At 37.6% G+C, this 144179-nt stretch overlaps 6 protein-coding genes across 13 annotated transcripts in view; 3 read left to right on the top strand and 3 right to left on the bottom strand.

The window, feature by feature from the left end:
- The window catches only part of PSME4 (proteasome activator subunit 4), a 98339-nt gene extending 70471 nt beyond the window's left edge, over window positions 1-27868 (top strand). For 2 of the 3 annotated variants that reach the window (XM_070734736.1, XM_070734737.1), the window contains 14 exons: window positions 881-1034; window positions 1357-1426; window positions 3016-3141; window positions 3685-3837; window positions 5320-5424; window positions 5901-5992; window positions 6985-7116; window positions 8867-9075; window positions 9229-9314; window positions 9915-10043; window positions 11950-12105; window positions 19817-19979; window positions 23525-23658; window positions 24484-27868. In XM_070734736.1, coding sequence (XP_070590837.1) covers window positions 881-1034; window positions 1357-1426; window positions 3016-3141; window positions 3685-3837; window positions 5320-5424; window positions 5901-5992; window positions 6985-7116; window positions 8867-9075; window positions 9229-9314; window positions 9915-10043; window positions 11950-12105; window positions 19817-19979; window positions 23525-23658; window positions 24484-24618 — 1844 coding nt within the window. In that variant the 3' untranslated portion in view covers window positions 24619-27868. The remainder of the gene's footprint in view (window positions 1-880; window positions 1035-1356; window positions 1427-3015; window positions 3142-3684; window positions 3838-5319; window positions 5425-5900; window positions 5993-6984; window positions 7117-8866; window positions 9076-9228; window positions 9315-9914; window positions 10044-11949; window positions 12106-19816; window positions 19980-23524; window positions 23659-24483) is intronic. The other variant, XM_070734735.1, reaches the window with a different exon arrangement.
- Window positions 27869-30845: 2977 nt separating this feature from the next.
- On the top strand, window positions 30846-36094 carry GPR75 (G protein-coupled receptor 75). Of its 2 annotated transcripts, none has more exons than XM_070741630.1 (2): window positions 30846-31175; window positions 33664-36094. In XM_070741630.1, exon 2 carries the CDS (start codon window positions 33741-33743, stop codon window positions 35388-35390), a length of 1650 nt encoding a protein of 549 aa, XP_070597731.1. In that variant the 5' UTR covers window positions 30846-31175; window positions 33664-33740; the 3' UTR covers window positions 35391-36094. The 2 variants fall into 2 exon arrangements, with proteins under 2 accessions (XP_070597731.1, XP_070597721.1); XM_070741620.1 differs by lacking the exon at window positions 30846-31175 and adding an exon at window positions 31426-31488.
- Window positions 36095-40796: 4702 nt separating this feature from the next.
- On the bottom strand, window positions 40797-43289 carry LOC139157698 (toll-like receptor 2). The gene has a single exon (XM_070734741.1). It carries the CDS (start codon window positions 43287-43289, stop codon window positions 40797-40799), a length of 2493 nt encoding a protein of 830 aa, XP_070590842.1.
- Window positions 43290-52873: 9584 nt separating this feature from the next.
- Window positions 52874-72546, bottom strand: ERLEC1 (endoplasmic reticulum lectin 1). Its single transcript, XM_070734742.1, has 15 exons — window positions 72468-72546; window positions 71868-72160; window positions 68919-69023; window positions 67856-67936; window positions 67175-67252; window positions 66950-67013; window positions 64098-64138; window positions 63362-63585; window positions 62587-62716; window positions 61647-61808; window positions 59717-59776; window positions 56454-56578; window positions 55322-55399; window positions 54832-54907; window positions 52874-53161 (listed from the first exon to the last, which is right to left on the bottom strand). Exons 1-15 carry the CDS (start codon window positions 72529-72531, stop codon window positions 53090-53092), a joined length of 1653 nt encoding a protein of 550 aa, XP_070590843.1. The 5' UTR covers window positions 72532-72546; the 3' UTR covers window positions 52874-53089.
- ASB3 (ankyrin repeat and SOCS box containing 3) lies at window positions 72238-137891 on the top strand. Of its 5 annotated transcripts, none has more exons than XM_070734747.1 (10): window positions 72238-72676; window positions 103449-103645; window positions 105258-105416; window positions 110716-110828; window positions 112072-112207; window positions 113951-114128; window positions 116425-116622; window positions 120937-121185; window positions 126565-126698; window positions 137135-137891. In XM_070734747.1, exons 2-10 carry the CDS (start codon window positions 103450-103452, stop codon window positions 137356-137358), a joined length of 1587 nt encoding a protein of 528 aa, XP_070590848.1. In that variant the 5' UTR covers window positions 72238-72676; window position 103449; the 3' UTR covers window positions 137359-137891. The 5 variants fall into 5 exon arrangements, with proteins under 5 accessions (XP_070590848.1, XP_070590847.1, XP_070590845.1 ...); XM_070734746.1 differs by lacking the exon at window positions 72238-72676 and adding an exon at window positions 100161-100464; XM_070734744.1 differs by lacking the exon at window positions 72238-72676 and adding an exon at window positions 100451-100987.
- CHAC2 (ChaC glutathione specific gamma-glutamylcyclotransferase 2) lies at window positions 79604-100373 on the bottom strand. Its single transcript, XM_070734749.1, has 3 exons — window positions 99850-100373; window positions 88189-88224; window positions 79604-82328 (listed from the first exon to the last, which is right to left on the bottom strand). The coding sequence occupies exons 1-3, from the start codon at window positions 100072-100074 to the stop codon at window positions 81963-81965; spliced, it is 627 nt and encodes a 208-aa protein (XP_070590850.1). The 5' UTR covers window positions 100075-100373; the 3' UTR covers window positions 79604-81962.
- Window positions 137892-144179: the final 6288 nt, after the last annotated feature.

The raw sequence follows: 144179 nt of genomic DNA, 5'->3' as shown, positions 1-144179 counted from the left end.
AGGAGAAAATCACATCTCCACTAATATTGCAGAGCACACTCTACATAAACAGGAAGCAAACCCCACACTTACATGTTACTTATTTGTCCAATGAGACATCTACAAGTAAGAAGCCAAGCCCTGAGAGCACCAAGGATTCCATAATTCTACCCACAGCTACAGATATCTCTTCTATATTAAATACAGTTGTCAGTCCTATGATTTGATTTACTTACATTTGAAGGCTGTGAGTTTGATTGTAAATTGTTTATTGTATTTTCCTGTTCTTCAAGTCTTACTAAAGTCCTCAGCATTTATTGAATCTTCAATTCAGATATTTGTAAAAAGTTGTTAAAGAGTTAATCCACTACTTGTCAGCTAACTGACTTTCAGGATCCTACAATCTGTTTTCTAAAATGATATTTTCATAATTTTAGTTCTGGAAAAAATGCTGATGGAAAAAAGAATTAAGAATTTTTTATGATTGAAATTATTCTTTGATTGTTATCCTTAAGTACTGCAATGGCTATTAAAAATTTTCCTACCAATTACCTGCTAAATTTGAGATTTCCCAGCTCTCTAGGCATTTATCTTATACCAAGGGAGGATGAACAATTTAGCTTACAACAACTAATTTGTAGAAAAACAACTATTTTCATGGGTTTTATATTTAAGATGATTAGTTAACACATTTTGGTTCCTAGTGGAACTGTATTAGTTATGTTGCTATTTGAAACAGATGCTTGATTTCGGTTTTTAAAAAATATAATTCACAGTTGTGTGAATTAGTGATAGCTGCAGTAATTGTGGGCAGCAATGTGTCCTGAATGAAAATAGGAATATCATGCATCTACTGATAAATTTACCCCCCCAAAAAAGCATTTTTCTCTTTCACAAATAGGTGGATTCCCACAGCCTTCTAATATCCAGGCAGGGGACAGAGCTGATAACCAGTGGCTGCATTATGAGAGTGCTAGTTTACCAAAGACTAAACAAAGTTGGGAGGCCTGCCAGTTTGTGGAAAAAACACATTGGGGATACTACACTTGGCCTCAGTAAGTATTGGCTTCTGTCTTCCTGCCCTCTTCTATAGTGTGAAAGTCAGTAGAGTCACTTCATAGCTTTCATTCAAGTTGCCTTACTGATACAAACCTTGTCTTGCTTATGCTTGCTTTGCTAGAGCAGTCATTTATTTCTTCCACATATTAAATCCTTTAGGCTTTCTACATTAGATAATGTAAAGATTAGAAAGATGTGAATCTGAATTTGTCCTTGCTAAATTGTGACTTTGAAACAGTGACCAGGAAGTGGTACTTTTTACTTAGCCATTCAATATTGTTTTAAATTATCTCACTTTTTTTCTCTTACAATTTATAGAAATATGGAAATCTATGCTTCTACAAAAGAGCAACCAAAACTTGGGAGGAGTAGAAAGGAACTTTCACAGGTGACATATTTTAAAAATGGGTTCATAATTTCTCCTGATCTGATATATCACTTTCAGCATATACTTTTTCCCCTTTGTTTTATAACAGTGATTAACCTTAGAGTGACTTAAATTATTCAAAGTTATCTGAATTCCAGAGTATTGAAATTCAAATGCACATAATAATATGTTAAAAGAATCAATTATGTGCTTGGATCGTACATCCCTAGTGCTCATGTCAAAATACAGTATGAAGAAATTCTTATTTGAATCATCATAGATGTGTCTCCTGACTCTTTACAACTTTGTGCCTCATATATGTTCTGTGCATGGCTCTTGGAGCAAACCCACCGATTCAAAAATCCCTTATTTCATGGTAAAAATCACACTCTTTATTGATAAAAGAACACACAGAGAAAAGCAGTTTTAAATTGCAAGGAAAGGGGAGTTATTTCTGTGTCTGGAGTGAAGCATCAACATAGTCTGGGAAAGGTGCCAAACTTGGCCTAAATGGCATTCCTTAGATAACCAAGTCCATTTATCATTCAAGAATATAAATCAGCTCACCGAAGTCCCGGGCAAAAATAATCCAGTAGAGAATGTTTTTTACTAAGGCAGAAATCATGGTTTTGAAGCCTTTTTCAAGCACACCCTCACTCTAAAACCTCTTCCATTGAACAGCGTTGAAACCCCACTCCCAATTACCCAAACTCCTTTGCTTTTATACTGCTTGGAAGTGACATCACACCCCAAAGAGGTAAGGCTGTAAGCTAATACCTTTTACTATGCACCTCCTCTTGCCTTCTCAGCAATCTCCTATATCGAGGATCTATCCACGGACTATCCACTCTGTCTTCCTCATCCTCCAACTGGGATCGCTCCCCCATTGTCATATCAACCCCGTCTGGTGGTTCCTTGGGTTCACTCAGGTCACTTTCTCCCTCACTCTATCCACGGACTATCCATTCTGTCTTCCTCATCCTCCAACTGGGATCGCTCCCCCATTGTCATATCAACCCCACTCCCTCACTCTCTGTATCAGCTGGCCCAGGGTATCCAGAGTGGCCTGGCTCATCCTCCTCAGAATCTGTCATGACCTGAGGGGAACAAGGAACACTTTACAATAGATAGTAAAATTTTGTGTTTGCCTGGAATCTATTCACACAATAGACAGTTAAAAAGTATCAGTGTTTGGAGAAATCGTGTGGTTTTTGCACATATATGTCAGCCTACATTAGGAAAAATGAAATTACTTTTGTTTTTTTTTAAGAGAGTTAAATATATTAAGCACTGGTACGATACTAAACCATTTGTCCATTTACCATAGGAGTGATCTCTTTGAAATATGATTTCTAATTATCTGAATTACTAAGCTAGACATTGTTCTTGTTACCATTTATATATGGAAGTTTTTGATTGAATCCTTTCCAAGAAGCTAAGAATTAAAGAACAGTTTGTTCTTGCAAGAATGTATCAGTTATACATTTTTTCAGATTTTTTTTAATTTAAAGATTAAAGTATCTAATTATGGGGGTCATATATATATATTTCCAAAATAGATATGATAAGCAATTTCTAATTCTATTTATATTGTTTATTTTATTTTACAGGCAGAGCAAGTAATTTATGATCACTTTTCCGAGCCTCATTTTGTTGAGCAGTTAATCAAGTTTCTTTCTTTAGAAGACAGAAAAGGAAAAGATAAATTTAATCCACGAAGGTTTTGCCTCTTTAAGGTAAATGATTATCTAATATTTTGCTTCTTTTCTAGGAAATATGTTGAGCCATGTGTAAAGCTGTTTAACAAAAAATCAATGCATTTAAGCCTTTGTCATTGTTCTGTCACAAATACTGCTGTGATTTTGGGGTTTATCAAAATTCCATCAGTCTTAATTTATAAAAAAAGTTCTGCCTCATTTTCAGATTTATGCGGAATTGTGGAAATGTGGTTTCCAGATTATAATTTAAGGACAATGGCAAAATGTACTACTTTTTTCTAAAGCTTTTCAGTGCTTTTCTCTTAATAATGGCTTGTATATCATTTAATTTTGAAAATGGTAGGCCCAATTAGTGTTTATGGTAAATTGCATTAAAAGGACATTACATATGTGCAGAACACTTGTGGCTTGGAAAAATTCCTTCCCCTCTAGATATTGTTGATATTCAACATTTTTAAACGTATTTATCATTTTGGAATGATTAAATTACATTTAACCCTTTTTGTAAATGTAATAAGAAGCATTAAAGGTTAAAGTCAAATTTGTATGTTATTTCTATAGGGTCTGTTTAGAAATTTTGATGATACCTTCTTGCCTGTATTGAAACCACACTTGGAACGTCTTGCTGAAGATTCCCATGAAAGTCCTCAACGTTGTGTGGCTGAAATTATAGCTGGTTTGATAAGAGGGTCTAAACACTGGACATTTGAAAAGGTAGAGCACACTTCTATGAATTTTGTCAATATATTTGATTCAGATCTTATATACATCAGAATTATTCTGAATTACTGAAGAAAAGTGTGTTTTCCTTTGTCTGGTATAGGTGGTTTTCATGTATATAGATTAATCTGAGGAATTTATTACATTAATATTTGAAGTTTTATATACTGCTCAAAAAAATAAAGGAAACACTGAAATAACACATCCTAGATCTGAGTGAAGGAAATATTCTCATTGAATACTTTGTTCTGTACAAAGTTGAATGTGCACAAGAGCATGTGAAATTGATTGTCAATCAGTGTTGCTTCCTAAGTGGACAGTTTGATTTCATTTATTTTATTTTTTTGAGCAGTGTATATGTGTGCATATGTGGTCCTTGACAATTTTTTTAAAAAAATAAATAAAAAAAAGGTTTTAAAAGGTTAAAAAGGTTACCCATCCTTGAAGTTAAGACTGCTGCACCAACCCAGGATCACATGATCTCTCTCTCTTTCTCTTACACAGAGAGAGAGAGAGAGAGAGAGAGAGAGAGAGAGAGAGAGAGAGAGAGAGAGAAAGACCCAAAATGGATCATAAGTAGCTTTTTAAACAAAAATTGTTGTAACTTTGAACAGTCATTAATATTTTTTGGATGTTTCTATTACTTTATTGTTTAAAATATTTTAGGTATTTTAATTGTAATATTTTTTTCTAATTGTAAGCTGCCCAGAATCATTGATTGAAATGAACGGCTACTGAAATTAAAAAAACAAACCAGTTAAAAGTCTCTGTCAGTTCCAGGAAGCAGGCAAGAAAACTACAGTGACTTCTTGAGGAGTAAAGATTAATTTGAAGGCACACACACATATAAATAATTAGTTTGAAATTAGGGATGTTTAAACATGGAACAGATATTTCTGCCTTGCTTTCTGAACTACAGTACTAACAAGCCTATGCCAGTGATGGTGAACCTTTTTTCCTCAGGTGCCGAAAGCATGTGCTATCGCACGTCTGTGCCCACACCCAGAATTCAGTGCCTTCACATGCTGCCCTGCCCACACACATGTATGCACGACTCCCCTCCCCTGTTTCCTGACTTCCAGTGGGCTCAGTAAACCTGTTGTGCGCCTTCCCCAGCCTCCAGAGGCTTCCCTGGAGCCTGGGAAGGGTGAAAACTACCCCCACCCCCGAGGCCCTCCAGAGGCTGGAAACACCCTCCCAGAGACTTTGCACACATGCGTGCTAGAGCTGGGCTAGTGCAAGGTCTTGCATGCCAGCAGATATGGTTCCATGTGCCACCTGTGGCACACATGCCATAGGTTCACCATCACAGGCCTATGCTCTCAGTCTGTGGTGTTGTTTGGTTCCTTTAAAACTAAGGTATATGAATTCTGACAGAAATAGAATTTGCTAATATGTATTCCACTCTATAAAAACAAAATTGTTTGGAATTGCAGGTACCATGCATTACATTGTTTTTCTTACCATTATGTACAGGTGGAGAATCTCTGGGAAATTCTCTGTCCACTTCTTAGGACAGCTTTATCCAATATTACAGTAGAAACCTACAATGATTGGGGGACATGTATAGCAACATCATGTGTAAGTCTTATACATTATTTTTCACTCTGTCATGTTTGTCGCTCTGACGGGGCAGCCCAGCTCTGGCACTCCGCAACTCGGCACGTGCGCATAGCTTTTGGAGGAGGCTTTCCTGAAGCCTGGGGAGGGCAAAAATAGCCTCGCCTCTTTGGAAGGCCGAAATCAGCTGGCCAGCGCATACATGCGCACTGGCTGACCGGGCAATGCCTCGCGTGCCCTCCGATACAGCTCTGCATTCCACCTGTGACACATGTGCTATAGATTCATCATCACAGCTATAGATGTTTTATTTTGAAGAATTTTTTGTTGGATTTGGTGGTGGAATTTATTGAAAAAGCATAATCACATTACAAAATGCATGATGAAATACAGTATAAATGTTTGATGCTGAGTTATCTCTCAGCAAGTTACATTAAGATTTATGTTTTCAGGAAATGATTTTGCCCCTTTTTACTTAAAAATATATATAAATACAGGAGAGCAGAGATCCCAGGAAATTGCACTGGTTGTTTGAATTGTTATTGGAGTCACCACTGAATGGTGAAGGAGGATCATTTGTTGATGCATGGTAAGGAAAAAATATGCTTTCTCATTTATTAGTCAAAGCATGGATGAAAATAAAATATTTGTGCTTGCTTTGCTTTTAACCATATAATAATCATCAGAATAGCAGTTGAGTTGCCGTGCAGACAGTTAGAACAATTATTCAGTGGAACAACTTGTCTCCAGAAGTTTTGAATTCTCCAACACTGGAAATTTTAAAGAAGAGATTGGACAACCATTTGCCTGAAAAAGTACAGGGTTTTCTGCCTGAGCAGGGAGTTGGACTAGAAAATCTCCAAGGCCCCTTCCAACTCTCTTATTCTGTTATTCTTGCTTGAAAAGAAGGTTGAACTAGAAGACCTCCAAGGTCCTTTCCGACTCTATTATTTATGTTATTCTGTTATAAATGATTAGAGCACACTATTCAGGTGCCTATAGAAAATACTTGCTGTAAGCCACCCTGAGTCTAAGGAGAAGGGCAGCATTAAAAAAAATATTGAATAAATAAATAAATAAAATATACTTAAAACTTATAGATTTACTTAGCAACATTTTAAGCAAAAGTTGTTGACACCAACTGGTCCTGATATCTTGGTCACCAACTGAGTATAAATGATAAAAATCAGCAAGATTTTTCAGAAAGCTAAGGTAGATAGTTAAGCATTTACATTTACTGTTATATACACTTCTCTTAAGTGTACACTCCTGTGACAGAGTTTTCCTATGTATTTACACTTCAATGTATATGCAAAAAATTATAATGCTACATACATAATAAATACTAATACAAGTTAGAACCCAAAATTGAATAATTCATTTGCTTGATGTAAGTTCTGATATGATCAGCTTTTAAAAAACAGATGGCATAATGGCTAATTAGCCCACTATTCACTAGCTGAACATAGAATGACAGTCTTTTTAATGAACAAGAGCAGGGTAAGGCATTTGGATTTTGCCTTATTTTTGCAGAAGATGGAAGTACATCATCACTAACTTTTTCTTCTTTTTACCTTCTAGTCGTCTATATGTTTTGCAAGGGGGCCTTGCACAACAAGAATGGCGAGTGCCAGAACTGCTGCACAGATTGCTGAAATACCTAGAGCCTAAGCTCACCCAAGTTTATAAAAATGTCAGAGAGAGGATAGGAAGGTTAGTATTAAGGCTATACTAAATCATATATTTTTCAGCCTTTGGATAATCCCAGAAAATTGTCATTTTGTTTACATTGTGTTCCAAATTATTATGCAAATGATATTTATCTCTGATTTTTCTAAATGGTTGATGCAAATGACAGTCAGTATAATAAACGTCATCACCCATTAGAGTATAAATCAAATGTTATTGTACAAACTTCCCAATGATGACAGTATATTCTTCAAAATTTAAAAAAAAACCCTCAAAACACACGGTTCCAAATTATTATGCACAGCAGAGTTTCAAAACATTTTATAGGTTGTAAAGAACTGAAAATGGTCATTTGTTGAATTTGCAGCATTAGGAAATCAAAAGCTGAAATCAAAAGCTACTTCAGTCCAAAACATCCTAACAGGCCAAGTTACATGTTAACATAGGAACCGTTCTTTGATATCACCTTCACAATTCTTGCATCCATTGAACGTGAGTTTTTGGAGAGTTTCTGCTTGAATTTCTTTGCATGATGTCAGAATAGTCTCCCAGAGCTGCTGTTTTGATGTGAACTGCCTCCCACCCTCATAGATCTTTTGCTTGATGATACGCCAAAGGTTCTCTATAGGGTTGAGGTCAGGGGAAGATGGTGGCCACACCATGAGATTCTCTCCTTTTATGCCCATAGCAGCCAATGACACCGAGGTATTCTTTGCAGCATGAGATGGTGCATTGTCATGCATGAAGATGATTTTGCGTCAGAAGACATGATTCTTCTTTTTGTACCACGGAAGAAAGTGGTTAGTCAGAAACTCTATATACTTTGCCGAGGTCATTTTCACACATTCAGGAACCTTAAAGGGGCCTACCAACGCTCTCCCCATGATTCCGGCCCAAAAAATTACCCCGCCACCTCCTTGCTTACGTTGTAGCCTTGTTGGGACATGGTGGCCATCCACCAACCATCCACTACTCCATCCATCTGGACCATCCGGGGTTGCACAACACTCATCAGTAAAAAACACTGCTCAAAAACTAGTCATCATGTATGTCTGGGCCCCCTGCAACCGTTTCTGCTTGTGAGCACTGGTTAGGGGTGGCCGAATAGTAGGTTTATGCACCACAGCAAGTCTGTGAAGGATCCTACACCCTGAGGTTCGTGGGACTCCAGAGGCACCAGCAGCTTTGAATATCTATTTGCTGGTTTGTAATGGCATTTTAGTAGCTGCTCTCTTAATCCAATGAACTTGCCTAGCAGAAACCTTCCTCATTCTACCTTTATCTGCACAAACCCGTCTGTGCTCTGAATCAGCCACAAATCTCTTCACAGTACAATGATTCTGCTTAAGTTTTCATGAAATATCTAATGTTTTCATCCCTTGTTCAAGGCATTGCACTATTTGACGCTTTTTGGCAGCCGAGAGATCCTTTTTCTTTCCCATGTTGCTTGAAACCTGTGGCCTGCTTGATAATGTGGAACATCATTCTTACGTAGTTTGCCTTTAATTGGGCTCACCTGGCAAACTAATTATCACAGGTATCTGAGATTGATTGCAGTGATCCAGAGATCCCTGAGACACAATACCCTCCATGAGTTTCATTGAAAAACAAAAAATGTAATCTTTATGTCACTTAAATCCAATTTGCATAATAATTTGGAACGCAGTGTATATGTAGTCCAGAAATACGAAAAAGGAAAAGTGATTTGATTAGTTTGAATTCAATCCTTAAGACATGAAACTAAATTAAAAGTGCATTCTTGTGTTTTATACAGTGTTTTGACATACATCTTCATGATAGATATTTCTTTACCAAATACTGCACTAACAAAGTCTCCCCGTGTCCATGACTTCACTTCTCGAATACTTGAAAAACTCAAACCTCTTCTGGAAGTGGATGAAGAAATTCAGAATCACGTTTTGGAAGAAAATGGAATTGGAGAGGAAGATGAACGAACTCAGGGCATTAAACTACTGAAAACTAGTAGGTGCTTCTGTTAAATGTGTGAGAACCTAATTAAAAATTCACTTGTAGTGAAATGCCATTTAAAGGGAAAAAATTGTTCAGAAGAGATGAATCGTGTTGATCTTTGTCTTTGAAATGAGAAGTATGCTTGTCTTTCTTTTTACTTGACAGTTCTAAAGTGGTTGATGGCAAGTGCAGGGAGAGCTTTTTCTACAGCTGTTACAGAACAGCTTCAGCTGTTGCCATTGTTTTTCAAGGTATGTAGTTTGATATGCAGCTTGATCTGTTTAGATGACAAGAGTGATTTTAATAATGTGTGAATGAGGCTTCATTTAAACAAATAGCATGTACAGAAAATCAGGCCACCTAGACATCCCATTATATGAATTACATTAAATGGTTGAATTGGTTGCCATTTCATCTAAAGGTTTCCTTATTCATTTGATGCATAACCTTTTAAAACAATGCAGGGATATCTTTTAAAGCAGGGGTCTCCGACCTTGGCAACATGAAGACTGGCGGACTCAGCCTGCTGGGGAATTCTGGGAATGGGTCCGGCCGGCTTAAAATTGCCAAGGTTGGAGCCCCTGTTTTAAAGATTGTCACTTTTGGATGCAGACTTCCAGCTGTTAGTTCTTTTCACATCTTTTCTAATTTCAGGGCTGTGCGAAAAGGTTGCTTACTATGGAAATTTCAAGGATGAGGATTGAGGATTCTCCTCCATGGAATCCTTCCCAATCTGTCTCTAAGTTTATTGAAATTAGCTCTCTTAAAGTACAAGACTCTAGTTTGACTTTGTTCTAGTGCTTGTGTTTGCAAAATATTGATACTAACCTTTCATCTGCTTGTTTCCACAGATTGCGCCTGTAGAAAATGATCATAGCTATGATGAACTGAAAAGAGATGCTAAAATGTGCTTATCATTAATGTCTCAGGGATTGCTATATCCTCAACAAGTGCCTTTGGTACTTCAGGTGCTAAAACAAGTATGTGATACTTTTTAAACTGAAATTTTTAAACAGCATAATTATATATATTTAATCTTGTGTTGGAAGGTTTTTTGATATCAGTGCTGAAAAACTGTTAGCAAACATATTTGATTTGAATACACAAGAGACTGCAACTTTTTATTGATTATTGTAATACCTGAATTATAATAGAATATTTGCAGGGAAAACTTATCTATGACATATATTCTCTGGGCTTTAGTGCATTTCAGCTAGCTATACATAAATAGAGACTATTTATAGCCCATTTCACCTTGTCTGACTTCATAGACTCCTGTGATAATGAGATTGTAACTCAGTGAATAGTTTGGGACATATTAAATTATAATAATATAATTATTATTATATGAGTAACCCAATATAAAATTATTAATCTTTTCTGACTGGAATGAAGCAATTCACTTAGTTGAATTGAATAAAGTTAGTTGAAAAAAGTTGAACAAAGGACAAACTTATATAATATATAAAAAAATAAAAAAATATAAAAATAAAGGACAACCCTTAGTTGAATAAAGGAAAAACATGTCCCTACTGAAGTGTCAAATCTGTTTTGAAAAAAAAGGTTGTCCTTAGCAACAGGAAGTAGGTCATTTTAAACAAACCCATAGACAATTACTTATCACAGGTGCCATGATAGTAATCCCCAAAATAGGTTCTAGTGTTGAGTTGGATTTGCTCTTCAATTGTCTCCAACAACACTCTAGGCCAGGCGTGTCAAACTCACAGCCCCCAGGCCAGATGCATCATGAGTTGACCACACCTACCCCAGTTTTGGCGAATGGGGAGAAAGATGTGATACATCATGGGACAATGTGTTGCCGCAAGTTTGACACCCCTACTCTATGTATCCCTTCTTGCATTTCATGTCCCTGAACTACCTCAGAAGATCAAGAATCCAGAATCAACAGAGTGAGAGGCCATAAAGGAGCAATCCATACATCACTTGTTCATTCTTGGACATGCCCAAAGCATCATTTGACCCATCCTATCAGGTCCTCAGGAAAGCCTTCAAGGACCTTACAGTCCCCTAGTTTTTGGAAACAGAACGACCTAATAAGTCTAATTCTAAAGGATAGAGTCCTTGCTTATTACTAATTACTCTTTCAGCAACCATTTGAAGTTATGACAGTACTAAAAAGAAGATTTAAGACCCCACAGTCATGTGATCACAATTCTGGTGCATGGCAATTGTCATGCATTTATGACAGTCATGGTGTTCCATGGTCAGGTGATCCCCATTTGTGTCCTTCACAGTCAGCTTCTGAAAAACAGTCAATGGGGAAACTAACAATATCACAAATCACAGTCTCCCGAAGTTATACTTAATGACCATGGGTGATTCATTTAATGATTGCAGCCAAAATTGACATTATAAGACATTGTGATAATGTGATATATCATTTTATGGCTGCATGACTTAGCAGTGATGTTGCCTGTTCCAATGCAGCTTGTAAGTTGTAGACTATCTGTGTAAGCAGTCTTATCTTAACAAGTTCAACCTGGCCAAAGGAAGGGAAAATATGTTGAAAGATAAAGTAAATTGTAGTTTATATGTTTGGGGGGATGTACTTCTTACACTGTTGCAGGTTAAGGAGAGCAGAGCAAAGGTGTGCAATAGTTGAATGTTACACTTAGCCTTTGAGAAGGAGGGGAAAACAAGTAGAGGAGAGAGAAATTAGCAGTAAACTATGAAATGAAAAAATGTTTGGAATTTCAAGCATATTAACTACAAAATGTTTAAAAACCATAAACTCTTATAGATGAATTCTGAAATAATTTTGGAAAGTTTTCTGCATACATGGTCAACAGTTTGATTTAGGCTGTATTCTATATTTTTCTAATTTCTGTGGTTCTGTTATTTTGGCCTCTTTTTATCTTTTTATAGATTGCAAAGAGTAATTCCTGGCATGCTCGATTTACTGTGCTAACCTACCTCCAGTCTATGGTATTTTATAATCTTTTTATCTTCTTAAACAATGAAGAAGCTGTGAACAACATCAGATGGCTGGTTATAAAACTATTAGAAGATGAACAGCTTGAGGTGAACACATTCTTGTGCTCCTATTTTTTTATTTTTTTTGACAATTTGAAAATTTTATTTGGAATAAATGTGGACATGATACGGGTGCTTAAAGTATTATCGTTAAATATGTTAAAGGGTTAAATAAGGTTCATGAGTGAAGTGTTTTTAATAGGAAAGTGAACACAAGAACAAGGGGACACAATCTGAAGTTAGTTGGGGGAAAGATCAAAAGCAACATGAGAAAATATTATTTTACTGAAAGAGTAGTAGATCCTTGGAACAAACTTCCAGCAGACGTGGTTGGTAAATCCACAATAATTAAATTTAAACATGCCTGGGATAAACATATATCCATTGTAAGATAAAATACAGGAAATAGTATAAGGGCAGACTAGATGGACCATGAGGTCTTTTTCTGCTGTCAGTTTTCTATGTTTCTAAACTAAACACAGACCATGCTATAGTATTCCAATATTTTCTTATTATTGCTCTTCCTAAATGATAGTTCATAACAATTTTAACAATTCCATTGCTCAGTAAAAGTTTTCCATACATTTATTCCTTTACGATCCATTATGTTTTAGATTTTAAAAAAATATATTTTTGTGAATACTAAGTCTTAAAAGAAATATATGTTTAACTCCAATTAAATGAGAATTGAAAACAGTGGACTAAAGATACTTATCACTGAGTATATTATTATGCCTAATATATACTGAGTATATATTATACACCTGTTTTGATATGTTTTGCTTTGTACTAGTATCAATAATAGTTAATTATTATATAGTTAGATGAAATATTCTTGCTTATCACATTCCACCTGCTGATACCAGATAACAAAATGTTGTATGAAATAGGAATTGGAGATATAGCAGTTTTCTCAGTGCAGTCCCTTCTAAAGGAACATAGTCAAAATAAATAAATAAAATAAGAGTACAACATTAATGCAAGATCTTCTGTGCAATTGTTGATAATTAGAAATTGATTCAATAATTCCGGTCCTTTTTTCATGCCTTTTGTTTTTCAAACTGATGTAAAAGTTTTATAGTTTTCCATATTTTTTATCTGGTTTTATAATTGTGCTTAATTTTATCACTGTGATAATAACACTATTGCTTCTGACAAAGTGTTAATATCTATCCATGTAGGGCCATCATACTTTATGAATGTCAAATGTTTTCGGGGGAAACAAATATATAAGTAACATTGAAATTTGAAATATTCATTTCTTATTCCAATGCTAGATAATCTGGTAGGCTCTTTCCAAAATTGAGCACGCATGCAATTTTGGCATTTCTTTGATTGGTGCGCATGCACGGAAGCAAAATTGTGTGGTGGGAATGGGCGAGCGTAGTGCGCATGCACATGTGTGAATTGTCATGATGCGCATGCAGCGCACCAGTATTCAGATAAGAGCAACCCGCCCCTGCCTGCGGGCTATTCTCCTTGCCCAAGTGGTGGAAAACAAGACTCATCCTCTGACTCCATCCTGCTCACCACCCTGTTCAGATCCAATGGGTCCCCTTCAGCACACTAAACTTCACCATGCTGCCGTGTTGCCACATGCCTCCCGAGACTGTACTCTTACCAGCACCTGGACCCTGGGCCGGCAGGAGGAGGAAGAAGACTTTCACCTCTGGGCAGCAGTTGCAAAGTGCAAGGCAGGCAAATTGGTAGAGATGTAGTAGAGATAGGGAATTTGGAGGAGTTGAAGCAGAAGCGAGCCGGACAGGACCCAAGAAGTGTGAGGTCTTTGCCTAACAACAGCATGATCCTGGCCTATGACTACTGGAACTGCCATTACTAAGCAGTGTAGGAATATAATGTTTCACCTAACAATGTTACACCTTCACTTAGCACTGGAAATTCTGGTTCAAATTAGGGTTATTAAGCAGGGACTGCCTATGTTCATTCCATTACTATACAGGGACAGCCACTAGTACAAATTTGACAGCCTAATCTGCCCACTTAGGACATGGTAAATTTTGAAATAAATGTAAAATTGTTAAAACACTTGCTTTTGTGTAACATCTTAATAATCACATTGCCATAGAAACCCCTGTAATACAGAGGTTGTAATTTGTTTTTCTTTCCTTTTAGGCAAGATCTAATATGATGATGATTCACTACCCTAGTATTGTATCTCTGTTATTTTGTATATAAATTAGAGATTTTTGTCGCAATTGTAGGGTGTAAATCGTTTCTCGGCTGATCTTTGCCACCTACCCATCCATTTAATTGGGGTTTTTTACATTTTGAAGTTAATCATTTAGAATCGTTTTCCATCACTTTCTCAGATCTTTGGATTTTGGATGACTAATGTAAATGCATACTTATATTTGAGAGCAAAAAAGATTTTCAGAGAGGTGTATTAATATTTAAATTTCGTAAACATTAAACATTAGTTAGCAAGTTGTCTTCTAGTCTCAATAACCTTCCTTACTTCAAATATAAAGATGCATTTAAAAAAAAAACAAGTTATCTTAGGGAAAGCTAGGTAATACTTTCTATAACAAAGCTCCTGCATTCTTGCTATGTTATCTGGACCTTAGAACCATACCACATTTCAAAATGTTGTGATGAAGCATCTTCTACATTATATTTCCTTGTTGGATTTATATATACAGTAGTTTGTAGAATTGCACCAAGATGGCAGCCTACCTGTACCTGGTACCATGATTGGAACCTAGATTGCCATCATAACTTGGTACTATTGTAAAAGCAAGACCATGAAAGTTAAAATGACATATCAACACTCCCTGTTGGGGTTGTTAGTTACGAATTGCAAGTCATTAAACAAATATCTATCCTACCCCAATTTAAGCCATTCCAGTCTCTCCCAGCCTTGAGCTTCAGTAAGGTAAGGGACTGTTTCCAAGTCCCTCATCTGCCTATCTATACCCTCTGGTGGCCTTGCATCCTGATTTGCAGGATACCAAACAGTCCCAGAATCATGTGGCTCTGGGGTTTCCTTACCATGCCCTTGAAAGTTCAAGCCATCCTAGCCCAGTCCTAGCCACAGTTGCCTTACTGCTCTGCACTCTGAGATTCTGCCTTCCTGGTGCTCAATTACCTCAGTTCACCTTTGCAGTTTTTTGCTCCCTCTGCTAATAAGGTCTGTCCATCCTGGGCTGAGCTTTGCTGTGGAAAAAGAAAGTTGAAACTAGTCCCTCAATGACAGTGTGCCAGAAATCTTCTGGAGTGAAGATTCTGGACCCTGAAGCTTCTTTGGGTGTGATTGCCCTCCCCACACACTATTCAATCAGTCTCTGTTGAGCCGGCCTATCGCTGCCCTGATTCTTTCTCTCCACCTATCAGAAGAGGAAAAAACAACCCTAACCATCTTTCAAACGAAAGCAAATTTTGTTTTGTGCACTTTCCATCCTATCCGCAGAGCACCTTAGCCTTCAACCAGCTGAGCTAACATTGGCATCTATTTATTTTGTTCACTCCTCATGTCACTCCTCACTTATACTTCACCGTGCTTTGCATTTCTTCAGCCTGCTACTTTATCCTCTATGAGATTGTATCCAGAAGTCAAGAAAACAGCAAAACACAGGCAAGAGAAGCATGTTGGAAATTATTTATTTATTTATTCGATTTTTATTTTTTTAAATGCCGCCCTTCTCCTTAGACTTAGGGCGGCTTACAACACGTTAGCAATAGCACTTTTTAACAGAGCCAGCATATTGCCCCCACAATCTGGGTCCTCATTTTACCCACTCCAGAAGGATGGAAGGTTGAGTCAACCTTGAGTCGGTGATGAGATTTGAATCGCTGACCTGCAGATCTAGCAGTCAGCTTTAGTGGACTCTTTAGTTTAACTCTTGCCCTGCCAAAATCCACCTAATCTCCTATTTAGAAACATAGAGACATAGAAGACTGACGGCAGAAAAAGACCACATGGTCCATCTAGTCTGCCCTTATACTATTTCCTGTATTTTATCTTACAATGGATATATGTTTATCCCAGGCATGTTTAAATTCAGTTACTGTGGATTTACCAACCACGTCTGCTGGGAGTTTGTTCCAAGGATCTACTACTCTTTCAGTGAAATAATATTTTCTCACGTTGCTTTTGATCTTTCCCCCAACTAACGTCAGATTGTGTCCCCTTGTTCTTGTGTTCACTTTCCTATTAAAAACACTTCCCTCCTGAACCTTATTTAACCCTTTAACATATTTAAATGTTTCGATCATGTCCCCCCTTTTCCTTCTGTCCTCCAGACTATACAGATTGAGTTCATTAAGTCTTTCCTGATACGTTTTATGCTTAAGACCTTCCACCATTCTTGTAGCCCGTCTTTGGACCCGTTCAATTTTGTCAATATCTTTTTGTAGGTGAGGTCTCCAGAACTGAACACAGTATTCCAAATGTGGTCTCACCAGCGCTCTATATAAGGGGATTACAATCTCCCTCTTCCTGCTTGTTATACCTCTAGCTATGCAGCCAAGCATCCTACTTGCTTTTCCTACTGCCCGACCACACTGCTCACCCATTTTGAGACTGTCAGAAATCCTTCTCTTCTGAAGTTTTTGCTAACACAGAACTGCCAATGCAATACTCAGATTGAGGATTCCTTTTCCCCAAGTGCATTTGCTTGCAAGTGCAGTTTCATTTCTATTGTCCTTTCTAGTCTCAGTCTCGGGCTGGTCTTTACGAGTATAGTAAAGAGGGCATTTTGGCACAGTGCACTCCAGGAGCTTTTTGCAAATGGATGTTCCGGTGTGCTGCTGCTCAAGGACTTCTTTTTTTAAAAAAATGATTTTTATTGGGTTTAATATAAATTCTTATTAATATAAATACATTATATTTTTGTACATTGTATACACATTCATTTTTATATTCTACCATCCCTCCTTTACTGTTGTTTTGCATTTCTTTTTTGTGTCCATTTATACCATTTGATCCAAGTAATGTAATAATCCGAGTCTTTTTGATGCTATAATTCCATTGTAAATTTGTCCATATCTGAGCATTCATATATTTTCTTAATAACCTACTTCTTGGCGGGTATTTGCGATTCCTTGCATTTTTGCGCATAGACAATTCTTGCAGCTGTTGTTATATGTAACATATGAACACAAAATTGGCAAATCAAACAAAACAGACTTAGAAAAATGGGGGGAATTACAATGGTCATTAGTAGGAAGAATATCAATTATTAAGATGAACGTACTTCCAAAATTTCTCTTCCTACTTCAAACTATCCCCGTCAAATTAGATTCTAAATTCTCTGCTCAGGGACTTCTTTTGACTCCCTACAGCATGCCTTATCAACACTCAGAGCAAGAAAATGGTGAAGGTGAGCTGAGGTGGCAGAATGTAGGTTTGTACAGGTCTATGAATGCAGGTTGGCAGGAGCAGTTGCAGTTGGGACTAACCTGGAATTCATCAGTACGATTGTAAGTGCAGGTTGGCTACCAAGAGTCCAAGTTTTGTTCACATATAACTCTGGAGCAGGGGTCTCCAACCTTAGCCACTTTAAGACTTGTGGACTTCAACTCCTACAGTTCCTCAGCCAGCTTTGCTTAAATTACATAGAATCAAAATCAAAAGCTCACATTAGAGAAACATCTTTCGGCTATGGCGATGGGGGCGTTTGCCCAGGTTCGCCTGGTGTACCAGTTTCGGCCCTATTTGGACCGGGAGTCACTGCTCACAGTCACTCATGCCCTCATCACTTCAAGGCTCGACTACTGTAATGCTCTCTACATGGGGCTACCTTTGAAAAGTGTTCGGAAACTTCAGATCGTGCAGAATGCAGCTGCGAGAGCAATCATGGGCTTTCCCAAAAATGCCCATATAACACCAACACTCTGCAGTCTGCATTGGTTGCCGATCAGTTTCCGGTCACAATTTAAAGTGTTGGTTATGACCTATAAAGCCCTCCATGACACCGGACCAGATTATCTCAGGGACCGCCTTCTGCTGCACGAATCCAAGCGACCTGTTAGGTCCCACAGAGTGAGCCTTCTCCGGGTCCCGTCAACTAAACAATGTCTTTTGGCGGGACCCAGGGGAAGAGCCTTCTCTGTGGCGGCCCCGGCCCTCTGGAACCAACTCCCCCCGGAGATTAGAATTGCCCCCACCCTCCTCACCTTTCGTAAGCTCCTTAAAACCCACCTCTGCCGTCAGGCATGGGGGAACTGAGATACTCTTTCCCCCTAGGCCTTTACAATTTATGCATGGTATGTGTGCTTGTAGGTATGATTATTTTTAAAATAAGGGTTTTTTAGTAGTTGTAGTATTGGATTTACATGCTGTTTTTATTATTGTTGTTAGCCGCCCCGAGTCTACGGAGAGGGGCGGCATACAAATCCAATAAATAAATAAATGAATGAATGAATGAATGAATAAATGAATAACCCTACAATGAATTAGCAGACATTAACGAAATCCTGAAATCCATTTCTTATATGAATATTGTACCGTTAAGTATAAGTTACAAGGCTTCCCAAATGAAGATTTTGCAACTTAGTAACTTATTTCTGATGCAGCTAAAAGTGAAATTGCTACTAACTTCCAGGCATATTTGACAATGGAATAAACACAGACTTATTTTATTTACATTATTTTCTATAATAATTTTATGTTCTGTAATGCCATTTTAATGCCATAATAATAATCATAGTCAAACAAAAGCCAGTATGCAACACACTTTCTGTGTTCATCACCTTCTATGGGAGTTTTCAAAAGACATCACAGTGCTATAAATACTCACGTGTAAGGTAGACTAAAGACCACTGCCTGCTTATTCTTTTCAGCACATGGGGTTCAACAGGCCATGTTACAACTTTGCCCTGTGTGTCAGAATTTCAAATCCAGACCGTGTCCAAATAAATGCTAAGATCATAATTGCTGCCATGGATCTTTTGCTACGGACAGAGGGTCGGTCTAGGAAACCATCAAGGTCCCTTCCAACCTTATTCTATGTTTAACATAATACCCTTTTCTATTCATTGGAATTTAAACGAAACTCTCCTTGTGATCCTGAGGCTATTGTCTCATGAGGAGAAACTTCAGAGTCTTATTGTTTAATTCAGTGAACATTGACTTTGCCAATGACATGTACACAAAGCATACATGTGATAATGCCAGGATACAATACTGTCACTCTCTTTCTCACATTTAAAACAGTGTTTTTCAGTTTAGCAACTTTTAAGATTTGCTAAATCAATTTCAACTTCCAGAATTTCCCAGCAACCCAGCTGTTGGGGAATTCTTGGAACAGAAGCCCATACCTCTTAAAGTTGAGAAATACTGACTTAGGGTACAATGTTCCCTCGATTTTCGCGGGTTCGAACTTCGCGAAAAGTCTATATCACAGTTTTTCAAAAATATTAATTAAAAAATACTTCGTGGGTTTTTTTCCCTATACCATGGTTTTTCCCACCCAATGACGTCATATGCCATTGCCAAACTTTCGTCTGCCTTTAATAAATATTTTTTTAAATAAACTTTAATAAATAAACACGGTGAGTAATAATTTAAATGGTTGCTAAGGGAATGGGAAATTGCAATTTAGGGGCTTAAAGTGTTAAGGGAAGGATTGTGATACTGTTCATAGCCAAAAATAGTGTATTTACTTCCACATCTCTACTTCGCGGAAATTCGACTTTCGCGGGCGGTCTCAGAACGCATCCCCCATGAAAATCGAGCGAACACTGTATAATGAAAAGTGTTGCCCTTACTGTTATTCTTAGTGCTATTATTTGATCTTAGGTGAGAGAGATGGCTGCTACCACTTTGGGTGGTTTGCTCCAGTGCCACTTCCTGGATATTGATGACCCTATGCAGACTCATTTTGAGCAGCTCTGTAAGATGAGACTTCCAAAGAGAAGAAAACGAGACCTCAGTACTGTAGTGGATACCATTCCCCCTGCAGGTAAGAAGGAGGTTCCTTCAGGAAGGTGTAAATCATGCTGAATAGATTTGTCAGAAAGGTCCTACCTCAACTTTCTGATTACTTATTTTCTACTTTTCTGTGCATAACATTTGAAAACTATCTGTTCTTACATAAGTGAGTCAGCCAGTTATTTCTGACATACAGTGCAGTCCAGGTCACAGGAAAGGGGAATCTGAAGTAGAGATTATCATTGGGAAGAACAGGGAGCAATCTGAAGCTCCCTAAATAATGGAAACAGAGGGACAGTTGACATAACTGAGCTGCATTGAATTTAGGTCAAACCACAAAAGAAGAGTGGATTCTGCAAGGGAACTCAATTGTGTGGCAGAAATAGTACAGTGGGGGGAAAAGTATTTAGTCATCCACCAATTGTGCAAGTTCTCCCATTTAAAAAGATGAGGGTGGCCTGTAATTGACATCATAGGTAGACCTCAACTATGAGAGACAACATAAGAAAACACATCCTAAAAATCACATTGTCTGATTTTTAATGAATTTATTTGCAAATTATGGTGGAAAATAAGTATTTGGTCAATAACAAAAGTTCAACTCAATACTTTTGTTATATATCCTTTATTGGCAATGACAGAGGTCAAACATTTTCTGTAAGTCTTCACAAGGTTGGCACACACTGTTGCTGGTATGTTGACCCACTCCTCCATGCAGATCTCCTCAAGAGCAATGATGTTTTGGGGCTTTTGCTGGGCAACATGGACTTTCAACTTCCTCCAAAGGTTTTCTATAGGGTTGAGATCTGGAGACTGGCTAGGCCACTCCAGAACCTTGAAATGCTTCTTACAAAGCCACTCCTTCATTGCCCTGGCGGTGTGCCTGGGATCATTGTCATGCTGAAAGACCCAGCCACATTTCATCTTCAATGCCTTTGCTGATGGAAGGAGGTTTACACTCAAAATCTCATGATACATGGCCCCATTTATTTCATGTACACGGATCAGTCGTATTGGAACCTTTGCAGAGAAACAGCCCCAAAGCATGATGTTGCCACCCCCATACTTCCACAGTAGGTATGGTGTTCTTTGGATGCAACTCAGCATTCCTTCTCCTCCGGTTGTGTTTCTACCAAACAGTTCTACTTTGGTTTTAACTGACCATATGACATTCTTCCAATACTCTTCTGGATCATCCAAATGCTCTCTAGCAAACTTCAGACGGGCCTGGACATGTAGTGGCTTAAGCAGGGGGGCATGTCTGGCACTGTGGTATCTGAGTCCCAGGTGGCATAGTGTGTTATTGATGGTAACCTTTGTTACATTGGTCCCAGTTCTCTGCAGGTCATTCATTAGGTCCTTCTATGTGGTTTCTGGGATTTTTGCTCATCATTCTTGTGATCATTTTGACCGCATGGGGTGAGATCTTACATGGAGCCGCAGATCGAGGGAGATTATCAGTGGTCTTGTATGTCATCCATTTTCTAATTATTGCTCCCACAGTTGATTTCTTTACACCAAGCTGCTTGCCTATTGCAGATTCAGTCTTCCCAGTCTGGTGTAGGGCTACCATTTTGTTTGTGCTGCCCTTCGACAGCTCTTTGGTCTTCACCATAGTGGAGTTTGGAGTGTGACTGTTTGAGGTTGTGAACAGGTGTCTTTTATACTGATAACAAGTTCAAACAGGTGCCATTACTATAGGTAATGAATAGAGGACAGAGGGACTTCTTTAAGAAGTTAAAGGTCTGTGAGACCCAGAAATCTTTCTTTTTTTTAGGTGACCATAATTTGCAAATAAATTCGTTAAAAATCACACAATGTGATTTTCTGGATGTGTTTTCTCATGTTGTCTTTCATAGTTGAGGTCTACCTATGATGTCAATTACAGGCCTCTCTCATCTTTTTAAGTGGAAGAATTTGCACAATTGGTGTCTGACTTTTCCCCACTGTATATTGCAGGCACATCTGCATTGGATTAGATTGTAATAATTTTAAATGCACAATTTAACCTATGTTTTAGAAATTACAGGTAGTCCTCTATTTAGAGTGATACCTCGTCTTACGAACCCCTCTTCATATGAACGTTTCATGATACGAACCCGGTGTTTAAGATTTTTTTGCCTCTTCTTCCGAACTATTTTCACCTTACAAACCCGCTGGGATGCCCCGAAGCGCTGGGATTTCCCTGAGCCTCCTCTCGCTGGGAATCCCCATCTCCAGACTTCCGTTGCCAGCCGAAGCACCCGTTCTTGCATTGCTGGGATTTCCCTGAGGCTCCCCTCGCTAGGATTCCTTTCATTTTTGCCGGCGCTGCTTTGAATCCCAGCGATAAACTCCCCCCTTCCAAACTGCATGGCCAAGTCTCTTTTTTTTCCCCACCCTTGGCTTCGGAGGCACTATAATAGCAGGATTTAAGGCAAGCAAAGGGGGTATCTCAGCAGCAGAAAGGACAGATCCAGGAGGACGGGGGTGGTCGTTTGGATGCCGGTGAGGGACGAGGAGAAAAAAAGGAGGAGGGTGAGGAAGGGGAGAATGGGAGGAGGAGGAGGAAGAAGAGGAGGAAAAGAATCCTATAATCAACCCCTCCACTCCCTCCTAAAGCCCCTTCCTTCCCCAAGCTGTGCCAGCGCTGCCCTACGGTGCTCCAGTAGACACAGCTGGGGAAGAGCGATCGCCTTTCCAGCCCTGCACGCCAGCGAACGAGCGACCTGAGGGAGGCAAAGACTCGTGGAAGTCAAGAGAGGAGAAAGGTGTGGGGGAAATGAGCACAGTGGGGTGGACAAAAACAGGCAGGGACTCATGGAGCTCAAGAGAGGAGAAAGGTATGGGGAAAATGAGCACAGTGGGGTGGGCAAAAACGGGAGGCAGTGATTCATGGAGCTCAAGAAAGGAGAAAGGTGTGGGGGAAATGAGCACAGTGGGGTGGACAAAAACAGGAGGCAAAGACTCGTGGAGCTCAAGAGAGGCTCTTTTCACCTTGCTTCGTTGTGACTGCCACCTCTTGCCACCTCTCGCTGTTCCTCCCCCTACTCTGTTCGCCTCAGCTTCGTTCGCCTGCCCTTTAAAAAAAAAAAGCCTTAATATTTTGGATTTTCCTAATGGGCTTGCACAGATTATTCGCTTTTACATTGATTCCTATGGGAAACATTGTTTCATTTTATGAACTTTTTTTTTTTACGAACCTCGTCACGGAACAAATTAAGAAATACTACTCTACTTTATTCATTTAACCATAGTTTGAAGTTGTGATGGCCTCAGAAAAGTGACTAACATGTCATCCTCAAAGTAATGACCCAGGTACCACCCCTGTAAACACAAGATTATATTAGGTAATTTGCAAGCAGCTCACATTTATAAAAGTCGCAGCCTCTTGCAATCATGTAATTGTGATTTGCGACCTTCTCTTTGCATCCCTTTATAGTCCCCAAAACCATGTAAATGTGTATTCATGACTGTGGTTTAAAGGGCTTCAGAAAAAAGAGAGAACTGGTAAAAATCCACTCTATCCCATAGATAGAAGGAGTTTGTCTCATATTTGTGCTGCCCATGGAAGAATGACCAACTTTTTTCTTGCAGATTTAGTTAAACGTCATGCTGGTGTGCTTGGACTTAGTGCATGTATTTTGTCCAGTCCTTATGATGTTCCCACGTGGATGCCTCAACTTTTGATGGATCTTAGTGCGCATCTGAATGATCCTCAGCCTATTGAGGTATGATTCATTTGATCAATTGTTGGAATTCTTATGCTGAAGTTTGGTCTCTTAAATGCCTTCCTTTTTTGAGAAGAAGCTGTTTAGTCTAGTGCTAGAAAACTTCTGTTATGGGTACTAGCTATTTGGGTGGTTTTGTTTTAACTAAATGTTAGTAATAAAAATCAAAACAGAAATTATTCAATAGTCTTCCTTCCTTCCTTCCTTCCTTCCTTCCTTCCTTCCTTCCTTCCTTCCTTCCTTCCTTCCTTCCTCCCTCCCTCCCTCCCTCCCTCCCTCCCTTCCTTCCCTCCCTCCCTCCCTATCTCCCTCCCTCTTTCTTTCTTTTTTTCCCCTTTCTTTCTTTCTTTCTTTCTTTCTCATTTACAGAGCCAGTTTGGTTTGATACTGATAATAATCTCTTAGTTTTATTTTATGAAAAAGGGGGCATTGAAGATTAGGAATAATTCTCTCCCATAAAACAACACAGTACTAAACAAAAATTTGTAGCTGTACATATCTGTTAAACTTTTGTATAATTAAACTGTACACATGTAACAATTCATAGAATAGACTAAAAAGAAATACTTATAATGAACACAAGTCCTTAATCACTATATAAAAATAATGTTTCATTTCAAATTTAGGGTAACAAAGCAAGTATTTCAAACTATATTTTGGAATTATAGATTTGGTCATTTCTCTATAACCTGAAACATTTGAACAAAATTCTGAATAATATATTTACACTTATAAAGCTGAATCTCACAGCTTAAGAATAAGACAGTTTATAGTTGTTTTGAATACATTGCCTAGATCTTTCTCTCTCTGTTTTCCCCCACATAGATGACAGTAAAAAAAACATTGTCCAATTTCCGGAGAACTCACCATGATAATTGGCAGCAACATAAGCAACAATTCACTGATGACCAGTTGCTTGTCCTTACAGATCTTTTGGTATCACCGTGCTATTATGCATAGAAGGGTGAGACTGTATTGTAAAATCTGTACCCTTGGGCTATCTTGGAATGGTCTTCTTGATATCCAGCTTGACATAGCAAAATGTCACCTTTCAAACAGTGCCTTGTAATTTTTAGACTCATTAAATGAAACCAATACTGTCTGGCCTTTTCCTTCCTTCATATAAAAATCTCTTTAGAATTCTTGTTTTAAAATATAACATTAAAATACCCTTTTGATTTAAATTGGAAAAAAATAAATGTAGAAGGGGCATGTATTGGATGTAGGTGTCAAAGACATTGAAACATAATTTTTGCTATCCCAAAGGTGCCTTTCAAAAGGCAACTAGACTTTCTTGGGTTTTTCCCCCTGAAAACATTTCACTTCTCGTCCTAGAAGCCTTTCAGTTCGGACTGAATGGTGGGAAATAGAAGAATTTATATTCTTTGCTGTCATCTGGTTGTTAGTACTCTTAAGAGTTGTTGAGTCCATGTGGAGATTTACTTGTACCCTCAGGGTGACCTGAATCAGCATGCAAATGGGTGTAGAACCTTTTTGGAACTGCTGAAAGGACTGTGTGGTAGAAACCAAGACAGTCCTATTGCCTTTTGAAAAGCACCCGTGATCTGGATGATTGAGAATCTCCATGTATATATTTTGTTAGTTTTCCAGTATATTGTCTTGAAATCTGTTTACATTCATCTTGCATTATATTTACTTTATGTGATGATTAAATGGGGGTCACACCATATTTACATTTTATGTGAGACTAGTCTAGATAATGTTTTGACAGCACTGCGTTGTGTTTGCATGTGGTAGGATGTGACCTTGATATAATGAAGAACAACTGCACTGATTTTACTGGCAATCTGGTTCACTTGTTATTCTCTTAATACAGAAGTTCTCAACTCAAATGCAGTCCCACAGGGGTCTCAAGCAACTTGGAAAGGGGTCATATTTTTTAAAGATTTGCACAGGTAAAGTCAGAAGAAAAGGCCCAGTAGCATTGGGAAGATGGCAAAACCTGAGAATCTAGTAATCTGGAAAAGGGATGCATCAATCAAAAGAGTTTTATTTAACTCATTGTTTTTAGCTCATGTGTGAAGTTGAACAAACTTGTTTATCATTCAAGGGATTATGGTATTGCAAAGTTTGAGAATCCTTATCTTAATGAATTGCCATGTGTAAAATATATTCATTGATCTGGAACCCCAGAGGAGGAACAACGGAAGAACCTCATATGAGGTCGAAACTGGAGAGTTCTTGCTTTCATGAACTTTGAATTGAATAGAGACATGCTTGCCATTGTACAGACGTGGTTTACAATCATGATAATGTTTATCATTTCAGTAAATAAATCAAAATTAATTTAGTTTGTAAATACATAAACTCATATGTTATCATTTAGTTCTTATTTATTTTCAAGGCTTATAGTTTGTATAGGTAGTTCCAGTCAATGAAACTACACACACACACAAATTAAAATCAGAAATATGTAGTAGAAATATGTGTCCAAGGATTCAAACTACCAAAAGAAGACTGTTTAAAATAATTGCTCATACTGAGAGATATTTACAATAATGCTGTCTCATAAAATACCCAAAACTTCATCAACTTTCTGAAGAACAGGAAAGTTGATAATCTTCCTTGGCAATTGGGAAGTAAAATGATATATAGATTATTTTGATGACAGATTTCCAATCCAGACTTCAATACTTTTGTTCTTGCTGAAAATAGATTGGCTTTTGTCATTGTCAAATTATCTGTCTCTTTCAGGGTCTCAGAAAAAAAAAGAGACTGCTTCCTTTCTGTAAAGATTAAAAAAATTAAATTTTAACTTACTGAATGTTTGGATTTGGTAATTCAGAGGCTTAAGTTTGGAATCCTTTTTCAGAGTGTGTATAGTATGTCCCTTGAAGAAGATTAGATTTCTGTTTAACTGAAGAAAAAAGCTCTGGCATAGTAACAAGTCTCTGCATGAATAAGAGAATTGTGATTTTCTTTCATACATCCATGCAAGTGTCTTGTACTTTAGATAAATTCTACCTTATGGAATGGCTAATATTGCAATTTCTCAAATGTAAATGGATTGTTTAGTGATATCAGGTGAATAACTGGGCACACAACCTATAAGAATATGCATGCCCAACTCTTCATAATACCCTTGGGTATAAGTGTAGGTAGTAATACCATCCCAATTTTTAAAAAAAGATTTTTACTTTCTTTTTTAGCTCACATACAAAATCAAGCTATGCAGTGCTTTGTGCTCAGTTCTCATTCAAATTTTAATTTCAAAATCCATACTGTTAATTTTTGTTTCATGGCCAGATTTTCAATAAGATCCTTCATCCAGGTACTGAACTTTAACTTTCCCTGGTTTTGTAGGTGGCAGCTTACATTTTTCCAAATTTAGTAGAGCCCATGGACAACAACAGATATTTGCTATTGTTTTATTTCATGTATATATGTTAATACTGAGTGGTTAAAGACCGTTGGTTATAGGGTTAAAATAAAATGTTCTGTATTGATAACTCCCACCTTTCCTCATTCACTCTATGTCTCATGCTGGAACAGATATTTAAGTTACATTAAAATACAGAAGTACTGTACCTGTCCCCATCAAATTCCTTTTTGATTTGTGACTTTGGTAGCTATTGACTCACTACTTCACAACATGTTCAATACATGTTACATACATGTAAAAGATTGTATAAATTGTAGAGGCATTGCATTGACAAAGTACTGTATAGTTTGCAAAAGTTTTACATAATCCATTTGTGAATTTATCTTGTAAAGATTCACACTTTTCAATGTTAAAATATTGCTTTAGCTTTTGTATCCAATTCAAATGTCAATTTCTTCTGGTTTATAATACTGCTGATTCTCATTAATGAAGATATTTAGTTTTGGGTTTAATATTCTTTTATCATTAGTGAATCAATTGATTTTTTACCAATATTTTTTCTCTTGCTACTATCCTGGTATGTTTTAATGTATGGTAAATAATACAATTGAAATCTCTCTCCCCTTTAAGAAAACAAAAACAACACAAACTTGAAAAATACACTCACTCTGTATTTTTTCTTTGTTTAAAAGGAATATAATAAGCCTTTAAATCATCTGCCTATTGGCAAAGCAAACATGGCAGTGTAACCTGGACAGCATGTCCCGAGACTCAATGAAGAAATAACATGTATAGGGTAGTGCCAAATGCATCTTCTTACTTTCAGTTGTGTACTTAGTTGAAAGCTGAATAAATTTTTTGTAAAAATTTGGGTGTGCATGGCATGTTTATCGTTCAGTGTATGCTCTCAAAATAAATGTTTTCATTTAGGATAGGAGCTAACAATCTCTAACAAGGATAACTGGGATCTAATCAGTCTCCTGAACAAAAATGATGGGTTGTTTGCTTTTAGTTCTGAAAGGACATGGGGTCTTATGTATTGGAGAAGTAGATCCAGTACTTTAAAAGTTGTATTGGTGCTCTTCATAAAAGAGATTCCAAAAGAAGTTTGGAAACCATGGTATGGCTTATGACACTGATCCTCAATCTTTGCAGCTGGGCAGCCCAGAGGTGGGGGGGAGATAGAAAAACCAAGCTACATGAAGGAGGGTTAGCGCGCACATATGCACACACAGCTTAACTTAAGAGAACAGTAGGCCAGTGTGCACAGCTCAACGTATGCCAATTACATTGCCCAGTTGCAAATAGGTAGTGAGCTGCGGCCCAGGGGTTGGGGACTCCGGCTTTTGATAATAAAAGTACTTGTTTCAATTATTCACATTTTACAAATCTTGTCAGTTTGGGTTTAGAACTAAAATGGGCACATATAATCACATTTCTTTTTAAAATTAGACATTTTTAGAGGAAAAATGTGGAAAATTTGTTGTTTTTCCTTTAGCATACAATTTTGATTTTGGTAACTTGGTTCTTAGGAAAAGAGTAGGATAACTTCCAATAACAAAAAGATGTCTAAATTGTGCCAATTTTCGTTCCAGAATCTTGATTCATACTTGAATAATGTCTCATAAATTTCAAGCTTTGCTGGTTGTCACTTTGCTCTGGGGAAGCAATTCAAAATGTTGGAAGCTTATTTTTCAAAGCTATGTTATTATGATAAACTAAGAAACCAAATGGGTGACACTACTGCCATTAAGAAGAAAACTCATACTTCGGTTTTGAACATCACAAGCTGCTTCCATCTTCTTCTAGGAAACATTTCACTGAGATCACTTCAGGATTGTTTTAGCGAGAGAAAAATATTAATTCAGAGGAAATATGTGATTTTTTGTATAAGATTTTTATTTTTCTCCACCATAAAGTGAAACAATATATAGTTATAAACACAACAACAATGCTTAAAACAATGTGATTGTCAATGACACAGTATATGTATGAATAAGAAACAACATAGTTTTGTTAAGACACAAAAACACAAATTGTGTGAGTCAAACATTTTCAAAAAGGCTATATAAAATCGCCCTAATAATGGATTTAATTGGCAATCCATCTATGCATAAAAGGATATGACTTGAGATTTAACATCTGTCTCCTGCTTTAAAAGAATCAGCTTTGTCATTCCAGAGATTTTACCTCTGAACAAAACATAGACATGGTAGCTACACTTTAACTTGTAAGCAAAAAAGAGATAAAATGAGGAGACTTTGGAAATATTTCATATTTTTCTTTTTCCCCATACATGGCAATAGCACTGGATCAACCCTATAATAGGAGTAAAAAGAATTCTCAGCTCCTATGTATTCCTGAACCTTCCCGATTGGAAGTTTATGCATCATGATACACAGAGGACACTTTTTGTGTTGAGCATCTGCTTGTGATGAAATTTCAAACTATTATTTCCCAGGACAAGAACAGGATCACATTTGGCCCTGACAAAAACACATCAATTTTGAAAAAAGATGGAATTGGTCAGATGCAAAATAATTGTAAGTCCAAATTTCACCTTATGGGAGAGGCAAAGGGGGAGCAGCTCATATGTTGCCACCTGCTCTAAGTCCTCCTCCCTGGTCACATCACTAGAGCTGACAATAACCACAGATCAATAACTACAGATGTACATTAAGGAAGAACACCCATACCTGTGCCTGCAACACATTATTTTAATATACTTAGGAAAATATAAATGGCTTCCATGGCTGCCACTTCCACCGCTAGGTCTTAAGGTTGGTTTCCTAGTACATTGTACCTAGCTTTACTATGAAAAAGATAGCCAGGTTGATTTGTGTCTCTTCCTTCAGTAGAGGATCTGCTACAAGACAGACACAGTTTTGACTTGAACAGGTATAGCTTGTAATTCATAAAAGGAAAAAAAACAAACCAGTTGCTTTATCTCTCCAGAAAGTCCACTAGGCTTAAAGTTACCAAGGTTGACCCCTGGGATAGAGAGAGGGCACACTGGTCTCGTGTTGTTCTATATAAGCTTTGCTGGCTGGGAGAATTCTGGGAGTTGAAGTCCTGCCAAGGTTGGAGATTCCTGGAATAGAGAAGGCACACTGGTCTCATGTTCTAGATCAGTGTTTCTCAACCTTGGCCGCTGGGAGATGCGTGGACTTCATCTCCCAGAATTCCCCAGCCAGCAGAGCTTATAGATATACAGTAGAACAACATGAGACCAGAGCTGGCTGGGGAATTCTGGGAATGGAAGTCCACACATCTCCCAGCGGCCAAGGTTGAGAAACACTGTTCTAGATATCTATACACTTTGCTGGCTGGGGGGATTCTGGGAGTTGAAGTCCGCCAGGCTTAAAGTTACTAAGATTGGAGACCCCTTGGATAGAAAGATGGGCACGCTGATCTCGGTTGCTCTGGGTATCTATACGCTTTGCTGGCTGAGGGAATTCTGGGAGTTGAAGTCCGCCAGGCTTAAAGTTGCCAAGGTTGGAGACTCCTGAGATAGAAAAATAGGCACGCTGGTCTCGTGCTGTTCTGGGTATCTATAAACAACCACCAGCAGATGTTACTTTTCAGCAGCATCCGCCACCGCTTCTCAGACGCTTGACCTGCCACAATTCCAGAGCAGGGATTCCCCGAGAGGAAAGGAAAGGGAGCTTGTTTTCATAAGGGGAGCGAGACATGCACCGCACTCCGATTGCGGCGACGTTTCTGTGCAGTGCGGGGCTCCACCGCGCCTCTCCTCAGGCCAAGGCGCTTGCGTGAAATGTGCCATTGCCGGCCGTCCAGCTCTTGGGAACCAACCACCCGGTTTCGGTTGTTAAACCGAGGACGCGGAGACGGAGGGGGAAGACACCTCCTGAGGGGGACCGTCGCCTTCGACCCACGCGTTGCAAAAAAAGAATAAGAAGCGCGACGTCATTTTAGCTGGCGCGCGCACCTGGGCTCGCAGCGCCGACCCCGCTCCCTGCTTTTTTTATCGGGCCCAAAGGCAGAAGGGAAACGGCGGACCCGGCAGGCGGGAGGGTCGTCGAGCCTCTCCCTCCCGCCGACGATGACTTCACCCTCCGCCAGCCGCAGCCCCGACTGCGGTTGTCTTCTGCCCCTGAGGCGGACTGACGCCCAAAGCGCGTGGTCCCGGCTGCCTCCGCGAAGCCCGCGCTTGGTAAGGACAGGGCCGGTCCGCGGACTGACGGAGGGGCTTCGTTCCGGCGGGTCGGTGGGTGGCTGGGTGGAGCGGAGCGCCTATAGGGCGCCCTAGCCTGGACGGCGAAGGAGGCCGCGCGTCCTTTGCTCCCTCGATGAGCACCTGAGGCCGGGCGGGTTAAGCTCGAGCGGTCCGACCGTATTCGAAAAGCGCTAGTCCTTCTTTTCTGATTAGGCCCCTCGCTTTCCTTATAAGCCATACAGAAGAGGCGAAAGGAAGAACGAGAAAGAAGGTTGTTATTATTACCCTCTTTCTCAAAAGGCCGAAAAAGGTACTTCTGAGAATTTTGACCCGCTTGAATCCCATTTAAATCAGGACAGCTGCATACTTATGAAGCATGATATAGAATTTTTTAAAACCAATATAGGAGAATTTTGATGTTATCTAGTCGAATAATTAAAGGCAAGCAAACAATCAGAAAGCAGGAAGGACTCAGGAGGAAAAGAAGAAGGAAATCCTAGTGCTTTATATGGTCTTTTCTGCAATGTTATTTTTTTAAAAAAATTAAATAACCACTCCTGTAAGTTAGGCTAGGAGTGACTGAAATAAAATGCCAAGTTTGGGACTGCAACGATAGCTCTCAACAAACCAAGAGTTGAAATGAAGGGCATGATTTTTGGTCAAAGACATTTATTTCTGTGCCCAGAGACAGCCTTTCCAGTTCCCACGAACGTGCTTTGTTCCTCACGTCTTAATATTGGGCCAGGAGACATCTTGGCTCCATATGTATGCTTTGGCCCTTTCAGACTGAGCCCTGTCATTCCAGTCTCACACTTCCTTCTGTTCCTATCACCAAGATGTCAGTATCAGCTTGGAAGCTGTTATCTAGTCTGTGGTTTCAGAGAGTCTTGGTCAGGACTTGTATTTAATGGTCTGTCTTTAGATATTATGGAGAAAAAAGCACCTTCTCCTATCTCATTTCATTGTAGTTTTAACATGGACATTCTTATACTTCATTTTAGAACAATTTATATTTACAGTATATATAAAGGCCAGGATGTTAGTGCAACTCTATTTAGTTTGTGTGTTACATCTTTTACAAGATTGTGAGGAGCCCTCAGACAGTCACTCATGACCTAGTTACCTTGTGCAACATGTTCTACATGGGGCTACCCTTAAAGACCACCCAGAAGCTTCAACTGGTACAGAATGTGACAACATGAACAATAATAGGCATATTTCAATATGCCCATGTAATACCTCTACTCCACAAGCTACAGTGGTTGTTGGTTTGCTTCCAGATGCAATCCAGGCTGCTGGCGGTTTTTACATATATAGCTCTACATGACAAAGAGCCTGTTATTTCAAATCTCTTTCCATCTTCTTTGCCAATTGCACACTGCAGGGTTGGCACATTCAGGGTTCCTTCAGTTAAACAATTTTATTTCTTAGGATCCTGGAATCATGCCTTCTCAGTAGCAGTTTCTGCCCTCTGGAACAAGGTGTTCCCTGAGATCTGCTATTGTGTAGTAGAGCTGTGAGAACAGACTGGCAGAGTGCGAACCCCTCACTATATGTATCTTTTATTGAGTTTATTCCAATTGCTTTAGTTGTTACAAACCATAGAGTCAGAGAGAGTCATTATTACTACTATTATTATATTTTAAGAGTTCACTGGGTATAGCTAAATGATAGTAAATTATTATTTTTTATTGAATTCATTATTTTTAAATTTTTTGCTGATAGGAGAAACTTAGATGGGATCTTCTCCCTCAGGTGCCAAAATGCCATGCACATAGATTTTGTGTGTTGTTTGTTCTCTGCCTCTCTTTGTATCCAGATCATTGGTTTCCAGTATGACCAGAGTTCATTTTATTTCCAAACTAATGCATGAGATGTTTCCATGTGGGTTGGGGGATACAACTCTTTTAATCATAGATTATCTAAAGTTGTCAGAAACTGAAGCCAGATCTTCTACATCAAAGCACATCCTTTAATACAACAATACAAATAATTATTTTCCCCTGAAGAAAGGATTGGGAGGCACTGTTGCTTTGATAGTATAAATGGGCAGTAAGGGATTATTTTTACCACATAACTCTACCTTCAAGTCATATTATGTTAGTGGGAAAACAGCACATGGCAATTTTAAAAATATATGTAAAATATTTCTTACTTTTTGAAATTTAAACAACACTTGTCATTAAAGTGTGCATGGGCGTGGTTGTAGTAGGATATGAGTCCTAATCCATTTTCTGTAAAGTTACCAAATGTCAGTCTCTTTTATATATTTAAGGGCTAGCTTGAAATAATAGAATTGATAAACTTATTTCAGCCCAGCTATTGATATACATGATTTAAAACAAATTGTTTGTTTGTTTGTTTATTTATTTATTTATTTATTAGATTTGTATGCCACCCCTCTCTGTAGACTCGCAACTAGCAACTCTTTTAATATTTATTGACTAATTTTTGGTATTGGGGGGGGTTGTATTTGTACACATAGGTCTCAGCAAGTATGCACCTCAAACAACCAATGCCAAGTTCACAATTTTGAAGGACATCAGCAGGTTAATTTCTGTGATGATGAACCTGACGGAGTGGGACGAAACAAAATGGACAGATCGCTCTAATTCCTCAACACAACTGCCTTCACCATCTTGGGGCAGCAATGACTCCTTTTCTTTCCAAGGGGATCTCCAGGAGATAATCCACAAAGCCACTTTAGTTACGTGTACCTTTCTGCTGGCTGTCATTTTCTGCTTAGGTTCTTATGGCAACCTTATTGTTTTTTTGTCCTTCTTTGACCCAGCTTTCCGGAAATTCAGGACCAACTTTGATTTTATGATCCTGAATTTGTCTTTCTGTGACCTTTTCATCTGTGGAGTGACTACCCCCATGTTCACCTTTGCTCTCTTTTTGGATTCTGCAGCTGGTATTCCCAATGCTTTCTGTTTTACCTTCCACCTTACCAGCTCTGGATTTATCATCATGTCCCTCAAGACAGTGGCTGTTATTGCCCTTCACCGATTAAGCATGGTGTTAGGGAAGCAACCCAATCGGACTGCCTCCTTCTCTTGCACTCTACTGCTTACTCTGCTCCTTTGGGCTACAAGCTTTACTCTGGCCACTCTAGCCACCATGAGGACCCATAAATCTCATCTTTGCCTTCCTATTTCCAGCCTGATCAGTGGTGAGGGAAAGATCATCCCTTACTTATATGTTATTGATTTTATCTGCTGTGTGACAGTGGTTTTAATTTCTTATATCACGATAGCGCAAGCTTTGAGGAAAAATGCCCAAGTGAGAAAATGTCCCCCCATCATCACAGTTGATGCCTCCAGGCCTCATCCTTTTGTTGGAACACTTGCTGCTGGTTGTGCTGATGGGGTACAGTGCACTGTGCCAGCTCTGTATAGAAACCAAAACTATAATAAGCTGCAACACATCCAAACACATGCATACATGAAGAACTTTGGCCAGCTCTCTGCATCTACAGCCAACAGATTCCAGTTGGTGTCCATGATTAATTTGTCCACGGCCAAGGACTCTAAAGCTGTGGTGACTTGCATTATTATTGTCCTTTCTGTTCTAGTTTGCTGCCTTCCATTGGGCATATCTTTGATACAAGATGTTTTGTCTAGAAACAATGGTATTGTGCTTTATCAATTTGAACTGTGTGGATTTACACTCTTTTTTTTAAAGTCTGGATTGAATCCTTTTATATATTCCCGTAGCAGTGCTGGTTTAAGAAGAAGGGTCCTTTGGTTTATACAGTACTTGGCCTTTGTTTTTTTCTGTTGTAAACAGAAAACACGGCTTCAAGCTGTGGGCAAAGGGGGTCTGGAGGCCAACAGAAATAAATCATCTCATCATGAGACCAACTCAGCTTATATGCTGTCTCCAAAGCCTCAGAAAAAGTTTATGGATCAAGCATGTGGCCCTAGTCGCTCTAAAGAAAGTGTGCTGAGTCCTAAGGCTTCTGTTGGCCATTATCATTATGGAGGAGGGCAGAGTAGTTCCACCCCCATGAATACCCGCATTGAACCTTATTATAGCATTTATAACAGCTGCCCTTCTCAGGAAGTGAGCACTCCCAACAGCTTGCAACCAACAAACTCACCATTCAAATATGCCAACTCCTACATTGCCATGCATTATCATCCAACAAATGACTTGGTGCGAGATTATGACAGTACTTCTGCTAAGCAGATACCAGTGCCCTTGGTGTAGCTGGTGGGAGCCGGCAGTGTCCAATGTTCTACCACAATGGTGGCTATCCTATCTTGGCAAGTTGTGCCATGAGTCATCCAAATGATATTGTATCGCTATTGCATGCACATGAATGTTCAGCCACTTCATGCATTAAATTGGTTTTGCTTCAGTCAGGCAGCAGCTAGACTAGGAAAGATTGCAAGCTTCATGCCTTAGCCAGGCTTCTAAATTCTATATGTGTCTTGCAAATTACAATCCCATATTCTTCCGTTTCATTAGCAGTGTTTCTCTTTCTTAAAAATTTCTGTGTGTCTACAGTATTATAACCCAAAGATCATTTTAAAAAAAATCTCTGCTACCACGAATCACAGGTGTTTTGTGTTTTATAATTGAGTCAGAGTTTAAATTGTGAGTGCTTGAAAATGTATGTTTTATAAAGCTGCTTTTTAAATGATTTCTGCTAAGACTTATGTCTATTATTGATTTAGCATTGGATTTTTTTTTTTTTTTGCAGATGATAGTTATGGTAGTTATGTACAAATATAAAAATAAGTTATAAAATCTAGTATCCAGTGGGATTTATTTCGTGATTCCCCCTCATGTTATTGACATTTACTTAGCTGAACCCTTTTGACTTTTTCAAAAATAGAAACTGAATCAAAGATGGAGTGCTGGGAGATATAATATTGTCTCATAATAAACTAAATTTTTGGTTTATACCACTAAACTTTTCCTTACTTTGAATAACTGTAGCCCTTCAGTTTTAGGCCTTTTCCTACTAGAGTAAGACATTTAAGACTCTAAGGTAAAGGTCCACAAGTCTTAAAGCTGCCAAGTTTGAAGACCTTTGCCTTAGAGTCTTAAATGTCTTACTGTAGCTCAACAAATCCTAAAGTTGCCAACTTTGGAGAGCCCTGTTCTAAGGCGTCTAGGACTTCATGCAATATCTTTTTTTCTCTGTTCTGTCTTAATATTGCCTTCATCTTATCTCCAAGCCTTCAAACCATTCTTAGCAGTTGTTCCAGTATTAGTATTACTGTTTTTCCTTCAAGCAGGCAAACTATGGCAATTTTGCTATGGGTGCAATCTGACTTGCTTCACTTGATTGATGCCAAAGTCAGGTGAATCCTATTGGATTGGGATAGTCAGTTTATGCCAAGGGTAGGCAAAGTTAGCTCTTCTAAGCTATGTGGACTTCAACTCCCACAATTCCTGAGCTAGCATGATTGGCTCAAGAATCCTGGGAGTTGAAGACCAGAAATTATAGAAGAGCCAACTTTGCCCACCCTTGGTTTAGGCTAATGCTAGCACTCTTTCAGTTTCTGGACAATCTCTTGCAGAGACAATCTGCTTCAGCTATCAGTTTAAAATCTCTGGAGTAGTTTCAAAGCAACTAAACTTTAGCAACAGTACTGGGCTGCATTGACAAGTGAGCAAGACAAATGTTTCATTTCAATCAAAGTTCCAGTGACTTTCAGCTTTTCAATATGGGTTTATCCCTTTTGTACCCATCCCCAAAGGAACCAGAAAAACTCATCTGACAGCAAGGTTGGTTTTGGTCATGAGTTAAACATTATTCCAGAAGATCACACTTGTGCCAAAATAAAGCAGGGCTTTAGAGATGCCTAAACCAGTGGGTTTCATCTGTTCAAACCTGTCTGTTGCCCATGCTGTGTTAGAAATATGTGATAGATGTTTTGGCTGGTGATATGTCATCAAAACTGTCTGGAGTATGCCATGTACAATGTAAATAAAGATGATTTGTCAGTGTCATGCCTGTGTCAGGATAAAAATAGCTAGTAAGAGAAGTAAATTTGATGGCAGTATAGTTTTCTAGCACTTCAAAGACTGATGGTGGGCGTGGCTTATTCAGGACGCCCTGCATTTCCTTTCAATATCTTTCAGTGCAAATTGGGTGCTCTGGGGTGGCGCTCCATTACTGCTACCCCACTGCACACACACACACCAGTCCGGGCAGTAGCCCCTCCCTGGATGCATGGATTGTATCTGGGACCTTTCCTGTATAAAGCATATACACTGAGCTAGAGCTCTTTTTTCTTGGAAGTTTGAGATCTATCATCAAATAGCAGAGTTTCAATAAATTTTGCAACCTTTTTTATCCCCTTTTTGTAAAATCAAAATTGTAGTTGGAAGCATGCTCTTTCCCATAAAGTATACATTTAAATTGTGTGTGCGTGCGCGTGCACTTATTTGATTTACAGAGCAAGAAAGATGATAGCCTTGAGCTATTCCATTAATATTTAGTTGCATATATATTGGGATCATGTTCCATATGCCAGAATTCCAGAATTGAAAGCTCATCATACAAATGAACACATTCCCACTTTGTCACAATCTGCATTTACAATACACTTAAAATAATTAAATATCCAAATTGTTCCAGAGTGACAAAGATCTCTAAGACCTATAAGATAGTATTAGATGATTTTGGATCTTCCAAGTCAGAACAAGTATACTGCATAGGGAAGTTTTTACCTAGACTTCATCTCTGATATCCTATATTTTTATATAGAATTTTTAATTGGGAGAAATGTATCACCTAGTCCTATTTCCAGGAATAAGACTACACTGAGAAACAGAAATAATAGTCTGAGCTGTTAATCCCGAAATTCTGTGTCTGCCCCCAAATTGATCATTTCTCTCCCCCCCCCCCCATCAAATGTTTGTTGCTTGTAAACCTATAGTAGTTAAGCTACCGGTAGTTAAGTCATGGTCTTATAGGAATAGGCTCAAGAAAAATAGTTGTTTTTCAAAAATTAATGAAATTTGAAGAATATTTGATCTGGGTGATTTGAATGTCAATAAGTCAGCACACATAAAATGTGGGAAGTGTCTGCAAGAGGTATTTCAATATATGGAAGAATTGGCATTCATTTGAGGATTATAAATTCAACAACAGTTGCTTTGTGGGGAGTTTTGCAGGATATTAGTCATACTCCAAAAGAAATATATGCTGGGCCTCAAAGACTCTTAACACCATCAATCAAAGAAATAGAAATTCTCCCAGTGATCCAAATAGATCACAACTCAATTTTAATGACAAGAAGCTTCTAAATTATCCTTTAGATAGAAAATGAATGAAAAGAGTCCATGACAGAGTTACAAAAATGTAAACAAGAATTGAAATTCTTTAATACAAACAGTACAAATAGGACACTAAGGATTTCCCACTTTACTATGTGGGATACAAATAAAGCATATACAAGGGGCTTTCTAATTAAATTAGCTGCAAATAAAAAACAAACAAATGAAAAATACAGTTAAAAGCCAAAATAAGAAAATTTGAACCATGAAACTAATTTAAGAAACAATTGATTAAAGAATTGCAAACTGCAATTAAGTCTATTAGAAACAAGAGTTACAGAAGAAAGAAAAACCTCTAAATAAATAAATAAACCAAGAAAATTATCAACCTGGAAAAAAGAAACAGAGTATCAGCAATAAAAGGTCCAAATTGCTATATTCAAGATTGGAAAGTAATAGAAGAATTGGCAGATTTCTTTAAAGACTTCTAGTTGAAGTCTAATACAGTGGTACCTCGAGATACGAGTTTAATTCGTTCCGGACCTGGGCTCTTAAGTCGAGCAGCTCTTATCTCGAACGACTTTTCCCCATAGGAATTAATGTAAATAATTTTAATTGGTTCCAGCCCTCAAAAAACTCACAAAGTTAGTCTAAATTATGCAGAAAGACATGTTTTTAATGAAGAAATGTACATGTACATATAAATGAATCATGAAGTTTCTTTCACTTAACTTGTAAACTTTCTTAAACTTTTAAATTTACATATGTTCAACTTCTCTGCCACCCAATCCTGTAGGACAGAGGTCCCCAACCCTTTTTGCACCAGGGACCGGCTTTAAGCGATCAAGAGAGGAATGGGTGAATGAATGGACGGAGGGTGGGAAGGAAGGAAGGAAAAAGGGAAGGGACAGGAACAGAAGAAGGAAGCAAGGAAACTTATGAAAGGGGAGATTAAGAGAGGAATGAGTGAAGGGAGGGAGGGAGGGAAGAAGGTGGGAAGGAGAAAGAAAAGAAGAAATAGAGGAAGGGAAGGTAAAAGAGAGAAAGAAAAAGAGCAAGAAAGAAAGCAAGAAAGAAAGCAAGAAAGAAAGCAAGAAAGAAAGGGGGAAGGGACAGGAACAGAAGAAGGAAGCAAGGAAACTTATGAAAGGGGAGAGTAAGAGAGGAATGAGTGAAGGGAGGGAGGGAGGGAAGAAGGTGGGAAGGAGAAAGAAAAGAAGAAATAGAGGAAGGGAAGGTAAAAGAGAGAAAGAAAAAGAGCAAGAAAGAAAGCTGCAAGCACCCCCCCGAGCCCCCCAGGCCGGCTGCAACCTTTTAAAACACGCGCGCCGCTTCGCAGCTGTCTCCTGAAGCCGAACGCGGAAGTTAGCGTTTGGCTTCAGGAGACAGCTCCTTGGCGCTTGTATCTCGAATTTGGGCTTGTAAGTAGAACAAAAATATCTCTCCCCTCCCAGCTCTTATCTCGAGTTGCTCTTAAGTAGAGCAGCTCTTATGTCGGGGTTCCACTGTACTGATAAAACTGCCATGAATAAATATATTGGGAAGTTGGTTGTCAGCATGTAATAGAAGAGAATATATGTAGCTGAACTAACTTGGACAGTGGAGTCCTTGCTAATTTTGAGTTTAGTTGTTTGCTTGTGGATATTTCATTATCTGAGTAGATAATATTATTTAAGATAATTGTTTTTATCATTCCTTTGACTGCCAATTAATGTTTATAGCTCCACGCGGCTAGTTTTCTGCCTGACTGTCCTATACAGAGGTTAACATATATGTTGTAGGTGACTCCTCTTTTTATTTCTTGAGCTGTTGGGTCTTTCGGTTTACTGAAGAAGTTTTGGAGAGCTTTAGTTGGTTCATGTGATGTGCTGATGCTATGTAACTATAATAGCCTATTTGTTGTTTCTGAGATGTTTTTGATGTATGGAAGTATTATCTTTAAAGGAGAATATAGGTAGCTCAGGGTTGAAGTGAGGGTCCTTGATCTTCTCTGAGCTTGGTTGTTTTTTTGCAGATGTTTCATTATCTAAAATAAGTAACAACATCAGGACCCCTCAGTGTTGTCCTTTTCATAGCTTGTGCTGTGGTAGGCTGACAGGTCAGGTTCTTTTTCATAAAGTATGGATATTTATTATGTTGGAATTTATTTTTAGGTGGTTTATTTTCTTTTTTATGATGTTCTGGGTTGCTGCAATATGAACAGTTTCTCAGGATATACCCTGATTTTAAGACGTCACTTTTCTAGAAAGATGACTTAGAATATAACTTTGGTTCATCGTCAATATTCTAATAATTGTATCTTTCAGATGATGGCTATTCAAGAAGTATTCAGTTTTTTAAAATACTCCAAATATTCCAATACTTCATCAGCATTGCTTCTCATTCAGTTTCATCTGTCTGCTTCCTGATGCAGCTTTTTCTCTGTGTTCTTAGTACTGGGTCATTCATTGTTTTCAACACAGCAGTCAACTGGTACCAGAAAAGCTTTTGCTTGTGTTCCTCAGGACTCCATTTCAAGTAGGTTTTCCTTTTTAATAGCTTTCTAAGCTTGCTGAATTTCTTTGGAATGCTGTTGGTTGGCAGATCTTCCAGTATAATCATGATGAGGGAATCTTGGTTTTCAGTGAGAACCCGGTGTTCAGCAAAGTACAGTTCATACTGGCACCAACAACTGTGGACAAACTTGGGTGATAGCACAAAAAGAACTTTATGGCTATTCTCGATACAGTAAAAAATGTTCCCAAGAACTGGATGCCCTGGCATGAAATCCCTTTCATGATAACATACTTTAAATCCTCTGGCTTCCAGGTTTTTTAACAGAATCTCTTTGGTCCAGGATGCATCATTTTCACTGTATGAAATGAAAGCATCGTATATTTTGAGTTCTGGTCTCTTTTCATACTGTTTCCTTTTAGCCTTGCACCAATACCAGCCCATCTTCAAATACCATGGACCATCAAAATGCCAGCATAATACAGATATGATGGACATAATCAAAATGACCATAATGACAGTAATTCCAATTTGAAGACCAAGGGAACAACGCAACATTGTTAAATGAGTGTTTTGCAACAAAAGACGTCGGTTTTTCTTTGGAAAACCACAGACAAGGCTTTCTTTACCATTTATTTGCATTTGTGGGTTAGCAAGGTATGTATTTGCAAACCAGTATAACTCACAGTTACAGAAAAAATTTTCCCCTTGAATGGTTAAAATTTTCAAGTTTGTCAAAGGGAGGAACGTTTCTTTCATAAGGATGGCAATGGCATTGTTGCTGATATCCAACTGAACCAAAGATTTAGGGAAAGATCCAGGTTTCAGAAAAAATATCTTATTTTCTGAGGCATCCAGATATTTCAGTTGAGGCATATATTTCCCCATCTGACCCAAATCTGTAATTGAATTATAACTTATATCCAGCTTATATAGGGAAAGGTAGGGAGTGCTCAAATTCAGTTGCTTTATATAATTTCTAGAAAGATCGAGTTTTTTTAAACTTTCCTTTGCCCCACGAAAATTGAATTTACGCAAACTATTTCGACTAAGATCACATTCCTCTAATAAATCTGGGAGATGTGAAATTTGTTTTATTTTATTGTTTTGACATTTAAACACAGTTAAATTTGGAAAAAGATTAGGGCGAGCTATTCCTTGTAAATTACAACTGCTTAACTCAAAATGACGCAAAGATTGTGAGAAATTGTACATTAATTTATTGCTAAGGTCAAGAGAAATATGTTTTTTTGTTATATTTTGAAACCATTCTGCAAGTACCTCAGTGCAACTGTTTAATATTATTTGATGTGCTACTTTCTCAAGACAGCTTTCAATGGGAGTAGATTGTGAAAGATTCCCATATGAAATGGCTCCAGTGAAGAAACTCTCATAATTTATTATTCTATGCATAGGATTAAAATTAAATGTAACTGCTTCAGTGTTGTGTATATATGGATTCCCCTGAAGAAATACCTCTTCTATTTGAGAAAACATTGCAAGAAATTCTTTTGGTATTTGGTTAAGTTGTGTGAAAGATAAATCAATGCTCTTCAGACCTCTTGGTAGGGTGAGGCTTGTCAGAGTTTTAAGGGGATTGTGACTGAGATTTAAATACAGAAGATTGTTGTGCTCCAGATTATGACTCTCTTTTGCAGATTTAGTATTTATAAATATTTGGTTATAACTCAGATCAATTACACACACATTCTTCATTTCAAGGAATAATGGAATCAGGGTTGCAATATCTGTCTCCAGTTTGTTGAGACTTGCATTAAACTTTTTAATTTGGTCCAGTGTAGCTTTGCATAAAATGGGATCCATTTTCCCCCTCAATTCATTCTCAGTTAGATTCCTGTTTGATAGATCAAATGTGCCATTTGCTGGGATGCCACACCTTGCATTAATGTGTAATGTTGAGGATGGAAATCTTGTTCCCTCTGCATTGTATTGTTCATCACCAAGAAGACCTCCAGCTTTTTTCTGCTTCTCAGCTGGCATAGGAGATAATGCCATGTCCCTTAGAGATGGGTCAGTCACTGAGACATTTATTATTTCATCAGTTTGTGAGAACTTATGAGATGTCATATACTGTGGTTGGCTATTAGATAAAACAATTGTTGGATCAACTTGGAAACTATCATTGTGTTGCTTATTTAAAATGTTAAATATATTGAGATGTACTTTCTTTTTTGTAGACTTTGTCCTTACATTATGTAAAAAGTTGAGGCGTCTTGGAATTTGAGATTCAGGTAACGAAGAAGGACTTGGAGAGGCTTTGGACAGAAGACTCTTATTGTCTGAATGCTGAAATTGCTCATCTCCACCACAAAAGAGAATGATGAGATAAAAATGCAAAGTTTTGATGAAGAATCCCATCCTAGAGAGGAAACAAAACAGCAAATGTATATTCAAAGTGTAACATTAACAATTCAGTTTTACAAATCCACAAATCAGAAACGTTTTAGTTGAGAAAATTATATTGATATTTATACCATATTTTCAATATTTTCAACCTTGGCTTTTTTTTTAACAAGGATAAAATTGTAACTACTTGGAAAAGCCTTGATGGCATAGTGGTTAGAATGCAGTATTGAGGCTAATTCTGCTAATGAGTTCGATTCTCACCAGCTTAGTGTTGACAGTCTTCCATCCTTCCAAGATGAGTAAAACAAGGACCCAGATTATTGGGGGGCAATATGCTGACACTGCAAACCACTTAGAGCTATAAAGCAGTATGAAGCAGTATGTAAGTCTAAGTGCTATCACTAAGTGCTATTTATCACCTTTTCTATTCCTTGCATTCCTACTCTACATGGTTCTTAAAGAATGAGTCAAATTTTATTTTATTTATTTATTTGTCAAACAACTATAGTATTATAGTACATATTAACATAACATAAGTAGAACATAGTAATAGAAAGAATAATAAGACAGTAAGACAGGGACATTAGGCACATAAGTGCACTTATGCACGCCCCTTACAGACCTCTTAGAAAAGGGGAGAGGTCAATTGTAGATAATGTAAGGTTGAAGATTTTGGGGTTGGGAGAAGCAACAACAGAGTCAGGTAATGAGTTCCAGGCGGTGACCCCTCTATTGCTGAAATCGTATTTTCTGCAGTCAAGTTTGGAGCGATTTACATTCACTTTGTATCCATTACGTGCACTTGTGTTGTTGTTAAAGGTGAAGTAGTCACTGTATGTATGTATGATTTTATGAACAACAGTTACATCGGTTCAGAGACGATGTAGTTGTAAATTTTCTAGATTTAGTATTTGAAGTCTGGAGGAGTAGCGTAATTTGTTAGGTGAGGAGGAGTGAAGGACTCTCCTTGTGAACTATTTCTGCACTCCTTCAATTGTATTAATATCTGATATGCAGTGTGGATTCCACACAGGTGAGCTATATTCTAGAATAGGTCTGACAAATGTTTTGTATGCTCTGGTTAATAAATCAGTGTTTCTAGAGAAGAAGCTACGTAAGATTAGTTTTACAATTCTTAATGCTTTTTTGGCAATGCTGTTACAGTGGGCTCTAGCACTTAGGTCATTGGAAATGAGTACTCCAAGGTCTTTGACTGAGTGAGGGTCCTCTGTTAGTTAAGTTTTACCAAGTATGTATTTAGTATTCGGATTCTTTTTACCAATGTGTAGAACGGAGCATTTGATGGTAAAGATTTGATATGTTGGTGGGCTATGAATCTCAATTCAGTTTGTTGTTTATAGCTTCATATATAGAAAATTAATCATGTTTTGGCACCATCCTGACCACAAAACACCCATGTTGCACCAAACCAGAGGTGTATTCAGTCGGTTTGGACCAGTTTGGGCGGACTGGGAGTTGAGACCTGCACCTGGGACACCCCCCCAAACCCCGCCCCGGCACTATGCCATCCTATTTAGGCACATTTTGAAGCCGCATGCATGCTTGCAAGCCATATGCATGAGCAAAGTGCATGTGCAGAAGACCACACGAATGCATGGAATGCATGCACGACAAAAATGAACGTGCATATACGCCCACTCACATTTGCAAACCAGTAGGGAAAGTAAGTGAATATCAGCCCAAACTTTCTGTAATAAGTGATTGATGAAATATATGTGATCAATATGAGTTGTGAACATTCATATTTACAAAATGAAGATGTTTAAAACAATAGTAGGAAGGGATTCGAGGTTCGACTACTACAACACTCTCTTACATGGGGCTACCTCTGAAGAGTGTTCGGAAACTTCAGATCGTGCAGAATGCAGCCGCACAAGCAATCATGGGTTTTCCTAGATATACCCATGTTTCATCAACACTCCATGGCCTGCATTGGTTGCCGATTGGTTTCCAGACATAATTCAAAGTGTTGGTGATGACCTATAAAGCCCTACATGGCATTGGACCAGATTACTTATGGGACTACCTTCTGCCGCATAAATCCCAGCGGCCGATCAGGTCCCACAGAGTTGGCCTTCTCCAGGTCCCGTCGACCAGACAATGCCATCTGGTGGGGCCTAGGGGAAGAGCCTTCTCTGAGGCGGCCCCGGCCCTTTGGAATAAGCTCCCTCCAGAGAACTGAACTGTTCCCACCCTCCTTGCCTTCCGCAAGAGCCTTAAGACTTATCTATATCGCCAGGCATGGGGCAATTAGCACATGCCCTCCCTTCCGACCATTAAAAGTTATGTGTGGTTTGATTGTTAATATCGATTGTTTGATTGTGTAATATTGTTTTTTAAGATAATGGGTTTTAGTCATAGTTTTAATTATTAGAGTTGTACCTATATTGTTTTTATTGTTGTGAGCCCCCCCCCCCCAAGTCTCTGGAGAGGTGTGGCATACAAGTCTAATAAGTTATTTATTATTATTATATTATTATATTATATTATACTATATTATATTATTATTATTATTATTATTATTATTATGCTTCTAAGAATATATTAGTTGATTATAGATGATCAGTCAGTGGAAAAAAATTATTGAATGACAGTTTGCTGTCACCACTTACCTTCTCATGTTAATTAGACTTACAGTAAAAATGTTCTCTAGCAATTTAGAAGCATGTGACTCGGAGCGGCTTACAGCAATAATAAAAACAAATCTAATATTTAAAATCTCTTTAAAAACCCTTATTTAAAAAGCAAGACATACACACAAACATACCATGCATAAACTATATGCATGGTATGTTTATATAAACTAAAGCATCCCCGCGCATGCGGGGTGCGTGCACTCACATCAGGCCCAGCGCGACCAGTCCGGCCTCCGGAACCCATTAAAAACCCCTAATGGATCGCCGATCCCATTCATACCGGGTGGGGCCCATTACTGGCATAGCAGTAGATCCCTCCAAATATTAGAAACAAACTAATTTCTATATCTTCTTTTAAAGAAGTACCAGTTAAATCTCTTTATTGATAACAAACAGGTCTTGCCTATTTCCTAATATTATCAGCAAGGTAATTTTTATACACTTAAAAAATTACAAGGAAATTCTAATTCTAAAACGTTGAAATGGTTTTGAATCAAGATGAAAATGTGACATTTTAATACAATCTTTTGGCCATTTTTCATTTTAAATATGAGCACAAGGTGTTTTATGCAGAATAATTATTAATCCAGCGGGTTAAGATGAAAGTATAATATTGCTATGTGAAGTAGTCTCTTCAAGATTTTATCAACAGGTTTATAATTTTCTTGGCAGCAGGATGGGAATTGCATACCATTGCTGCTTTCTATGATGACTTTTCGTCTTCCAAATCCCCTCCCTTTCCAAATAGATTTAAGCCTAGGCTAGCCCTCCTTAGATTCTGACCCCACAGAAGATCAAGCAGGTGATACCACAAGCAAAGATGAAGCAGGCTGGAGGTTGCTTTCTTCAATACTAAAAATGTCAGTATTTCAATATTGAAAATGTCTGGATTTTTTAAAAAAATGCTGCTTTGCTTCTTTTTTATGATAAGAATGACTCATTATCATAAAAATAGATCATAACAACAAAATTGTCAGAAAATATTTCTGGCTCCAATGCCTAAGGAAAAATGCTCTTTTAAAGCTTAATATGTATTGGGGTTCATGTGTGTGAGAATGTTCCAGAGGCAGATACCATTGTGGAAGAGATATCTGCTTGGGTCCTGCCAGAAAAGTTTTACAATTGGTAAAAAAATCTCAATGCCCAATATTAGAGCAGGTATGCAAGATTAAATTTAATTATGTTTTAGCGCATTTGCATAACATCTGTGAATATGCTAGAATGGGGATTGAGGAAAACATCTATGCTGCCACAAATGGTAATGAGATTGATGGAACACAAATTTAATAAATATACACTCTACAGATTACATATGTAGAAGACTAATGGTTAAGAAAATATTCTATTTGATGTTATTTTGTTATAAATTTTTTAGAGAAAATTGGCAGCCAGTGCTGACCGGGGAGTGTTGAAGAGATGTGAACGTGTCTGGGTACTCCCATAAATGCTCGCGTGGCTGCATTCTGCACAATTTGTAGTTTCTGAACACTCTTTAAAGGTAACCCCATGTAGAGAGCATTGCAATAGTCGAACCTCGAGGTGATAAGGGCATGGGTGACCATGAGCAGGGATTCCCTGTCCAGATAGGGCCACAACTGATGCACCAGGCGAACTTGGGCAAACGTCCCCCCTCGCCACTTTACAACAATAATTAGCACTTAGTATTGAGAAAAAATAGTAATTACAGTTGTTTCCAAAGTAAAATGATATATTATCTGATCAAATAAATAACCTAGCTGTCACAGTTTAACAGGTGGAAGCTTTTCGGCAGTTTTCAAAGACAATCCCCATGGAGAAGTAAGCTTCAACTTGGAAAAATCACTTATGGTCACCGCTTTCATCTAAGATATCCATTTTTAGAATAAAACTGGGTTCAGAAAAATATCCACATATGAATTCAATGTTTTCAGAGAGAAAGATACCCCACGTAGCAGAAAGTATGTTCTGTGTTTTTATTAATACTTTGTATTTCTATTTCACTTTCAGAACTTTTACTTTTTGTTAACTGACTTAGCCTAAGTATCCAAACCTCTATAAAAACAGTGATCCTATATCCATTTCATACATACGTTAAAAAGTAGGGGGGGGAAGAGTTTACAAGTTAAGAGATAAAATCAGACTCATCATAAAGTAGTACTATTAGGTCATTGATATTGAAAGCTACATTATAGTTTGCTACGAGGAGCAGACCATTGTCATTTATTGCTATCTAGCCCACCCCAAATATATTAACAGTAGCTAATCTTTCTTTACCTATCTCCATCCTCCTCGGTGCCCCATCTTCCCCTGGTGATCTTAAAAAGGCGTGTGAGAGGTCTACTTAATAGACAAGACTGAAAAAGCACTAGGCCCAAATGAAATTAACTCCTTGCATGAAATACTATGCTGAACAAGTGCCCCCTATCTTCACATGGATTTTGAATAAAAGTTCCTAATAAATCCTTCATCAGGGAGCTGAATGAATACAGACTGGTTGCTCTGACATCTGCAGTTATGAAGAACTTTGAGAGGTTTGCTCTGACATCTGCAGTTATGAAGAACTTTGAGAGGTTCGTGCCGGTCTGTTTGAAAGTCATCACAGATCTGATGTTAGACTCTGCAGTTTGCCTACTGAACAAATAGATTGGCAGATTATGTTGTCAATATGACACTGCTACAGTTTGCAACATCTTGAATCCCCTATGCATGAGTCCCTTTTGCAGTGTTTATCTCAGCATTCTCATCTCTCATCTTGAATGGATGATCAAATCTGTATTTCTAAATAGAAATTCTTCATTCTAAACTGATTCAGCTCACTGTGCCTGTTCATATTGTAGGTGGATCATGAGCTTTTTTAAAGATAACAGGTAAAGCAAGGGAAAATTGTATTTAGTACCTGGGCAATTAGTAGCACAGGCCCTCAGGGTTGCCTGCTGTCTCCATTGCTCTATCTATCTATCTATCTATCTATCTATCTATCTATCTATCTATCTATCTATCTATCTATCTATCTATCTATCTATCTATCTATCATCTATCCACCCACCCACCCACCCACCTAGATTTCTATGCGCTCCTTCTCAACCGACTCAGGGCGGCTTACAACATAATAAATACAAAACGGGTAGAAATCTAATATTACAATCTAAAAATTTCTAAAAAACCACTACAGTATCTTAAAAAACACAAACATCCACATTCATCCAACTTTGCCTCTACACCAATGACTGCACCTCCAGAGAACTTCCTGTTAAAGTACTGAAGTTCGCAGATGATAAAACGGACACTGGCTTCAGAGAGGGGCGGCATACAAATCTAAATATTATTATTATTATTATTAATTATTATTATTATTATTATTATAGACATTTATAATTCTGCATATAGAAGGAAAGTTGAACAACTGGCCCTGTGGTGCAGCTAGAACAATTTGGAGCTAAACATGCATAAACAGTAGATATAAGATTGGATTTTAGGAAAGCCCTTCTAGTCTACACCCTTACTATATTCTACAGCACAACAGTATTTGGTCTTTTTTTTAAAATTCCCAGCACTTGATAGGGTACTTCATATTAGAACCATTGTTAAAAAGACACAACAAAGAATGTTCTTCCTGCATCAACTCAGGAAGTTCAGATTGCTCCAGGAGCTGTGGATACAATTCTAAAGAGGAATTATTGAATCTGTCATTTGTGTTTCTGCAACTGTCCTGTCCTGTAGTTAGGCACAACAATCAAACAGGATAGGTACTGACTCTAGAAGATAGTTAAGACTGCAAAAAGAACAATTGCAAATAGGCTGCCTTCCATAGACCAGTATATTGTGTAGGTCAGAAGGAATGCTGAGAAGACACCTACAGATGTCCTCACAAACTGGACATAAACTTTTTCAACTCCTCTCCTTAGAATGACAGTACAGGGCACTGCATGCCACAACTAGACAGACAATTTCCCCCTCATGCCATCAATCTGCTGAAACCTAATTCTCAGTGCTGTCTAATTTCCTATATATATTTACCCAACCCATAGTTTGGCTGTAGTATTATCATTTATCCTTATATTCTTTACTTCTCTTATTTGCATTGTTATTCTATTGCTTTGCATGTACACCGAGAGCTACTGTACCGGAGACAAACTCCTTGTGTGTCTAATCACACTTGGCCAATAAAATATTCTGCTCTGTTCTAAATTGAAATATCAAGACAGTACAAAGAGGTATATGGCAAGTATAGTATGCTGTGCTTCCCTCAGTTATTCCCCAAGTATGAATCCTCCCTCAACCATTCTACCTTTCCTTAGTATGGAATTTGCTTACCTTTCCTTTCCTTTGCTTTCCATGATAGTGCTTATATCTGGAACATGTTGCTGCTGTGAATACAACAGCTGAACAAAAATGGTTTTGAATGCCTCCCTCCTATCAAATTGAATTTACCATTTGCATCACATGTTTTAGAAATTCCCTGTTAATGAGGATGTGAACAATTACATAACAATGCGGGAAAACCCATTTTCCTTGGTAACATCTGTTACAACTTGTGGATTGTTTCCCACAAGTGAATGATTAAATATGATGCAACAAGGAACCAAGGATCTCGCTTACTTTACCTTAAGCAAATGAGGCGATTGCTTAGTGTTTAAGCAAATGCAATACCCAGAAGTTGCTTTAATCTGTTCCATCTCCTTTTGTCATCCTGCAAAGGCTTTGGGTCTCATATTTCTTGCTCACTTAACCAAGATGGATTTGGAAATATCCTCCACCCTAGGTCCTGTACTTTCTAGCTTTCTTTTTCATAGTGAATCATTGAGGAAAGGTTTCTGAGTCAAATAAGCTATGACAAATATTATTTTATGGACATCATTCATTTTCTCCCGCCCACTTTTGCTGTGTTTCATTCAAAAGGAACAAAAATTGCTAGACAGGAAACAAATTGGCAATAATTTGAGGTAACCTTGGATGTTAACTTTTGCATTGCTGAATTTTCAAATTTTTGCATAGCAATGCTAAATCAGAGCAGCAGCAAATGAAGACCATCCTTATGATGATTAATTTACACTCCAACCCAAAACAAAGTAAGATGTTTCATGTATTGTGTGTAATTTAATTATGGCCTGTCAGTTTTTGATGAGGAGTTCATGCATAGTGAAAATTCTTCTGTTTTGCATCACGTAGTTTATAGACCAGGAAAAAAAAATCCTAAGAAAATTTCCCTTTTCTTAAATTAGATTTAGATTTAATTTAAGATTTCTATTCCCAGAATTCTCAGCCAGATGCTAAATATTCTGGAAGCTGGTCCAACGTATCTGGAAAAAACATCATATTGGAAACATTTTCTTGGCTTAAGAAATTCTTATAAATAATTAAGTTTTTTCTTTAACACAATAGGATCAGTTGAGCAAAAATCTATCAGCAAAAGGAAACTGAAGTTTTATAAAGATAAAATGATGCTTACTAAATAAATATATTTTCCACTTAATATCATCACATCTAAATTGATATTAATTAATTAGGAAGTTCAGTTACTTGTCTTTTTCTGTGAGGCATTTTTAGTTGCCTATTTAGGCAGACCTGGACTATCCAGATGATCTCCTAGGAAAATATTGACCAGAAACTAATCCTGCTGAGCATCTGAGATAATCTAGGATTTGTCGTTTATTTAGGACAAGAGCCGTCAGCTATAACTCCTTGATCAATCCCTACCTCCAATGGAAAAGCTTATTTCACAGACAAGTACCAATCATTGTTGGTTGAGACTATTGTAAAGACCACTTCCACATGTTAGAGTAAGAGAGAACACTGTAGGAATTACTTGCTTAGTATTAGAGGAGATGGATAGAAAAGATTAATTTCAATATGGCAAGGTAACAGAAAAATCCAGATACTTCTGGGTAAATGTTTGAATCAATCACCCTCCTTCTGATTGTTAATTTGGTCCATATCATCTATTGATCTATTGCAACAGTAATTCGATAAGAAAGTTCCTCCACACCTTGATCATCATAATCATCATTGTCATCATCATCCCATCAGAGAAAATCAGATTTAAAACATTTTTACAAAATGAGTTGTCAGAATTAGAAAGCATGTCCTGAGTAGGCGCCTTAATGTCTAATGAAAATACCAGTAGGGACAGGACCAAAATAGCAAAAGCTATTGTACTTTAGACACATTCTGGTAAGCTGACGCATTTACGGAAAATATGATAATACTGAGCAAGGTGGAAGGAGAGTTTGAGTGCGTGCGAAGTTCCGGAAACTACATGAATACACCTACAAGAATTGCATAATGTGGCAAGACATATAATTAACAGAAGTTGCTACAGTGCAACGTAACATAATATCAATACCATCCCAATTAACTTGGAAATGGCAAGCACCAGACAGAAGAATCTTCAGCCTTCCACAGCTACTGATCTAACTGTGGATACTTCCTGGAATGACCACAAAGGTATTAGCAAGCACCTCAAAATCTGGACTCATTAATTTAAGAAACCTAAGTAAAATGATGAAAATATTATTGACCACCTAGTTTCCTTCATGGGTCCCAATGTATAGGAAAGACATAGAGAGATATTCTGGTAAAAATTAATCGCTGATCATCTGAACAGATTAAAAAAAAGTCATATGCAAAAGAAACGAATGTCATAGAAAAAGAGTTGGAAGGGACCTTGGAGGTCTTCTAGTCCAACCTCTTGCTCAAGCAGGAGACGTATACCATTCCAGACAAGTTGCTGTCCAGTCTCTTCTTAAAAGTCTCCAGTGATGGAGCACTCACAACTTCTGAAGGCAAGCCGTTCCACTGGTTAATTGTTCTTACCCTTAAGGAAATTTCTCCTTAGTTCTAGGTTGCTCCTCTTCTTGAATTAAGGAGAAATTTCTTATCAAAACAGAATCTTATTTTCATGAAAAAGTAAATATTAAGAGAGACTCCATTCTGTATTAGAATAAATCAAAGTGTTCAAGATTAGATTTTAAATTTTTTTTAGAAGTTTATCATAGTCTCTTATATACATATAATATTCACAAAATAATTCACAATAGCTTTTTTCTTTCTGTCTATCTGCTGGTGAATTCCTGTGGCTTTGTATTTCTTTTCACCCTTGGTTCACAAGGAGACCCACAGGGGCACTTTTCTTCCTTCAGCTTTGTGGTTCTCAATGTCCAATAATTTACCATGTCATTAACTTGGCACAGATAGCAGTCCATTTTCATCTGCTGTATCCAGAATTTTACAGATAACTGGTGACTCTACCTGGAAAGAAAAAAACCATTTACAAATGTTAGTCATAATGAAACTGAGCAAACTTAAGTCATGAAAAAAAAAATCAAATCAAACCACTGTGACCAAAAAGATACTATAAGACGGCGTTTAAGGGGTGACTTGATCGAAGTGTATAAAATCATGCATGGGATAGAAAAGGTGTATAGAGAAAAACAAACAAATAATATAAAATCTGTATTATCAAGATATGAAATAGAGGCAGAAAAATTATTTTCTCTATCACACAATACTAGGACAAGGGGGCACTCCCTAAAGCTCATAAGTAAGAAATCAAGGGAAATATTTCTTCACCCAGAGGGTTGTTGGTTTATGGAATTCACTTCTAGAAGAGGTCGTGACAGCTATCAGCCTTGATAGCTTCAAGGCAGGATTAGACAGATTCATGGATGCCAAGTGTATCGGTAGTTATTGAAACGGATGTCCATGTGCCGCCTCTATATTGGTTGAGGCAGGCAGGAGTCCCTTGAGTACCATTTGTTGGGGGTCAGGGGAAAGGGAGGGTCTTGCCTTCTCTTTTTGTTCAAGATCCCCAAGGACAATTGGTGGGCCACTGTGTGATGGGATTTGGCCTGATTCAGCATGACTCTTCTTATGTTCTTATAAGCTTAGTGCTCATAAAATTGATGCTCCGGAGTTAGAAAAAGATAATGCTGTACCTGGGAATAATCTTGCAATCAGAATATGATCAGTCAAGTCTTTTGAACACCTTATGTATTCTCAACAAGGCTCTTGAAAAAAGTTAAATCCCACTGACTTGCTCACAACTATATTTTAATTAACAAAGTCTGTGTAAAAGTCTTAAAAGTTTTGGTTGCATTGTGCCCAATGTTTTTAACATTTAAATATTCTTTTTGGGCTAAAATGCATTTTTGTGAAAGCTAAAAAAAAAACTTTAAAAAAAATCTGTCAGTCTTCCTGGAATCATGACCAGACAGGTCATTTGTATGTCTTTTGAACACCTTATACAAATCTCATACTATTTCCTTTCTTAGTCTCTTTCTACACTCATTATGCAGCTGTGGGCTATGTCCTCACTTATTTCACCGTTTCCTACGAAGTATCTCTTTGCCCTATCTCTCGAAGTCTTTTTTCATAATATTACAATAATTTAATGCTATCTTTAATTTTGGGGTGCATGTAGTCTAACTGCAATATTTTTAAAATAACAACTTTGCCTACAAACATTTTTGTCGTGGGTTTAGATATTAAAAAGACCTAGGCAGATCTGAAAGTTCTATCCAATTTGAAACATACTGAATATCACAGAGACTATTTTCAATAAATACAAACTTATGGCAAAGCATTATAGTACACATCTTACATTTTGCCAGATTGTTGTCACGACACTCCATTCCCAATGCTCTACACAGGAGTGTCACTCATGGCCCAAATGTGTCACGTGCTGGCCATGCCCACCCCCATTTTAGCAAAAGGGAAAAAGTCACAACATGTCATGTGACAATGCGATGCCACGAGGTTGACACCCTGGCTCTAGAAAAATGCATATTAGGTCCATATTAATGAAAAATTACAAGTTCAGCAGCAGAAGTTTCATGTTTCTCTAGATGAAATACATTTTTCATGGGATTTTTTTTCCCCTAGAAGTCAACATAGTTTAGATCAAGGTCTTAAACACATACCCCAAGAATATACTGGCAGGAATGAGGCTCCACCATATATATAGTTACTGCATGAGGAGAGTCAGATTCTTTGCACCTTAAAACAGGAAAGTGTGTTAATAGACAAAGCAGATTAAGAAAATGGTTAATAGACTTCAAGCCCCAAAATTTTCCATTAGTATAATGGCTTATGAATCATCTCTAAAGATGATGCAAGTCTTGCTGCAATACGAGCAAAGAATTACGTTTTTAGATAATATTTCCCAGTAAATCTGGCATTTAGTTCAGGATTGCATCGCTCTCTTGAGCTTGGCTGTTTTTTTTGCAGATATTTCATTACCCAAATAGGTAATGTCATAAGTGCTAGCAGGCAATTCTCACATTTCTAATTTGTAGTGATAAATATGAATTGTGCCCAATAATTAGTAAAGGGTCCAGGCATCTTTTCCTTAGGAAACATATATAGCTAAATTAATCAGTACAAACTGTATTTATTTTAAGTGTAACTCACTTCAATCTCACAGTCACTTGTCGAGATTTGTCAGTTAAGTCACAAACATCTCCATTGCCATAATAATGAGACACCATCCTGTCAGGAAAGTTACAAGTTAGAGTCTGATTGCAATAATCACATTTAAAACTCACTGCCTTTTTATATTTACCTTTTATACAATTACTATAAAACAGTGTTTCCCAACCTTGGCCACTTGAAGATATTTGGACTTCAACTCCCAGAATTCCCCAGCCAGCATTCGCTGGCTGGGGAATTCTGGCAGCTGGAGTCCAAATATCTTCAAGTGGCCAAGGTTGGAAACCACTGCTATAAAATATATGAACAAAACTGTCAACTAGAGTTGAACATCAGGAAATGTTATACAATATTTAGCACTTTTAGATACCTTGCATTTAAATGAAATTATTTTTGTTTATCTCAAATATGTCTTCAGCACAAAAGAATATAATACACAGTTTGTCAGGGTTTCAAGTAACATCCCCAACAAAAGACTCCAAAGCTAAGCATTCCTCAAAGCTCCATTTTATTAGAGATATCATATTGGCACATCTGGGAAAACCTGAATCTGAAAGCTTCCAGATTTTTCCACCCGAAAGAAAGTCCATGTCCCTGCCCCAGCACCCACATGTCCATCACATGCTCCAGTCAAAGCACCGTTCCAACTGGAGATGTTTCCCAGGCACACCCCTCCAGGAGCACGGTGGAATGGCTTTGACTCTTGAGAAAGGAATATTATTTTGACTATATATCTCCCCACTCCCTACAATTCCCCCTCCATTTTTCACAGCACTAAATTTAGTAGGCCTGAAGATCCAAGCCCAAGATGGCTTCCAGCCTTGACACAGTCCATCTTTATAACCAGCATTTCTTAAAAAGGCAGCCATAAGCAATTATCCATCCATCCATTTATAGGCGAGCTGGTAAACATTTTTCTGGCTTAATATCAAAGATCTAAAAATTTAAAAGCATGACATACATTATTATGCAACAGTGAAGATTCCATTCTGGGTTGCATACTGAAAGTAACTGGGACTTAAAAATAAGCTGCAGTCTACAGGCTTTTTTTTTTACAAGTACAAAGCAGCAACCCTCTTTCTAAGCCATTATTTCAAAGCCAAATTGTGCATACTTGACTGTTTGCAGGTCATCGTCTTTCTGGTGGTATGTTCTAGCCACATTCTTTTGTGCCCATTCAAGGTGTTCCTCTTTGTTCCATGTCCCCACAACTATAGTTGTTTTGCCATTTTCTTTATCCTAAAATAAGTGATATATTTTCTTGGTCATTTATTTAAAAAGTCATGCATAATTGTGTATTTTATACCACCCGAAACGGAAATTCTAAGGTAGATAGTAATCAACATTCATGCTGTTATGACAGTTTCCATATGGTAAAAATACTCTTATGAATCCAACTGGCTTCGACTAGGCTTTCCCCATTATATTTAAATGGCAATGGTTTTAACTAACTAGTAATCTTTTTTTCCCTTTTGTTTATCCTTAGCTATTGTATTTTTCGGAATATAAGACGCACCAGAGTATAAGATGCATCTAGATTTTAGAGGTGGAAAAGAATGAAAAAAATATTCTGAACCAAATGGTGTAGTAATATTTTATTTAATAAAATACCAGTGTTGCAGAATACTTTTTACAAACATGTATACTTTTTACAACCATGTACACTGAACGAAGTTCTGGGTGCAATTTTTTGCTTTTCCCCACTCTCTAGGAGTTCTCTGCAGTCTTCCCACACCATTTTTTTGTGAAAAAGGATGAAAAGGGGTTATTCTATGCAAAAACGGGACCATGTTTGTCATTCCCCAGTCCCAGGAGCTTTTTGTAGGCTTCCTGGACCCTCTGTCCAAAAATGGGATGCGGGGGTGGGGCTTCACAACAGCAAAAATGGCTGCATTCAATGAATAGGTCACATCGACATTTACACCCTCTATTCGGGCGGGAGGGAGTGCGTCTTATATTCTGAAAAATACGGTATGTCTTGATAAGCATGTTCTATTTTTAGTAAGGGGAAATTAGCTGAATGAAGACAGGAAGGAAGATCTGGGAATTAGTAATGTAACAGGCGACTTTCAGTCATGATCGCTTCCTTCTTGAGTAATGAGTGATTATGCTTACACACCCACATCATAACACAATGTTTCCCAACCTTGGCAACTTGATGATATTTGGACTTCAACTTCCAGAATTCCACAGCCAGCGTTTACTGGCTGGGGAATTCTGAGAGATGAAGTCCAAATATCTTCAAATTGCCAAGGTTGGGAAACACTGTCATAACAAACTGAAAAAAACTTTCATGGTACGTATCCAACAGTCTATTCTTAGCATTTACAGCATTATGAGGTAGAATTAAAGTAACTCCTCTAACCACCCAAATGCCTGCTACTTGGTTTGCCCATCCTGGGTTGACCATATCGGAGACAGACCAAGGCACATAACTGAATATTGGTCTATTTTTATTATAGTATGAACCTCATACAGCGATAGCTTGATGCAGCTGCATATGTTTGGCATGCAGTAGGTACCAGATTCTGTCTTTGAGGATAGACAGATGTAAAGATTGCTGAAGACTGCTGAAACCTAAAAGAACTGTTCCCAGTTTATGTAGGTCAGGCAGTGTTTCCCAAATTTGGTAATTTGAAGATGTCTGGACTTCAGCTACCAGAATTCCCCAGCTGGCTGGGGAATTCTGTAAGTTGAAGTCCAGACATCTTCAAATTACCAAGTTTGGGAAACACTGACGTCAGGGATAAGGAAGATGTTACTCTTGATTTCATTCTGAAAAGAATGTCCAGAGAGAAGATAAATGCAGGTGGGGATTAAAAAAATCTGAAATGGATAGAAATGAAGGGAAAATATTTTCAAAAATCTTTCTAGCCAACAGTCCTGAAGAGGTTTTGAGATGAGAGAAGAAAAGAAACTACAGTAATACCTCGTTTTACGAACCTAATTGGTTCCCGGGGGAGGTTCGTAAGATGAAAAGTTTGTAAGACGAAACATTGTTTCCCATAGGAAACAATGTAAAGTCAATTAATCCTTGCAACAAAAAAAAAACCCTGCAAAAAAATGCCGCCCCCCGGCTGTCACCTTTTGAAACAGCCGGGGGCTTCTCGGCGGCCTCCCGAATGCCGAACGCCAAACCCGAACTTCCGGGAGGCTGCTGAGAAGCCCCCCGGCTGTTTTAAAAGGTGACAGCGGGGCGGCGGGGCTTCTTGGCGGCCTCCCGAACCCCGAACCCGGAAGTTTGGCAAAAGTTTGGGAGGCCGCTGAGAAGCCCCGCTGCCTGGCTGTCGTCTTTTAAAACAGCCAGGGGGCTTCTCGGAGGCCTCCCGAACACCGAACCCGGAAGTTCGGGTTTGGCGTTTGGGTCCAGGAGGTCGCTGGGAATCCCCCCGGCTGTTTTAAAAGGCGACAGCCGGGCTGTGGGGCTTCCCAGCGGCCTCCCGAACCCGAACTTTTGCCGAACTTCCGGGTTCAGCGTTCGGGAGGCCGCCAGGAAGCCCTGCCGCCCGGCTGTCACCTTTTAAAACAGCCAGGGGGCTTCTCAGATGCTCCCCGAACGCCGAACCCGGAAGTTCGGGTTTGGCGTTCGGGTTCAGGAGGCTGCTGGGAAGCCCCCCGGCTGTTTTAAAAGGCGACAGCCGGGCGGCGGGGCTTCTCGGCGGCCCCCCGAACCTGGAGGTTCGGCAAACGTTTGGGTTCGGGAGGCCGCTGCGAAGCCCCGCAGCCCAGCTGTCGTCTTTTAAAACAGCCGAGGGGCTTCCCAGCAGCCTCCTGAACCCGAATGCCAAACCCGAACTTCTGGGTTCGGCGTTCGGGAGGCATCTGAGAAGCCCCCTGGCTGTTTTAAAAGGTGACAGCCGGGCGGCGGGGCTTCTTGGCAGTGGCGGTGGGTTTGTAAGAAGAAAAAAGTTCGTAAGAAGAGGAAATTTTTTTCTGAACCCCGGGTTCGTATCTCGGGTTGTTCATAAGACGAGGGGTTCGTATCATGAGGTACCACTGTATTTGCAACAAAATAGATTAAAAATAGGAATAATCTATCTCCTTCCCTTTCCCTGACTGCTCGGGACAAAGTTTAAAAAAGACAAAAACAGGGTGGGGAAGGATAGGTGACGAATGAATATGCCTACCCATTTCGGGTTCCAAGCCACGCAGTTACTTGCATGCAGTGCTGAACAGATCATCTCCAGGGCAGAATGCTGGGTTAGATGGGCCAAAGAGCTAATACAGTGTTAAGTGACTTCCTATATTTCATCTCTATAGAACTCCATAGTAAAGGCAACAATGAATTTTTGAACTTTAAATCTGTACTTTCAAACTCTTCTTTATGGACAAAAATAGAATCATGTAGCTATCTAGTGGAACAGACTTTATGTATACCTTGTGATACTGATGCACGTGCTTGCCATAGCAGAATTCATACCTCCACCAGCCAACACCCTAAAAGAGAAATAGGTGCATAACATTTAGACAAAAAAATTCAGTAGCACAGAAACTAATATATTTTGTATATTTTTATTTCACCCTTATTACTTTTATAAATAAGTCAAGATGATGAACATGTCTACTCTCTTTTTCTCCCAACACACCTAATACTACCATTTCCCCACCACCACCATATGAGATGAATTGGACTGAGAGAGTGATTGGTTCAAAGTCACCCAGCTGACTAAAGCAAGACTAGAATTTACGCTTTCCTGGTTTTTAGTCTGGTGCCTTAATCAGTAAACCAAACTGAAATTAAATCAGCCACAATTTCCACTTTGCTCTGTTCTGGAAGCTTATACAACTTCTTATGTGAGGAAGCACACGTGAGCGAGATTTTGGCGAGTTTCGTTGATACTTTTGCTTCTGCACATGCGCATAAGCAAAAAATTGGCAAAAATCACTGAAATCTCACTCTTGCGTCTTCAAATGAGTTTTTGCTTGCTGCGCATGTGCAGAAGTCAAATCTTGCACGTGCGTAACACATGATGTGTGCGCATCCCAAAAATCGCTACCGGAACGAAATGCATGTAGTACAAACAATGCATTAACTTTAAAGTCATATGTTGTTTTCCTTAAGATTTAAGATAACTGTTCCCTCCCTATTGATATACAGAAAACCATATCAAAATGAAGATAATCTTCCTTTTAAACTCAGAATGGGTGTTCTAATGTTTGGCAATGAAAATAGTTTAAGGGTGCCTTAAATTATTCCATGGGGAATATATGTACATATCTATATATGTGACAAAATGGAAAAGATGGGCATAATCTGCCTCTGAACATTCTGCCAATTTTCTAAACATACAAACTGCACTCTGCTGATCAGCTGAGCCTGAAGAATAGCTGAAGAAAATAAAACCAGATTAGATTTATCATGGACACGGTCTCTCCCAGAGATAGGGTTATAATCTAATAGGAAGCAATTGGGATTGGAATGAAAGGAAATGATAAAATTGGGCTTAAGCAGCCTTAGTTGCTCAAAATTCCTGGATTATTCAAGACTGTCAAAAAGAAGATGCCACAGAAATAATTATGCTGGGAAGAGTAATGTACAGCAAGTCATTTTTCTGTCTGGTACAAATGACTGGAAGGAGAAGAGTAGAAGACACCAAGCAGAAAACCAAGATTGTGCTAACCAAGAAAGGTTGCTAGCTGAGTATTAATTAAAGCCTTTCATTAACTTTTTGAGGAAATTAGCAGCAACTACCTTTTAGGGTAGGCATACTGTTATATTAGTAAAAGTGAGACATTACTGACAGAGACAAAATTAATCTCAGAATGGTAAAAGCAATTAGGTAATAAAACAATACATCACACTGTTTTGAAGGCAGGAAAAAGGGTGTTTTAAAAGTTTTGTTTAAATATGTTAATAGAGATGTCTAATTATCTGATTGAGTCCATTTGGCAGGGAGTCCAATATCCTTTTATTGTTGTCTTTTATCTGGCTGATCCCAAGAATTCGTTAAACCATAGATAAGTTCGGAGAAATGACAGCAAAGAGCTTTTTGAGAGCTACATTCTGAAATTTCAGGGAAAATGTGATCTATGCACACTGAGTACATATTTGTTTATAGGTTTGGGTTGTTGTTTTTTAAAGGAATTGTACACAAAAGGGAAACATTGGAGATAATAAAACAATGAGTGGAACCTGTTTGAGAGCTATTTTTTTAAAAAAGTATTGATTCTTTCAGAAACAGGTATGTATAAGCCTCATAAAGTCTGCTTTGAGATATAGAAAATCACTTCCATGTTCGGATTTTATATAAACTCTGCAAATCATATAAAATATATGTAAAAACAGTCCATAAATGATAATTCTCACCCCATGAAAGCAATAAGACCCACTAAGAAATTCTTTAATGAGCTGTTCATCTGTTAGTTTGGAGATGTGTGTTGTTCCAACTGTTAAGAGCTGGGAGGTTCCAACAGCAACTGGTTTGTGGAAGGCGGAAAATTTTTCTTCTTTTACTGAATTGATTTCTTCCTGCAAATTAAAAATTACTAAGATTTAAAGACAACTGATGTTTCCTTACCATGTGCATTAAGATTAATGGCAGGGGAGCCTTAGTCAGCATCCTCAATCTCTACCAGAAAATACTCAAATGCTGCACTCAGGTTATAGTCTTAAACACATAAAATATTAATTTCTGGGACCAAATTGCAATATATAAATGCAAGGAAAAAACCCAAGGCATGCAGTGTTCTAAACTTGAATGTTTTTTTTAAAAAAAATCTAATGCTCTCCAGTGGTGTTTGGTTGCAATTCTGTTATATCCTGGCAACAAAGCCATGGCTGCATGTAATGATAATAATGTGTCAATCTCACAATCTTTTTGCTTCTGCATACTAACAATGTATACAAACAGAAAAAATAACTTTGGTTTTATCTGAGAGGTATATAAGAGCAAGCATAACATAAGTAATATAGTTTCAAAGAAGCCTTCTCTCTCTTGGACAATATTAGGTCATCCACTGATGTTAAAGACTTAAAAGGGATTATGAGGCTCAATGGCTGCTAATGAATACTATGTGTGCAAGAATATAGATTATCCCCTTTAGGTTAATAACTGTACTTTTCTTGATTAATTATTTTCATATTTTGTTTTTTGTTATTTGCCATCCAAAGTCATCTGGAATTGAACAGTCTTCCAATTTTTTTCCTGTTTTTTTTAAAATAAGATTTACACATACAAAAAAGCCAGATATGACATAGGGTGCTTGCAATTTTTGACCCCCAAATGCTCGCATTTCCAGCTGCCAACCTCTTTGGCTCTTCTAAACGGCATCTTCATCATTTCTTGCTGCTGTTCTAGATGTTCCAATTTATGGGGTTTAAGTGGTGATCCTGGCAATGACTGGCAAAATATGTCATTCACGGGGGAAGCTCTGAATCTGTCCAAAGAACAAGAAAAGCTTATATTGAGCTTCTCAATAATCACGTTATGCAATGGCTCAGTGTATATTCAGATAGAGTAGAAAGAAAATGCACCTAAGTTCACCCAGAGTATTTTGTGTTAAGGTGGTATTTTAGGATAGTGCTATAAGTATCTAAGCTTTCTATTGGTATGTATGAAATGGCATATATTGGTGATCTGTGGGTCATAGGAAAATATCACATAGGATTCACATGTTTGAAATCATAGCCTGGGAGTGCAATGTTAAAAAAGCTATATTGAAGAAGCTAAAATGTATTTATATGTCCTGTTTGTATGGTTAAGTACACTGACATCTGTTAAAAGTGAGGCAAGCATTCTTGGATATAAGAAATACAAATACCGAGCAGTCATACGAAAAGAAAGAGGAAAAAGTAGCAAAGAAGTAATATACCATGGATAAGTGATCCCCTTATTTTATAGGGAGAAAAGGACTGAACTTGCCTTAAATACTTCATTTTGTAAGACTAAAGTAAACCTTGGCTAAAGCAATGATCTGGAAACACTACTAAGAGTGTGATAAGAAATTTTAAAAAAAGGATAGTTACAGGACATTTTACTTTAATTCTTGCCTACAATGATAGCAGTTATCTCAATTCCTTACCTATATTTAGGATGGCTGCATAACAAAGGTGTCAAAATAACCACTTCATATTCACAAGTTGTGACTTCAGCCACAGAAAGTATCTCATGCTTTGCTTCTGGGTGGCAGACATACATCACTGTGCTTGATCTGGGAAGGTTTTGTCTCAGGCTACAAGGTGTGCCATTTCCCATTCCTATAGAAAAATATGGAGTCAACTGTCCTTCTATATTTTTGGTCGGAATCTAAATTTGTAAAATATAGAGAGAAATATAAGCATTATCTTGGAAAGTGACAGAAATACTCTTTAACCATATAGAAAACCAAATGGTCTGAATGTAGTAAAAAATACTAAGAAATTTATTTACTTCTTAATAACTTTTTTGACATTGCCTTCTGTAATAAGGCTCTCATTTGTTGGAGGACTACTATTGAAATATTTTATGGTGTCTGCTGGGTTTACTATCTTCTTTCTTTTTCTTCTGGTCTAGTTTGTTTTGTTGTGTTTTCTTATTACACTGTTTTTAATAATATCTAATATATTGTGAGCTTTCCAGAGTTATTTGGAGTTGGGTGGTATCAAATTGAATAAATAAATAAAACTACATTTGTCAGTATTATATTTTGTCTTATGCTACAAGAAAAGCAAGCAAGCATTAATCACTATGAAAAATGGATTTACAGAAATTTAAGAGTAGGTATGATTACTAAGAAAAGCTGGCTATGGAATAAGTAAAATTCCAGATTTCTCACTTGCCTCTTTTGCAGAATCTTTTTCAATTTCATTTTCTTCTTGATCTGGAAAATATTGAGGAAAAAACAAACAAACCTCTACTTACCACCAGTAACCAATACCTGTGTGTTCATTTCTCTGTACCAGAAAACTAAATATTTTGAAAGATTTTCTTTTAGCACAATTTTAATACTTGACTGAGTGTAACATAAAGTCGGTATGGAATAAGACAGTATGGCTATTCAAATATAAATTATTAGTTATAGGTTTGAAAATCTTGATTTGAGTCAATAATTATGAAAAAGTGCAAATGCATGAACAGGCATTTTCATAAAATGTTAAAACACAAAGAAGTACCTTGGGCTTATTTTCCATCTGTCAGCTTAGCTGAGGGGAATATAGAATTCATTTATTATCTTCATTTATTCATTTATTTATATCCCCTTTATTATTTTCACAAAAAAATCAAAGTGGTAAACATATCCAACACACCTTTCTCCTCCTATTTTCCCCAAAACATGTTCTCTGAGAATGCCCAGTTATAGGAAGTCATATAAATCACCCACAAAACAGATGCCACATCAGCAATGGACAATCCTGAATAGGATTCACACCTCACATGGTGTCTGCTGGGACTCTGTATAAATGGAGTATAATATCTTTCTCTTGGTGTGGATGTAGGGTCCCATTTCAAATGTACGGTAGATCCCATTGTGACTGGTTGTAAGCTGAGGGCATATATGGGTCCAGTATCTGGTTTTTTTTTTAATATAAACAATGCTGCACTTCAATGGTTAAATGGACTAGAGACCTAGACATTGATAACTGAACAAAGATCTTTTTGACATTTGTGTTTTATTGGGCTCTACTAGTCTAGCTGAAATGTTAATTTATATTACTAGTCCATGCATGCTATGCCATGCGCTATATAATTATTTATTTATTATTACTACTTGGATTTATATGCCGCCTCTCTCCGATAACATTCCTCATGTTATCATGTAATTGACTAATACTTCCTAAGCAAAGAATCAAACCGCAAAGATAACTTCAGGATACAGATAGTCCTCTCTTCGCAACCATTCAAAGTTATAATGGATCTTCCCAGAGCTACTTAAGATGCATTTTCAAAGTGCCAGTGCCAATCACTGTGTAATCATATGATCACATTTTGGATACTTGGTATCTGACTTGCATTTATGACCCGTTGCAGGTTCTGCAGTCACATGACAATGATTTTTGACGGTTTTTGTTGGTTTCCAGGGTTTACTTGGCAAAACACATCCATTGGAAAAATGGGTTTAGTTAATGATCGCAGAATTAGTTTAACAACTATGTCTGCTTAACCATGACCACCAAAAAGAGTTGTAAAATGAGATTCAGTCATGTGCTGACTGCTTAAGAACCATATGATTCACTACTGTAATTCCAGAATCAGTAATAGTTGCAAATTGAGGACTACCTGTATTATAAAATGAAAAAAGAGGTAATTAATAAAGTTTAACTTCTATTGGAATCACATTTTCACTGAAAATTAGAGAAGGTATATTTTCTATTCAGTTTAAGCCTTACTCTTACTGTTTTCCTTCATGAATAAGTCATAATGACTATTTATTTATTGGATTTGTTTGCTGCCCATCTCTGGGTGGCTAACAACAATAAAAGCCAGTAAAACCATTCATTCATTCATTCATTCATTCATTCATTCATTCATTCATTCATTCATTCATTCATTGGATTTGTATGCCGCCCCTCTCCGGAGACTCGGGGCGGCTAACAACAGTAATAAAACAATGTACAATAATAATCCAATAAATACTAAAAATGATTAAAAAACCCATTAATATAAAAAACCAAACAAACATACAGACAGACATACCATACATGAAATTGTAAATGCCCAGGGGGAAAGAGCATCTCAATTCCACCAGGCCTGGCGGCAGAGGTGAGTTTTAAGTAGCTTACGAAAGGCAAGGAGGGTGGGGGCAATTCTAATCTCTGGGGGGAGTTGGTTCCAGAGGGCCGGGGCCACCACAGAGAAGGCTCTTCCTCTGGGTCCTGCCAAGCGGCATTGTTTAGTTGACGGGACCCGGAGAAGACCCACTCTGTGGGACCTAACCGGTCGCTGGGATTCGTGCAGCAGAAGGCAGTCCCTGAGATAATCTGGTCCGGTGCCATGAAGGGATTTACAGGTCATAACCAACACTTTGAATTGTGACCGGAAACTGATCGGCAACCAATGCAGACTGCGGAGTGTTGGTGTAACATGGGCATATTTGGGAAAGCCCATGATTGCTCTCGCAGCTGCATTCTGCACGATCTGAAGTTTCCAAACACTTTTCAAAGGTAGCCCCATGTAGAGAGCGTTACAGTAGTCGAGCCTCGAGGTGATGAGGGCATGAGTGACTGTGAGCAAATAAATAGTTCTAATAACAATGAAGATTACAATTAAAAAGAAGGAACCAGGTTACACTGGGGGGGGGGGGGGTGCATTCACTTAAGCTGTGAACCACCTCCAGTGTGATACACCCTTGTTGGGGCACCAATCAACTTTCAGAGCCAGGTCTTCAGGCTCTAACAAAAGGTCAGAAGGATGGAACCAGATTTCATGTGGTGGAGGGGCCAAAACCGGCATCAAGTCTCTTCTGGACCTTGCCAGCTGAAATTCCTTGACAGATGCATGCCCCCTTTTGCTGGCATAAGTAGGGCAGCTCAATCCCATTGGGATGAGATGACATGGCTTTAAAGGTGATAACCAAAACCTTGAATTATATGAAGAATCAAAACCAGCAACCAGTGCAGTTTATGGAATAATAGTGTAACGTGGGCCACTCTTCCTATTTTATTCCTTAGCACTTAAAAACAAAGTAACCCACCTGGATCTAGTGATGGGCTCTTTCTCAGCGTATTTCCAAGGTAATATTCTTGAATATTTATTTTCTATAAACAAGAAAGACATTTTCATTTATTTGCATAACCACAATTTCTCCTTCAATGATTTAATCTTTGTTAAAGCAATAATTTAGAAGGACCCGAAGTTTAGTATAAAATGCTAATGTAATGGTTTTTTAAAATATATTTGAGGGTGAAATTATACATACCTGCCCAGTTTCTTTCTCTTCGTGATACTGACGAATGTGTTTACCGTGACAAACTTCGTAAGTCCAGTATGATTCAATCTAAAAATATATTCCATGAATTGACACATATATTGTGATTTTGAACAGTCAAATTAACAATTTAAAAGGGTTGAATATTTACATTATGCTACAATCTTAAGGAGTACTTTTATAAAATGAGGTATTGTTGGCAAATAATGCCAGAGAAATTGTCTAGAATGTAAAAAGTCATTTCAAATGTTTGTTTAAAATATGAAGGGATGTTGTATCGTGCTTGATGTACAGTATATGTAAAAGCTAAATAATTTTAGATCCAAATACACACAGGAATGCAGAGGATTTTAAGGAATAATATTCAGTTACAGCTAGAAGTTTTTGTTTCAGGGTTTATGACTACAGTTAGAAAAGAATCACGGGAGATCATTTTAATATATGATTACTTGTTGAGAGTATTTATATGCACAAAGAAGGAAAGATTCTGTACTACCCACTGTGGAGGAACGTTTTTGTTAATATATATGTACATTTTTAAAATAAAAGCTATTCTAAAACAACTTCACAAGAAAGTAATACAAATTTTTATGTAGTATATCAAATTTATAAGTGTTTAGATTGATTTATTTGGGATTTAGAACTACTTATCTCAAACCAAAGTAAACATACTCTATAAGAGCAACTACTTTGCTTGAACAGAGGTTCCAACAGTTCAGCTGGGCTTGGCCCTTTATAATCCTTTTCCTCCTCCTAAAATAAAAATAATTGGATAGCATTATTATATCGAATGAATTAAGAGTGTTAACCAATTTATTAATTGTATATGTACTATATAATTAATTTTATTACATTTCAAAAAATCTATAGGAAAAAACAAATTACTACAAAACAAATCAAGAATTAATAAACCAAAGGCCCAAACCAGCTTTCATATTTATTACACAGCCAATACTTCTATTATTCATGCAACAGAATACCCTAAACTTTTAAAAAAATTGAACAGGATTCAATTTGAATTTCTTCAATTCAAATCCAAGAAATTGAACAAGATCTAAAGAATCATTAAACTATCTGAAGAATTTATGAATATAAACACCAGCCATACCTTTCCTGAAATAAACTGCTTTTGAATTTTACAGAATAGTTTTTACAGCATAAATCTTTACTAAGTTAACGCATGCCTTTTTTGACTATGTTGTGACCTACAAAGGCTCACCTTTTATAGAACCACCTATAAAATATTATTTCCTAACGTAAAAAAAATAACAGCTAGATAAAATTATCAGCATAATATTGCTTATTTGTCGAAGGATTTTATTTGGTATCTCAGTAGCCCATTGTGAATAAAACATTTTAATAACATGACATATTCTATTTAATCAAAGTATTGAGCCAACTTTAAAATAAGAATTACTTTATAACACAAATTAAATCATTTCCCAAAAGAATTTGGAATATAGATGTCTCTTAAAAGATACACGCTTTCAAGACTATACTCAAACTCAACAAGTTAAAATGCATTTTATGGTGCGTTTTTAATTTCTAACACAAGGTATCTTTTGCCAATTATCAATTAAAACATCCATATGTCAAGTTACATACTTGGCATGATAACAATTCCCAACAATTAAAGAACCATGCTCTTGCATTGGATTTAATTCCTTCTGTGCATATTACATATTTTATACAACACTTATTGTTAGTTTCTATAATTGGTTCTAGAATAACTTGCCTCATCTCCGTTAGCCAATACTGGAAGAATGCACTTGTATTTTTCTTTATCTGCTGTTGTCATAATGATATAATAATCTTCTTTGTATAGAACCCCAGCAGTAGGCTTAAGGGGAAGAAACACAAACACAACATTACTAAGAAGCAAGCGGGCCTTTATTAGATAAAATGAGTTTGCTATATACAGTATTTGGGTCTATATTTAGTTCTACAGAAAACACCATTGTTAAATAAGCCATTTGATTAAGATGCTAGCAGTGTCATGTTTACAGATGAAATTTTAAAGCAAGCACCCTTTCTACCCCATTGACTAGAGAAATTTTAAAATTTTTTGATCAGTTATAAATATCATAACCATTACAAAACAGAAGTACTGTAGGCTCCTTTGGGTGTGAGAAAAATGCCTTGGAGCACAAAGGCTCCAGTAGTACAGAAACTGACAACCACACATAGATCAATCCCCGTTCCTTTTTTTTTTAAAAAAAGAGGAAAGACACCACCACTACTTCAAAGAGCACCAAGGATATCCCCTTGAATGATGAAGAAACATTTGCAACCAAACTGCCAAGCTCGGGGCTCAGACCAATAGATGGATGGGAGTTAACAGGCTCAAGCTTAACCCTGACAAGACTGAGTGGCTTTGGGCATTCCCTCCAAAGGACCATACCATCTGTCTGTCCTTGATTCTGAGTGGGAAAACTTTAACTCCCTTAGAGAGGGTCTGCAATTTGAGGGGTCCTCCTGGATCCTCAGCTAAGACTTGACCAACATCTCTTGGCTGTGGCCAGGGGATCTTTGCACAGGTCCACCTGGTGTACCAATTGCGGCACTATCTGGACTAGGAGGCTCTGCTCATGGTCACTCATGCACTTATCATCTCACAGCTCAATTATTGCAAAGCGCTCTACATGGGGCTACCCTTGAAAAGTGTTGGGAGACTTCAACTAGTCTAGAACATGGCCACGCAAGCTGTTGTGGGTGTACCTAGGTCATACCACACTCCGTGTGGTGCATTGTCTTCCAATTGGTCTCCGGTCACAATTCAAGGTGTTGGTTATCACATATAAAGCCCTTCTGCCACATGAATCCCAGCGGCCGATTAGATCCCAGAGTTGGCCTTCTCCGGGTTCCGTCGACGAAGCAATGTCGTCTGGCGGGCCCCAGGGGAAGAGCCTTCTCTGTGGCGGCCCTGGCCCTCTGGAACAAGCTCCCCCCGGAGATCAGAACTACCCCCACCTTCCTTGCCTTTCGTAAGTTGTTGAAAACTCACTTGTGCCGCCAGGCATGAGGAAATTGACATCTCCCCTAACTACTTGGTTAATGTATGGTTTGATTGGTTTGTGTGGTTATTTTATTATAAGGGTTTTTAAAAAGTTCTCTGGAACCAACTAACCCCCCCCCCCCCCCGATCTGTACTGCCTCCACCCTATTGGCTTTCCGAAAAGCCTTGAAAACCTGGCTTTGCTGGCAGAGGGCCTGGGGGCCACGAGCAATCAACACTTCCTTAGTTACGGCCTCTGTAAGAGTGTATCGCACAATATATCAATGTGATTTCAAATTGTTTTTTAATACCATTTTTATTGTTGTAAGCTGCCCAGAGTCCTTTGGGAGTGGGTGGCATACAAATTTAATAAATAAACAAATAAGTAACAAATAAACAGCTCAATGACGTTGGCTCATTGGCAAAATGAAGGAAGGCAATGGGTAATATAAATCCAATAAATAAATAAATAATAAATAAAATAAATAATCTACAAGCCAGTGTTACCAAGTAGCTATCAATGTTTTGTTTTCATCATCATCATCATCATCCAATACAATCTAAGGCACAGATAATCCACTGGAACTTGTGCCAGAACTACCCATCTACCAGTGGCAAAGAACTGGTGGGATCATAAACCCGAAAAAACCATCAAAAATGAGCAAGCAAAACTACTGTGGGACTTCCGACCCCAGACTGACCAAATTTTGGAACATAATACACCTGACATCACAATTATGGAGAAAAAGAAAGTATGGATCATTGACATTGCAATCCCAGGAGACAGCAGAATTGAGGATAAGCAGCTAAAGAAATTAGTGAAATATGAAGATCTGAAAATCGAGCTGCAACGACTTTGGCATAAGATGGTGAGAGTTGTCCCAGGGGTCCTTGGCACATTGGGCGCAGTGCCAAAAGGTCTGAGCGGACATATGAAAACCATGGGAACTGACAAAATCTCCACCTGTCAACTGCATAAGGCCACTTTATTGGGGTCGGCCCACATAATTTGCTGCTACATCACTCTGTCCTAGGTGCTTAGGAAGCGCCCGACTGGTGATGAAATATGAAATCCAGCATAGTGATCTTGTTTGCTGTGTTGTATTGATGATGATGATGATGATGATGATGATGATGATGATAATAATAATAATAATAATAATAATAATAATAATAATAATACAAAAGCCCACAACTACGCACTCTGGCATAGCAAAGTACAGCTACAATCCAAGGCAGGGGTCTCCAGACTCGGTCACTTTAAGACTTGTGGACTTCAACTCCCAGAATTCTCCTGGCTGGGGAATTCTGGGAGTTGAAGTCCAGAAGTCTTAAAGTGACCAAATCTGGAGACCCCTGATCCAAGGCAACAAGCAAAGAGTTAAGGCAGTGGTCTTTCTTCGAGACGACCTAGCGGTCGCCCGTTGATCCTCCCCACTTCAGTTCGAGCAATCCCACATACTGGTCCAGGGGTAGGCAGTTGGCGCTATTATGACTCGTGGACTTCAATTCCCAGAATTCCTGAGCCAATCATGCTAGGTCAGGGATTCTGGGAGTTGAAGTCCAGATATCATAAAAGAGCCAACTTCGCCTAACCTTGTACTGGTCCCCTCTTCCCACCTCTCGCCTCCTTTCCTCCCGGGTTCTTCTATTTCTCCTGGTCTTCTTCACCCGGAAAAGCCAACCTACCAGGATGAATTCTCCGCCCGGCCAGTTTACTCGGAAAGGCACCTCGTCGCTAAGCTGCGCCAGGGACCGGCTGCCCCCGCCCGCCGCCTCCGCTTCCAGGAACCCCCACAGCAACAGCTGCACCAGCACAGCCCCCCTGCGGGGCTCCGGCTTTCTCCTCTTCATTCTCCGCGGTGGTAGCCCGTCCGAGACGGCCGGCAACGACCAATCATCACACGCCCAAAGAAGCCGGCCACGTCTATTTCCGGAGGAGGAAAGCACGTGACCTTTTTTGGTCTCCCTCCCCTGAAATCCTAGAGTAACCGGAAGTGGAGTTTCATTTCCGCTGCCCTCGGGTTTATTTATTTTCTGGTTTGTTTTCCGTTGCCCCCCACGGGGATTAAAAATAAGAGTGGGCTTCGCAGACCTGATGTTGTCATAAAGCACGGCTCCCTCAAAACTCCTACACCTCAAGCTAATTATTTGTGTCCCAAGCATGAGTAGCCTTCAAAGAGATCCCCCCCCCTTTGAAACACCCCGCTTTCCATAGAGTTCGGCTGTCTCTGACTAAGATTTCTCACCCACACCGGTCTGCTCCTATAACTTCTTCGTCAACAATACCTCGGCAAACGACGTTTGCGTAGGCCACACAAGATTTAGCTGGGGAGTCGGTCGAATAAATCATCTTGGGAGGCTCAAAGCAAGGCGCAGATTGCGTGTGTGACTCTACACTCTGCGGCGCTATATGAATTTTCTTGCCGCGGATCCCGTGGGCCTCTGGTCAACATCCGGGGCAGCAGGAGCGCGTTGCCTGAGGAGACCAAAGGAAGGTAAGACGCTGGAGGGACGGGTGGGGGTGGGGAGTGCATTCTTGATCTCCGGGACCGGTTTTTTTGGTTTTGTTCTGTTCCGGATAGTCCGGCTCTCCGTTTTTTAAAAAATTCTGTTGAGAAATAGAATGCAATTAGAATGGAATAGGATAGAATAGAATAGAATAGAATTCTTTATTGGCAAACTGATTGGACACACAAGGAATTTGTCTTTGGTGCATATGCTGTCAGTGTACATAAATGAAAAGATACATTTGTCAAGAATCATGAGGTACAACACTTAATGTTTGTCATAGGGGTCAAATAAGCAATGAGGAAACAATATTAATAAAAATCTTAAGGATACAAGCAACAAGTTACAGTCATGCAGTCATTAGTGGGAGGAAATGGGTGATAGGAATGATGAGAAGACTGTAGCAGTAATGCAACCTTAGTAAATAGTTTACCCTTTTGAGAGAATTATTTGTTTAGCAGAGTGATGGTGTTTGGTAAAAAATGTTTTTCTTGTGTCTAGTTCTCTTGGTGTTCAGTGCTATGGCATCCTTTTGAAGGTAGGAGTTGAAATAATTTATGCCTAGGATACAAGGGGTTACTAATTTGTTTTTTGACTCTTGCAGTATATATAAAATATTTCTTGATTGCAGTATTCATGTCCTCAGTGGAAGGCAGGTTGGCAGCAATTGTTTTTTCTGCAATTTTGATTATCCTTTGAGGTCTGTGTCTGTCTTGTTGGATTGCAGAACTGAACCAGACAGTTATAGAGGTGCGAATGACAGATTCAATAATTCCTCTGTAGAACTGTATAGGCAGCTCCTTGGGCAGTTTGAGTTTCCTGAGTAGAGACGGAGAAATCCATGGTTGTGAGGGGTTTGCCAAGCTATTGGTGCTGGGAAGATACTTTAGTGTGAATTGGAAGGGCGGCAGTTTTGGAGCACCCGTTCTTGTGGTGTAGCGGTAAGAAAGAATTGGTTAAGTGATGTATTGTCCACAATTGACCAAATCTACCTCAGCGGCTAAGCTGGTTCCCTGTGGGGATGGATCAAATGTGGCAGACCGCTAACTGAAGTTTCAAAAGAGTTGCAGACCTTCATTATTTTATGTTAACAGGCTGCTTCAATCATAGTTTCTTCTCAACGGTTTGCATTCCTGATTTGGAATACTGTAATGTGATTAATAATAACAATAAAAATTGCACATACAGGCAGTGTTCCCTCTAATTTTTTTGGGGGGGTGGGCAGAAAAGTATAGTGTCTGAGCGGCAGTCCCTTCGGGACTGGGCGGCACAGAAATAATAAACAAACAAACAAACAAACAAACAACTAACCCACCCTGTTTTGCCTCAGAGAATTTCAAAATAAAATACTGTACTGTGTGTCTATAACAGTGAGCTCATAATAGGGCAACTCTATCAATATCAAAATGCCACTTAAGTAGTTGAGCTAGTTTCAAACTAGATTTTGATTTTCTTTCTCTCTTCCTTACTCCCATTCTTTTTCTTTCTTTTTTCCTTCCTCTCTTTTTTCTATCTGTTTCTCTCTCTTCCTCTCTCTCTCTTTCCCTCTCACTCTTTCCCTCTCGGCTTCTGGGCAGGTTTGAAAAACTCTGAGTTGATGATGATTTTTAAGTGAGCGATTGCTCACTGCTCAGCTTAGAGGGAACTATGCATAGAGGTAGTCCTCAGCTCACAATAGTTTATTTAGCGACCACTCAAAGTTACAATGGCCTTCAAAAAAGTGATTTATGACCCCTTTTCACACTTACGACTATTGCAGCATCCCTTTGGTCACATAATCCAAATTCACACTCTTAGCAACTGACTCATATTTCTTTTAGTTGCAGGGTTCCAGGGTCATGTGATCACCTTTTGTGACCTGACAGACAAAATCAATGGGGAAACCAGAGTCATTTAACAACCATATTACTAGTGCAACAATTGCAGTGATTCACTTCACAACTGCAGCAAGAAAGGTCATACAAAGAAGCAAAATTCACTTTACAAGTGAAATTTAACCCGTTTCACTTTGCAACAGAAATTTTGGGCTCAACTGTGGCCAAGGACTCCCTGTATTTTGAACTACCAAGAGCAAATAAACAAAATCCAGAGCAAAGTCTAACCCTACTGTAAACATGGACTTGTTTCATCTCCAGATCAATCAAGGTACAATGCTTTCGACGGCTGAAGTTAAAACAGGAGATTTCAGGGAGATTTAGTATGCAAGCAAAGAAGTACAGGTAGTTGTGGACTTAATGACCATAACTGGGCCCAACATTTCTGTTGCTAAGTGAGACATACCGTATATTAAATGAATTTGGCCCCTTTACAGAAATTTCATGCCACAGTTATTAAGTGTGTTAATGACTTCCCCATTGACTTTACTTGTCGGAAGGTCGCAAAAGGTGGTTATGTAACCAAAGGACACTACAACCGTCATAAATATGAACCAGTTAACAAGCATCTGAATTTTGATCAGGTGACCCCCCCAGGGATGCTGCGAAGGTTGTTAGTGTGAAAAACGGTCATAAAGTCACTCTTTTCAGTGCTGCTGTAACTTTGAAAGGTCACTAAATGAACCATTCTAAAACCAGGACTACCTCTAGTGCAATATCTAGAAAGACTTGGCCCATGGAATCACCAAGAGTTGGACACAACTGAATGGGTATTGCCATTTAGTATGCAGGGCTACCTGGAGTTTTCTGTTTTGTCATGTGGAGGGAGATTTTGTTAGTGCCTATTTTATGGCTTAAAGTTTTATTTCTCACGAAACAACACCACTAAATTCCATAATGGATAATAATAATAATAATAATAATAATAATAATAATAATAATAATAATAATAATGCATTATTAGAGTTGCAGAAAGAGGAAGGGGAAGGAATTTTAGCTCAGTAATTTTCCCTGCCTGATAAATCCCAAAAGTGTTTTTTCAAAACACAACTGGACTTTGTTTTTTCTTTGAAGACATTTCGCTTCTCACTCAAGAAGCTTCTTCAGCTTCTTGAATGAGAAGCAAAACATCTTCAAGAAAAAAACAAAGTCCAGTTGCCTTTTGAAAAAACACTTTTGGGGCAACTATGACCTGGATGTCTGTGAATCTCCACAGACACCTGCCTGATTAAGAAAATATGATAACATGAAAAAACTCCTGTTAATTGAAACTATTACCAGGGCTTTGTCTTCCCATGGCATTAGAAATTACTGTTAATTTAGAGTATGTATTTATCAAAGCAGGTAATTATGCAGAGAAGAGGAGAAATGCATACTGATTTTCTATAACTTACCACTCTCTGAATTTATAATTATTAATCAGCACAACTATGGAAGAGTCGCACTCCCCAGACATCTTAGAAGTAATAAGGTCGGACAAAGAACTATGGCTGTTAGATCTGTTATTCGACATTCCACACTAATTCTAGCAAGGGATTTTATTAATAATATTAATAATAATTACCTGTATTTATAAGAAAAAAATAGTTTCATATTAGCAGCAACTACTGCAACTCATATATAAAAATATGGAATGTCAGATATTAATGTTTATCCGTATTTAATTCAACTACCATGCACCTAAGTTGGAACTGTGCCCAATATTGTTGCTTTTTACTTAATAGTTTATAATTGTAAGAAATATGTGAACAATGCATGCACTTTTAAAATAATTTATCAGGATTTAATTGGTACATAATTTCATTGAAAAATATTGCACTGATGTTTAATTTGCTTTGACAGTTTTTTATCTGGTATTAATTTTTTGATGGCATCTTCATACAAGCATGAAAACTATTACAACAATCAAGTCTGAATTACTGTCATCCTAAAATAATAACTTTATTATTTGATCATTTTGATAGACTAGTTATTTCATTATGTATTTAACAAACTAGTCCTTGCTAAGAACATTGTTTTCATTAAGTTGTAGTAACATGGCAGATACATTCATTTTATAATTATATATTTTTAGTGATGTCAAAATTGGTTTAAAGTTGAAATGAGACATTTTGTACTTTTCTGGTGTGGTGAAATTGCAGCATTGCAAAAACACAGAAGTCCTCGAAATTCCACCTCTGGACTTCCATTGCCAGCGAAGCACCCGTTTTTGCACTGCTGGGATTCCTCCACATCATCGCAAAAACACAGAAGTCCGGAGGTGGTGTTTCCCATGGAGGGGAGCCTCAGGGGAATCCCAGCAGCGCAAAAACAGGTGCTTCACTGGCAACAGAAGTCCGGAGGCGGGGCATCCCAGTGGCGGTGGCTTGGGTTTGTAAGGTGAAAATAGTTTGGAAGAAGAGGCAAAAAAATCTTAAACCCCAGGTTTGTATCTTGAAAAGTTTGTATGACGAGGGGTTTGTAAGACGAGGTATCACTGTACAGACCTTTGTTGGCAAGGTGATTATTCTACTTTTTAATATGCCGCTTAGTTTTGCCACAGCTTTCCTCCCAAGGAGCAAGAGTCTTTTAATTTCAGTGCTACAGACACTGTCTGCAGTAATGTTAGTGTTCTGGCCCATGCAGCTGATAGCTGATTCCAACAGCAAAGAGGCTGATGTGGTGATGTGCCAGCGGCCTGTGCAGTTGGCACCCGAGTTGGACAATGAGGAGGCTGGAGAGGATTTGTTGCCAATGGCAGAAATTCAGCCAGGGCTTTCAGAAGCTCCCATCAGTGACAAGGAAGAGCCTGTTCTCAATGTACAGGCAGGCAGAGCTGCCAAAAGGCAGGAATGGTTCCTCAGGAGGAGGTCTCCTCGAGAGTAAAGCTTGGAGCTAATTGGCCACCCTCCTAACCTATTTAAGGAATGATGATGAAGGAGCGGATTTGCAGGAAACAACAACATATTCCTTCATGTCTTGAATCCAGAAACAACTGATCAGCTCTTGTTCTCTCTGTATTTTTCCTGCAAATTGCTTCTGGACATTTTGTCAACCACCATAAGATTGCTGTTCTCTACAAGACTGTTTACTGAGAATTGAATTATTTTGTGGACTGGTGCTGGCTGTGAATTAACAGCCGGTGTTCAGAACTGGGTTTCTCCAGGATAATTGCTAAACGCACAATGCCATAGCTGGTAGGAGACAGGTAATGCAGGACTGCAATGTAGTAGCTCCCTAGCTCACACGTGGCTTGTGTCAGGCATCCCCCATTTCCTGAGACATTTCTTTCACAGCTTCCTCCTCCCCTGGGTCCCACACTCTTATGACTCTTCTCCTGCCTCACTCCACTTTTTTCCAAAGTACACCTTTCCAAAAGAGCACCCAATCCCAATGTGACATACAGCCTTCCTGCAGAGGCCAGTTTAGGTCATTCTAGAAGCAAGCGCCAATCTGTGAGATTGTTGTGTTTCATATCAGCTGATTCTCTTTCAAAATGACAATCTTCAGAAATTGTCTTTCAGAAAGGGAAGCAGCAATTCACTACCACATTCATCTATATCAGTGATGGAGAACCTTTTTTGGCTCAGGTGCCAAAAGGGTGCAAATGTGTTTGCTCCCACACCCATTATGTAATGCCTCCCCCCCCCCCCCAAGCCTCCGGACTTTCTGTTAGGCCATTTTTCATGGTCCCCAGAGTTCAGGAAAGCCTCCTGAAGCCTGGGGATGATGAAAAACGGCCAAATAGGCCAACTGGAAATTTGGAAATGAACTTCTGGTTGGCTCATTTTTCATCATCCCCAGGGTTCAGGGAAGTCTCCTGAAGGGAAAATGGACAAAAAGAAGCCCAAAAATCAGCTGGCCATCATGTGCACTGGAACTGATATAGGCAATGACTCACCTGCCCTCAGATATGACTCCCCGTGACACCTGCGGCATGCATGTCATGGGTTCGTCATCACTGACCTATACAGAAGTTGCCTGGTACATATTGGAAACTGGTACCATTTACAAGAGGTCACAATTCTCGAGATATGAGAATTATGGCCACTCCCAAAATGGCACATTTTCAAGATGGCACCAAGCCAGTTTTATATAGAAAGGCTGCATGATGCATCAGCTGCTTTTCTTTCGGAAAGGCAAACTTTGATAGAGGTAAGTGCAGCAAGGAATGGTGTGTGTGGGACCCAGCAAGATGGGAAACAGGCTCATGGGAACCAGTGGGGTGGGATAGGAGGAAGATAGGTGAGTAGGGGCAACTTCAGCATCCCTGATGTTGATTGTATGGGTGCCTGAATTGCGATCCCATGATCACATTTTCAGAAGGCCCAGAGGAGCCATCTATGGATTATAAACACTAAAATTCCACTTAATTTTTTAAGAAAGTATTTGACACACCACATGAGTATCTACCTGGGAAATGAAAGTCAAACATTTCTTTGATTATATACCGTAGTATTTAATGGTTGCTGAGCTCTGCTTAATGTAATTGAATTACAGTAAAATTAACCACTGTGCTGGGTGGCACAGTGGTTAGAGTGCAGCACTGCAGGCTACTTCAGCTAACTGCTAGCTGTAGTTCAGCAGTTCAAATCTCACCACCGGCTCAAGGTTGACTCAGCCTTCCATCCTTCCGAGGTGGGTAAAATGAGGACCCAGATTGTTGAGGGCAATATGCTGACTCTGTAAAACCACTATGAAGTGGCATATAAGTCTAAATGATATTGCTAAATTAAAAACCAGTGATAATTTTTTTATGGTAACTAAGTCTTATTTCTATATAGATGTTTTTTATAATGATGTAATAAGAATGAATCATATTTAACCTAAATATGATTTATTTTACTGTGATATGGAAATACCAGATTGGTTTATGGTTTGTGTCAGAATTCCTTTTCATTGTGTAATTTCTTGATTAACTTCTTATTAAAACGATACCCTTCGGATTCAGACTTAGTTGTTACACTTTGTTGAATATAAATAAATGCCTTCAAAAGCACAAGCAACAGCATAGCATAATATTTGCGAGTGTTTGTTAAACAAAGGAACAGAAACACCGTATGGGCTTAAATCATAATTGTTGTATTACTAATGCAAAATCATACAAGTTTCATTATGAAAATGACAGAAACATAGAACCAGTGTATGCTTTTGTTGAAAGATTAAAGAAAAGAACTGAAACCTTGAGGATGTACATGCATAGTTGGGACGGAAACGTTTTTTGTTGTTATGAGATAATCAAGTTAACGCAGCAGATAACCATTTTAGTGGAAGTTGAGAAAGTTTAGAAGTCCCGGCAATTTACTGTGCAACTTACCCTTGAACTCTAAGTACAGAATCCTGAAAAAAGAGGTACATTTAGCTATCTATTTTATTTACAGCAAAAGACCCAAAAGTAACTTACAAACAGAATCTAAATTTGACATTGGATAAAACAGTTAAATAAGTAAAATGTTTCAATTTATGCTGTGTTTGTAAGTTGCTTATAGGCCTTCTGCAAATAAAATTGGCTGATTTGATTTAAACTAAATCAACAGCTTATGCTTATCTGGTATAAATTTTAATTTGGACTCTCAAAAAATAATTTGACATATTGAGCACTATGGGAGAGAGATGCACAATTAGAATTTTAAAGGGTATTTTCTGGCCAGCAATAGCCATCAAAAAGGCATTCCATAATGTTTGAATTTTGAATTCCTTGTCTATGGGAGTAGTTAAATAATTTTGTATATGTCTTTAAGAGATTTAAAAATTAGACAAACTCATGTGTTTTCCTTTGTTTACTGACTGACAAGTTTATCACTGCAGTATTTATTTCAGTAAAAAATTCTAGCAAGCATTTCCAAATTCTTGTTAGTAGAAAATATAATTAAGTTATAATATAATAACAGAGTTGGAAGGACTTTGGAGGTCTTCTAGTCCAAAGTTAATTATAATAAGTTATCTGGGTACAATTAGAACTATGCTAATTAATGATAATAACTAGACTTGGAAATTTGCAACATAAATTTTTGTTCAAAATCTATGCTGCAAAATATGTGCCAATATTATCTGAGGAAGTTTGGCTTCCAAGGGAGCTTATTTCTTATTTAGATGCTTGCCAGAGCTCTGTCAGTTCTTATATAAACAATAATCATGTTCTTCTGTTTGGGGCAAAAAAAAAATTACTATAGAATAGTGTCAAAAATGTGCTTTTGTATTGCAAATGCTGATCCTCTGCTTTTCAAATGGGATGGGTTGCATAATCCATATACTTCCAATTTTTTCTAAATAGAGTAGACAAAGAGAAGTGCAGTCTTCATAATGAAAACTTTACAAATGCATAGAAATTTATAAAAACTAAGGATTGTCACTAAAAATAAAAATTGAAGAAGAAATGTTTTTGTACCTCAGAGTGTTATTGCATGTTTAGAAGCAAGAAGTTGTAAAACGATAGCATTAGGTACTGGTGACTACATCATTTTGACATACTAAAAGTTAAACAAAGGGTTATTGTGAATTTTAATTTATGGAGTTCTAATTACTGGGATAAGGGCAAATTTGATTAACTCTAAAAATACCCAATGATTATGGATAGGAGTGTTTTTGCATACTTATTACTCTAGATTCAAGTTGTTTCCCTGATTACAGTTATTTTCCAAAAAATTAGAGAAAGCCTTGTGGTACCAGTATACATCATCTCTGAAAATATTGAAACCATGAATGCAAAGTGCTGTTTCCTTTCATTTGTAACCATTTGATCTTCTTATCATTAAGCAAATAGTTATATATAAATTATTGAATTTGGGCAAGTGAAACGAAAAGATAAATAATAAGCAATATGTTTCAAACAGTTGTACAAATAATCCAGGCCCTTCATATATATATATAATTGCCATTTACAATATAATCCTACACATATTTACTTTGTACCATGCTGGACTTAATCCTAAACAAGTGTACAAAGAATATTTCTCTCAGTGCTGTAATCCACAAATCCCATTGGGAACATTTTTTAAGGAATATACTGACATTTATGTCAACACACATCACTCAATCCTATGCATTTCTTTCTTTGTTAAAGGGACTTCCTTTTGTGCATAGGACTGCCTCCATACCTAAATAAAGAATCTAGTTCAAAACTTTTTTTTTTAAGAAAGGAAAACAAAATCTAATAATTTAAAGTTAAAGTTTCCTTTCAACTTAAATCAGGCCTAAGTTATTCAAATTTGAGAAATGAACAGAAAAGCATTCTTAAAACTTTATGGAAGTTCAAAGTTTCTTTTTAAATTTAAATTTCTATTGCTCAAGGACAGTGATGCCTCAATGAAATATGAAAACTAATTTTTTTAAAATTTTGATGGATAATTTTCAAATTATATAAACAATATAAACAGAATAAACTTAGTCTGATAGTGAAGAAACTTTTGCAGAGCGACTGTTATACAGGTTCCAATAGTTCCTTTACTAGTTTCTCTAAAGCAAAAACATGTTCATCCACATCTTCTGGTACAAGATCCCTGAGGGAATTGCAGAGTTCAAATAGGTATTCTGTATTTCTTCCACTAGGACCAACTGCATGAAAAATCTGTTCGGCAATATCTTCTAGGGGTGCAGGTCCGAGGTAGTTAGGGTTTTCACAGGTTCCAATATATAACAGCACATTAAAAGGTTCCACTGCAGGATCTTTGGGATAGAAGACAATAGTTGTAGTCCTATATCCACCCTTCTCTCGAAAATCAAGATAGGCTTTTACTTCAACTTCTTGTCCTATTGGCAGTTTGTATGCAACACCCCATACACAGCCCTGTAGAAGAATACAACCAGAAAGATAAAACATACAAAGATCAGACTCTATCAAAGAGCTGCAGAGGTCACTCTTCCAAACTATTATTGTCAGTAATGCATGCACATAACGTCTTTAATGAAAAACTAGAAAACAGGATATTAATGAGGGAACTGCAAATTCTCAAACCCAGGTTTCAATTTTTTTAATTGGCTTTCTTCCTTTCTCATGTTTTCTTCCAGGGTTTTACTACAGTTAAGAACTCTATTTCTACTCTCCGACACCTCTCTGCAGATACTTCATCTACAAGTACTGTTAATTTAGGACAATTGATGAAGATAAGCTAAAAATATTGCTAATTTCTAGTTATTTTAACTCTGCACTATTAGCATGACGACAAGGTATTGATTTCAAATAACTAGTTTGCAATGATTGGAGTTTGTTTTGCAATGCAAATGCTGGGGAAAGAAAGAAAAAAAACCCCAAGCTAAACTATTCTTTGCTTATAGAGGAAACTGTCTGCTAACATAATAGGCTCTAACTGCACAGCAGTATGAAAAAACTTACCAGAAAAGTACAGAAGAATTCACAGTGACAGACACTGTGTTGCATTTTGCTGATCTTGTCAAGTACAAAAGGTTGAAATCTGTAGCTGCCATTACTCTGATCTAAATTCGGCAGGACAACTAGTAGTGTTCAAACCATCTTGTTTTCATGACATTTATATTTATTCTCAAGAAAATATAAATACTGGGAGTGTATCACTGATGCTACTTAGAAACAATATACAGTACACAATTGAGACTTCAGGGCTACATGTAGTGACCATATCTCTCCAAAACTTGCTTTCAATTGTATTTTTAAGAAAAACTGCTCAGTGCATCATAAGTAAATGGTACCTATTTTAATGTATATTATATCACAATTAAACTATGGCAAACTGATTTTATTTTTGTCTTTGACTTTTTAATCTTGGTTTCACTTAATTTTTTTTACAGGGTCCCATTTAGCATACCATCTAGAAGTCAAGAGTGGTCCTTGGTATGAACGCCCCAATGTAGAAGAAATAAAGATATATGATAGTAATATGAACGGAGCTTAATTTATTTTAGTTCAGAGTTTTTACTTTACAAAACATTTGACATGTATTTTCTGTAATATTGCAATAATTTTGCAATACCCTGTAAGTTTTTACTTTTGCTCTTCAGATTTGAAAACAGAAACAGACACGTGGAGGGGGATGAGGTTGAGAGGGCGCAATGATGGCCGAGAGCTTGGCATCAATGGCTTGAGATAAAGCAGAATACATAGTTTGGAGCTCTGGAAAAAGGTTAATAGTAGCAGGCAATAAAGGGGATACCCTAAAGGCCTGGGTTGGACCTGGCTCAGGAGGGATCTTCCATCATGATATCTGGCTCAATTGGACCTAAGCCCCATAAATTAGGTTGGGGTCAATTTCGGTTTGGCTCATCCAGATAAAGCACAGGGACACCTGAGGGAGGCAGATCAGAGGCCTCTGGAGGGTCAGGAGGGCTAACGTACATTTGGGCCTGAACTCTTAAACGTTTAGCCAACCGCTCATGATTTTTTAAACAGAGCTTTGTGCCACCTCTTTTCAGCTCTGGGGGTCCTAGACATGGGTGGAGCTACAGAGGAAGAGGAGGAGGCCTGGGGGATAGTTTCAATTTCATCACAAGTAGGCCTATCGTCCAGGGGACCTTTAGAAGAAGTGCCTCTCTTGGAATGGAGGAAGCCATGGCCTGAACAAATTACAGGAACAAGGCCTGAGCCAAAGGGGGAGAAGCTACTATGAATAGGCAAAAATTCCCAAGAGGAAGGAGGCCCAAGCTCCTAAGCCCAGGAGCGTCTGCAGCTCAAAGACAATCTGGACCAATCCAAAGTTCGTGCCAATGAGTACAGATGGGCCAGGCCTCGTAATTTTTAAAAAAAACAAAGCACGCTGGTTTAGAGGCCTAGCCAGGGAGTTAGCCTGAGGGTCTCACAGCCTACTCTGGGCCACACGGTGGACTTTATGGTGCCAAGCGGCTTGCGGAGGACCTTCGTGCCAAAGAAATGCTCCATAGTTTGAATGGAAGAAGACTAAAGTCCAGGAGATGAACAAGAAAGCTTGTTATGTATCCCACACCGCCGGAGAAAGAAGGGCCACAAATAATAACCTCCCAGCCAAGTAGATTTACTTGTACATGCAATCTGGCAGTGGCGCAAGCAGGGTGATTGCAAAACTCGCGGCTTTAGCCGCGCCTTCTCCCTTTTGGCGCCGAGCCCCAATAGAGCTGGTGCGAAGTCTAAGACTTTGAAGAGAAAAGCAATGGTAAACTATTTTACTTATTGGTTGAATTTGCAGAGAGAGTGAGAACGAAGAGGGAAGGTGTTTTTGAGAGGAGCTGAGCCACCACGCGCCCTGCCGGTAGGAGGAGTGAGCGAATTCTGGTGAAGGGGCAGATCCAGCAGTCTTTTTAAAGACAAGGCTCGGTCCTATGCGGATTGGGCAGCGAGGAACCCATGCGACTGCTGGACCCGCTCTTTCAGTACGGAGAATATACTCTATAGAACTGGCACTTCAAAGAGAAAATAATCTTAATGTTTTTTTTCTATATTTTTATTGATTTTTTAATTTTAGAATAATACTTACCAAATATATTTAAAATCAAGTTGTGTTTATATGGACAGGACACTAATTTATTTGCTATTCAAAAGTTTAAATAGCTGCTTTACCAGTAGTAACTGACCAACGAATGTTTTTAGTATGATTGTTGAATTAATGTAATGGAAGTTTTTAAAGTAGATTTTTAAGGATTGTTTTTATGTATATTAATTGGATTGATTTTACTACTGTTTCTTTGCATATGTTGTGAGCCGCTCCAAATCCGTAGAGAGGGGCGGCATACAAATCCAATTAAATAATAATAATAATAATAATAATAATAATAATAATAATAATAATAATAATATTATTACTACTTGCTCACCTATGGTAGAGTCCAACACAAATATTTAATATATATATACAACAGCAAGAAAATGCCACTAAGGGTGAATTTGGCACAGGATGTGTCTATGTGCACTGTCTAATAGCTTATTTTTCAGGCTGCAATATATCAATGCTTTCTCCAATCCTGAAGACATAAGATCCACAAGTGGAACTACACATTATAGGGAGCCTATACATTATCTTTTGATTTCCCCCCATATCTACTCTGGGACACTAATAGTAAACTTGTTTGAAAGTTAAATTATTCTTTATAACAGCACCTCATTACATGCAGTGCTCGCTTAACAAACATTTGTTCAGCAGCTGAACTTTCAACAACGGTGAATGGTAGTTATGGCTGTTCTCTGAGGTTACAGCTGCTGTAGTGCCAACTTTATTACTGAATTGTTATTATGGTTCATTTCACAGTCAACTAGATGTTTATATTGGATTTGGTACTTTCCCCCAGTCACTGAATCCCTCTCAAGGATCTGGGTTAGGCAATTGCTTATGTTTCATATTTCTTAACTGCCCATCTCACTTGAGCGGGGAGGGAAATGTTATTTGTAGTGTTAAAGATATCACTGTAGGATGTAAGCTGTCCCAAATAAAGCTGCCTTTTACAATTGACTAATGGGGATTTTGCCAATGCCAATGTTTTTCAAGTAGTGCTCCAGGTGTTTTGGGATTGCACCCAAGGGTGCAATTGGAACTATCTTTGTTTTTTTGCCAGTCATTCTATTTTTCAGTTTTTTGTATTTTTATTTTATTCAGTTCTTTCACAGTAGTTATAAAGCTAATGCCTCAGTGATTAAGTGAACTAATGTTTTTTTCTAAAAATTCAAAATAAATGCTAGTTTTGGCCAACATGTCATAAAATGTGGTCATATAACTGCATGTCGTTGCAAATAGCCATAAATATGACCTGGTTACCAAGCGTCTGAAGTTGTCATGAAACTGCACGGTGGGGTGGGATTGTTGAAACTCTGAATTTGAGTCATAAATGGCTCCCTGCTAGGTCCATCACAACCTCCAAAGGTTACTGACCAGTCATAAGTTAAGAACTACTTGTAAATATAGAAAAGATAGGCTACTAAGTTTAAAAAGAATTTTCCAGAGAGACATTTGCCTTTCCTCTAATTTCATGAATTTAGGTTACAGCCAAATCTTCTTTGATTTATAGATTATTAGTTTCTAAAAGAAGAATCAGGAGATATTTGGGAAGATATGGAGGAAAATAAGTGAGTGGGCCAGTTGAAGTCAGAAATTCTGGTCTCAATCCTCTCCATTAAGTAAGGTCTATCTGTACCTTGGCAACTATAAATAGAGAATAAGAAGACGCTAACATGAGGTTCTGAACCCTTTTGTTTAAATAGTAAAAATAACTTTTATGAGACCACCAATTGCAATACAATTTCTTGTAAGTGCCACACAGTTTTAAGAGGTATGGAAATGAAGAAAGAAATTCATTTGTGTTCAACAGATAGTATTGTTAGAATTATTTTCTTACATATAAATTAACTCTCAGCTATTTTCCAGGAGTCCTAAGTAGTCCTTCACTTACAACTATAATTGAGCCCAAAATTTCTGTTGCTAAGTGAGACGTGTTACTGTAATTGTTAAATTAGTAACATAGTTGTTAACTGAATCAGGTTTCCCCATTGTTTTTATAGTTATAGTTTATAGTTTATTAGATTTGTATGTCGCCCCTCTCCGAAGACTCTTTTTTTTTGCTTGTCAGAAGGTCGCAAAAGGCAATCTCGTGACCCTGAGACCCTTCAATGGTTATAAATATGAATCAGTTGCCAAGCATCTGAATTTTGATCATGTGACCATAGGGATACCTCAATGGTCATGTGTGAAAAATGCTCATGAGTCACTTTTTTCCAGTGCTATTGTAACTCTGAATGGTCACTAAATGAACTGTTGTTAGGACTACCATGTTTCTCTGAAAATAAAACCCTCTCTTAATATTTTTTGAACACTGAAATAAGCACTTGACCTTATTGCCATGCTTTCAAAAGCCCAATTGGGTGTATTATCAGGGGATGTCTTATTTTTGGGGAAACAGGGTACCTATACAGGTAGTTCTTAATTGGCAATTGTTCAAAGTTAAAATGGATTGCAAAAAAAGGAACTTACAGCTTGGATTTAAAGTTTCAATGGCCACCCTCATCCATGGTCACATGCCTGCATTTTTGGCACTTGGCAACCATCCCACATTTACAACTTTTTGCAGCGTCCTGTAGTCACATGACTACAATTATTATTTTTTGCTGGAAATTAGCTTTGCTTCTGGTTTGCTGCAAAAAATGCCCACTGAGGATGATTGATTTGCTTAATAACTGCAGCGGCCACTTTACAATTGCTGCATTTAACAACTACTGCAAAAAAGGTCATAAAATCAGGTGCAGTCATGTTATTACTTAACACTGGTACAACTCACAACAGTAATTGAGGACTAGCTGAATGGATATGGGGCAGGAAAGAAAAAAGATCTTAAAGGTGAACAGGAATCAATTTATTTGAAACTATTATTATGCATAATAAGATATTTTTGGGGGGGAAATGGAACTAGTTTCTTGAATAGGGCTTTTGTTCATGAAAAATGTTGATTTGATACATATTAGGCTCAAGATGGTTCCTGGACCATCACTTTGAATTTCCTTCTTCATATCTTTGGAGGAAAACAGTAACAATTGAAATTCTATGCATATTTGTTTTGTAGTAATTTACGTTGTGTTTATGAATTTATATCCCAATTGATGTGTATAAGACTGCAGGTTAAAATTCTAGCTCTCTCTATATCAGAATTAGGAAGGCAGATGCTACATGCCACTATTGAGGACAAAACATATTTATAGAATATGTAAAATACAACTACTGTACCTCAGGATCTTCAATAAGTGTCACAACTCTTCCAGGCTAAAATTTAAAAACAAAACAAACAAAAAATCAGTAAAAACTTTAATTGTATGAGCTGGTACAAAAGTGAAGTTTTTAAAAAACAAAAATCCAAACCACAGGATTGTTAAATAAATGAAATATAAAGTATTTGAATTCTGTCATAGTGATGGCATATTTGCTGGCTGAGGAGGTTATATTTGCTAAGAATACAGATTGTATTGTAAATCCATTTGTAATCATTTATGTACAAGAATGCTTTTAGGCTGGTTTAATCAAGCAAAACAATTCACCTCAGTAATAATAGCAAACCAATAAAAAGTGCCATATAATTCTCAAGCACATTTATCTTTGGTTCCTCAGCCCTTAAATACCTGTTAAATATTTTCATAGACTTTAAAATATCACAATGCTCATTTTATTTCAGAAGACAGCTACTTCCATAAAAGGAGAGATCCAGGAGATAATGATTTTAAAAAAACGAATTCCCTTCTATAGATATTTTTTTAGATGTGGGAATATTCTAACTGTGCTCCTTCTATTTGCTTTGTAGAGGCAGATTCTACTTGGAGCTCTCAAGTAGAAATGATTTCATAGATACTAAGGTCTCTTATCTTTAACTCTTTAAACCTGCGACTTTGCCATATTCTTCTATCATTTCTATTAAATTTGGTATTGCTATTATGGGGTTTTCAACTATGAAGGCCACATCATTGGCAAAAGCTTGTACTTTATAAGTTTCTTTTCCAATATTTAACCCTTTGATTTTATTATTTGCCCTTATCTTAATCAACAAAACTTCCAAGGTTAATATAAACTGTAGAAGTGAGAGGGGGCAACTCTGTCTCACCCCTTTGAAAATCTCAAAATTTTTAAGTTGTTCATTATTTAGTATAATTTTTGCTGTTTGATTTGAATATATTGCGTCTATTACATTAACAAATTTTGTCCCAAATCTCATTTTATTTAATTGCATTTTAATAAATGTCCAATCTACATTATCAAATGCTTTTTTTGCATCTAGAAATACTAATGACATCTGTCTTCCTGGATGTTGTTCATAAAATTCTAGTGTGTTTATGATCGTTCTTAAATTGTTTTTTATTTGTCTACCTGGTAGAAAGCCATTTTGATCTTCATGTATTATTTCACCTAAAAATCTTTTTAAATCTTAGTGCACAGATAAAAGTACAAATTTTATCATCAACATTTAATAGGGATATTGGTCTATAATTTTGTATCTTATCTTTGTCTATACCTGTTTTATGTATTAAAGTTATTAGTGCCTCCGACCAGGATTTAGGAATTTTGCCATCCATTATAATCCAGCTAAAAATTTCTAACATATTCGTCATTACTACATTACTTTCTATTTTGTACCATTCTGCCGGTATAGCATCCGGACCTGTGGCTTTGTTGTTCTTTTGATTTTTTAAGATTGTCTGTAGTTCAACCATAGTAAATGGAATATTTAGCCTAGTCTGTTGTTCTTCGGATAGTAAAGGTAAATCTGAGGAATTCAAGTATTGGAAAATCTCTTCTTCTTTTGTTACTTCTTTCCTGCATAGCTCCTTGTAAAATACCTCCACTATTTTTGATTTTTCCTCAGTTTTAAATTTTATCATTCCTTTATCATCTACCAATTTCTTTATTATTTTTGATTGTCTGTGTTTTCTTAGTTTGAATGCAAGCCATCGTCCTGGTTTATTAGTGTGTTCAAAGTATTCCTGTTTAGCTCTTTTAATTTTTTCGGCTATTTGGTCTTGTTCAATAAGCTTTATTTTATGCTTAACTAGTTCTATTTTTCTTTTTATCTTTCGATCATCTGAATTGTGTTGTGATACTACTTCTAATTCCTTTAATTCTTTTTCTAATTGTTCATATTGTTTCTTTTTTTCTTTATTTCCCCCCACAGTATAAGAGATCGTTAGACCCCTAATATATACCTTTGCGGTATCCCATAAGTTTTGTGGAGTTGTTTGAGTTTTTATTAATTTTAAAGAAAATTTCTAATTCTTTTTCTATCCATTCCCTATATTGTGGGTCTCTTGTAATATTTCTATTCATCTGCCATTTGATTTTTTTCCTGTGTCTTGGTCTGCTGATGTGTTGGTGTCTATCTCTATTTCTTTAATTTGTTCTATGGTTGTTTTCGAGGGCCAAAGCATATTTATTCTTGTGCAGATTTTATGAGGGTTTGAGTAATAGGTATATTGTCTAGTTAAAGGGTGTTGCTCCCGCCAGATGTCATTTAATAATAATTCTGACCTCATTTTCTGAAAAGTAATTGGCAGTATTGTTTTCTTTTTCTTGTCTTTCTTTTTACCTGAATGATCCAGTAATCTATTTGAGATTGCGTTGAAATCACCTATTATAATCATGTTCTCAATAGCTAGTTAATTTATCTTTTGATGTAATTGTTTATAAAATTCTGTTTCATTATCATTCGGTGCATAAATGGAGACAATAACGAGAGGGTTTGGATCTATATTCACTTGTACAATTAAAATTCTACCTTCCTGGTCAGTGTATAGTTGTTTGGAGTTTATTGAATTATCTATATACATTGCAATACCTCTCTTTTTTTGATCTGATAAACTAGTAAAAATATTCCCTAATTTTGGATTAAATAACAATTTCCCATTGGTTTTTTTAATATGAGCTTCTTGTAATATAATTATCTGTGCTTTTTGTTTTTTTAGTTTTGAAAATATTTGATTTCTTTTTCTTGGTTAATTTAGTCCATTCACGTTAACTGAGAATATTTTCATATCTTCCGACATGGTTATTTATAGTATTTCTTGGTGTCCTTAGATTCACGCTGTAGTTGTTTTCTTCTTGCACCGGTGGCTTCCTCCTTCTCCTGCTTGGTGGCACCCAACTCAGCTTTTCTTATAGATATTTCCCTCCTTGGTTGTTCAAATTTGTTGATACCACTTGTTTCGTAAAATTCTCTAGCATCTTTAAAGAGAGGCCTTCTGGAATGAGCCAGCGGAAGGTTATATTTTCCTTAATTAAAATTCTGGTCAGAAAGTAATATTCCCTTCTGCTTTCTCGAAGGATTTTTATATACTTAAATTGGATTTCTTCTGGGATCAGTTTTTTGACAACAAGGATCTTCCTCCAGAATGAAGTTGATCTTGGGAAATAGTCCAAATTTTAGTCCAAATTATAGCAGATTTTAGTCCAAATTGAAATTATAATCCAGTTATAGTCCAATAAATTGTGGCTAATTATGGCAGGTTAGAATCCAAAGTAAAGTTATAAGTCAGTTGTAATCCAATAAAGTCCAAATTGTATTAAAATGTAATCCAAGTTCAAAATTGTAATCCAAATTATAATTGCAGTCAAATTGTATCAAGTTATAATCCAAATTAAATTTATAATCCCATTATAGTCCACCTCGAATTTTTATTCATCTACAATTAATCCATTTATTTATGATCTGCGTTTCTTCCAAATAGTCCGATTTAGATTTCTTCTAGTTCGTTCACTCCTGATTATTTAAGGCGAATATAGACTTCAAATTTCAAAAAGCAGGTTAATCGATTGCAACTCAGTCTTTTATTTTTAGTTATGTATCCTCTGTTCCACTGTATCTATTTTTTTCCTTTTTAACTTTTATATAAATTTAGTTTCTGTTCGTTTTCAAAAAGTAATCCTTCCGCAAATAAAAACAGTTCCGGGAACAATAGCCGCTTCCAATTCTCTTTTTTCCGTTCTTTAAGGTTTTAGATTCTTAATTCTTAATTCTTAATCTGCCCTCATCCCCTGGATTGCTCTTCAGGGATGGGAGATCAACCATAAAAGATAATATTTTTCTATTTTTACGATTTATGCTTAAGAAAAGAGTTCCGGCTGCTTCTTCCCTTTTGCCCAAGGATATGAAGTTTTCTTTACTTCTCTTTGTCCGCCTTTTAATTTAAGAAATAATTTCTTTTAACTTTTAAAGTTGTGGAACCCAAGGAATTTATTTTGTGATTTACTTTCTTCTTTTCTTACTTTTCTGCTCTTCTGTTCTTCTCTGTCGATTTTATTATTATTTGACTTCTTCTGATCGTCTCTCCCTTCCTCTGGCGTGGTCGTGCTGCTGTGGCCATGTCTTCAGCAAACCAAGACACGGTTTTTCCTTCCCCAAAGCTGCGGGGCTATCCCTTCCCTCCGGAGCGTCGGCGTTTGGCTCCTTAGGATCCGGGAGACCCCCTGTTCTTTGATTGGGTCGTCCGAGCCCGATCAGATCGCGAAGAGCGACCTTTTGGGGGGAAAAGGGAGCGTCGGGGACAGAGCCCTGTCCTGGACCTCCCGCTGCAGCTCCGTTCCCAACCGCCACTTGCTAGATTCTCTATCTTATCTGAATTCTTTTTAAAAAGATGAAAATGATTATGATAGTAAAAGCAGGAAACTGGCATGCTACAAAACAGAAGCCTCTAGAATCATGTAGTATTTGAGTCACATATATATCTTATTAGGAAATGAAACTTGGCTTTAGGAACTGCCTTGCCTTCTGATAAATGAGCATTATGTAATTGGCTATGCATATAGTAGTATGATAGTTATGTTCTGAATCCACCTACCACTATGTTTTCAAAATTTTAAATTTGCCCCTAGCCCATAGCTACTAGGTTTGCCTTCTGTTGTGTAATTGTAATAACCAATATAGTCATATGGGTGATGAGATTTGCCTGGAGATTGTTTATTGGTTTATTTATTAATTAGATTTCTATGCCGCCCTTCTCGAGGCGACTCAGGGCAGCGTACAGCATTATAAATGCAACAATATGTAAAGAAATCTAAATTACCATAAAAGAATTATACTAATTTTTCCATTTCGGAGTGAACGGCATATAAATACAATTAATCAATCACTAAAAAGTATTTTAAAAACCCACACAGTCATGCGCATTTATCCAATTCAATCATATATAATATCATCCGGAGACTATCTCATCATTCATGGCCCCCATGCCTGCCGGCAGAGGTAAGTCTTAAGAGCTTTACGAAAGGTTGTTGAGGTCTGGATGGATGGTATACGTCTGGTGGAACCAAGAAAAATGTCTATTGAATATCTTTCTTGCTGAGGTATTGCTGGCCTTCTATCCTGTGTGCTTTTCTAAAAGGCAATGGGTCTGAGGACCCCAAATGAAGCTGAAGCTGTCAGATACAAGAAATTGGGAACCAGGATAGAGTTCAAAATGCTACAAGTTTATTTTATGCTACCTATACATAGACATTTGATCTACTAATGGTTAAGATGAATTGGCTCCACATAAGAGTTAACAGACTTCAAGGTGTCTCATTTGGGTGTAAACATTCATATGTCTAATTGTGTTAAAATGAGGACATCTGGTATCTAACAGCTAGGACAGTGGTCCTGACAGACAGAAATTTTATATTGGTCATTGACTAATAAAAACTCCATAAAACAAAGCAAAATTATCCTTTAACTTCAATAAATCTTGGCAACCATTTATAGGCAAAGTTTATACATACTATGTATTCTACATGTATTTCTGTAAACATAGCAGGATTTTGCTATAGTACAGTATAGTATAGTATTTAATAGATAATGCAAATGAAAATGTTAGTGCCTTGGAAATGTATGTAAAAGGGGTAATCAACTGGTGATGAATTTCTGTGTAGAACTGACAATACAAAAGAACATGGTCTGCGGTTTCTATAGCAGCCAAGTCACGGACAATATCTGCTTTCATATGGGGCTTTCCTATAGTTCCTTTAAAAAAACAGCTGTAGGGGAAAATGGCATTGTGTTATCTTAGTTAAAAACTTTTTAAAAGGCCTAAGCTAAGGTGCTACCTCTTAGTCTGATTTTGTATCAACAATATAGAATCTGTATTCATATTACTATTACTGTATTTGTGATTACTATTTCTCTGAACTTTTAAAAACAGAATTGTTTACAATTTGGACATTAACTGATAACTAAATTAAGTCACTTTTTCATTAAATGTTTAGAAGTACATAGGTACTGTTTTATCGAGTCATGAAGATGTTTAGATAATTAATCTGTATGTTGTATGTTGTATGTTGATTTTCTAATTTCTGTATTATATTCCATTATCTACATTAGTACTAATTTATATCAAAAAACCCTTAATCTTTATAGCTTTCTTTGGCATACAGATGAAAAGATAAATGTAAAAATATATTTCTTAAAGTACTTTTTTGTTAATTTACTGTGGGTGTTTTAAACTTTTAAATAAATTTTCAAAATTTGTTGTAAAGATTTCAGACTGGAGATGTGAATTTGCATAAAAAGCAAACAACATTATTGAAAGGTGTAAGCTCTACTGAATATTAATGTTTTTTCATATTGTCTAATCCCAGAAGAATGCCAATTATTTTTAAGTATTGGCTCATTTATGTTGAAGTCAGTCAGTATTTCTGATGACTGACAAATCTGCTGCATATACAGCAGTAAATAACATAGCCTTGCCTTGTCAATGCCATTCTCCTAGATTGCTGGATGTTTCTGAACTCCATTGTTTCCTCTGCTCCACAAATACTATTTAGAATTTTATAAGCTCTATAATCCTTGTATAGCGAGAGGCACACTGGGTTTCAAAGTACTGAAAAATTTAATATTTTTGTTCAAATATTTTTATTTTTATAAAATGGAAAATAGGAAATGCTTCACTTGTTTTAATCTTAATTCATAGATATTGTTATTAACCTATGGCAGGCAATGCTTTCTGGAAAGCATTTTCAAATAATAACTAGACCATAGCTTATGATCAGTCCTTTATTTAGGCTACAAATTCTCAATACGGTTTTCTAAGAAATCCCTGAAATTGGAGAAGTATACATCAATGGGCTTTAGCAGGCAATGAATAGCATTTTGTTAAAATTACAGACACCTCCACTAATAACTAAAATTCTTTATTCTGAGAAAATTAGGTGTTATGGTTAAAAAAATATTTTTATGCTTAAACCAGAATGATTTAAGTACTTGCATAAAAACAAACATTTTACAATTTGACCAAATATATTTAAAAATGCCTCACACATTAACAAATAATCTAGATCAACACAACCAATTTTCTTATAATATCAAATTATTTAGAAGAGTGAAATCCAGTGCATCCTGGTGGTGCTTGAAATCAGCTTTTTAAAATTCTGTTTAACTGTAAGAAGCAGGTTGTTAGTCCCTGCTACTTGCTTGCTTTGGTTTAACTCCACAGAATTTTGGTTCAAATTAAAAGGCAATCTAATTTCTATGGATAGCATATAAAATGATTAGTAATATGCTTCTGTTGATATAACTCAGTAGTTTGATTAAGAGTCATACTTCCATATTTCTGGATTGTTACAGGACAGAAACAAATGGAAATTTGAGCACAACTCCATACAAATCATATGCAGAACCTTCAGAATGATTTATCCCTGGTGTTTTATGGGAACTATCTGTACTACATATTACTTACTCATATACTATGGACTTATTCATTTTAAAGATTTATATAGCTTCTTATTTTATACAGCATAAAATAAGTGGGCAGTTTACAAACACACACAAAAAAAGAATCAAAACCAGTATAAAAAGGTGGACCACTGATGTGTGCTCGCCTCCGTGGCTCTGAGTGGTAGTGGAGTTCAGCGCAATTATGCTACTGCACCTTGTGTTTTGGTATTTATTTTTGTTTCTGCCGAAACAAAAAACCGTGCCAAAACACTGGAGCATCTGCATCTCCACACGTGATTTTGCTACCTGCACAGGTGCAGTAGCATAATTGCGCTGGGCTCCGCTAGCACTCAGAACTACGGAGATGAGCACACGTCAGCGTCCTACCTTAGCAGCCCTCCTCTGCCCTTATATCTACCAACAACTTTATCAAGCTCCAGCCAGAGACTATCTCAACTTTGTTGGAAAAACAAAGTCTTCAAGATTTTTTAAAAAACCAAGTGGATAGAGGTCTGCTGGATCTCTGAGGGAAGGGTGTTCCAAAGGGCAGGAGCTATTACTAAGAAGGCAGACTACTTCAATCCTGCTAGATGGCAACATTTAAGGGAAGGAACCTTGAGCAAACCCATACTATCTGATCTAATGGAGAAGGCAAATAACCTCAAGTGGTCCCACAAATAATCTGGTCCCATGCCATTCAGGACTTTAAAAGAGATAATAATCTTGAATTGCAGTAAAAAAGAAAATGAAGATAGTATAGCTTGCATAGCATCATAGTACCAAGGGCAAACCATGAGATGCCCAAAACTTTACATGCCACTGCAATACTGAGTCTGCTGGAGAAGGGCGGCCTAAAAATCCAATAAAATACATCCTAGATCAATTCTGTCTTAAGGATTCTATTTCAATGTAATGTTCTGATGCAGCCACTAATAAATGCTATCTCTATTAAAAATGGAAGGAATAAAATAGCAAATAAAACAAAAAAAATAGGGAAAGGTTGCATACTGGGCAACATGTCCTTGTCTCGATTATACTACAAGTCACAAGTATCCATAATCCTGCTGTACTATGAGCTGCAATGTGCTTTAAACTTCACCTAAGATTTATTAGGTTAGATTCAACAAATACTTTATGTATATTTTGACCAATCCTGCACTTTGATTTGCAAGTATTTTGACCCTTTCTCCTTTATATAACAGTTTTGTTTCATTTATAGTTTGGGGTTCTCTTAGATGGACTTCTAGGTCAGATATATTTTCAGTTAAGCTAACTGTTGTAAACTGTTGTAAATACCCAGCAGTAAAATTTGCTATTTCCTCCCTAATTATGAATTGCCAAAGTTTTTCATAGGGCTGAAAAACAGCTCCAAAGCATGAAAATTCCCATAACTATACTTACAATGAGTTACTTTTATGGAATTCAGTATTTTACTTTCTTTAAAAATAAAATTTCTCATTAATATCCAAACTTCTATTTTATCTCAATATGTCCGCAGAACCATGTTCCAGTAGCCTGTTGGATCACCTTTGGCAAACTTGAAGCCTGTGGCAATGAGCGCCCCCCCCCCCCCGAAACCAGTGGTTTCCTTTTTGATAACCTTCCCTTCAGATCATTCTTCTTCAGTGTCTGTCTTATGGTAGAATCATGAATACTGGTATCAGTGCATTATTCAGTGCAAGAACAGCCTGATTCTTTACCGTTCTCTGGGTTCTTTATGATCTTCCAGAAAATGGAAAACATTTATGGTGGATGACCAGTCTTAGGAATAATAGTGATGTTGCATTTTCTCCATTTGTACACTACCTGACTGAATTGATGGAGGCCATACTAGTCTCATGAACAGCAACATTTTTTCTTAGAGCTACAAAATTGAGTATGTTTACACAAACCTGGACTGTGAGCAACATTCTGATAATGACAGGCAATGTTTGTTTTATTAATAGGCTCACATGAGATCTGAAGACATTGTAAGTCAAAGTGTTGCAGGATTATGGATAGCTCCAAAAGAGTCATATACTTTCTCTTCTATCTTTTTCCTTCCTAGCATGTTTTTGCAAGTACTACAGGATCCTGGCCCAAATTCATCTAATCACCCTTCATGTTTAAGGTGCGACTAGAAATCACAGTCTTCTAGTTTCTAGCCTGGAGACTTACCTACTAGACCACACCAGTTCTTAGACTTTTCCTCATTTTGTTCTGTCAAAAAAGATACTGAAGGACATTCATTTAATCAGAATTTTCTTATTAATAAGTAATAAGTCCTTCAGTATATCAGTAAAGAAGTATATATCAGTAAAGAAGTATATATATAAAAAGAAAATAACAGCTACTATAGTATTTTCTTACAATTATTTAATTTAATCAGAAGTTAGCATAGTTTCAACAGCAATCATAAATCAGAATGGGTTTATGAAATTGTGATTTTTCTAATGTGCCACTGAATTCATGCTTATTTCTTGGTAAGGATGCAATGGTTACAAACTAGGATGTTTTTAGTGAACGAACTTTGGGATCATATTGATACATTTATATAAAAAGAGAAATGGTGTCTGAAGCAGTATAAATGATTTAGAGACAAAATTATTATCAATTAATAATGCAGTGACATTTATTTCAATTAATTATCCAATTCCAATTAATTTTTCATTAGTTTAATGTTGCCCACACATTCATTTTAAATGAAATGTAGTCTGAATTTATCAGTTGATAAATAATTCTATAGATAAATGCAGTCCAAAAATTGAACACTTTAGGCCTCTCAACTAAAATATGGAAAAAAGTGACACTTATTCAAACAAACATTCACTGAGAACATAAAGTGTAAACCCGCATTCTACCCTGGAAATCTTGGAACATTGCTTGATTGCTAATTTTAGAAGAATTGTGGTCTGTAAATTCTGTTATAGTATCACTTCAGAAAGTTGTATATTGTTTCCCCAAATGTTCTTGTTTTGCAATCAAAATCCACATGTAGTAAGTGGAAGTTGGTCTTTTTAAATATTTGAAACAACTTTTTGCATTTTATTTTATTTACTAAACAATCTCATTTGGCTTAATGTAGCCTATTTAGAGAAAACATGGAGGATTGAGCTGTGCATCATTTATTTATCTTATGACATAGTCTGAAATGTTTCTCAAATTATGTTCAGGAAAAAAATGGATACAGCCTTGCTGATGGCAAATGCCTTAAGACAGTTTTAGAGGGAGACAATACTTTTATTGATCTTTAACAACAAATATATGTTGCTCAGGAGATGATCACACTTATTCATATTTGCACAATATGCTAAATAATAACTGACTAAACTATACATGCTAAGCTAAAATAAAACAAATCATGTCTTAGTATGTTGTGCGAATCATTTTAAGCCATAATGTGATTTCTTTGTTTTGATATAACATGTTGGAATACAGCCAGCATTATCCATGGGTTTGGATTTAAGCATGATATGCAAGGTCAGTAATTTTATTTTTAGTAAAAATCAAACCTTGCCATTGAAGTTCTCTTCATAGTGTGTGCAGAAGGAATCTGGGCAAATATAAATAAATGCATAGAAGATCACCCAAACATTGAAATGTGGTGCAACCATAAAAAAAACCCAACACTAACTCGGGAACTTTTCCTTGTTGCCTGCAAGATACACTGTCCTGTCTGCATTTTCCCAACGGGGAAAAATCCTCCCAATTTTACCCAAGTTGCATTGTTGGACTATATTAGTAATCGAGGTTTGTCTGTGTATAGATAAAATAGAGAAGCTAAAAGCATAGAGTGTAATTGTGGGAGACAAAGACACCTTTCCTCTATTATTCCAACAATAATAAGAGCTGGGCTGTGTGCGTGTGAAAAGTGCACCTGGGTTCTGGAATCGCTCCACCCGTAGTAAATTGGCACTCGGCTTATTTTACTCCAAACGTGGAAAATCTGCCTCGGCAATTATGCACACAAACATCAATGCGACCAGTGGGGCACGCAGGGACTTGCCAAGCTCCTCTGCAGCAGGATGACTGGAGCTCTTGTCAATCGCACAGGTCCTACTCCCCCCAACCCTTTTCCTTCTCTGACCCAGTTCGATTCCAACCCAGCTCCCATCTGGGGAGATCACAAGTGACCCCCGCTAACTAATAGGGAGAGCGAGTCCTGGCATCTCTCAGTGCCCCCGCTGGCACCGAGCGGGTGACCAGGTAGCCCCGCTCCTCCGCTCCGTCTGCCTACCGCAGCTCACCTTGCCCGGCACTCCACGGTGATCCGTGCTGCCTTGCCAGAACCTCCTGCTGTAGCCCGTGATGTAGCCTACCATCTTGTCCTCGTAAGGAAAATCCACCTTCCAGATGAGAGAGCCATATCCGAACACCCACATGTTTCTAGCCCCGTCACTCTTTGCTTCGCTGACTGGGGAAGAGGGAGGGGACGGGCAGCAGCGGCCCTGGGGGCTGCTCGGGCTTTGCATATTCTCTCCAGCCTTTTGTTGAGCAGGCAGAGCACACAGCAGAGAGAGCGCAGGGCCCGCGCTCAAAAGAGGGAGCCCCAGCCTCCGAGCGGGCTCCGCTTCCACTTAACCACGTGCCCCTCCACTGGCTGTCTCGCCGGGCGAACTGGGGAGGCAGAGGCGCCGCTGGCTTTTTTTTTTTTTTTTGGCTCAAACTACAGCTCCCGGCATCCCCTTCTGAGCCGGGAAAAGAAAGGCCGGGTGTCAGTCACTGGAGCTGCTCCTGCTCCGGCGAAGCCTCCTGAGGCTCTGGGGAGAGCCGCTCCGAGGCCCAAAAGCGCCGCGCGGGGCTCCCTCCTTTCCTAGAAAGGGAGCCTCACTCGGCCCCGGCAGCCTCGGCGAAGGTCTCGGGTGAGAAGAGCGGGGGACGAAGGGAGCGGGGCTGTGGGTTCCATTGATCTGCCAGGCAGGAAGGAGAAGCGGCCGCCTCTCCTGGGAGGAGGCGCGTTGGCTGCTTCGGCCTTGCTCGGCGAGGAGCAAGCCGGATTGGCGACGGCTGTTTTGGCGCGGCCTTTTGTTTGTTTGTTTGGTTTTGTTTGGTTTTTTTTACAAGACGCCTCCGCCATCTTACGGAATATCCCGCGCCGAGCGGCCGAACCCGGCGAGGGAAACCTCCTCACCGCTTTCCCTTCGGGCTGCCCAGGCAACCGAGAGGGGAGAGGAATCGTCGCGGAGGCAAAGGGGTGGTTGCCGGCTTCCCCCTTTGAGGTTCTTGTGCCAGGCGGCGGGTTTTAACTCCAAGCTAGGGAAATGAGGATCTTGCAAGCCCTCTTGAATCTCAAAGGAGGCGTCCTCGCTCTTGGCTTACTTTTGCTGCAAGAATTAAACCTGTAAACTTTCGTGATGCTTGAATGCGGGCCTTGAATCCAGTTGGGTCAGTGCCCTAATTCGTATTCAATTAATTATTGCATTTCTATCCTTTCCTTCTGGGAGTTTAGAATGCCCGATGTGGGCATCATGTAACAACCTCTGAGGAAGGCCAATTGGAGTAAGATCAGCCCCAAGTCAGCCACTTTCTGGTCTCTTCAGCCTAAACCATAATCAGTATTAATTATTGCCTTGGTGGTGTATTTTCATACATTGCACTGGTGATGAATCAAAGTACTGCTGGATTGGTGGCACACTGAATTATAAACTATATAATTTGTTATGTAGTCATGTACTATAGCGGGTAAGTATACTGTGAGCCATAATGATTTATAGAATAGAATAGAATAGAATTCTTTATTGGCCAAGTACAAGGAGTTTGTCTTGGTGCATATGCTCTCAGTGTACATAAAAGAAAATATAGATTTGTCAAGAATGATGTGGTACAACACTTAATGATTGTCAGAGGTGTCAAATAAGCAATGAGGAAACAATCAATATTAATAAAAATATTAAGGATACAAACAACAATTTACAGTCATACAGTCAGGAAGTGCGTGATAGGAATGATGAGAAAAAACTAGTAATAGTAGTGGAGGCTTAGTAAATAGTTTAACAGTGTTGAGGGAATTACAGTATTTGTTTAGCAGAGTGATGATGTTTGGAAAAAAAACTTCTTGTGTCTAGTTGTCTTGGTATGCAGTGCTCTGTAGCAATGTTTTGAGGGTAGGAGTTGAAACAGTTTATGTCTAGGATGCAAGGGGTCAGTAAATATTTACACAGCCCTCTTTTTGACTTGTGCAGTACAGTATACAGTTCCTCAATGGAAGGCAGGTTGGCAGCAATTGTTTTTTCTGCAGTTCTGATTATCCTCTGAAATCTGTGTCTGTCTTGTTGGGTTGCAGAACCAAACCAGACAGTTATAGAGGTGCAGATGATATTGGGTGAACTCATTCAAAGCATTAAACGTATGTGGGTGACAATTGAGTTATTACATGGAAGAGATTTTGCAGTTATTTGCAATGAGTTTTAAAAAGCAGCCTACTAAGTTTATAAAGAAATTTCTGGAAAGCCTCCTGGCTTTCTTCCACCTACGTAAGTTTAGTTTATACAGTGTGTGAGTGACCTGTGAAAAGGGCCAGTTACCAATGTTGATGCTGTGCAGCTGAAGTTCAGCTCCTCTTGAATCTGAGTGGTTTAATTAGAAATCATAAAATTCTTCACAGTGGGCCTTTCAGACTTTTTATGAAAATTGTCCTTTCTATCTTTAGTCAGATCCAACAAAGTGGCAAAATGTCTTAATTTGGTTGTTGGATTTTCACTGTGTAGATGCAAATGTGAACTCTTATTGGTGGTTGGACTAAAAATAGGACTTCTATCATTTCATCTCCATAAGCTTTGGTAAACCAAGGAGTAGTATTGGATCTGTGAGAAGAGAGAGATCACTCCTGTTTAATTTGGTCAAATTCCCCAGCTTTCCCTTTATTTTAATGGATGGTCAGTCTTAACTGCCAGTCAGATTTTTGAAAACAGTCTTAACAACCTGTCAGATTTTTGGAAAACTGCAGGTGCCTTTTGAAAGTTAATTGGATCCATTCAGACACCATGGGTTGATTGATCTGATAGATCAGCCTTGTGAAGAGAGGTCGCACAGCAAAACTCCTAAACAAAGAGTGATCCTTTTGTGGATCAATGTTGTTCCTTTTTTGTTTTTCATGTTCAGAGTACTACTACAGTAGCAAACAATGTGGGTGATGTTCAGTGACTTTGTAACAATCCATTTCAGTTAACTTTAAATGTCAGCATGTAGTTGTTTCAGTTAATCTTTCACTGTATTGAACATGCTCATGGTTTATACATTCCGTTTCCCACTATAATTCTGTCTTTGCATCTTTGCATTTTCTTTTTCTATGTGGCACTGTTAGTGACTAGGTGTCTTGAAGAATTTAATCAATCTGATATGAACACTATGGAAAATCCTTAGCTCTTTCTCAGTAACATGTTGAATGCCATCTGACCTCAGAGGCCCAGCACCAACCTCTATATTGCCAGTCACTATATAACTAACATCCAAACTACCCAAATAGTTTTCTAGTAAAATACAGGAGTGGTTTACCATTGTCTTCTCTCATACAATATGAAATGGTGCCTTTACTGTTGCTACTAAAGTGATTGTTCTCTTCCAGCATTTTCCTACATTGCTGCTGCCTGCTACATGGGTCTGTTTGCTTTATCTGGGATGCTCTTCATGCCTTGGTGATCCTACTAGATGTATATATACTCTGGGCATGGTCATCTGATGTCCTTAATACTTCTGAAAATAAATTTATTGTAGAGGTGCCTATAAATTAATTGTAGATTTATATTCTAATGAAGATAACTTTTGTTGAATTAATACACTGTTGTATTCCTTTTCCATTAAGTTTATGGGCAATGTCTCTTCATTTTCTCCTCTCCCAATTTGTTAGGATGGATTTTACAGAAGCCTATTCTGATAGATGTTCGGCAGTTGGGCTTGCAGCCAGAGAAGGCAATATTAAAGTTTTGAAGAAACTAATCAAAAAGGGATATAGCATTGATGTTCCTGATAACAGAGGTTGGATGGCTATTCATGAAGCTGCATTTAAAAACACAAATGAATGTCTAAAGCTTTTAATTCAAGCAGGTAAGAAGAAATGTATCAGCAGTAGTGATATTTATATGTTTTCTGATTCAGAGTAATGAGAATTTTCAGAGACTCCAATTTTTTTTCAGATTAGTTTTTTTAAAACGGGCAGATATTTCAGAAATTACAAAAAGCATAAGCCCTGACCCTTAAACAATACTCACAGTAGCTTGAGCTATTGATACTCGAGGAAAAGGTGAAAATTCCAGAATTATTTAACACATTTACTCTAAATTTCTTTAAAATCCCTCTAGTGTCATTATTGCTACTATGACTTTTGGAGGCTGAGATAATGTGTTATCTTCCTTTGAATTTAAAGGAGATTACTGCCACTTATTTACAAATATATATAAAATGAAGGTAAAATTTAGCCTTATAGTATTAGTCCACCAATTGGCTCCAAGTATGAAAAATAGAACTAATCACATCTGCCAATTATCAGTGTATAGCATTTGAAAACATCATGTCTCACTATCTTTTGGCTTACTTTTACTTTTTCAGGCACCAAATTTTATTCATTTATGGGGATGCCAAAATTGTTGATGATTGTTATGACACTAGACTGGAGGAGCAAATTAGGCTCACCATTGATTGATTGATTGATTGATTGGTTGGTTGGTTGCTTGAAGAAAGATATTTAAATGCCCCACAAATTATTCATGTTAGAGACTATGATTTGTATTCGCTTGATATCAAAGTCAATATTTCATTATACAGTGGTACCTCTACTTAAGAACTTAATTGGTTCCATGACCAGGTTCTTAAGTAGAAAAGTTTGTAAGTAGAAGCAATTTTTCCCATAAGAATCAATGTAAAAGCAAATAATGTGTGCAAACCCATTAGGAAAGAAATAAAAGCTTGGAATTTGGGTGGGAGGAGGAAGAGGAAGAAGAGGAGGACAGTCGTTACTGAAGGAAGAAGGTGAGGTGAGGGGAATCAAAAACCCCCAAAACTTTAAGGCTTTAAAAAAAATGGCAGGAAACTGGCCAGGCCTTGGTGCTGCTCTCAAATTTCCTGGGAAATTTTTCCAGGCTCAGGTTCTTAAGTAGAAAATGGTTCTTAAGAAGCGGCAAAAATATCTTGAACACCCGGTTCTTATCTAGAAAAGTTCTTAAGTAGAGGCATTCTTAAGTAGAGGTACCACTGTATTTCAATTAATTACTATTTCATTATATTTCAATTACTGTTTTACAGTAATTGTAAGATTATATGATATTTGTAGAAAAGAAAATAATTAATAAAAACATCTAAAATGCAATACTGATCCTAAATTGGCGTTGTAAGGGAATGCCTTTTAGGAAAGAGCTGACTTTACTTTCTCAAGAGAAAGCAGGCAAGAGACAGATAGTGCTCCTTTTGGTATATTTAGATTAGCAATAGAAAGCTACCTTGTACTAGTTCAGAGTGATTATCCAGGTAGCTCAGAATTTCTTCCTAGGAACAACAGCAAGTGAATTGGAACCTTTTATGTGAGAAACACATGCTTTGCCACCATGTTGAGTTCTATTTATTTATGTAGATGGACTGCAGTTAGGGAGGGGTGGAGAATGGCAACTTCTCCAACTTTTGTGTATTATTCTTTTACTCAGTTTACTCTGTTATCGTTTTGCAGCATCCTCTCCTGACTACATAAGATCCAAAACATTTGAGGGTACTTGTCCATTACATCTTTCTGCAAGCAGGGGAAATCTGGAATGTACTGCTATTCTTCTGGAATCTGGTGCTGATCCTAATGACGTCACTAATGATGCTACAACACCCTTATTTTTAGGTGAGTATATTGTTATCAAAAACTTAAGAGTTATACAGGGAAAAATTCCTCAAATGTAGAAGTTTTAAATGAGAAATTTAATAATAACAACAGAGTTGGAAGGGACCTTAGAGGTCTTCTAGTCCAACCCCCTGCTTAGGTAGGGTTTTCTGTTATTATTAAATTTCTCATTTTTATAAGTGATCATCATCACTTTAATTGTTCTAGCAATGTGCTTTGGTATAAACAAGTAGAAATACAAAAACAACAAAAAGCCATCATTACTTTATATTAATACAAAGTTTCAGCTAGTCCTAATTCTTGATTATAGTTTGAATAAAGCTATTATTGGATTGCTTCCTTTATCAATGTGCAGGAAATACAAATCAGTATGCAGGAAACACAAATGCAACTATGGCAAGTGCATGAACACATCTGTGCAGTTTTGTACTGTTTAGTTTTCCATTTTTCCCATCGGTGTTGTCCAGTGCTCTTCAGTTTGAAATATTGGGCAAGTGGTTCACAGTTGCTTCTATTTTAGAAAGGTTTTGCTATATGTGGGGTAAGATGGATAGGTCATTTGAACTCATATTTTCAATATAATTGTTCATTCTTTTGAGTAAAGTATATTTGGGTTTTTACACAATTTTTGAAAGCAAGATTTGTGATTCAGTACATATGCGTGTGTTTTACATTATGATTAACCATTTAAAAAGCCCAAAAGCTCACAGAGGGAAGGAACATTGGTAGCAATAGGACTGTGAAGTATTGCTTGTGCAAAGTAAATGGTGCTGTATATATGGCCCAATTTTTTTAGTTCTTTTTCTTGTGTTTTGAAGATTCTGATTTGAAGAATCTCCTCCCCCCTTGTTTGAATGATGAGCCTATTTTAGCACTTTGATAATAATTTAGGGATATTTCCTGTATCAGGGTGCCAAACCAGTGTCACTGATTGTTGGCAGTTACATTCAGAAGAGTTCTAGGTGCCGCATTACAGAGTCTGTATTAGGGATTGACCTTTAAGCAGTTGAATTGATAATTGTTGTGGATGCTTCATCAATGGAGGTTTTAAAGAAAAGACTGGATAATCACTTATCTGAAATGATATAGGATCCTCTGCTTTAGTCCTCGGAAGGGGGCGGCATACAAATCTAATAAATTATTATTATTATTATTATTATTATTATTATTATTATTATTATTAAGCTCTATTCTGATTTTGATAAGCAAGGTGCTTATTTTGTTTTGAACCAAAACCAGGGTAGACTGTCCTCAACATCTTTCAAATATGTTTCTTATTTCCTATATTTTGTTTAATTTTACAGGCAAGAAACTGCCTCCTTACAACATCATTTACTAGTTCCTTGTACAAATTAACAAAATTCTGTTGGTCATTTAGTTTTCTAACCTGAAAGGGAAGAAATGTTGTCTCATATAAGTTCTTAAGTCCATACACAAAGGTTTACTCCAAAAGACTTGGAAAGGCAAGATTGTGAAACATTTGGAGGATTATTCAGTAATTGAACAATAATCACAGGACTAATGGAAATGACAATCTTTAAATAGGGAAGAATCAACGGCTATGTATGAGCCGGTAGGTGTCAGTGTTATCCAAGGAGCAGCAAAATGTTGAATTGATTTTAAACATCTTAGATTTCATTGTACTCTTATAAATTACAGCACTTGTTTCAAAAATTCAATGATAGTAAGGAAGAAATCCTTGGAAACTCAGAATTGTGTAATTGGTCTCTGGATAGTCTGCAAAAATATCGGTAATGAGTAGTGGTGTAAGGATATCACAAGGCTAGGGTTGACAGTGATTATATGCTCTGGAGGGAATAGATTTTGCTTCAGTGCATCTTAGAATGATGGCTGTCTTTGGATATGTTTGCATTACGTCCTAATTTTTTATTGGTTATCACGTTGATCTTTTGGCTAAAGAATTAGATTTATTGCAGAGGAAATAAAAAAACGAGTTTGGAGGCTGCAAGGAGAAAAGTCTCATCAGCCATACCAGCTTTGGAATTAATAATTCTTCACTTGTCAAGCTGAATTCTAGCCTGCACACTAGTTTTAACCTGCTATAATTATATTTGTGTTGTGAACAATTGTTTCTTAAGTAATTAGATATTTTCTGTTGATTAAAGATCTGTTATAGATTAGAATATTCTTACATATAACTTTTCAGTTTATCCCCAATGTCAAGATTGCTAACTAGTTAGTATAGAGTAATATTGCTGTACATCAATAGATATAAAAAAACCCTCTTTCTTTCTTTTCCTCAAAGTTACAGTAAAGCAAACACATTCGTTCCCCAATCTAGAAATCAGAGCGCTGATCGGTGTAAAGTAGCTATGGTGCTGGTCTGGCTTATAAAGTACGATGATAGAAAATACATAATAAACTCCTCAAAGGTTCATTTTATATTGTATGTAGGTTACTTAGTCAGTCTTAAATTATGCAAAATATTCCAGAGTTTCAAATTATTTATTAAAAGAAAATTTTGATGTTTTGATGTCTTTTTTTTTGTTTCAAAAGATAATAGAAGAGTTTTGTGTTTGTTTGAAAAGAGAAATCTTTTTCAAAACTCCATTCAGACCAAAGAATTACAAGAGTGCTCTGAAAATCAGCCTCAAAGCCAGAGGCTCTCAATTGAACTTGGCTATTTCTAGAAATCCTGTCCAACATCTCTTTACTGTTGTAGTTTTTGTTGTCATTTGGTCTCAGCCACAATTACATCTATTTTCAAAGAATTCCTGACTTTGCATCTTCTTGATGTGTGAGGATTTGGGATTATGGAGTTAATACATCAGTGGGGGAGTCAAGTCTACATGGAGAATTAAAAGTGATCAAGGCAAATTCCGGGCTTAATGTGAAATTGAAACTCTTGGTAGTGCACTAATCAGACAGGCAAAAACCTGGAAAGAAATAATATATTCTCAGTTCTTCCTTTTGTTCAACTTTTTAAGATCATGCAAGTTTCTTTATATGAACTTCCACAATTTACTGTATAAATTAACTGATTCATTAGATACAGTCACCACTGGTGGACCTTGTATCTTCAGTCCTCTAGTCACCACTTTTTCACTGTACAGTAATCTTGTTGCTGTCAGTGAAGCATGTTTCTCATAGTATTCAATTAAATTCAATTCAAATTATTAGATTTGTATGCCGCCCTTCTCCGAAGACTTGGGGCGGCCCACAGAATAAATATAAAACAAGCATCTAGAACAAATCTAATATATTAAAAAGTACGACTAAAAACCCTATGTAATGCACCATCATACAATACAATCACACCATGCATCACATTTATTAGTCAGAGGGACAAGGTTTAATTGCCCCAGTCCTGGCGACATAGGTGAGTTTTAAGGCTCTTGCAGAAGGCGAGGAGGGTGGGGGCAGTACGAATATCTGGGGGGAGCTGATTCCAGAGGGTCGGCGCCCCCACAGAGAAGGCTCTTTCCCTAGGCCCCGCCAGCCGGCATTGTTTGGCTGACAGGACCCTGAGGAGACCAACTCTGTGGGACCTAACCATCCACAGGGATTTATGTGGCAGAAGGCGGTCCCGTAAGTACATTCCTCTGTTCCTAGAATTATGAATTTATGTTCATAATTTATATTATATTTATTCATAATTTATATTATATTAGCCGCCCCGAGTCTATGGAGAGGGGCGGCATACAAATCAAATCAATCAATCAATCAATCAATCAATATTGCAATAGATATATATCCCTTAGATATATAATGCAAACCTTCCAGGGTCACCTTTTAGTAAGATGGATGACAAACAAATTAAATACCTCCCTACCTACCTATCTATATCTCCTACATGTGCTGCTTGTGTATATCAATTTCTCTCTTTTTTCCCATTGTGCACCTTCTATCTCAATTCTGATCTGGAAGATCATCCATCTCAATAAAATTTGCTGCATTGGTTATTTATGAAAAATAACCTTTCCAGTTACAAAATTTCTACTCTTAATTGAACATTGAGTGCAATCCACAGAATCCACTTGACTTTTAAACGCATATGCAATATAGTCTTTTCATAATTTTTTAAAAGAAGTTTTCTTTTTCTTTTTGTGAGAGAAAATAGCAGAGATATTATAAACATTCAGGATTTTTTCATTTTAGAAGAGTAATATACTCTGAATATTTTTTTGGTCTGTTTGCACATTTCATATAATATACATTATGTGCAAGATATTTAAATCTTGTTGCTGTCTGATCTTAAATTGCTGATGAAGCTACAGAAAATAATTGCAGTGATGCTGATGTTTCCAAAACTGCCTTAGCATGAATGAAAAACTACTGAATAAATTGCATTTGTTGCCAGAGATGAGATCTATGACGTGCTGTTAGGATGATAAGTTAATATCTCTTTCTAGTTTTTATTTAATTAACTGAAAACCTAATGAAGGATGAATCTTAAACAGACTTTTAAAATAATCTATGGTAGTCAAAATCAGCTACCAAAGAGATTCTTTCCATAGTGTGAGAGCAATACAAAAAAGAAAAGAAAAGAAAAGAAAAAAGCCCTTTCTCATTAACCATAAAAATGGGCCTCTTTTAATAGGTATGTCATAGAAACATAGAAACATAGAAGTCTGACGGCAGAAAAAGACCTCATGGTCCATCTAGTCTGCCCTTATACTATTTTCTGTATTTTATCTTAGGATGGATATATGTTTATCCCAGGCATGTTTAAATTCAGTTACTGTGGATTTATCTACCACATCTGCTGGAAGTTTGTTCCAAGGATCTACTACTCTTTCAGTAAAATAATATTTTCTCATGTTGCTTTTGATCTTTCCCCCAACTAACTTCAGATTGTGTCCCCTTGTTCTTGTGTTCACTTTCCTATTAAAAACACTTCCCTCCTGGACCTTATTTAACCCTTTAATATATTTAAATGTTTCGATCATGTCCCCCCTTTTCCTTCTGTCCTCCAGACTATACAGATTGAGTTCATTAAGTCTTCAGAAAGTCATCTCCCACATTCTTGAATAGTCAGACAAGTTGCTCTTAAATAGTAGGACCCTAAGCTGAAGTGAAGGAAGGAAGGAAGGGAGGGAGGGAGGAAGGAAGGAAGGAAGGAAGGAAGGAAGGAAGGATTTGCAATGTTCCCTGCCAGATTCTTACAAGGAAACTCAATGGGAAGGTGTAGGAAGTTGGAAGTTGTTCTTACTCCCACTGGGGTTTTTTGGGCTTGTTCTTGGTCATTCTTTTCTCTGTTTAGGTAAGAAATGATAACCCAGAGGGGTATGGGTTGTCTAGTATATAATAACAATAGCTTTTAACCCATTTTTTGAAGCCGTTAAAAACGAAGATATTAATGTGATTAAGCTTCTCCTTCAACATGGAGCCAATGTTAATGGATCCCACTGCTGGTCTGAATGGAATTCTTTGCACCAGGCTGCTTTTCAGGTAAGCTATAAATCCATAATTTCATTTCCTCATGAATAAAACTTTTACTCTTGTTCTCTTTAAAGAATAGGTTTGTGTAGTTTTTGCAAGCCATTTATTTTTGATTTGAGACAGTGTAATAAACTCAAACTTAAATGCAAATGATGATCCTCAATATGTCAAGAGCTGAAGAGAGTATGAAACGTTATGTTTTAAATAATAAAAGTATTACACATATTTAAGAAATGATCAAATATAACATGGGTCATAAATCTGTTATTGAACAATAATTCACTTAAATACTTGTTTTATCCCTTGGCAATGAGACCTTCAAATAAATGACATTTTGGTATTTAAAAAGTGAGCATCAGCCTATCGTTCCTTGGATAGACTCTCCATCTCTTTAGTTCTTTGGTGTAGTAGACTGCATTCCGACATTTACAATACATTTTTATTTCACTGTTCTAAGTATGGTAAATAGTTTTAATTATGACTTCTTTGGCTTGTGGTGGGCAGATCTTGTTGAAATCAACTGTATTATCTAAATATTCATATACAAATGGAAAAGGGCTTTTGCTTTCAGAAATAACTGCTTCCTTATCTTGATTTGGCCCTTTGTTTCTGATCCTGACCTATTTTGAATGAAGAAGCTGTTAAAGGAACACGAGGGAGGAATTTAAAAGGAATTTTTGCTCACTCCAGGAGCAAAATGTTGCAGAAATCCCTTTCAACAATGCCGTTGTTTATTTATTTACCATGTCTGTTTTTAAGATTTTCTTTGGGACCATTAGACTTTTAGTCATCCCACATCTGTAAAAACTCAAATCCTGCTTTAATTTAATCTATTGTTTTGATTTTTTTTAGGCTTTATAGCAAAACTGGCTCAGTTCTTCAATTATCCTGAAGTCCATCTAGTCTTTAAGACTAAAAAAGCCCAAAAAAATCTTATGAAGTCATTTTGTTTCTTTTTTTCTCCCTTGAGAACAGCTTTAAAAACTCCTTTGTAAATCATTCTTTCACTTGAGCTGAATTAAATGTTACAAGAAACAAAAGCCTTCATTATAAAATGGCAGCCCTCTAAATCTGTTTTGGCTTATATTTTGTGGTATCCCACTGTGTGTTTTCAGTTGTCACTAGCAATATTGTAATGGGCTACCATCAGCTGAATTTAGCTTTAAGGGACCAAGAAACTGGCTAGTAACCAAAGTGGAAATATTTCAGTTCTATAGCCATAGTTAACAACCTATCCTTTCCCCCATTTCAGAATTATTCTGAAATACTAAAATTACTCCTGGATGAAGGAGCCAACAAAGAGTCTGTGGATGATTTTGGGATCACACCTTTATTTATTGCTGCACAATATGGAAAACTGGAATGCTTAAGGATACTTATATCATATGGTAATTTCTGCAAAACTACAGTCATCATGGCTTTCATTAGTAGAAGCTGTAGGTGCATTGTATCAGATAGATTATACTATTAGCTGCTTATTTTCTGTTAAGACTCCTGATCTAGGGACTGACTGGCAGAATAGAATGCCGTGTGAAAAAACAATTTGAGTGGTTATACATCTCTTGTTGTATGATGAGACCAAATGATGTATCTATGATCAATTTTATATGACCTCCTCCCCCGCCCGCCCAAAGCAGTCTCACATGGAATGGCTGGCAACTTCCCAACTTCCCTTTGGATTCCACTGAATCCTAATTGAGGAAAAACTGGGTTAGACAATAAAGAATTTAAACTAGGAATAGACCATGATAATAGCAAAACAAACAAACCAAACCCAAACCCCAATGAACAGTTGGGTCAAACATGAAATTACTGGTAATTAGAATTTATTGAGACCTTTATCAGTAGTTATGTACATTTTTGCTATCATGTTCATAGTATGAATGCTAGTCTTGCCAAATTTTATTGTGTTAAAATAAATGCCTAACTGAAGTTGGAAATAAAGATGATTCTGTCCCTATGATTGTTCTCATGAGCAGCAAAGATTCCGCTCTTGTGAAGAGCTTTTGAAGAGAATAGAGTGATGAACATTGCTCCTAATGGATATGTTTGAGTTGCATTTAATACTTGGTGTTTGGATAGAAATAGGTACATTGCTGATTTGTAGAAATGCCTAAAAGATTCAGCATTGTTATTGTAATTCTAGTAGTTATACTAATTCCTGTCTAAGTATAGAGTATAAAAATAGTGAGGCATTAAATATTGAGCCATTAAAAATGAAGAGCATACCCTTTTTTAAAGGGTATTTTATTAATAGGCGTTAACCAATGTTCCCTCTAATTCTTTTCCGGTGTGGGCGGAAAAGTATAGTGTTTGAGCGACAGTCCCTTTGGGACTGGGCGGCATAGAAAAATAAATAAATAAATAAGAAAAAAATCCCCTTCTTTTTTTATTAAAAGAAATTAACAATAAAACAAAACCAAAATCTATTACTATTATTATCTTCTTTTTTTCCCTCCCTGTCTCCTCCCCCCTTTTGTGTGTGTGTGTGTGTGTGTGTGTGTGTGTGAACTCTTGAACCATTTCCAATTAGAGGTGAGCTATTGGAAATGGTTCAAGAGTTCACACACACACACACACACACACACACACACACACACACAAACGGCTGGGATTTTTTTTCTCTGTTATTATTTGGGTGCTTTTTACCATATGCTTTAAATCAAGAGTCATTTCTCTCTCTTTCTCTCCCCCCCTCTTACTCTCTCACTCTCTCACGCACTCAGCTTACGGGGAACAGTGGCGTTAACTATTTGTAAAGGGTATTGATTATATATGAACTATTTGTAAAGGGTATTGATTATATATGAAAATTGATATGGAAGCGATTAGGAGAGATTTGAAACATTTCAGCCTATTCAACGTGAGATACTAGAATTCGGAACAGCTTAAATGGTGTCTTAGCTAATAGTATATTTTTATAGCATTAAAAAATTGGGCAGCTATTTTTATTCAGATGTCAAAAGTGAAGGTGGTAGCATTGTATTCTATAACTTCCTGAAATTGATTTATTGTAAAACAATTTGATGTTGTTGTTATATTTTTTATTGTACTGTGATTGGAGAGGGGAAAAAAAATATTTGCCAAAAAAAATGAAGAGCATTATCAAATTATTAAAATTCCTTTATCAGGAGCAAACATCAATTGTCAAGCAAAAGATCAAGCTACACCCCTCTTCATTGCGGCCCAGGAGGGCAATGACCAATGTGTGGAGTTGTTACTAGCCGAAGGAGCCAATCCAAATCTATACTGCAATGAAGAGGAATGGCAGCTACCTATCCATGCAGCAGCACAAATGGGACACAGCAAGTAGGTGATATGAAAAAATTGCTCTTAGTTTCTGTTAAACCTGGAGCTCCATAAAGGAAGAAAGACTGAGCATAAATTATGAAATAAGAATTAATGTAAGATATTTTGAATAATGGAAACACAATTCCTATTTATGACTATATTTTCTAAGAAATATTAGAAATCATTTAATCTTTCAGCATTTTTACAGTTGATGAATCAGTTTTGTATCTGCTGATTGTGACGTAGTAAAATTTTACTTAAAATGTTTTTCTAATATATTTCACTTTGTGTTTTTTATATAATAATAATAATAATAATAATAATAATAATAATGATTTATTAGATTTGTATGCTGCCCCTCTCCAAGGACTCGGGGTGGCTCACAACAACATAAACAGTGTACAAGTGCAATTTTAAAAATACAATTTAAAACCCTTATAATTAAATAAAATAATCACACAACCCAATCAAACCATACACCAACCTTGACAATTGGGGTATGTGTTAATTTCCCCATGCCTGGCAGCAAAGATGAGTTTTTAATAACTTACGAAAGGCGAGGAGGGTGGGGGCAGTCCTAATCTCTGGGGGGAGTTGGTTCCAGAGGGCTGGGGCCGCCACAGAGAAGGCTCTTCTCCTGTAGTACTACACACTAACCCAGTGATGGCCCCTCACCTTCATATCAAACATGTGTCTGGGATGTTGTTTGAATGAACAGACCAAGCTGTGGAACTTGGGTAGATTAAAGGAGGGGTATCATGGACAAGAAAAGAGATTTAAAAATAAAATATATTTCTATCATAATGTATTAACATTTAGATTTATCTTTGTAGTAGCTTTAAAAAAATCAGTGTGATTATTTTACTGTAAAAGTTTGTTCCCCAAACCTAGGTGATTTTTACGTTTTAAAAAGTAAAGAAGCATCATTTATAGTGTGGTTACCTCAGTGTTTCCCTCTGCTGGAAAAAGAAAAGTTCGGCTTCTTTTAAAATCTGGGAGCAAAATTTGAATTGAGACTGGGAAAACTAGGAATTAACATTCCAATCTAAGTAGCTGAAGAACTGGGAATATCTGTTTAGGAAGGTGGCTTGTTTAACATTGCACTGGCTTTTGATTTATATTTCTTTGTGGTGGCTAAAGTCTAATGTTATTTCTTTGATGAATTGAGTACGTAACCTCAGTCTTCAATCTATCAGGTTGCAGATGGAGATTCCAAATCTTCTCTGGAATGTTTATGTAATCTTTAATATTAATTTGTAATACCTAACCCATCTTTTCCCCCCCTCAGAATGAGAAACAGCATCTTGCCTGTTGAGAATAATGCATTATCCTTTGTATTTTTCCTTTCAGTCAGCTGTTTTATTGCAATCTGAACAGGCCTGTCATTTATCTTTCACATTCACCATCTGGATTTTTAAAAAAAATTAAATATTTTATTTTATTTATTTTATTTATTCGCCTTCTATGCCACCCAATCCTGAAGGACCTAAGGTGGCTTACAAAATAATATAATAAATACAAAAAGATGCAAGCAATAAAAAAGAAGTTGAATATAATATCTAAAACTAAACCCCATAATAAAACCTATTTGTTTAAAAAACAGTCATAATAGAAATACATTTTGTCATTTCCGTTTTTAAAATAAAATTTGGTTGTGTTTTTTTCTGGTGAGATTGGTCTATCACCCAAGGAGGAGAGGAAGGGTGATAATCCAGCTACAGTTTTACATGCTAGATGACCAGCAGGTTACATTACTGCAATTACTTTGCTTGTTTGCTTTTTAATCAGTTAATTGCTGAAAAAGGCAACATTGGTTTGATAGTCCTATTTCCGCCACAAAATGAAATGTTGCCATTCCAAAGCAAAAGATGGGCCCAGAAGACTCACCTCTGAAAGAAAAGGTTTAAAACCTTATACTTTTTACCCAATGGGTTCAGTTATCCACTATGGAAGCCCTTGAATCCAGCTTATCTGCTGTTAAAAGCATGGAAGAATTTATGCCATGTTCTTGGCAGCAAAATTGAGGTTACTTGCAACTGCCTCTTCTGAGATTTTTTTAACCAATATGTCTTGCACTGGTATTTTTTAAAGGTCTCGTATCCATCAGGTGAGACCCTACTTAGTTTTAGAATGCAGATGAGATCAGCCATTTGTTACCATTTGCTGAGATTTCAATTTTAGACAGACCACATTAAAAGGTAGCAAATAATGGTTTTTGTTTTAAGGTCAGGAAAACGTTGTTTTTATCTGTAAAATACATAACAAATATTATTTTGTTTGCTTACACAGTAACATTTATTTTATATTTTTGCAGTATATTGCGCATGCTGATACCAGTTACTGACCGGGCATGTGGTAGTGCTGAAGGCAAAGTGAGTCCTGTCTACTCTGCAATCTACAATGGTCAGGAAATTTGCTTGGAACTTTTGCTTAAGGAAGGTTACAGTCCGGATGCTCAGTCTTGTCCTGTTTTTGACTGCAAATCGCCAATGTCTCTTGCTTTTCAAAAAAGGTACGTATGTTCTTTGCAGTTATTACAGGACAAGAAAGTTATGGGAACTATAAACCTGTGGCAAGATGGGCAGCCAATAAATTTTAAAAATAAACAAACAACCTAGCAAACAAGGTGAATATCATGGGACCAGTAACTGGTTTCTATTAAAGGCTTTTCAAACTTTCTCCTTTCAGGTAATATTTCATCTTTAGTGTGCCTGTTAAAGTAGATGCTCGGAAATGCCTTAGAGTAGTACTACACAAACATATTGGCCTCAGGATCCCTTTACATTCTTAAAAATGATTCAGGATTCCAAAGAGCTTTTGTTTATGCGGGCTATATCTTGCAATATTTATTGTATTAGAAATCAAAACTGAGAAATGTTAACATATTTATTTGACTTTGTGACATCTGTAAAGCTCTCAGGAACTCTTGGGGGTTCCCAGAGCTCAGTTTGTGAACCACTGCTTTAGAACAAAAAGCCTCACATTTCAGGAGAAATCGGCCAATATGGGAAGGTGAGATAGTATGTGAAAGCTTCTCTGCTGTTATTGATCCTTTTTATGGAACTGTTATTAAACTAAGGAATCTTCTTGTTCTTCATATCAGATTACAATATTATTGTAACCTTGTAGAGGGTTCTCATGATATAGGAAACTTGTTGACAAACAAGTTGTGATCCCCTTATATAGAGCGCTGGTGAGACCACATTTGGAGTACTGTGTTCAGTTCTGGAGACCTCACCTACGAAAAGATATTGACAAAATTGAACGGGTCCAAAGACGGACTACAAGAATGGTGGAAGGTCTTAAGCATAAAACGTATCAGGAAAGACTTAATGAACTCAATCTGTATAGTCTGGAGGACAGAAGGAAAAGGGGGGACATGATCGAAACATTTAAATATGTTAAAGGGTTAAATAAGGTTCAGGAGGGAAGTGTTTTTAATAGGAAAGTGAACACAAGAACAAGGGGACACAATCTGAAGTTAGTTGGGGGAATGATCAAAGGCAACATGAGAAAATATTATTTTACTGAAAGAGTGGTAGATCCTTGGAACAAACTTCCAGCAGACGTGGTTGGTAAATCCACAGTAACTGAATTTAAACATGCCTGGGATAAACATATATCCATCCTAAGATAAAATACAGAAAATAGTATAAGGGCAGACTAGATGGACCATGAGGTCTTTTTCTGCCGTCAGTCTTCTATGTTTCTAACTCTGAAATGCCTTTTACCTAAATGAAAAGGTAAAGAAGCAGAGTAACAAAGTTGAGAGATTTTTTATTTTATTTAATACCCCCCTGATAATTATACTTCCACAAGCAGTTGGAGAAAATCATACTAAAAAAACCCTCTGCCAGTCAGATGAATTCATGTACAGGAGTGCTGATAACAAGCTTGGTCTAATGGTTAGGGCATCAGGTTGGAAACTGGAAGAATGAGTTCTAGTACTGCCGTAGCCATGAAAGCCAGCTGGGTATCCTGGGGCAATCACTCTCTTAGCCCAACTCACTTCGTAAGATTGCTGTTGGGGGCGGGAGACAATAGGAGGAAGAAGAAATATTACATATGTTTATATAAAAAAAAATAAAGGTGGGATAAAGAAATAAAAATAAACAAATACATAAAATACACAGTATATTATTGATTTGTATTATAAAATAGTTACATATTTATGAAATATTTCAGTAAAAATACATTTCAAATTTCAAAAATACATTTCAAAAATACATTTCAAAATAAATTATTGAATTTATTTGACTAGAACACTTATAACATTTGGTAATCCAAATTAAATATTTCTGTTCAATTGTTCTTGGAAAGGTTTCAAGAATTACTTACATGTGAGGCATATTTTGTTCAATAGGCTTTTAAGTGGGTTTAGAATAGTGAAAAAAATATGCAGGAAAATAAATTGAGTTCATCTCTTTACAAATGTAATATTACTGTTTTCTACTATTTATTATTGACCCTTCACAATTTATGATTATGAAACAAAGGTTATGTAAAATTAACTTTTTATTTTAAATACTGCTTTCTCTTCTTTTATCAGAGCATTTGTTCTAAACCACTAAATCACACTTTCAAAGTTATCTAGAAATAGCCTAGCTAGGTTCATAACATCATTGTAAAAATTTTTTAAAGTGATATTCTTCCCTCTGAACATATTTTTTTCTTTCTGCTATAATTTTTTTGAAAGCTGTCTCTCATGAACATTTGATATTTTTGAAATTGAATGGAATGATTATTTTTACAACATTTTTGCTCGAAATTGTTGTTGTATTCTGTTATTCTTAATCTGTATTTTTAAAATTTTCGAAGTGCCCGTTATTAAGATGCTACTGTGTTTCCCCCAAAATAAGACAGATATAAGAATATACACAAATCTAGAAAATACATTGAATCCACCAAAGGATTTGATAAGCTAGTTTTCTTCAAATTCCTGGCCTCCACATACATTTGGAGATCATTGTCTCCTGCTCTGCTCAATCTGTCCTAGAGGGCTCTGTTGGAAAGATTGTTGCAGATAGAAACTCACCCCTCAGCTCATGTTTGGTGAACTTTATGGATGGTTTGTTGAAATATTCTGCTGAACTGTCATTTGTATTCAAAGAACTCAACTAATTTAATGGATGGTGTAGGGAGGTTCAGTCATTAACCTAGTGCCATTAAGAAGGAATGTACCAGCTATTTAGCAAATTAACTAACTGGTAGGTTACAGGTTAATTTTTGGAAAATTTGTTTGCATAAATGCTCTGTTACCATTATTTAATATTATTTGTTGCAGATGTTCAGACTGGATTGGGGATTTTTGTCTATTTGTTAAGTCCTTTCCAAGGGATAGTCAGATGTGGATATTTATGGTGTTGCATACGGTATTTTTTGGTGTATAAGACGCACCGATGTATAAGACTCACCTAAATTTTAGAGGAGGAAAACAAGGAAAAAAGCATTCTGAACCAAATGGTGTAGTATTATATTGTTTAATAAAATACCAGTGTAGCAGAATACGTTTTACAATCATGTATACTTTTTAAAACCATGTACACTTTTTACAAGGGAGGGAGGGGGAGGGAGAGGGAGGGAGGGAGGGAGAGAGAGAGAGAGAGAGAGAGAGAGAGAGAGAGAGAGAGAGAGAGAGAGAGAGAGAAATGAAACAAATCCTGCAAAGACATAGGGCTTGGAAAACATTCTTCACAGACAGAAAAAATGAGAAACAATGCAAGGTAAGAGCTGGGAAGATTGTTAGCAGCTAGTTAGGGCTGGGGGGGGAAAAGCTGCATTCAGTGTATAAGATGCACCCTAATTATCAGCCTATTTGGGGGAGGAAAAAGGTGCGTCTAATACACAGAAAAATACGGCATATTGTCACACTACGTTTTTTTATGTTTGTTCAGCATGTCTGAAGCGGACTAGAATCAGTGAACTTTAATATATGGTTACAATGCCCAGTATTACTTTATATGCCATTGTGAGTGTCTTGAGTTGGGTTAGGAAAGCAATTGGACAGCTGATTATCGTATCAAGACATTAATGCAGGAAGGTGTACAGCTTAAGATGAAATCAACAGAATAATTAAATGCAGAAGGATTTAGGTTGATTTTTCTATGCACAATTACACATATTATCACATGATGAGAGATGTGAGTAAAACTGCCTTTTGCAATTTACTTGATGGTGAATTTGTCAATCTCAACGATGTTGCAGTTGTAATGAAATTGTACCCAAGGCACCTATTACTATTGGTACTACCTTTGCTTTGGCCAAGCTATGCACTCTTCCATTATTACTTACTCTGGTCGTTGTTCTTTGCAGAACTGGTCCATTCGTTTTAAATATTCTCTTATTAGACTTGATCTGTAATAATTTGTACAAATGTCTGTGTCTTTGTTTTCAATCATTGTATATTTGTGACGGGTAAACACCTTTTCTCCCATTAGTTGTGATGCTGATGTTGATCCTGGTTGCTTAGCCAACAGTTTGATTTTTGATTGTCCATTTTTCACTACATGTCCTGGGACTCCCAATTTCTAGCATGATCCTTGTTAACCTGGGTGACAACTGAGCCAATATGGATTTCTGTAAACTACGTTTCACCATATATTTTTAAGGGGGAAAAATATGTTTGACTCTTGAGGAGTTCTGCCCAGTATGGTTGAACCTCTGGCGTAGTTCTCATCTTCCTCACAGCGCAAAAGCCCCACAACCATGTCAAGGTAATATCTCACTGGGTTTATTATTTAATTTATTTGCTGCCCATCTCACCACAAGGCAACTCTTGAGTGGCTTGCAAGGTGTAACATGTATATGTCTTCTACATTTCTTGCAGAAGTGAAATAATTCTCATTCTTCTGAAATATGGAATCAAAATTCTTGAAACAGATTTAGGCCTTTGCCTGCTACATAGAAGATATGGTCTATTTCGGCATTTCTTGAGAAAGGATTGCAAGCTCCCACGTCAGCAGCATCTGGCAGAATTTACAAAGCTTGCAATCAGTGCAGGACATGACTACAAAGAATGGCTGCCCTCACTCTTGCTAGCTGGGTTTAATCCTATGAATCTTCTCATTCATGATTGGTAAGCAAGGCACTATAGGCATATAAGTATACAGTGGAACCCCGACATAAGAGCTGCTCTACTTAAGAGCAACTCGAGATAAGAGCTGGGAGGGGAGAGATATTTTTGTTCTACTTACAAGCCCAAATTCGAGATTCAAGCGCCAAGGAGCTGTCTCCTGAAGCCAAACGCTAACTTCCGCGTTCGGCTTCAGGAGACAGCTGCGAAGCGGCGCGCGTGTTTTAAAAGGTTGCAGCCGGCCTGGGGGGCTCGGGGGGGGGGTGCTTGCAGCTTTCTTTCTTGCTCTTTTTCTTTCTCTCTTTTACCTTCCATTCCTCTATTTCTTCTTTTCTTTCTCCTTCCCACCTTCTTCCCTCCCTCCCTCCCTCCACTCATTCCTCTCTTACTCTCCCCTTTCATAAGTTTCCTTGCTTCCTTCCTCTGTTCCTGTCCCTTCCCCCTTTCTTTCTTTCTTTCTTTCTTTCTTTCTTTCTTTCTTTCTTTCTTTCTTTCTTTCTTTCTTTCTTTCTTGCTTTCTTGCTTGCTTGCTTGCTTGCTTGCTTGCTTGCTTGCTCTTTTTCTTTCTCTCTTTTACCTTCCCTTCCTCTATTTCTTCTTTTCTTTCTCCTTCCCACCTTCTTCCCTCCCTCCCTCCCTTCACTCATTCCTCTCTTACTCTCCCCTTTCATAAGTTTCCTTGCTTCCTTCCTCTGTTCCTGTCCCTTCCCTCTTTCCTTCCTTCCTTCCCACCCTCCGTCCATTCATTCACCCATTCCTCTCTTGATCGCTTAAAGCCGGTCCCTGGTGCAAAAAGGGTTGGGGACCTCTGTCCTACAGGATTGGGTGGCAGAGAAGTTGAACATATGTAAATTTAAAAGTTTAAGAAAGTTTACAAGTTAAGTGAAAGAAACTTCATTATTCATTTATATGTACATGTACATTTCTTCATTAAAAACATGTCTTTCTGCATAATTTAGACTAACTTTGTGAGTTTTTTGAGGGCTGGAACCAATTAAAATTATTTACATTAATTCCTATGGGGAAAAGTCGTTCGAGATAAGAGCTGCTCGACTTAAGAGCCCAGGTCCGGAACGAATTAAACTCGTATCTCGAGGTACCACTGTACTTTATAATTGTGTATGCATACTGGTGTGCTGCTAAATGTTTTAAGAATCAACTCTGCTGGCTCAATTGTTACTACTGTTATCGGTGGAGCAGCTGATTAATGTACAAGGTGTTCAGGCTCACCTCTGCTGTGAATCAGCTCACAAAATTAAAAAAAATTATCAATAGGCTCAGCAATCTACGGAGTCTACGGAGAGGGGCGGCATACTAATAAATCTAATTAATAATAATAATAATAATAATAATAATAATAATCATCATCATCATCATCATCATCATCATGCTCCAGCTCACCACTATGTTTACATACGATTTACATACATACATCTGTTTGTAGGCATACAGATATACAAAGATCTATTCATTCATGCATCCATATATTTTATATCTTAGGAATTGCTTTTGTTACTCAACCTTATTGTGTGGAAATGCTATCTTGAATAGAAGTGGGTACAGGGTGTCCAGCAAACCTGGAAAACAAGAAAATCGGAATTATCAGGGAAATCTGCAGTTCGGGAAATATCAGGGAATTATTAGGGAATTCGTGAAAAAAATGGAATAAATCAGGGGGGGAAACCAAACTGTATTAAAATGTTTAAAAATCGGGAAAATCATGTAAAAAAACAAAACGGATCATGCTGCCTGAGAGAGTCAAGCAAAAATGAGCACCATTTGGTATGACATCATCTATTACTGTGCCTTAACTAGATCGCAAGTTACAGGGAAATATTAGGGAAATATCAGGGAATTTCAAAATGCTTTCCCCATGAACACCCTGTGTGTAGTTCAGGTAGGATTTCAAATTTATGACATTTCTCCCCATCCAAATTCACCGATCAAAACAAATTACAGAAACATAATTTAGAATTATGGAATGTTGAAGCCTAATTTAGAGTTGATACCAGGACTGTACTGACTGCCAAGTCCTTCCTAAAGTTAGAATGCACTCCTGACAACTACTAAACTTCTTTTATCCATTCATATAACAAAAAATAATAGATGTGTAACTTTGTTATTACTATGGCTAAAAGTGGCTTGTCAGAAATCCATAATCTCTTGCAGATCAGTACATTCTGATAGTAACTTTTGCCCACTTCTGTCTCATATACTGTAATGTCCTCATTCTCACTATGTGTGGAATGTTGCATATGTTTGGAAATACATGCATGAACCTTCGGCAATAGTGTCCACTATTATTTATATGCCATTGTGAGTGTCTTGAATTAGGCTAAGAAAGCAATTGGACAGTTGGTTATCGTACCGGACAGGAAGATGCAGGAAAATGTACAGTTTAAGATGAAACCAACAGAATAATTAACAGAAGAAGTATTTTCTATGCATTATTAAGAGAGAAATTGAATGTAGCTAAAAAGCTAACTAGACTGGGACAATATAAGGTGAAGTTAGAAATTGCATTATGGACATGTGATTGCTTAAATGTACAAACTTTTGTTGAAAAATTTGAAAAAAACCCATGTTTAAAAGTGCATAATGAAATGGATTAAGATTTTGGGTTCCAATATACGGATGTATCAAAGGAATGCACTACTAATGTATGTCACAAGATAAATTATCTAACATATATAAAGACATTTCTAATTAATGTTGGAAATGTGAAAAGCACAAAGGGACTTTTTTTTGCCATGCATGGATTTGCAAAAAAGAAAAAAAAAGAAAAAAGGATACAAATACATGATGATATTCAAAGAATTTTAATAATTAATATTCAGGTGAAATCAATATTTTTGAGACTTTTGGAGTCCAATTAGATATTATTTTGTATATGGTTGTATATGGTAACGACAGTGAGGCTATGGCTATTATATGCCTAAAGATTATTAAGTGTATATGATGATGCAAAGAATTTTAGATTAATGTTGAGATGAAATCAGAATTCTTTTTATATGGATTTGGGCTTGTCAATTATAGACAATTTATGGAAGACTGGTTTTATATATGGTAATGCAAGATTATATGTCCAAAAATGGGAAAATAGTGATATATCCACAGTGGAGATAAGAATTATGAAGATGGCATAATTAACAGTGATTGCAAAATTGACCTACTATATTTAATCAGGAATGAGACAATAAGTATTATTTTGACTGATGTTAACATTTTCTTAGGTGGACTGGTGGTTTAGAGTTATTGTGTACCCAAGCCTCCCACCTGTCATTTATCAGAGCATCAGGAATAACAAAAAATCTACTCGCAAGCCTGGGATGAGTGCTTAGATTCCACTCTATTTGTATGGAAAGTAATATTATGATAACAGTAACATTAGCGCTCAGACTTATATACTGCCCCATATTGCTTTACAGCATTTTCTGGGCAGTTCACAGTGTCAGCATATTGCCTCCAACATCTGGGTTCTTTGAATGATGGAAGACATCATCAAGGATTGAACTCCAGGTTGTGGGCAGTCAGCCTGCAATACTGCGTTCTAACCTCTTTGCTACCAGGGTTTATTACCCAAAATATTGCCATCCTAGGAGTCTAGGTGGTAGTCTCATGCTATTATCTGGGCTTGTTGCATAACAATATTACAGCAGCTTGTTGCATAACAATGTTACAGCAGCAAATTAATAGAAAGCTCCTTTGCATTTATTAGCTTGTCTGCTATCTGTCATTTTTGTGGGATAGATAGTTATATACATTTTTATAAAATAAGTAGCTTGGCATATCTTGGCATATCCTTCAAATGATGTGAAAATAATGCTGGCTTTTCCTCTTGATTTAAATCCTATATCAGTCTATCCTCTCTTTCTGGGATTCTGCTGCCTGACTCTGTTAATATTTAGAATTCAGAGCTTGAGCTAAGATTTAAAACTACAGAATGGAAACACTATGACCTAAGTAAATAATTATGGTTAAAGCTGTTGGAAGTGAACTTGCAAATTGCATGTTTTCCCCAGTGGAATAAGCCAGGTTGATAGAGAAGTTAATTCTGTGAACAGTTTCAGCTTACAGTGTCAAGATCTGATAATCAGGTTTTGCATTCATAGGAGTGCTGATGTAATGCAACACCATAGTTAATTCTGAAAAAGGGGAGAATTTGTACTATAGAAAAAATATGCGAGTTAGGGCAAATAGCATTTGTTGAATTTTAATGATAATTACGACATTAAAGAAAATTATTTCTGCTTCAGGCCTAATGAAGAGCAAACTCATAGCATTTAGCCATGGTTATTATGTTAAACTGCACCATGATTAAATGTTCTAATGGGTGTAGTGAAAAGTTTTAAGGAACAAGCCTATGATGTTGCTCCTCAACTTCCTAATACCCCTATTGTATCTATACCTTAGAACAGCTTAGATCTTAGAACAGGTAGAGGTTTGGAACAAAAGTGAATTATTGGAAGACAATGGGGCTGGAGGTGAATTGAAGATTATTGTGCTGGTCCTTCACAGTTCTATGTTCTTTTTCAAATTCAAACTCTGTTGCTCCCTCAGTGAAAGCAGGTGGTCTGCTATTTTTCCAGTGAAAAGGAAAATTGCTTTATGCTGCGTTCCTAAAACTTTGAACAAATACAAAAAATGAAACATACACACACTCCTTCCCATGTAGAAAAGACCAAATATATTCTCTTTGCTTTTAAAGGGCAGAAGTCATCTTGTTGCAGAATACATTAGATTTACAGCCATTTTAAACTAATAAAAAGACCTTGTGTTCTGAAGCCAAATATCATCAAAGGTCACAAAAAACACAGCCTCTGTATGATTCTGTTAAGTGCTTTGATCCTTTATGGATACTCGTGAGACAATGAAACTGATCGATTACAGTAGTTGAACAAAGTTATGATTTCCAGTTGGCAGTATGATTTTTGAATAATTTACTACATACTCTATAATTGGAGTATGTATGTGTTTGTTATCCAGAATGCAAGCATTCTGTACTAAGATCTATTATAAATAAAGATGCTCGGATTACAGGAGACTGTTATTAAATTCATTTTATTCGAAAGGACAGAGTACTATGGTAGCAGTAGAACTGGCCCATGTGGGTTCTATTAACATATTTGAAATGGCATGTTTTCCAGTTTAATAAAATTTTGCATTTTAGGAGTCCATCACTTAATATCCTCTAAAGTTTACTGCTATTTATCTTTACATTTCTTTTGTGAACTGAGAATATTATATGTTTTTCTGAAAGACAATAATTTGCCTCAAATCACTCAGTTGGTTATATGGCTGATCAGGAATTTGAACTGGAAGCTGACACCACTCAATATGATATGAAATAAATTATAGTAATTTATTTTTGTTCACTTCTAGGATTTTCTCTGTCAGCAGTGATGCTCAGAACTTCCTTCTGGAGTTTACTAATTGGAAAAGGCTTCCTTGGAATGTGGAGCAGATTCTTTCCAGCCTCAAGGCCAGTTTCATGTGGATGCCATGTACTTACTTTGGTAAGCAAAGAACAAGCCAGTTTATTTTTATATGGCCTGTTTATTAATGTCTGAATAACAAATAGTTCGTTGTTCTCTATAATGCAAGGGACTCTAGCCTTGATATACATGTTCAGACAGCATAATGTTGATTTAAATATACATATAAATAAAGTATTAATCATTTCAAAATGTGTTCAAAATATAATAGTTTGATTCTGACAATTTTGTGATCCAAGCGAAAAGTCTGGATTAATTAGTTCTATGATCTATTTATTATCCTAACTATCCATGGCATTCTCAGGAGTCTTTTCCAACACAAACATTCAACATGTTCAATACACTTTATCCTGCTTCTTTGAAGTCCAACTTTTGCATCCGGAGAGAGTCACAGGAAAAACTGTTGCTTGTGCAGTTCTCATCTTTGTTATGTCCTCTTAAAATTTTTTCAAGGCATTTACTGCTACTCACCAAGTGTAAGTCTATGGTGTATTTCTTACAGCTGGTTCCTTAACTCTCGACAAATCAATTCTATAAAATAGGCTATTTCCCTGCATAATATCTTCATTGTTGATTTTAAGGTTTGTTGCTGTGCTTATTGTATTAGATTTTTTTAGATTTGAGTCTCATTTTTTTTCAGTGTCCCCTGACTTTTGTTATTTTGCTTCATTTCAGTTCCTTTATTTATTAGAGTAGTATCATCACCAGAGTTCAGGTTACTGAGATGTCTTCCTCCAATTTCAAAATCATGCCCATGTTCTTCTAGTCCAGGCTGTCTCAACATACATTAATCATACACCTGAATAAATAAGGAAAGAGGAAAGAACTTTTCATTATTTTCTAACCTGGAGATGCTTTGCTTTGGACTATGGCTTTGTTTTATTTAGGGTTTGTATGAGGATATTGAATAGTTGTTAGTTTCCCATTTTTATACTACAGGTTGATGTAATAGATATCAATCAATAAAATACATTATGACTTCTTTTTTTATAGTGTTTTACTTTCTCACTTATCCCAAAATAATTTACTTTATTTCCCTTTTCTGTATATGTTTCCATCTTCAATATCTAGAGATGTGATTGTAACAATCCCTCTTAAGAGTTGTTTGACATTCTTCTTCTCAAGATATTGTCTTGTCAAGACTTTGACTTCTCTTTTTTCAGTTTCTATCATTCTGTTTCCTAGACCTGGAAACATTCATGCCTCTTACATTTCAGGTTCTCACTGTAATTCTGTTCATGCAGCTCTGCATGTCCCCGTCCTCCCCTGCAGTTCCAGCTACTAGACACTCCAAAGGCTATAATGTAGCCACATCATAAACACTATTAATATTCTGAAAAAATCCTTAGTTATTCCTCCGTGGCATATTGACTGCAATCTGACCTAGGGGGCCGATCATCTGATTCTAAATATTGTCAATAATCTTATATTGTCTGCCTTTGTGGGTTTTTTTGATAACTTATAGGAGTGGTTTACCATTGCTTGACATGATACAAAATGATGCCTTTTTATGGTACTTAAGTGATCCTCCCCTTCCACAATTTTCCAATATTGTTGCTGCCTGATATAGTGTCGGCTTGCTTTAGCTGAGCAACTGAGATGACCTTCAGGCTTTGAGTGATTCTGTTGGGAACATGGAGATTGATTCTTAGAATTCTGCACATTTCTCCCACAAATACATCCCTTATCACAGTGAGATATCACAGCAGCACTTTGGTGTTTTTGTGGATTAAAACATATACAAAAGAGAAAGCAGATGGATAGATAGGTCAGCTTAAAGTGCCATGAACACCAATTTATTATTACTGATGAAAATTGAATGATCCTGGATTTTCTAGTTTTAAAGTAGAGAGACCTTGGGAATATCTAGATTATTCTGGGCCAGATGCTGAGTGACTAGACGATTTCCTAAACAGTGGATGTTAGTGTTAAAGTAGTAGAGACATCTGTGCAACTTTGCTTTTTTTCTTCTTCAAATTAGACTTCTGAAACCAGTGTGCTGTTGTGTTTTTAATAAATGATCCTGTGGCTCTGCTTAATCCTGCTCTGGAAATAAAGGTCATCCAATTACTGCAGGCAACAGTGAAGCCGCAGACTGCCTGCCGGGTGGGGAGAATAGTGCAGATATAGTCTGCAATCATCAGTTGCTAACTAGATACCTTGGAGACCGAAATACCATCTTTTAATAATGGAAAGGTTAGAAAAGCCTCTGATCAGAAAATGTCTCTTTTCTTTTGTGTTCAAATCCGGCAAACGCATGGAGAGTGTTCTGCCTGAATGGTGCTTTAATTAATCTCAGTTTATGGTCTCTATCAGCTTGCCAACCAGATCTTTCTTCCTTATTTTTTTCCTGCTGAAAGATCTTTTTAAAAAATTCAAACTTATCTTTGTTAGTATGGTCTGAATTGCCTTCATTCTAATATTTTCTTTTTAAGTACAGTATTAGAATGCTCAGCTTTCTCGGTGAACACTCCCATGGTTGCATTCCAAAATACATTGACTTCAAGAATTAAATGAAAGTATGATAAAATATATTTTATGCTATTACAATTAAATACAATATTAGTCTCTAGTCATTCATTTATTAATTGCCTTTCTGTCACATTAAAGATTGGAATTTGATTATAATTTTAAAGGTTTCTGGGGGCCACATGGAAGCGTTTTGAATATTTTGGGATGCCTTGAAAACATAAAATATACCCGCTGTAGTGTACAGCAAGAACTCGCTTGATGTATCTGATAACTTAGTATACCTGGTGTCATCTAAATATTGCCTGGGGAATTCTTGGCAATTGTTATTCTAGTATATCTAGAAAGCATTGAATTGGAAAAGGTCTACGTTTTGTTGTTAGATTCTGCACAAAATAGAATTAATCTGCATTTGCTGTTGCAAAATATTAGACCCAAATCAGCATGGCTCTACTGAAGGCAAATCATGTCAGACTAATCTCATTGATTTCTTTGACTATGTCACAAAGGTGTTGGATGAAGGTGGTGCCGTGGATATTGCCTACCTGGACTTCAGCAAAGCCTTTGATACGGTTCCACATAAAGAGCTGATAGATAAATTAGTGAAGATTGGACTTAATCCCTGTATAGTTCAATGGATTTGCAGCTGGCTGAAGCGTAGACATCAGAGAGTTATTGTTAATGGCGAGTATTCTGAGCAGAGTCAGGTTACAAGCGGTGTGCCACAAGGATCTGTTCTGGGTCCTATTCTTTTTAATATATTTGTGAGTGACATAGGGGAAGGTTTGGTAGGGAAGGTTTGCCTATTTGCCGATGACTCTAAAGTGTGCAATAGGGTTGATATTCCTGGAGGCGTCTATAATATGGTAAATGATTTAGCTTTACTAGATAAATGGTCTAAGCAATGGAAACTGCAGTTTAATGTTTCCAAATGCAAAATAATGCACTTGGGGAAAAGGAATCCTCAATTTGAGTATTGTATTGGCAGTTCAGTGTTGGCAAATACTTCAAAAGAAAAGGATTTAGGGGTAGTGATTTCTGACAGTCTCAAAATGGGTGAACAGTGCAGTCAGGCGGTAGGGAAAGCAAGTAGGATGCTTGGCTGCATAGCTAGAGGTATAACAAGCAGGAAGAGGGAGATTATGATCCCACTATATAGAATGCTGGTGAGACCACATTTGGAATACTGTGTTCAGTTCTGGAGACCTCACCTACAAAAAGATATTGACAAAATTGAACGGGTCCAAAGACGGGCTACAAGAATGGTGGAAGGTCTTAAGCATAAAACGTATCAGGAAAGACTTAATGAACTCAATTTGTATAGTCTGGAGGACAGAAGGAAAAGGGGGGACATGATCGAAACATTTAAATATATTAAAGGGTTAAATAAGGTCCAGGAGGGAAGTGTTTTTAATAGGAAAGTGAACACAAGAACAAGGGGACACAATCTGAAGTTAGTTGGGGGAAAGATCAAAAGGAACATGAGAAAATATTATTTTACTGAAAGAGTAGTAGATCCTTGGAACAAACTTCCAGCAGATGTGGTAGATAAATCCACAGTACAGTGAACCCTCGATCATCGCGAGGGTTCCGTTCCAGGACCCCACGCGATGATCGATTTTTAGCGAAGTAGCGGTGCGGAAGTAAAAACACCATCTGCGCTTGCGCAGATGGTGTTTTTGCTTCCACTGCCGCCCGCCCTTCGCCCGCCCACCCCGTTGCTCGCGCCCGCCCACCCCATTGCTCACGCTGTTGCTGGGGCCGCTTCCCAGCTGGGGAGCCGAGCTAGGGAGTCCCGACCGCCCGCGCGTTGCTGGGGAAAGCGCGCGCGCTTGGGGAATCCCTAGCTCCGCTCCCCAGCTGGGGAGCCGAGCTAGGGATTCCCCAAGCGCGCGCGCTTTCCCCAGCAACGCGCGCGCGGTCGGGACTCCCTAGCTCGGCTCCCCAGCTGGGGAGCGAGCTGCGATGTCCCCAAGCGCGCGGGCACCGCCCGCCCGCCCACGCTGTTGCTGGGGCCGCTTCCCAGCTGGGGAGCCGAGCTAGGGAGTCCGGACCGCGCGCGCGTTGCTGGGGAAAGCGCGCGCGCTTGGGGAATCCCTAGCTTCGCTCCCCAGCTGGGAAGCGGAGCTAGGGATTCCCCAAGCGCGCGCGCTTTCCCCAGCAACGCGCGCGGGGTCGGGACTCCCTAGCTCGGCTCCCCAGCTGGGGAGCGAGCTGCGATGTCCCCAAGCGCGCGGGCACCGCCCGCCCGCCCACGCTGTTGCTGGGGCCGCTTCCCAGCTGGGGAGCCGAGCTAGGGAGTCCGGACCGCGCGCGCGTTGCTGGGGAAAGCGCGCGCGCTTGGGGAATCCCTAGCTCCGCTCCCCAGCTGGGGAGCGAGCTGCGATGTCCCCAAGCGCGCGGGCACCGCCCGCCCGCCCACGCTGTTGCTGGGGCCGCTTCCCAGCTGGGGAGCCGAGCTGGGGTGTCCCCGCGCGTGCCGCCCGCCCGCCCACAGCCGTTGCTCGCGCCGCCGCTGGGGTCTTACGGGGGCAAGAGGGGGAAGACCCAGGGAAGCCTCTGCCCGGCGGGGAAACTCCACCATCTACGCATGCGTGGAAGGGCACGCATGCGTAGATGGTGGAGTTTACTTCCGGGTTGAAAACTCGCGAAATAGCCCTTTCGCGATCCTTGGGGACGCGAAACTCGAGGGTTCACTGTAACTGAATTTAAACATGCCTGGGATAAACATATATCCATCCTAAGATAAAATACAGAAAATAGTATAAGGGCAGACTAGATGGACCATGAGGTCTTTTTCTGCCGTCAGACTTCTATGTTTCTATGTTTCTATGATTGCCCCTAACAAATACTGATTTATTAAAATTTATTTGCTGCCGATCTTTCCTCAAGCCATTAATTGTTTATAAAAAGTTGTTAGTTACCTGAAATGCAAATTTTCCATGTCCAACTATACCTCTGAATATTACTCGTAGAAAGATAAGAGTGACCCAGGACATTTTACTTACGTACTTCTTAGTGTCCTCCTGTTAGCTCCTGTGAGAAATAAGATGATGAACTAGATGGGTTTTTGGTTTGATCCTGTAGAGTGCTTATTAAATTACGTTCTAAAGGATCCAGAGGTAAACCTTTATAGAAGAACATAAGAGGAAATGAATGAGAACATATGTGAACCCATAAAAGTAGCACCTTTTGCAAAATCATAGCAATAAATAGGCACACCTGAAATTGAGTATTGCTATCACTTTTATTTTTATTTTTTTCAGTTGCTTCCTGAATTTCTCCCTACTTCATCAGGACATCTTTTGTCAAACAATCACCCTTATTTTCTACCACTTTTACTTTTCCTGGTCACCTTTACTTCACTTTTCTTATGTTAAATAACCCTAATACTATGCTAATTTGCAAAGAGAACCCTCACAATTAACCATTCCCAGCCAATTAATTCTGGAGCTAAAAAGTAATAATCCCCCTGAGCACCATTTTAGAACACACAACCTACTATTTAGCAGAATCTCAGTAAAAGAAACCAAGTACTGTATATGATCTTGACCAATTTATGTCTCTTTCATGGGTAATGTTCTGAAGTGGGTCTCGGTTAACTGCCACCAATATCACTCACTGTATAAACCCATATGGACTTTGGTTTTAAGATGATCTCTCAAAGGAGATCATCTTTGGCTTGCCAGGAGGAATATATATATATATATATATATGTAGATTGTTCTGAGTTCGGGTTTTGCCCTGTGTAATGTTAAAACATTACACAGGGCAAAACCCGAACTCAGAACAATCTACATACATATACCCGTGAAAATTTACGAAAACAAATATATATATATATATATATATATATATATATATATATATATATATATACACACACACACACACACACACACACACACACACACACACACACACACACATGATCACCATTCAAAACTCCTATGCACTAGGCTCTTCTTCCTCATGTTTTCAGTAAAGTGATCTCCATCTGCAGCCAAACCTGGAGATTTCCCTTTGCTCTGAAAATGTGTATGTGTTGTATGTATGTATATGTGTATGTGTACATGTATGCATGTATACATAGAGAAACAGATACACAAAACATGTTTGTATATACAGTGGTACTTCTACCTAAGAACACCTCTACTTGCAAACTTTTCTAGATAAGAACCGGGTGTTCAAGATTTTTTTGATTCTTCTCAAGAATCATTTTCCACTTACAAATCCGAGCCTCCGAAAGTGAAACCGAAAAAGGCAGGGGGAAGCCTCTGTGGGGCATCTCTAGGAATTTCTTGGGAGGAAACAGGGCCAGAAAAGGCGGTGAGAAGCCTCCGTGGGGCCTCTCTAGGAATCTCCTGGGAGGAGACAGGGCTGGAAAAGGCGGTGTGAAGCCTCTGTGGGGCCTCTCAAAGAATCTCCTGGGAGGAAGAAGGGCCTTCACCCTCCCTGTGATTTGCCCTCTCGCACACATTATTTGCTTTTACATTGATTCCTATGGGAAAAATTGCTTCTTCTTACAAACTTTTCTACTTAAGAACCTGGTCACGGAACGAATTAAGTTTGTAACTAGAGTACCACTGTACACCTATGTAGTAGACCCAGCTAATGGTAGACTGTGGGTATCAAAACCAGAAAGAATAATTTTTATCCCAGCCCTTTTACTTTAGGATAACAGTTTGGTTGTTCCTACTACCACCATTTCCTGACATTTAGAACAATCGATCTGAATAGCTTCTTTCAGAAGTTGTGGATGCTCCATCTTTGGGTTTCCAGAAGGTTTTCAAACCATTTTTTTCCTGAATGAACATTATGTGAGGCATTTATTCTTTTTACTTCACTTTTATTCTCACCGCTGACTGAGATTCCAGTAGGTTAAATCTGAAGTTATAGAGTACATGGAAAGAACTGTTTTTTCTAGGCTTAGTGTACAGTTTTCTTTTTAACTGTGCTCCTAGAATTAAAGTAAGCCATGTTTTCCCCTATATTCGGGAATAGGAAAGCTGAGATGGTCTCCAGCACAAAGACAAGTTAGCAGTCATTTGTGGGTGGAGAGGAAGAATGAATTATGTTATCTTCAGCCCAACTCAACCTGCTGCTTTCCAGCAATTTTTTTCATTTGAATTAATTAAAATGTGCTTGGTAGCAGGGGTCAGCTTAACCATTGGTTCAGCAATTGTTGGAAATTACAACCTGTGCCTGATCATATGGCCATTATCACCTCCACACATACATATCCACGTGATAGTGATCTGGGCATTTCGTAACCTGTTTCAACTTAAGGCAGGCTGCCAAGCACCCTGTGATTATGTGGTCGCCATGTTTAGTCTTCCCTGCCAGCTTCCCCAGCAAGTCAGTGGGGAAGCCAGCAGAAAAAGTTGCCAGCTATGACCTCTTGCTGAGAAGATGCCATCTGCTTCCTGGGGGCTGAGTAAAAATCCATTTCAAATATGCTGCATTGTGGAGATTCTTTGTAAGGAAGGAGGCTGAGTGAAATTGTTCTTCCCAAAATCCAAGCAAGATTTTGCAAAGGGCATTTAAAGCATAAGGCATTCCCAGCCAGCTTCTTCCAGAAGTGAGAAGATGTCCTTATTTCCGAGGGCTTGCTAAGAATGCACCGTTTTGCAAACACTTCATGCCAAAATCCTGTTTGGATTTCAGCATGGAGTTTTCCAGCCCAGTGCTACAGTTTCCTTCTGCTCACAGAGGGGAACTGTCTGCACCCTCCTCCCTTTGGCAGGGTAATTCCTTTGATCTTCTTAAAGATCCACACAATCACTTAATCACCATAACAGGAGAGTCAGGATTGTGGTTTTTGAGTAAGGTGATCCTGTGGGCATCTCACTTAGGAATTGCAATGACTTCTGGTTTAAATTCTGGGCTTGATTGTGATAGTAAATCAAGGACTATGTGTAAAGTTGTGTCTTTAGGGTATGCAATTCCCAACTCTACAAAGTACCTCCCCAATCAGCATTCTCACAGTTTCTGTATAAACAGAAGAACAGTCTTAACAAATCTACTTGTTTGAAGGCCAAAATATTTTTGATCAGTCCATAACGATTCTTCACTTCCTTATTGTTTTCTTTGTAACCAAAAACGGTTGGAAATAATTTGTTCTTCAACATGAACCTGTTTATTTGAGAATGTTAGCCAAAGCAACCTTTTCCTTTTCCTTCCAACCACTGTAAATATTTTCCATAACTTCTTTCAGTGTAAATATTTTTCCACCCGCATGATAAAATCAGAAGCTTTTGGGGCCATCCAGTCCTTCCGTCAGTGCAAGAATCTAGATTAAAGCATTCATATTATATGGCTGTCCAGAACATATATAGTGAGTCACCTCTTTCAGTAATTGGTCCCAGTCGTCAAAATATTGTTAGCTTTACAATTTTCTTAACATTTAAAAGGAATCTTTCTTTGAGTTAAATCCATTTATTGTATCCTACATTCTGGGACAATGGATAATAGCCTTCTCTTATGTGAATCTGTTCAGACATTTGAAGTGAATCATCAAATCCCTCCCTAGTTGCTTCCTTCAACTTATATTTCAGCCTGGTATCTGAAATTTCAGTTCTGCTTTCTTCCATATTTAAAAACATTGTAAATGTAAGTTTTACACATCTAAATCTATACCTTCCTTCCTTCCTTCCTTCCTTCCTTCCTTCCTTCCTTCCTTCCTTCCTTCCTTCCTTCCTTCCTTCCAACTATCCATCTGCACACAGGCAGAACCATACCCACATATACAGTAGCACATAATAGAACCTCTGATCAGGAGCATAATTTGTTCCATAACTTTGGTTGCATTTGGTCGTGCCCTGAACCTAATTTTGGAAATTTGTGTTTACAAAAAAAATGGCAGGAAGGGGTAATCAACTGTGAATTTTTTGTGTGTGTATGAATTTATTGGTCAAAACCTGATTTGGTCGTGGTAAGAAATGTTGTGAATAAAAAAAGGAAAAGAAAAAAGAAAAGTTGCTATCTCAATACTTAGGCCTGCTCCTTACCCTTATTTCAGGTCCTGAATTAAATCTGCCCTGCTTTGTTAGTGGTTGTCCTTTGATCTTATTTTGTTTAATTTTAAAACACTGTTTATTCTTATTGTTTTAGTCCAGAATTTAGCTTTCTTTGAAGATTAGGCATGAGACAGTCAGGTATTTCCCATTCAGTAAATAATTAACAACACCCTTTTTTCCTATTTTATCAAAGAGGAAAAATAAATATACAAATTTTATTGGAAAACAGAAGGAAATCCAAGAAGACTGTCTGTACCCCAAAAGAGACAAAGTCAGAGAATGGCTGAGACTAAGAGTACAGTGTTCCCTCGATTTCCGAGACTGCCCGCGAAAGTTGAATTTCCGCGAAGTAGAGATGCGGAAGTAAATACACCATTTTTCGCTATGAACAGTATCACAAGCCATCCCTTAACACTTTAAACCCTTAAATTACCATTTCTTATTCCTTTAACAACTACGGTATTTATTAACAATTATTATTGGTACTCACCATTGAATAAGACACTTAGTGATCCTGATATTTATATTTTTGCGATAACAACATTGATTGGCCAAGATTTTGGCCAATCAGCAATGGCAGACAAAAGTTTGGCGATGATGTATGACATCATCAGGCGGGAAAAAACGTATAGAAAATTTGCCCCCAGGACACCAAAAATCCTTATTAAATGGTAACAGTGATAATTTTTAATGTGACAGAAAAATAGAATTATTACGCTACGTAACTTGTCAATAGCTATTTGCTATATGTAAGGTGGAATTAGAGGAAATAAAATCCAATTTTGCTCTGGACTCTGTTACTCGGTGGTGTATAGCCTGGGACCTTCTTACCCTTCAGAAGCCAAGTGTAATTCTTGTGTCAGGAAAGGTATTGGCCTCCCTCTACAGGCCTTTGGCACTGAAGCAGAAGATTCATGAAACACTCAGTTGTTTTGCTCCTGATCAATGCATGTTTCTTTCTTGTGACAGAACATATCCCGTCATTGTCTCATCTGTGCCGCCTGGAGATTCGGTCACTTTTAACAAGTGATTGTTTGCGATCAGACCAGCACATCCGCCAGTTGCAGATACCCACGTGCCTACAAGACTTTTTACTTTATTTGGACGTATTAAGAACATACTCCATTTCAGAATCTTGGCTTAAGGTGGGAGAAGTCTATGAAGAAAGTGCCTTGCCATCTTCTTCTAATTGAGAACACAAAGAAAAGAAAAAAACAGAACTGATTCAAGATCATCTGAATGTTTTTTGGAGTTTTCCACTTTTATAAAGTATGATGGTTGTTGCAAAGGTATGCCTCTCAGATGTGTTGGACCTAAATTACTTCAGGTCCCCAATGTTTTGAATGCGGCGTGGATGCTTCCAGAAAACGTACATCTTTTGCCCGTCCCCATCAAAAAATTATAATTTAAATTTTAAAAAAAGATATGTAAAACATAGATCACGTCAATGATTAATTGCATCTAAAACAAGTTATGATGACATCAAAATGGCCACCTGTGTCACTTGACCTTATGGCACGCACTTTTCATACAACTACTTCCTTTGTATAACAGAGTCATCATACACTTGTTATTCACTTGCCCTTTAGTGGACAATGGTAGGAGTCATTCCAAAATTAAAATACGTTTCTTAGAAGTATTCTTGGTAAAGTATTTTGTTGTTGCCTTTGCTCACAATAATATGAATTTATTAATGATAATAAATTAAATCGATGAAATAAATAAATGAATTCGTGTGTTGTCAGAGATCTCACTATAAACAAGCTCTGTCCTAAATGCCATGCTTTCCCAATCTGGTATTCTCCAGAAGTTTAGGACTGCTGCTGCTTTCTCAATGATGGCTGGCGTGGCCATTGATATGACAGTCAGGGAGGATGGGAATTGTGATTCAGCAAATCTGAGGAGCATAGGCTTTGGGAACGTTGCCAATGAAGGGATTGTCTTAATTAAAACGATTTGGCTTAAAGACAAGGATTGATCTTGACTGGGACCCTGGAGAGATGCAGCCAGTCAGAGGAAACAGTATTGGCCTAAATGGATGAATGATCTGATTCATTGTGAAACAGTTTCCCCCCCTTCTATGCATAATAGTTACGATTCATCTTTGGAAATTGCAGCTCTTGAATGATATGAATATACAGTATTTTCAGGGATGTCTGCAGGAAGGCAGGGTGGAAAATGCTGCATTGTGATCAAAACCTGCCTCTCTCCTCTGTGCCATGCATTTTAAGAAAAGTGGCAAATTCTTGAAGATGTTGCAGTTCTGTGTGTTGCCATGACTAAAAAGTGCGGATAAAATGCAGCAATTTAAAGAAGATTGGAGGGTATCTTTCTTTCAAATTAAGTTATCAATTGCTGTTCCCCAAATAATATCAACGGTGCATAGGTCTGCATGCACCCATCACAGCTAAAAATAGCTTGGGACTAGCTCCCTATACTTGAAAAGATAGTGTGCTTGTGCAAGACATTTGTAAAGACTGGTGAATTGGGATGACACCCAGGTTTTACAATACTTTGTAGAATTACTAGTGTACATATGGCAGAAAAATAATACAGCATTCCTGGCTTATGACATTCCTGTCCAGTTCTTTCAAGCCCCTTTATAGAGCTCTTGTTTTTGTTTTAATTGTCATATTTCCAGTATTCACTGCTAAAATATATGTATTGTACCCCTGTTCCCTGGACAAATTATATTTCCAATCTTTTTTTTTTACAGACACCCTGCTCAGACTATTTCCCCCTGTCTTACCTTACTTCTGAACTTACTACCCTGCTGGATTTAGATCACAAATGGTTCCTAAATTTCTAAATTTACAGATAAACTCTTTTTTTTACAATGCAGTTCTACTCCAGAGAAAAATGCAGTGAGGCCATTTTTGGGCTAACAGAAGTGAGCATAAATATTTGATGCCTCATTCCGACTGAGAGCATAGAAGGTGGAAGCAGAGGCAGGAACAATGTATTTGCCACACTGCAGAGATATTGTGCTGTGAAACTACATTTTTGTCTCTTAAAAATCAAATACATTTCATTTTGATTCCCCCAAAGAGACAGCAGAGGAGGATGACTGCTGTGTGTCCAGATCTAAACGATACTTACTTGATTTTGTTAAATGTAAGTTATGCTGATTGTATGGCATCATGTTGCGGCATGCAGCAGAGTGTCAGAAGAGATTTATTTCAAATTGTCATGGATCCGGGAGGTTTAGTGAGATGAAAAAACTCCAACTACACTCTCACAGTAGCTGACTTCATACGATTGTTAGATAAAATAGCAGGAAGAAGAATGCTCTATTCTGAATTTCTTGGATGAAAGCTGGGATAATTGTGCTTAATTGACTATGAGTTTGACTGAGGCATAAGAGTCAACTGAGTGATCTTGGGCTAGTCACTGTCTCAGCCCAACCCATCTTATAGGGTGGTTGCTGGGAAAATATGTTTTCTGCTTTAAATTATTTATAAAAAATCTCTCTCTCTCTCACACACACACACACACACACACACACACACACACACGAGAGAGAGAGAGAGAGAGAGAGAGAGAGAGAGAGAGAGAGAGAGAGAGTGTTCCCTAGGTTACAAACATTTGACTTAAGGACTACACCAGGGGTGGGCTACTGCCCGGACCAGGTGGGAGGGAACGCAGTGGTGTAGCAAAAATGGAGCTCCACCCCAGAGTACCCAATTTGCACTGAAAGATGTTGAAAGAAAATGCAGGGCATCCTGCCTAAGGCATGCCCACAGTGTGGTAATAAACATTTTGGTAGCCCTTCACTGGACTACACCTACATGTAAACAGACTGCCTATTACTAAAAATGACAGACAACGTACTCCTTTCTCAAGACGATAAACTGCAGAAGCCACTTTTACATTATTAAATCTCCAAACTAAATTCTAATTTTTTTGGTTTCAAGCATAAAAACCAGTAGCAATATCCCTATAGAAACAAGACCAAATGAAATCTCTTTGTTTAAAAGTTTATATCACATCTTAACCTTTGTTCTGTTAAATTCTGTTAAATCCATTTTCCCACCCTTTTTCTCATTGTGGGAAATGATATATATATATATATATATTTATTTATTTATTTATTTATTTATTTACATTTATTAATCTTTCTAAATTCAATACTGTAAACATTTTTTTTAAAATAATCTATAACTAAAATAAATTCTAATGTATCTTTTTAGCTTCCTTTTAACAAATACATTTTCAAATTCACTTTCAATAATATTTTCTATGGTTGTGTGAAAAATGATCACAAGTCAATTTTTCAGTGCTGTAACTTCAAATGGTTACTAAATGAACTGTTGTAAATCGACTACCTGTAGTGTCTCGGTTTTAGTTGCTAGCATACCTTGAAATATAGAGCTATACTAGGTGGGCAAAAAAAAAATAGAATAGAATTCTTTATTGTCCACACAAGGAATTTGTCTTTGGTGCATATGCTCTCAGTGTACATGAAAAGATACATTTGTCAATAATCATAGGGTACAAGACTTAACAATAGTCATAGGGTACAAATAAGCAATCAAATCATAAATTATAAGGATACAAGCAACAAGTTACAGTCATACAGTCATAAGTGGCAGGAGATGGGTGATAGGAACAATGAGAAGATTAATAATAATGCAGACTTAGTGGATGTCAGTGTTGAGGGAATTACTTATTTAGCAGTGATGGCGTTCAGGGAAAAATTGCTTTTGTGTTTAGTTGTTCTGATGTGCAGTGCTCTATGGTGTCGTTTTGAGGGTAGGGGTTGAAACAGTTTATGTCCAGGAAGTGAAGGGTCAGTAAATATTTTCACAGCCTGCTTTTCGGCTTGTACAGTATACAGGTCCTCAATGGAAGGCAGGTTGGTAGTAATTGTTGGTAAAAGCAGGTAGACTTGCCAATGGGTACCTGCAGTGAAGGGCTACTGAAATTTTTACTACCACACTGTGTGGCTTATGCAGGACGCCCTGCATTTTCTTTCAACATCTTTCCGTGCAAATTAGGTGCTCTGGGGTGGAGCTCCATTTTCGCTACCTCGCTGCGTCCCCCTCCCCCACGTCCAGGCAGTAGCCCACCCTTGGGTACCTGGCAACATTCATTCCTCTCTAATACTGGCTTAAAGTGGCAATAAGCCATTTGTCTTATTACTATCATGCCCCCCCCTTTTTTTTTGCCACCAAAAGCACCATATCTTATTCTCGGGTGGTGTGTGCATGTGTAGATGTCATCCACTTACTCATCTCACTTCTGGGCGTCACCCTCACCTTTTTCACTATCAGAGGCCTTCAGGAAGTTTTTCATCTGGCAAGGCCAGCAAAGCTTTCCTGAAGGCCTCTGCAGCCGATAACAGCTCCATATCAATCTGGAGCTCTGTTATTGGCAAGGCCTTCAGGAAAGTCTTGCCGGCTGCAGCAGAAGAAATGGGCCGAGGTATGCAAGACCTAGCCAGACAAAGAGAAACAGAGAGGGTGACTCAGAAAAATAAGCTATAGATTCTAGCTCCCTCTTGTGGCAGTCTGGACACCTGCACCCAATATATTGCCAACCCAACAGTTATGGACAGAGTCCTAACAGTAGGGCTCAGACTTACTTTTTGAGTAGATCATATTTGGGGAAAATATGCCCTGTTCTCCCAGGATATGGCATTATTGGATTGATGCTGAAAAGATGAGAAGATTATATTGCTTTGTAGGTGTCTGGACCCGAAAGTTCAGAATCAACGAGGGAAGATGGGCAAAGGTATTTAAATGAACAGGAAAAACAGTGTAATAAAAGAATATACTGCAGACTTGCATATTGCCACTGTCCTTCCATTTGGCAATGGGTACCTAATGTCAACTTGCAAAGCTTTCAAGTTGACATAGGCATGGAGATGGGGAACGAAGGAGTGGCTACATTCTACAAATGTTTCTTTTACTGATTGTGTCCTAGGTTACTGGAGTCAGAAGGAGGGGCATGGGGTTCACAAACCACCAATGTGATTCATTGGAGAATGTGATTTATGACATATCCAATGAGAAGGGGAGGGGAAAGCAGGATCATGAGGGCAAGCAGCCTCTATGGCCTCAGTTCTGACTGCATTGGGATATTGTTGCAATGTCGCTCCTAATAAATCTTTATATTTCTTTTGGACATTGGCTTATGGCTCATGAATTAATTAGGGCATCTTTCCGAAACTTCACACCTGGTGGCATAAGAGATACCAGGAATATATTAGGAAATAAAGACCAAAATAGAAGATAAAAGTAATGAATACAGTACCTGCTGAACATCAGTCAGGGGATAAGTTACTGTTTCCATACCATCTTATCTCTTTCCTTGTATCATAAATTTTTGCGTGTTTAGAAACTATTTACTGGCACAGTGATTTTTTTTTTATCTTCCTGCTAGAAGGTGAGCTGCTTATTGACTGACAATAAATCCTCTTCAGATGCCAGATACCGAGACAGTTAAAACTGTGTTCTTGAAGCTGAGGAATGTTCAACATTTGGCCAGGGAATAAATTTCACAAACTCTTTATGTCAAGTCAATACAGGCCTTCAGTTGTGTAGGGGTGCCCATATTAATACATTGCTTCGATGGAAATGCAACACAGAAATGTCAATGAGCTGTGGGGCAGCTATGGGGTAGCTACCGGTTATTGTCACGGTAATATAATTGAAAGTTCATTGGAAAATGACTGGAAATTAATGCCATAATCACTATTTGTTGCACAGTGGTGCTGTAATATTTAAAAGCTATTTACTGTTTCTACATGTTTTGTATAGAGGGTTTTGTTTGAATGGCAGAAGGCAAAGGAAAGGAGGTTTATGTGTGTATATTTTTCAAGAATGATTATTACATTCTTGAAAAATTAGACACTTCTTTTATTACATAAAAAACTAGACACTTTTTCCTTGCTTTTGTTTCTTACCCAAACTTAATGAAAATATTAGAAACACTGCACCATAAATTGATGGAACATAAAACCCCTAAAAACGAACTCATACCTTCCTCAGAAATACCTAAAATGAATACAAATATAGTATACAGAACTGAAGAAAATAAATACACAATTCCACACCCTAGACATAAATACCTAACATCAGGTCGCTCGATAGTGATAGTCAACAATATGGTTGACAATTTATGTCTTTACTACTGAAACTGAATGTTTTATATGCTTTAAGCTGATTTGTCTGTCTATTTTTCACTCTTTTTTCTTTGTATGTTTTCTTTTGACTCTTTTAAACATGTGGAAATTTAATAAAGTTTTTTTTTAAAAAAAGAATGATTATTACTTTCTTTATTGATAGAAATGTGGGGTCCCCCCACATTTTACTATTTTTTTTCTTTTTCTTTGATTTCTACATTCTTCCGAAAAACCTAGAGGCCTTTATAAGGAAACAATAAAAATGTCTTAAATAAAATTTGATAATGTTTAGGTACAGGATGTGTAAAAATGTATACAAAACAAAAACAGCTCACCAAATAACAACACAAAAGAGTGACCCACAATCCCTGCTGTTCTATGAGTGCCTGAATGAAGAGTTCCATAATTCCATAATTGGAGCTCCGCCACTGTCTGGTAAACCATTAGGAGAAAATGCACTAAAATCTATCTATCTATCTATCTATCTATCTATCTATCTATCTATCTATCTATCTATCTATCTATCTATCTATCTATCTATCTATCTATCTATCTACCTACCTACCTACCTACCTACCTACCTACCTACCTACCTACCTACCTAATCTATTAGATTTGTATGCCGCCCCTCCCCGTAGACTCGGGGCGGCTCACAGGATACAATATAAAACAGTGAATACAAAGCAAATCTAATTAATTAAAAAACTATATAAGCTAAAAACTCAGTATATTAAAATCAATCAAACAATTCTTTATGTCAAGTCTTTATACATGGTATGCCTGTGTGTGTGTCTGTTAGTATTTGGGTTTTTTTAAATCTTTAAATATTTTAATTAATTGAATTATTTATGATTTGTTTTACACTTGTTGTGAGCCGCCCCGAGTCTT

Source organism: Erythrolamprus reginae, chromosome 1 (assembly GCF_031021105.1).
Source record: "Erythrolamprus reginae isolate rEryReg1 chromosome 1, rEryReg1.hap1, whole genome shotgun sequence".
NCBI lineage: Eukaryota > Metazoa > Chordata > Lepidosauria > Squamata > Dipsadidae > Erythrolamprus > Erythrolamprus reginae.
Note: the sequence above shows the minus strand (reverse complement) of the source record. Positions and strands in the feature narration are given on the sequence as shown.

Bases quoted from the DNA above. Each gene is read 5' to 3' on its own strand.
- GPR75 (XM_070741630.1), top strand. From the start codon at position 33,741: ATGATGAACCTGACGGAGTGGGACGAAACAAAATGGACAGATCGCTCT.
- LOC139157698 (XM_070734741.1), bottom strand. From the start codon at position 43,289: ATGGGATTCTTCATCAAAACTTTGCATTTTTATCTCATCATTCTCTTT.
- ERLEC1 (XM_070734742.1), bottom strand. From the start codon at position 72,531: ATGATTTATTCGACCGACTCCCCAGCTAAATCTTGTGTGGCCTACGCA. The intron at 56,579-59,716 runs GTATACATAAAG...CACTTATTTTAG, and splicing joins ACGTGCATCAGTATCACAAG to GATAAAGAAAATGGCAAAAC. The intron at 54,908-55,321 runs GTGAGTTACACT...TCCTGTTTTAAG, and splicing joins CAAGTGACTGTGAGATTGAA to GTGCAAAGAATCTGACTCTC.
- CHAC2 (XM_070734749.1), bottom strand. From the start codon at position 100,074: ATGCAAAGCCCGAGCAGCCCCCAGGGCCGCTGCTGCCCGTCCCCTCCC. The intron at 88,225-99,849 runs GTGAGCTGCGGT...TTTAAATTTTAG, and splicing joins ACCGTGGAGTGCCGGGCAAG to CCTGGAAGAGTTGTGACACT. The intron at 82,329-88,188 runs GTACAGTAGTTG...ATTCTTCTACAG, and splicing joins CACTTATTGAAGATCCTGAG to GGCTGTGTATGGGGTGTTGC.
- ASB3 (XM_070734744.1), top strand. From the start codon at position 100,965: ATGCGGGCCTTGAATCCAGTTGG. The intron at 105,417-110,715 runs GTGAGTATATTG...CATTTTTTGAAG, and splicing joins TACAACACCCTTATTTTTAG to CCGTTAAAAACGAAGATATT. The intron at 116,623-120,936 runs GTACGTATGTTC...CATTTCTTGCAG, and splicing joins TCTCTTGCTTTTCAAAAAAG to AAGTGAAATAATTCTCATTC.